We start from the raw sequence: 144,179 nt of genomic DNA, 5'->3' as shown, positions 1-144,179 counted from the left end.
TGGCAGACTGTGGAATGCTAAGCAAGCAAGTGGGCACCATTGGTTACAGAGGCTGGGCCTGAGCCAGCCTGCTCCATGCCCACTGACCCTCTGTCAACGAAGGGAATGGAGTGCCAGAGTCCCAGGAGCTGAGGGCATAGAGGAGGATTTCCAACAGACACTGAGGATATTCCAACAGAATAACACTCAAAACACTTGAAACACCAAAATATAGGAAAATGACAAAACAAAAGACCAAATTGCAATCTCAAAACTCCAGCCCATCCAAAGAAACCTTAGGAGTGATATATAGAAAAGAAAATACATGCCATACACCTCAAATATTGGACATAATAGCAACTGAAATAAACGAGCAACTCTGGAAAGCTTTAAAGGAATGCAAAGTAGAAATAATCTCCCAGGTAAAAGAAGAAATGATAAAAGAAATGAAAGAGATGCTGAATACATCTAAAGAAATCGCAGTTAAAAATTGGAGAAACTAAACAAAAAGATAGAATTGCTAGATGAGCAATATAAGAAACAAACAAAATATATAAACCAGATGCACAGAGATATAGAGGAAATCAAAAAATTCCACTGAAAGCTGTAAAAACTGCCTCAATGAAAGTAAAGATAGAATTTCAGACCTTGAAGACAAGATTGTAGCTAGTGAATAGGAAACGAAAGATCTTTTAAAAATAACAAAGAATCAGGAAATAACAATTCAACAACTGCAAGATGAACTAAAAAAAGCAACATAAAATTGATAGGGATTAATGAAAAAGAAGGGGACGATGAAAAGGACATCAAGAGGATATTTAGAGAAGTAATAGCTGAAAATTTCCCAAACACGAGATCGGAAACTGGCATCAGGATCAGTGAGGCATATAGAACTCCAAATAGTCATAAACAAAATAAAACTACACACAGACATATAATAATCATCATCTCAGAAATCCAACATAAGAATAGAATATTAAAAGCTGTCAGAGAGAAAAGACAGATCACCTATAAGGGAAAACCTTTCAGAATCACAGCAGACTTCTCAGCACGAACAATAAAGTCAAGAAGAGCATGGAGTGAAGTATTTCAGATCCTAAAGGAAAATGATTTCCAACCTAGACTGATGTACCCTGAAAAACTATCATTCAAAATCGATGGTGAAATAAGGTAATTCCATGACAAAGAACAGCTGAAGAACTTCATGATCACCAAGGCAACCATGGAAAGAATGTAGAAAGACAGGTTAGATACACTTAGGAAAAAACCACTAAGAAAAGCAGACAATTAAACAGAACAGAAAGATAAAGATGCAGCAGCAGAAAGATAACATTAAGCCAACAGATAACAGTTATAAACATTAATGTAAATAATCTCAATGCACCAATTAAAAGACAGACTGGCACAATGGAACAAGAAACAAAATCCAACAGTATGCTGTCTACAAGAAACCCACCTAATGCAAAAGGATACTCACAGAATGAAAGTCAAAGGATGGAAAACAATACTTCACACAACAGGAACCCCCCAAAAAGCAAGAGTAGCCATTCCTTTTGCAGACAATGTGAATTTTAAACCAAAAATGATAAGAAGAGATGAACAAGGTCACTACATACTTGTTAGGGGAAAAGCTTGAAGAGGGAGAGATAACTATCGTAAATATATATGCACCAAATTCCAGAGCAGCCAGTTATATAAAATGAGTATTAACAGAAATGAAAAAATCAAATTATCAGTAACACAATTGTAACAGGAGACCTTAACACAACATTGAACACCAAGGGACAGATCAACCAGACAGAAAATCAGCAAAGAAATAACAGAACTGAATCACACATGTGAACAAATGGACTTGATAGACATATATGGAGTGTTCCATCCAACAGCTTCAGAATACACATTCTTCTCAGCAGTACATGGCTCATTCTCTAAAACAGACCATACATTAGCTTGTAGAACATATTTAGATAAATGAAAAAGAGTTGAAATTATCCCTTCCATGTTATCAGATCATAGCGCTTTGAAATTAGAAATTAATGATAAAAGATACTGCAAAAATCCCACAAACACATGAAAACTGAATAACACACTCTTGAATAATTAGTGGGTCACAGGGGAAATTAAAGAAGACATTAAGCAATACCTACAAGCAAGCGAACATACAAATAAAACTGACTGGAATCTGTGGGATGCAATGAAAGCCATCCTGAGAGGCTACTTTATTGCACTGAGTACCGAAATCCAGTAAACAGAATGATTACAAATAAATAACTTGATGCTACACCTCAAACATCTAGAAAAAGAAGAGCAGATCAAGGCCAAAGCCAAAAGAAGAGAGGAAATGATAACAATCAGAGCAGAAATCAGTGCAAGAGAGACTAAGAAAACAATTCAAAGAATCAATGAATCAAAGAGTTGGTTCTTTGAAAGAATAAATAAAATTGATAAGCCTTTAGCAACCTTATTTAAAAAAGGGAAGAAAAAGCTCAAATTCATGCATTAATAAATGAAAAATGTGAAATAACTACAACTCTATAGAAAAACAGATGATCATCAAAACCAAAACTCTGTTCTCATAGGTTTGATATCACAGAAGAAATAGTCAGATTCCCACAAACATATGAAGTACCAAAGCTAGTTCAAGTTGATGTAAAACTGCTGAATAACCCAATTTCTATTAGTGAAATTGAAAATGTAATTAAGTCTCTGCCTACAAAGAAGAGCCCATGCCCAGATGGATTCACTGGAGAATTCTACAAGAAATACAAAAAGATCTAATGCTGACACTTCTCAAACTCTTCAATGAAATTGAAAGGGAAGCAGTGCTTTCTAAATCATACCTGGAAGCAAGTATTACTCTAGAACCAAAATCTGAAAAAGACTCAACTAAAAGAGAGAATTACAGACCAATCTCCCTAATGAACACAGATGCAAAAATCCTCAATAAAATATTGGCAAACAGGATGCGGCAAATCATCAAGAAGGTTATAAACCGTGAACAAGTGGGATTCTTCACAGGCATGCAGGGATGTTTCAACATACGTAAATCAATAAATGTAATCCACCGTATCAATAAAGCCAAAAGTAACAATCATATGATCATTTATATAGATGCAGAAATAGCTTTCGATAAGGTCCAACATTCATTAATTATAAGAACTTTACAGAAAATTGGAATAGATGGTCTTTGCCTCAATGTAATAAAGGCCATCTACAACAAACCAACAGTCTGTATCATACTAAATGGCCTAAAATTGAAGGCCTTTACTTTAAAATCAGGCACAAGGCAAGGATGTTCTTTATCACCACTCATATTTAATAGAGTCCTGGAAATACTAGGCAGAGCAATTAGGCAAAAGAGAGAAAAGGGGGAAAGTTAGTAAAAGAAGAAGTTAAATTATCATTGTTTCCAGATGACATGATACTCTACATAGAAGACCCCCTTAACTCCATTGCAAGATTCTTAGATATAACGAATAAATTCAGTAGTGGAACTGGATATAAAATCAATACTCAAAAATCAATAGAATTCCTATACACTAACAACAAAATCACAAAGAGAGAAATAAGAGAAGCCACACCCTTTACACTAGCAACCAAATAAATGAAATATTTAGGAATTACTCTTATGAAAAAAAATGTAAGACCTATACAGGGAAAATAATAATACACTGAAAAAAGAATTTGAAAATCATCTCAGAAAATGGAAAGACATCCCTTGCTCATGTATAGGAAGAATAAATATTGTGAAAATAGCCATTCTCCCAAAACTCTTATAGAGATTCAGTGCAATCCCAATAAAATACCATCAACATGCCTCATAGATCTAGAGAAATCACTCCTAAAATTCATCTGGAACCAGAAGGGACCTAGAATAGCAAAGGCAATTCTAAAGCAGCAAAGGCAAGGCAGGAGGCATCACAATCCCTGACTTGAAGTTATACCACAAAGCAACAGTAGTAAAATCAACATGGTACTGGAATAAAAACAGAGCCGAAGATCAATGGAACAGATTAGAAGACATCACCACAATTAAAAACACACTCAACCACCTTATCTTTGATAAAGGAGCCAAACAGGTTCACTGGAAGAATGACAGTCTCTTTAATATATGGTGTTGGAAAAACTGGCTTTCCATATGCCAAAAACTAAAACTAGACCCATGCCTATCACCATGCACTAAATTAAAATCTAAATGGATCAAAGATCTGAACAATAAAACAGAAACACTAAATCTATTGAAGACAAACTGGGTAGAAACCTTGAAGACATAGGGGTGGGTGGAGAATTCATGAACAGGACACAAACCTCATGGGAAATAATTCCCAGAATCAATAACTGGTACCACCTCTCATTAAAAAGTTTCTGCATGTCAAAAGAAATCTCTAGCATAGTGAAAAGAAAACCCTCAAACTGTGAAAAAAACTTAGTGAACTCTCCCTCAGACAAAGGACTTCAGTGAAAAAAAAAAGACTTAAAAAACTCAGACCCCCAAAATTCAAAGATCCAATCCAAAAATGGGCATCTGAGATGAATACACACTTCTCAGATGAAGAAATACAAATGACAAAGAAATACATGAAAAAATGTTCATCATCATTAGTCATTAGAGAAATGCAAATTAAAACCACACCGAGATTCCATCTCACCCCTGAAAGAATGTCCAAGATCAAAAAAATCATCAACAACAAATGCTGGAGAGGCTGTGGGGAAAAAGGTACTCTCCTGCCCTGTTGATGGGAGTGTAGACTGTGCAACCATTGTGGAGGTCAGTCAGGAGATTTTTCAAAAACCTGCAATTTTTCCCATTTGTTCTAGCTATTCCACTTCTAGGTACATTACCAGAAAAACTGAAAGCATCATACTACAGTGATATATGTGCACCCATGTTTATAGCAGCACAATTTTCTATTGCCAGATATTGAAATACCCTAAGTGTCCATCAACTGAGGAATTAATAAAAATGTTGTGGTATTTTTATACAATGGAATACTACTAAGCTATAAAGAATTATCTCATTGAGATATTTGTAAATAAATGGATGCATCTTGAGACCATACTCTATGGTCTCCTGCACTATTGGTGGGAGTGTAGACTGGTGCAACCATTGTGGAGGTCAGTATGGAGATTTCTCAAAAAGCTGGTATTGGAAGTCCCATTTGTTCCAGCTATTCCACTTCTAGGCACATTTCCAGAAGAACTGAAAGCATCATACCACAGTGATATATGTGCACCCATGTTTTAGCAGCACAATTTGTAATTACCAGATCTTGGACAAAACCTAAGTGTCCATCAACTGAGGAATGGATAAAAAATGTTGTGGTATTTTTATACAGTGGAGTACTACTCAGCTAAAAAGAATGAACAAATTGAGATATTTATAAATAAATGGACATAGCTTGAGACCATACTCATAAGTGAAATAAATCAAACTCACATGTATGAATACCAAATAGTTTCCCTATTGTAAGAAATGAGTTAAAAATATAAAAGTATGTGATTATCATGATTCCCCATTATGTGGCTTTGAAGCCTTATAGTTTTCACTGATTAATTGGAATGGCTTTATTCCAGGCTGTTTGATATTATTACCTATGATGATATGAACAGCTATTTTGAAGAAAATAAGACATCATAATAGCTAGTGCTAATTTATTGTCATCTTATTTTGAAGTATCACCAAACTGTTGCTCTTCTCTCTCCATTCATTTTATTATGTTGTATCTTACTGGATTTTATTATATGTGATAGTATAAACAAAAATTTTTATAGGCAAAGGGGTAATATAGAAACCATTGTTTGTTTTCCATTAGCTGGATCTAAATACTTTGTAATACTTGCATCCTCTTGAATAGTTTCGCACTGCCTTGATATGTTTGATGCCATAGTAAATGAAGTTATACTCAAATATTTCAAAGAGACACTATGGTAACTTCTCTTAAGTCAGGTTATCTTGTAGTAAAGCACTAGGTTGCAGAAATTGTCATGCTTTGACCTGTATTGTTATGTTTGTGGTAAATAGTTTTGAAATGAGTAACCGGTTCTGCAGAAAATTTTATGTGTTAAAGTCATAATGCATCCCTGTGGTGAGCTACATGATGCTTGGATTTATGCAGCAGAAATGTAATTAAAACACTCTGAGTGCAGGACACACATTAGTCTCCAATGCAAAAGCATCTCCAGTGTGTTTGTTGGGGTTACACTTGCATAGTCAGGTTGAAGCCAGGGCTATGGAAATTTCCATCAGCTGTGTAAAAATTAATTTTTGACAACTTCCTAAATCATAAAGTTTACTTTCTGATGCTGCTCCTCTTGGGAAAATGTATGTTATCAAACTGACACTTGACACTCTTCTTTTGTCACCATTATGCCTTCACTGGGAGATTCAGTTTTCATCCGGGGGTTGATTTGTTTTACCTCTGGGTTCATCAATGTGGAGCCATAAACAAGGTGCCTGAGGCAGCAGGTAACAGATGATTGATATCCAAAGGGTGGAGGCAGCTTGTCACTCCAGCCCTGATACAGCCATTGCTACTCACATGCAGCCTTTCCAGGAGTCCCACTGATCCAGGGAAGCCAGCTGCCTTGAGTGAGAATCCCACACACTCATCCCTAAGGGTTAGAGGGAGGTTACAAGGATGTCTCCAATTTCTCAGCCTATCCTTCCATGGGCTTTTCTGCAGTTCACATTTACCTTAGTAACATTTCTTTAAGCCATAATACTCTTACAATTTATTTTCTCTTATTTTTGTTAATGCTATTTCTTTTCTCCTTATCTGTTTTTTATTATTTTCATTCTCTCAGTTCTTTAATTTCTAATACATGTTATACTTTCCAAATCTGTCATTGTTTTTAGCTGACATTGTTTTAAATTATGGCACACTCCCTAGAATGCACATTGTGTTTTTTTGTATTATTACTATTTGGAAAATCTTTTGGATTTCATGTAAATAGTTAGATGTCTAATGTTCTGCAATTTTCTGTTCTTTTGGTCAATTCCAATGCCTTAATCAACATTTATTTACAAGACGAAGTACTTTACATTCAATTTCATTTTATTTTCCATTGTTCTACTTCATGTAAAATGTAAATTATTTTCATCTATCTATGTTTATCTGTGTATCTGTACATTTATCCTGTCTCACTATCATGCATCTACAGCATTATTAACTATTTCAAATTAAGTAATGCTTATGTTTTATGTATAGCACTGCAGGTATATTTAGACCAAGTTAAGCCATCATTTTCATCTGGAGGCTTCACACACTTTTACCACATATTAATTATGAAGCTCTTATTTCATGCTCTGTAAGTTGTGTCATTCTTTTTTATTTGATTATATTTACTTATTGTATGGTAATATTTCATAATGTTTGATTTTATTTTGGGAAATTGGTTTGTGTGCTTAATTAACATACATACTTCTTCCTTCTTTCTTTTTTCCTGAGAATGGGGTCATACTTAAATGTTAATTTGAAACTACTTTTATCCAAAAGATTTTCATATTGTCATTACTCCAAATATCCTGAAATTTTCTGAGAAATCCATTCATTTCATAGTTTACCTTCATAAAACTTAATATATGTTAAGGGTGGTATTACTTTCTTCAAATTGTTTAAATTTTATGTTTTTTTTATTTTAAAGAGAAAATATACTAAAAAGTATGTTAGAGAACTTAATATCAAGATACGTGAAATAAACAATGGTTAATATATTGCATATTGCTACCTTCAAAGTAGTTGCTCAGTTTACAAGGAAATGGCATGCAAAATTGTTTAAACAATATAAGCACAAACTGTTCCTTTCAATGAACTAATTAAAATTAGTAGTATAATTATCTTGGCTATCTTGCATATATGTTTTGTTCTTTTCATACTTTCCCCCTTTCCTCCAATCCAATTCTTTCCTTTTTAAAATAATTAAAAAATAATTTTTAAAAACGTACAAAATTTCAAAATAAGATTGTGGAATAGTAACAATGATTAGTACAACGCATATGATTATCTTCAAAATAGTTGCTTGCTCACAGCCCAAGACATAGGCATAAAATAATAAAGCAGTATCGGCACAAACCTTTTCAATGAGCTGATGACAATTAGTAGCATAACTATATTACTATTGTGAGTATTTATTTATTTATTTTCCCTTTCTTCTCTTTTCCCTCATTCCTCTTTTTCTTTCATTTTGCCAAGTTTTTCCCCATTTCATTATATCCATTGTACATTTTGGACCTTACTTATGTTTTCAGAATCTTGCACCCAGGATACAATACCCTGTTTACATGTGAAGGTCTCATTTTTTTCACTTGTGAGCATGGTTCCAAATGGTATTCATTTGCCTTTGCAAGTTTCAAGTTTATCCCTTTTTATCCTTGAATAGAACTCCATTGCATAAAAAGATATCATTTTTTTCATTACTTGATTTGTGAGCATTTGGATTGTTTCAAAAGTTAACTGAGATGCTACAAACATGGGTGCACTTATATTTGTGCAGTATGATGTTTTTAATACTTTGAAGAACATAGCCAGAAGAATACCGGGGTCAAATGAGACTTCTAATCCTAGTTTACAGAGGAATCTCTACACTGATTTCAACAGTGGTTTCACCCGTCTACTTGCCCAACAACTGTGGAGCAGGCTTCCTTTACCTGCAAGGACCCACTAGAATTTTTCATTGGTTGTTTTCTTGATGTTAGACAATATTTCTAGGGTGTGATGAAATTGTAGTATTGTTTTGAGTTTTCATTTCTCAAATGGCCAAAGATATTGGACATTTTTCATTTCATTTGTTGTTTGTATTTCATCTAAGAAGTATATGTTCATCTCATATGCCCAATTTTGGATTGTGTCTTTGAATTTGGGGAGTCTGATTTTTCAATTCTTTATGTATTCTAGATAAAAGTCCTTTGTTTGATGGACAGTAGGCTAAATTTTTTCCCAATTGCTTAGTGATTTCTTTTGGTGTGCCAAAACATTTTAGTAAGATGAGATCCCAGTTGTTGATGCTTTGAAGTGTTTTTTTTTTTTCATGAAGCTTCTGCTTATCCCTATGTCTTCAAGATTTTTTCCTACTTCCCCTTCCAGGAGATATAGTATTTCTATTTTAATATTTATATATTAGACCTATTTTACCTTTAGTGCCTGATGATAGAGCTTAGGTCTACTTTTATACATAGGCATGTAGAGATCCAATTATTCCAGTACTGTTTGTTAAAGAGATTATCATTCTTCCAGTGAACATGTTTGTTCCATTTGTCAAGGATAAGGTAGCTGATTATCTTTGCAATTGTGTCTGTAATCTTGTAATCTTTTCCACTTGTCCTTTACTCATCATAGGTTTTAGCCATGTTGGTTTGTAGTATAATTTTAAGTTTAAGGACCCTGATACATTGCTATTGCCCAAGATTGCCTTGGCTGTTCAAGGTCTCTCCTGAATCCACAAAAATTTTAGGGTAGTTTTTCTAGTTGTTTGGGGGATGTTAATGATAATTTGATCAGAATTTCATTAAATCTATATAATAACTTTGAGAATATGTCCATTTTCACTATGTTGGTGCTTCCTATAAATGAGAAAGGGATATGTTTCCATTTTCTGATATCCTCTTCAATATCCTTTTTGAATTACTGTAATTTTCAATATATAGCTTTTTCATCTCCTTTCTTAGACTGAATTTTAAGTATTTCAATTATTTTGGATGAAATTGTTAAGGTTGTGGTTTCCCTAAGTACTATCTCAGTAAATTTTTTATTTCTGCACAGAAATACTATTGATTTTTGTTCATTGACTTTGCATCAAGTTATGCTGCTCAGTTTGCTTAGGAGGTCTTCTCTATGTAGAGTACCATGTCATCTGCATATAATGGTAGTTTAACTTGTTGCTTTCCTATTCTTTTTCCTTTTATTTCTCTTTCTTGTCTATTGCTCTGGCTATTGTTTCCCAAATTGTATTGAAAAGGGGTGGTTATATAGGACATTCTTGTCTTGTTCCTGATTTTAGAGTGATGATTTTCAGTTTTTGTCTACTTCTGGTGTTAGCCATTGGATTTTCATAAATGACTTTTTATCAGATTATGTAAAGAATATATTTTCTGGTTTTCTATAAAGTTTTTGACATGAATGTGTGCTGAAATATATGAAAAGGTTTTTCTGCATCTATTGGGATGGTTATGTGCTTCTTTTTCTTTGGCTTTGTTGATATGTAATATTATGTTTCTTGATCTGCATATGTTGAATCATCCCTGCATTCCTGGGTTAAATTCCAATTGTTCACACTGTGTAATCTGCTTGATGATTTGCTGCTTTCAGTTTGCTAATATTTATTGAGAATTTTTCCATCTATGTTCAGTAGTTAGATTGGTATCTAGTTATCTTTTTGGTTGTGTCTCTCTCTGATTTGGGTATCGGGGTAATACTTGTCTCCAGGAACAAAATGAGGAGAATTGCTTCATTTGCAATTTTATGAAATAGTTTTATGAGAATTGGCATTAATTTTTCTCTAAATTTCTTATAGGATTCAGTTATGAATTCCTCAGAACTTGGGCTTTTCTTTGTTGGTAAGCTTTTAATTATATCTTCGGTCTCATTAATAAACATTGAGACACAAAGTAAGCTCAAGGCCTAGCTAAATTACATAGTGAGACCCTGCCACCAAAAGACAAAGAACCAAGTCTTCATTAATTTTTGTATTGTTTTCTTACTGTTTTTTTTTGTACCATGTGTCAAACTCAGGATTATTCATTGGCCATGCAGGCACTTGTGCTGCTGAGCTTATCCCTGGCCTGTTTTATTAGTCTTAACAGCATTCACTACTGCTATGGTTGTTATAATTTCCTCCCTGATATAGGATTTGGGTTTGTTTGCTTTATCTAGAAGCTTCTTTCTCTAGAAGCTTGAGGTGTAACATCAGGTCATTTATTTGCACTCTCACTCTTTTCCTGATATGAGAATTCATCATTATAAATATCCTCTTAGGACTCCATTCATTGCATTTCATGAGTTCCAATATATTGTATCTGCGTTCTTATTCTTTTTTTTTTTTGTACCAGAGATTGAACTCATGATCTCACTCTTGCCAGGCAGATGCTTATGCCAATGAGCTAAATTCCCTTGCCCTTGTTTACTTTCACAAACCTTTCATAACCACCTGTCATGGTTTATGTCTGTGGCCCCCAGGCCTCACGAGTTTGACTTGTACATTTGTTATTCAATCATTGTCTATTGCTTGTATTGATGGTGTCAGTGCTCCCTCTACAAAGGGGTGGAGCCAGGATGTGATGTAATGGCGGGAAGAAGGTGTGTCTTGCTCTTTGACAGCTCCTGCTTGTTGTTTGCGGCCACCATGAACTGTGGCCCAGCCATGTCCGCCTGCCTTGGAGCCAACTGAGTGTGGACTTAAACCTCCAAAAACTGTAAGAAATAAACCTTTCCTTTCCCAACTTGGGCTTGAGATATTTCATCTCAGCAACGAGTAAAAAGTAACTAAGATACTACCCAAATACTTGTAAAAGTGTACTCAAGAAGAAGCAACAGCAGAAGATAATATCCATAGATGCAACTGGGTTTAACATTACAAATTGCAATAATATTTATAATCCCCCAAAATATATCATGCATGATAAATTTGAAAATATACATGCATGCATTTTATATCTTATAAATAAAAAAGATTTGCTTTTGATAAAATATCAACAAGGGTAAACAATATCTCATTAATGCTTAAATATCCAAAGAGTTCTTTTGATGTGGAATGAAGTGATGTATACAAAAATACATATTATCCATATGCCTCTTGTTATAATGTTACAAAGACTTTACTATCAATAACAAGAGTAAAATTTATTAACCATGGGGTTGGCACCCAGAGTGAGTAGAAGCTGTGACTTAAAATCTAGCCCTTTTCTCTAAATTTCCTTGTTTTCCCCCTCTCCTTTTTGTTTTTTTAAAATTCTTCTTCTTTTTTTCTTTGCTTTGTATCTTTATTTCTTTCTCTTTTGTAAATGCCTGGGAGAATTTTAGTCACAGAAAACTAATTCCATTTCCCAAATCCATGAACCAAGTTCAGATACTCCCTTGACTATTTCATTTTATCTTTTTTTTGAGAAAATGTATATTCTTGTTGGGTGGAACACTACATATTTTGTACTTTGGACCATAAAGGCAAAATTTGTACTTACAAAACAGAACCTATTAAAAATTAGGACATGAAATGCAAAGTATTTACCCTTGATAGAGTGGTTTAGCCCTGTACTAGAGAACTTTAGGGGAGATGGTGTATAAATCAAAGATAACCGGGAAGGAAAAAGAAGCAAGTCTAGAGGTCAAAGATGGTGTATTGGTCAGGGTTTTACTAGAGAGAACAGATATAACCCGGGATATACAGAAACAACAAGATTGGCTTACAATAGTCAGTCACAGAGTCTGATGAGGAAGCATTCAGAGAGTGTCTATGCACTGGAGGCTGAAGGGTTCAGTCCAAGGTCTGGAGTTCACCCGAGTGTCTTGTGCAAGTCCACACCAGCAGGCTGATGGGTCTGCGACAGAAGGCCGAAGGGTCTGTGATGAAAGGCTGAAGAGTCTACACTGGAAAGCTGAAGAGTCTATACTGAAAGCCAGGAGATGAGGTCCAAACCAAAGGTGAAGACTGGAGCTTCTGCCAAGAATGGAATGGATTCATCTTTCCTCCTCCCCTGTTACACCTCAGGGTGCTAACCCTAGGGTGGGTCTTCTTCTTGAGTGTAGAATTGCTAAACTCATTTAGCTAAACCCTTGAGTGTAGAATTGCTAAACTCATTTAGTTAGCTTCTAACTGTTTCAAGTTGACACAATTGATCAACCACTACAGGTAGATAGTTTGAATTTTAGATCTGTAAATAGATATCCTTATTGTCATATTTTTCAAACTATATTATCTTTTGTTACCAGCATCATGGTAATCTCAGCATGTAATGGAGAGACCACTCTTTTTCGACTCATGGTAAATATTTGTGAATACTTTTGCATCTGGTTGTTTTCCATGCCTCACTATAGAAGTGTTCTTTTTGACTTTTGTTCTTTCTTTCTTTCATTGTTTCTTTCTTTCTTTCACTGTTTCCTTTTTTCTTTCTTTCTTTCTTTCTTTCTTTCTTTCTTTCTTTCTTTCATTCTTAGTGGAAATTGTATCATTCCTCTTCTGACTGTGTTTAAGAATCTAGTCAATCTCTTTCTACTAAAAGCAAAATTATATGTTTAGACAAAAATGAGAATTTTACAACTGTTGATATCCAAAGTTGAACAAAATAATTGTTAGCCTCGGTTTATGTTCCATAGTATGAGTGTCAGTTTCTTGTTGTGTCACAAGCATTGTGGAATATTTATCACTGTGGAATAATCAACAGTTAATTTCTAATCTCTGCATGTCATAAATTCACAAGAAGCAAAGTTTATCAGTCAGTTGTAAGAATCAAATATATCTCAAAACATTGTTGGTTGACCTGTAGGCTAGGAGGATAGTTTATAATTATGTCTTGTGAACCACTTTTATACTGGTATTTAATTGTTACTGAGTTTAAAGCATTTTCTATCAAAAATGAAAAATGGTGAATAATTTACTCTCTGTATGTTATAAAAATGTCTCTTTAGAGAGCTTAGCAATTGAAATGGGTTTATAGATGCAATACATTTAAACACTGAAAAAATTCCTTAAAACAGGTTAATTTGCCTTTCACATGACCAACATTTCTTTGTTTTAGTACTCAAGAACATAGGATGTTACCATGAATTCCTCTCTGTCCACAACAACAATTTCTATTCGGTAAGGTTTTCAATAATCCCTGAGAAGCCAGATGGTGGTAGAGCCACATCTGCTTGTGAAGTTGCATATACCACTAACTCTTCAAATCCTGGACTATTTTTGTATATAATTCCCCATAAACACCAGTTTAATTTTTTGTTTAATTTTTGGTATATATTTACAGTACATAGAAATACTTTCCTTTTGGGACATTGGCATATATGCATAATGTAGCTTCATCATTTTTATTTCCATTCTCTTTTCTCCTCTAACTAACTTCTTTTCCACTAAATCTCCTCCAACATGCATAAGTTTTACCTCTTTGTTTCTTGTCATCTTTTTTTGTTTGTTTGTTTTGGATCAACAGAATTAAATAAAAAATTTTTTCAATATTTAAGTTTTTTTTGTTTTATTGTTTTTTATTTAAGTAGAAAAGAAAAAAAACAGTGAAAGGGTACAAGTTATACAGATTTACAGAAGAAAAAAATGAACAGTAAGAAATCATTAGTTAATGGACTAAATATTGCCATCTTAGAAATAATTGTTCAAGTCAGAAAATTAAAGCTTGTAGAGTGGACATTCCAACTATGATACTGCAAACAATTCTGTTCAATGATCCAATAAAACTCTGTGATATCATTTTCTATCTTATACACTTGAATATACAGTTATATAGTTTAGAGCACTTTCTTTTCCTCTCTTTTGTACAATGACTATTACACATTTTGGGTTTCATTGCTCCCACGGTTCTTATTGCTTTTTTGGAAGAGAGTAAAACCAAATGAGACATAACAGAACAGAATCGGTCAAGTCAAAAGGGTGGACATAATAGATAATATAAAAACATAATACAAGGTGATCAACAATGGTTACCATAATGCTTCCCGCTATCTCTAATAGAATTGCCTATATCATTAGTTATAATACAATTGAACAAAACAGTAAAGAACAAAACCGACAAAACCAAAACATTGGAGACATTGTAGGTCTTCAAAAGTAGATAAAAGTCAACGAGAATGGGCGTTATAATGAATCTCATTATCTTCACAGCTGATGCCTAAATTTTTGAACCTGATACTATCCAGCAAAACAGAATAGGGGAACATCAGTCAAAAACAAGATGGTGAGAGTAATACAGGGCTTCAAATCGAGATAATAGAAAGTCAAAGTGGGTTACTATATTACTTTTTTACACATTTTGGATTTTATTACTCATTAGTGCTTATTACTTTTTTGGGGGGGGAAAGAATAGTGTCAAATATGGCAAAACAAAGCTGTCAGTCAATACCAAGGATAGACATAGCACATGGTGTAGAACAGAGTACAAGTTTATCAGCAATGGTTATCAATGTTGTCCCTTGTTTCTTTAAAAAGGATTGTCTATCTCATTAGATATTATAAAGTTGGACAAAACAGTAGAGAACAAGACCAATAAAACTTAGGCATTGTAAACATTACAGGACTTCCAAAGAAGACAATAGTCAAACCAGAATGGGTATCTTAGTGAATCTTATTGTCTTCAAAGTAGTTGCCTATGTCTTCAAACTTGATACTATCATATAGAATGGAACAGAGTCTAATCAGTCAAAACAAGATCGTGGGAGTACTACAGGACTTCAAAACAAGTTAATAGGAAATCAAAAAGAGTTACTATTTATATATCCTAATTTTTTGAATTTTTTCTTTAATTAAGACAAACATAAGAAATGACTAAATAATTTTTTTAAAACAATAAGGGGGAGATTGAGATAAAACAGGACATAACAATATAACAATAGAAGTCACAGCATGACTGTTTCAACAACCTAGTACTTCACCACCATATAACCTGACATAATAGTAGTTACCATAGTGTCTTTTTCCTTGAAATATTTGGATAAAACTTCATATACTCTAGCTTCAAATATTTTCATATCAAGAAGCCCAGAATAAAGCCTTTCTAATTAATGAGTGAGAACTTTATAAGGCTCCAAGGCCACCTAATGGGGAATCATGATTACCACATATTTTTATATATTTGAACCATTACTTACATTAGGGAAACTATTCGGTATTCACACATGCGAGATTGATTTATTTCACTTATGAGTATGGTTTCAAGCTGCGCCCATTTATTGATAAATATCTCAATGTGATCCTTCTTTATAGCTGAATAATACTCCATTGTATAGAAATACCACAACTTTTTTATACATTCCTCAGTTGATGGACACTTGGGTTGTTTCCAAGATCTGGCGATTACAAAATGTGCTGCTATAAACATAGGTGCACATATATCACTGTGGTATGATGCTTTCAGTTCTTCTGGGAATATGCCTAGAAGTGGAATAGCTGGAATAAATGGGATTTCCAGTCCCAACTTTTTGAGAAATCTCCAGACAGATCTCCACAAAGGCTGTACCAGTCTACACTCCCACCAGCAGTGCAGGAGAGTTCCTTTTTCCCCACAGCCTCTCCAGCATTTGTTGTCGGTTTTCTTTATCCTGGCCATTCTTTCAGGAGTGAGATGGTATCTCAGTGTGGTTTTAATTGGCATTTCTCTAATGACCAATGATGATGAACATCTTTCATGTATTTATTTGCCATTTGCATTTCTTCATCTGAGAATTGCGTATTCATCTCAGATGCCCATTTTTGGATTGGATCTTTGAATTTTGGAGGTCTGAGTTTCTTTAATTCTTTATATGTTTTAGACAAGAGGCCCTTGTCTGAGAGAGAGTTCACTAAAATCTTTTCCCAGTTTGTGGGTTTTCTTTTCACTATGCTGGAGATTTCTTTTGACATGCAGAAACTTTTTAATAAGAAGTGGTCCCAGTTATTGATTCTGGGAAGTATTTCCCATGCGGTTTGAGTCCTGTTCATGAATTCTTTACCTAATCCTAAGTCTCCAAGGTTTCTACCTAATTTGTCTTCCAATAGATTTAGTGTTTCTGTTTTAATATTCAGATCTTTGACCCATTTAGATTTTAATTTAGTACATGGTGATAGACATGGGTCTAGCTTTAGTTTTCGGCAAATGGAGAGCCAGTTTTTCTAGCACCATTTATTAAAGAGACTGTTGTTCTTCCAGTGAACCTGCTTGGCTCCTTTATCAAAGATAAGGTGGTTGAGTGTGTTCGTAGTTGTGGTTGTATCTTCTAATCTATTCCACTGATCTTCGGCTCTGTTTTGATTCCAATACCATGTTGATTTTACTACTGTTGCTTTGTAGTATAAGTTCAAGTCAGGGATTGTGATGCCTCCTGCTTTGTCTTTGCTGCTTAGAATTGCCTTTGCGATTCTAGGTCTCTTCTGGTTCCAGATGAAATTTAGGAGTGATTTCTCTAGATCTATAAGGTATGTTGATGGTATTTCTATTGGGATTGCATTGAATCTGTATAACAGTTTTGGGAGAATGGCCATTTTCACAATGTTTGTTCTTCCTATCCATGAGCAAGGGATGTCTTTCCATTTTCTGAGATCATCTTCAATTTCCTTTTTCAGTGTATTATAATTTTCACTGTATAAGTCTTTCACTTCTTTCATAAGAGTAATTCCTAAATATTTCATTTTTTTGCTTGCTAATGTGAATAGTCCAGTTTCTCTTATTTCCCTCTCTGTAATTTTGTTGTTTGTGTATAGGAATGCTATTGATTTCTGAGTATTGATTTTGTATCCATCCACATTACTGAATTTATTTATTGTATCTAAGAGTCTTTCAATTGAGTTTAGGGGGTCTTCTATGTAGAGTATCATGTCATCTGCAAACAATGATAATTTAACTTCTTGTTTTCCTATCTTTACCCCTTTTATTTCTCTTTCTTGCCTAATTGCTCTGGCTAGTACTTCCAGTACTATATTAAATAGGAGTGGTGAGAAAGGACATCCTTGTCTTGTGCCCAATTTAAAAGTAAAGCCTTTCCATTTTTGGCCATTTAGTATGATGCTGGCTGTTGGTTTGTCATAAATGGCCTTTATTATATTGAGGTAAAGACCATTTATTCCAATTTTCTGTAAAGTTCTTATCATGAATAAGTGTTGGACCTTATCGAAGGCTTTTTCTGCATCTATAGAAATGATCATGTGATTCTTATTTTTGGCTTTATTGATATGGTGGATTACATTTATTGATTTGCGTATGTTGAACCATCCTTGCATTCCTGGGATGAATCCCACTTGGTCATGGTGTATAATCTTCTTGATGATTTGCTGGATCCTATTTGCCAATATTTTATTGAGGATTTTTGCATCTGTGTTCATTAGGGAGATCGGTCTATAGTTCTCTTTTATAGTTGGGTCTTTCTCAGGTTTTGGTACTAGAGTAATATTTGCTTCCAGGAATGACTTAGGAAGGATTGCTTCCCTTTCAATTTCATTGAATAGTTTCAGGAGTGTCAGCATTAGGTCTTCTTTATATTTCTTGTAGAATTCTGCAGTGAATCCATCTGGGCCTGGGCTCTTCTTGGTGGGTAAGGCCTTAATTACATTTTCAAGTTCATTAGCAGAGATTGGGTTATTCAACAGTTTTATATCCTCTTGATCTAGCTTTGGCACTTCATATGCTTCTAAGAATCTGTCTATTTCTTCTGTGTTATCAAACTTTTGAGAGTAGAGGTTTTTGAAATAGGTGTTGATGATCCACTGTATTTCTATTGGGTCTGTAGTGATTTCACCTTTTTCATTTCTTATTGCATGAAGTTGAGCTTTTTCTTCCCTTTTTTAATAAGGTTGGCTAGGGGCTTATCGATTTTATTTATTTTTTAAGAACCAACTCTTTGATTCATTGATTCTTTGGATTGTTTTCTTAGTCTCTATTGCATTGATTTCTGCTCTGATTTTTATAATTTCCTCTCTTCTTTTGGCTTTGGGCTTGACTTGCTCTTCTTTTTCTAGCTGTTTGAGGTGTAGCATCAAGTTATTTATTTGTATTCGTTCTGTTTTCCTGATGTGGGAACTCAGTGCAATAAATTTTCCTCTCAGAACGGCTTTCATTGCATCCCACAGATTCCGGTAAGTTGTATCTGCATTTTCATTTTCTTTTAGGTATTGTTTAATTTCTTCTGTGACCCACTGATTACTCAAGAGTGTGTTATTTAGTTTCCATGTGTTTGTGGAATTTTTGCAGTATCTTTTGTCATTAATTTCTAATTTCAGAGCGCTATGATCCGATAATATGCAAGGGATGATTTCAACTCTTTTGCATTTGCTTAAATATGTTCTGTGAGCTAATATATGGTCTATTTTAGAAAATGATCCATGTACTGCTGAGAAGAATGTGTATTCTGATGTTGTTGGGTGGAACATTCTGTATATGTCTATCAAACCCATTTGTTCACAGGTGTGATTCAATTCTGTTATTTCTTTGCTCATTTTCTGTCTGGTTGATCTGTCCCTTGGTGTCAGTGGTGTATTAAGGTCTCCTGTTACAATTGTGTTACTGATAATTTGAGTTTTCATTTCTGTTAATAATTGTTTTATATAACTGGGTGCTCTGGAGTTTGGTGCGTATATATTTAAGATAGTTATCTCTTCCTCTTGGAGTTTTCCCCTTACAAGTATGTAGTGACCTTCTTTGTCCTTTATGGTCATTGTTGGTTTAAAGTTCACGTTGTCTGCAAACAGAATGGCTACTCCTGCCTTTTTTTGGATTCCTGCTGCATGAAGAATTGTTTTCCATCCTTTGACTTTCAGTCTGTGAGTATCCTTCTGGGTTAGATGGGTTTCCTGTAAACAGCATATGGTTGAATTTTGTTTCTTGATCCATTCTGCTAGTGTGTTTCTTTTGATTGGTGCATTGAGACCATTTACATTAATGGTTATTACTGTTAAATGCTGGTTAATTGTAGGAATGTTATCTCTCTGCTGTTGCATCTTTATCTTTCTGTTCTGTTTAATTATTTGCTTTGCTTAGTGGTTTTTTCCTTTGTGTATCTAAACTGTCTTTCAATATTTTTTGCAGGGTTGGTTTGGTGTTCATGAAATTCTTCAGCTGTTCTTTGTCATGGAAGTATCGTATTTCACCATCTATTTTGAATGATAGTTTTGCAGGATATATCAGTTGGTTGGAAATCATTTTGCTTTAGGATCTGGAATACTTCACTCCATGCTCTTCTTGACTTTATCGTTTGTGCTGAGAAGTCTGCTGTGATTCTGATAGGTTTTCCTTTATAAGTGATCTGTCTTTTCTCTCTGACAGCTTTTAATAATCTATTCTGGTGTTGGATTTCTGGGATGGTGATTATTATATGTCTGCGTGTAGTTTTATTTTGGTTATGACTGTTTGGAGTTCTATATGCTTCACTGATCCTGATGTCAGTTTCTGATCTCATGCTTGGGAAATTTTCAGCTATTACTTCTCTAAATATCCTCCTGACATCCTTCATGTTGTCTCCCTCTCTTTCATTAATCCCTATCATTCTTATGTTATTCTTCTTTGCATCATCTTGCAGTTGTTGAATTGTTGTTTCCTGATTCCTTGTTATTTTCAAAAGATCTTTCCTTTCCTGTTCACTAGCTGCAATCCTGTCTTCAAGGTCTGAAATTCTATCTTCATTTTCATTAAGGCGGTTTTTACAACTTTCAGTGGAGTTTTTTATTTCCTGTATATCTCTGTGCATCTGCATTATGTATTCTGTTTGTTTCTTATATTGCTCGTCTAGGGATTCTATCTTTTTGTTTAGTTCCTCCAATTTTTTATCTGTGTTTTCTTTAGATATATTTAGAATCTCTTTCATTTCTTTTATCATTTCTTCTTTTATCTGGGAGATTATTTCGAGTTTGAATTTCTTTAAAGCTTCCTGGAGTTGCTTGTCAATTTCAGTGGCTATTGTGTCCGATATATGAGGTGGATGGGATATATTTTCTTCTATATACATCGCTCCTAGGGTTTCTTGAGATGGACTGGAGGTTTGAGGTTGTAATTTGGTCTTTCATTTTGTCATTTTCCTATATTTCTGTGTTTCAAGTGTTATTTGAAAGCTTCCTCAGGATCTGTTGAAAATCCCCTTCTATGTTTGGAGCTACTGAGACTCTGGCACCGCGCTACCCCAAGCCATTGGGCCTACAGAACCAGCGGCCCTCCTCTGCCTGCTCAGAACTCCGCAGTTCCAGACAAGCTGGGCCTCAGCGACACTGTGTGCCCACCTGCCCCTTGGAAGCTCCACAGTTCTTCAATCGCAGCCGGGTTAGGGTACTCACCACAGGCTGCAGTGCTTCAGGAACCTGTGGACCCTCCCTGGTTGCAGAGATATCCACAGTCCTCCAGACACATGGAGAGGCCGATGCAGGCACCCCAAATCTGCCCAGCTCCTCCTCTGCAGACCAATGGCCAGGCGCGGCAGCTAAACAGGCTGGGCTAGGCTGATAGTGTGGGCCCGCCCACCTGTCGGTAGCTCAGCAATTCTCCAAGTGTAACCAGAATGGGGAGGCTGATGTGGAAGCCTCAAACCCACCTCTCCCCTTCACTGCACCTGGAAGCCTGGGGGAACTCCAGCAGTCTGGGCGGAGATATCCAGAGTCCTCCAGACATGCAGAGAGGCCGGTGAGGGCACCCCAGATCTGCCCAGCTCCTCCTCTGCAGACCTATGGCCAGGCGCGGCAGCTAAACAGGCTCGGGTTACTATATTATATCCTGCTATTTTTTCCCTTTAATTAAACAGATAAAAATAAAAAAGTAAATAATGGAGTGGAGATTGAGAAAAAAGAGGGCATAACAGCGAAACAGCGCAGATCAAAACATCACCATTTAAGCAGAATAGTGTTCAATATTTAAGTTTTGTAGGCTTGCCTCATCTCATTAATTTATTAAAATATCACTTATGAAATATTTCCCAAGGTGGATTTTTTTGGATTTTTCCTCATATCTCAGATTTGTTTTGGTGTCATGGTGAACTTCTCACTATTTGTGGAATGGATGTATACCTTCTTAACTCGACCTAATCTTATGAAGCCCATAGATTCATTATGATTCACCAGATATTTGTGAGCAGTTTGACTATCATGGTCACACTTATACTGTATATCAAGGCATCCTGTGGAGTAAGACACTTTTTGGATGATGCTGGCTGTAAGGTAATTTTGTATGCATATGGAGTTACCTGAGGTGTTTCCTTCACTACTGTCTCATTTATGAGTACATTTCAAACCATCACTATCAGCCCCATTAATTCTAAGTGGGCAAAGTTTAAGTCTAAACTCTCTGCAATGATTATGCCTTCTTTGCTTATCTTTTAGATCAACAACTTGCTTATTTTTTTTCTTTTCTTGAAAACATAAGAGAAATTGGCAATTGTGTTTGTTGTTTGTATGTATTCTCATGTATATTGCCAAACTACACAAACGACAAACATGCCTTTGTGGTGTTTAATAAGCCACATATTGGCCTATGATTTCACTTTTTTTGACCCTTATGCTCTTCACCAGCATCTACATGGTGAGTTTACTCTATAGACCCAAGAAGAGAGTGAAGTATGTCCACAGGCTCTCTTGCCAGATACCTGAAGAAGTCAAAGTAGCTCAGAACATTCTTTTACTGGTGAACTCCTTTGCTTTCCACTACTGCTCATTTTTTTCATTTTTCATTCTATTTTTATATACAAGAAAATTCCTTCTTTAGAGGGATTAGTGTAGTGTTATCATCATGTTATCTAACCATTAGTCCTTTGTAATGAAAAGTAGTAAGATGCTTTTCCAATTTTTCTGCTTTGCGTGTTGAGGTTTATCTGTCCTTGAACCATTTTCAGTGGTTAAGCTGACACCACACATACTTTACTTTTTGCAAGAGAAGAATGCCCCTAGTCATCCATATGAGAAAACCATGTGTCATTTACACATGGCTATGTTTTGAATTCTGATATAGAAAAAATTGAAGGAATACCCAGAAATGGACCTTATTTAAATAAATATAAGTATATATTGTGTGTTATTAAATTTTGAAGCATAATTTATTAGACAAAAAATACTCCAGCTTTCTGATAACATTAATTTATCTGAGTTGTTCTTCTCCCAGGAATAACCTGATTCAAAATTCTCTTCTAGAATTATGTTATACTTGTATTAAATTACAGTGGACTGAGGAATTGCATTTATGTATTTCACAAATATATAATATTCATCTTATATACTCCTGGCACTAGTTAGGTAGTTGCACACAAATTGATCCTTGAAAAAAGCCAACATAATGTTAAAGGTCTGGTATAAGATGACAGCATAAAGTAACTGTACACATGTAAACACTTGTAAAATGAATTTGATTGTTGGGTTTGGGAAAAGTGCCAGATCCACTCCATGATATACAATAAAATAAAATTGTGTTTCTTTTAACATCTTCCTCAGACTATGACCAGTCATAGCCCACACATTCTGTTGACAAAATTTTAGACGCAGGCTATCATAATTTCAATTAAAATTATTGCTTCTGACCAATTATTCTGTCTCCGAAACACTAAGACATTTAATCTATATTGCAGACCATTTATTTAAGTATATTATCCTTGTAGAATTCATTGCATTCCACCATTCTCCCTATTTATTGTCTTTCCTCAATGTGCAGTCCTTGACCTATTTTACCAATTGTTTTGCAAAGTGCTGGGGGAAATGATGAGAATCAAGACTGAATTTTTGTGTACCTCCTTTGGACTCTGGTTGACAGGTTTTACCTACAATCATAAGTTCTTGGGCTTCAATAATGGTTCCTGGGAAAAATAGTTTCAGGAAATTGGGAAATAAAAGTAAAGTTTATGTGATTGTTGTAAAAGAGACCAGTTATTACAACATAAAAAATTATATATTATCTTGAAAATGGCAATAATATTTTGTGAACAAGTATACAAGTAAAAGGAGCTTTTAAAAATAGAGATGTTTGAAAAATCTAAATCATGACACATAAAAATTGAATCATTTCCAATGAAGATACCATTATAACTCTTCACAGAAGTAGAAAAACATTCCTAAGATTCTGACAGTATCAAAAGAAACCCAGAACACCCAATGTAGTTCTGATAAACAGAACAAAGAAGGAAGCATTAAAAACATTAATATCAAGTTACACTACAAAGGTCCAGTGCTTGAAAAATAAAAGCCTTGCTATGGAAATAAAATAAAAATATTAAATGAAGCAATATCATTGAGGATGCCAAAACAACTCCAAACAGCTTCAGTATATGTTTTCAAGAAGGTCCAAAACCTATGCTGATTTAAGATTGCATCTAAAATATTAAGGAATATTGATGTAGGCATAGTCAAAAACTATCCCAACACTACCCAAATTTCTCAAGCACCAGCAATGTAGTTATTTCAATTTAAGTATTTTACACAGCAAATGAAACAAAGAGCATAGTAGAGATACTGAAAGGAGGAAAATTACCACCTGTGCCTTGAACAGAGTAACAGCATTTGCAATGCACAAAGGACTCAAAAATTAGATTTCCTTAAGCCAGATATGGTAGCTCACATCTGTAATCCCAGCACTAGGGAGGCTGAGGAAGGAAGATTATTACAAGTTCGAGACCAACCTGAGCTACAAAGTGAGCTCAAGTTCAGCCTGAAATGCATAGTGAGACCTTGCCTCAAAAATTTTAAAAGAAAAAGCAAAAGAAAAGAAGTTATATTCCCCAAAGGATTTGATAGCCAAAGGATCAAATCAAGAAATGATCAATCCCAAGGAGTACATATTTCTTAAAAGAGAAATAAAGTAGCATTATGTTGACAAAAAAAGTTCAGCATTTTTGGTGATCAACAAAATTAAGATTCATTCATTTTCCAGAAAGAATGACTGGTATCAAGGACTCAAAAATAAACAAACACTGATAAGGTTTTTATAGAAAAGTAATGTTTACATTTTTAGTGTGATTATGAACAATTACAGACACTATGAGTATCAAGATGGTAATTCATTACAAAACTAAAAATAAAATTTGACTTTCACCAAACTGTATCACTTCTGGAAATTTTCCAGAATATGAAAGTCATCCAAGTACAGTGATTCACACATACTCAATTCTAGACCTGCATAGTGCATAAGAGCTAAATTTTGAAATCAGCCTATATGTCCATACACAAATCAATGGATAAAAATCATGTTGCATATACCCACAGTGGAATCCTATTTAGCCACAAAGAAAGATGAATTTAAGTCACTTGTAAGAAGTGGTTTAAAATTGAGATCAAAATGTTAAGTAGAATGAGCCACAATGATGGATTAAATATTGCTCCCTTTTTATCATCAGGCACTCAAAATATTTATAATAGAAACCAACAGATTATTTAAAAAAACATGATGATATTCTTTGTGAGGATTTCAAAGGTATACAGGAATACAGAAAATCTGATGACAGATAAAATATTGTAAAATAAAAGTGACCAAGATGCAAAATATATGTCTACCAATTCTCTGAGATAATGGACATTGTTATGTATTACAGAAATACAACATTAAAAGATTTTTTAAAGTTAAAAAGAAAATTTATACCAAGACCCCGGCAGGGATGCATACACATCTGACAAGACTAGGTGGCAACTCCCAGTGACTACTAAGGCCCAGGCAGAAAACACAAAATCAGCAGGTAGGACCAGTGGTGTAGAAAAGTTCAAAGCAGAAGTGAAAATGGGAGCCAGAACTTGGTGAGTTACATGAACATCATTGTGCTTCAGCACAAAGCATGGTGGAAAAGAAGCAGTTGCATGTGACTGCCATTAATTTAATCAATCAGCTTGGGGAGAAATCTAGTAACAGAAGACCAGTTCCAGCCCCCACATCCAGAGGCCAAGATCAGCCCTATTTTCAGTATAATTCCCACTATAAACTTTCTGGAGTACACAACAGATTTCTTGGATCCAACTTGGATCTACCACAGAACTGTTCAGACCTTTGCTTGATTGGTTTTCCTTTTTAAAACTGGTTTGGTTGTGTTTTTTCTTTTGTTTTTGTTTTGCATAATTTTGTTTTCTATTGTTTTGTTTTTTATTGTTATTTTTTCATCTCTTTACTTTATAAAGAATATTTTCTCTTTCTTTGGAACCTAGATTTATTACCTTTTTCCATTTTCTTTACCTTACCTGCTTACTATCTTTCATCAAGTATCTAACTTGACTTTATGATACTTTCGTGTAAGAAAACATTGTTTCTTCTATTTCTGGTTCACTTCAATATTCTTTTGCTTTCTCTTCCATTCTTGCCCTCTTGTGTCTGTTCATTTTTTAGGTTTTCATTTTGTAAGTTGAGCAACTACTTCTAAGATAACAATGTGTAATATATTAATATTGTTAATATATTATTATTTTATTGAAATTCTGTACTATTTATTTTTTCTTTTGCTGCTTAAAAATAAAAAAATGAATAAAGAAATGCAAGGTAAACAACACTGAGATTCTATCTCATCTGAAAAGAAATGAGTATGATCAAGAATTCAACCAATACTAAATATTAGCAGGGCTATGGTGAAAAGGAATCCTTCTCCACTGCTGGTGGGAGTGCACTCTGTTGCAATCACTGTGGAAATCAATATGGAGATTCCTCAAAGAAGTAGGATCAGGGTTCTCATTTTACCCAGTGATTCCTCTTCTGTGTACTTTTGCAGATGAATTAAAACATATAGGTTTGCATCCATGTTTCTCATAACAAAATTTGTAATAGCTAAATCTTGGAAACAATCCAAACACCCATTAAGTGAAGAATGGATAAAAATGATGTGTTTTTTTTTCATTTAATGAAGTACTACTCAGTCATAGAATAGGATAAATTTGAGACTTCTATATGTATATGAATACAAATCGAAATCATACTCATAACTGAAGTAACTCAGACCCACATGTATAAATATTATGTTGTCTTACTAGTGTGAGAAGGTAAATGTGTAATTATGATCCAAAGTGTCCAATAAATATTGTGAATTGTGAAGAAATTGTTGAAAAAGAAAGAGAAGCTATGATGGGTAATGGGAAAAGGAAGGAAGAGAAAAGAAAAAATATGCACAAGAAAAATAATTGTAAAACTTTATTCTTTAATTTATTTTAAATATAGTTTTGTGATAATATTGTTTGGACAATATTTCATGCTTATATATTGTAACTCTCAGTAACTATTATGAAGATAATACTATGTAATATATTAATTACCATTATTTTTTTCTCTTTAAAATCAAAGGAAAATGGTAAAAAATCCCTTGATCATAGATAGGAATAATCAACATACTGTAGCTAGACATAGTCCCAAAATTGTTCTTCGTATTTAAAACAATATCTATTACAATACCATCAGCATACTTCACAAACTAGAGAAAACATTCACAAAGTATATTTTGATCCAGACTAGATCTAAAAGATTATAAACAATCCTAGGAAACTAGGAAAGGCAATGGATTTAACAATCTTTGACTTGTAAATATACTACAAAACCACTGACAAAGACAGCATGGAACTGGAATAAACAAAACAAATAGACAAACAAAAACAACAAACCAATTCAACAATCCAAACAAACAAGGAAAACTTAGAATTGAGAATCAGTGAAACAACAACAAACACACTCAGGCACCTCATTTTCTGGCAAAAACAAAAACAAAAAATGATAAACCAAACCAGCCAACCAAACAAACAAGTGAATCCAGATCCAAGGATCAATGAAACAGGTTACAAGATACAGATAGAACACCAAACACATTCAGGCACCTCATCTTTAACAAAGAGGCTAGCATATCCATTGAAATGGGGCATTTAATAAGTAATTCTGGGCTAGCCCAAACCAGATCCCTGCACCTGGCAGTGCACCCTAATGCAGTGAGGCCTTCAACATGTTGACTGACCTGGAGGAGTGGGCTCAGCATAGGTTGCCCCAATCTGTGTCTCCCTAGTATACTGTAGTGGGTGGGAACACCTAGCTGGTGTGATTCAAACAAACTGTAACCAACAAAGAAAGAAACCGGGCCTCCTATATATGCTTGTATGGAAGGAACAAAATGTATGGGAAGAGGGAGCAACAAGAAAGGGTCCTCAGTCCCCAGTCCTGAGAACATTGATCCAGGAAAGTTAAATGCAAAGGAGAATGAGGACAACAAACATGCAATATCAGACAAGGCACCAATAGACATAAAATGTTATCTTCAGAACCTCATAGACGAGTTCAAAAGTGAAGTATTTAACTAAGTAAAGCAAGATATAAGTACAGTAATTAAAGAAATGCTAAGCACCTCCCAAGAAAAAAACAGATGGAAGAATTGAAGGACAAAATAAATGGGGAGAATTGTTTGATGGAGAAAATAGAGAAAACGTAGGATACATGAAGCAGGTTCAAAGAGATTACCAGGAAACTAAAAACTCTATTGAAAGCTGGCATAACAGCTTGAAAGAAAGTAAGGATAGATTACCTGAACTGGAGGACAGATATGTAATGTGGTAACATGAAAGGAAAATCTTAAAAATAACAAGGAAACAAGCAGTAACAATACAAAGGCTAGAAGATGATAAGAGGATCTATAACTTAAGAATTAAGAATGTAAAGGAAGAAGCAGGGATACAAACAAATGAATTGCAAAGGCTATTCAAAGATACAATCAAGGAGAACTTCACTAATATGGGAAAAGGTAAAGATACTCAGATCTGTGAGACATACAAGACCCCAGCCACCTACAACCCAAACAGAATTATACCCAGGCATATAATAATCAAAATTACAGAAATCCAATATAAGAATAGAATATTAAAGCTGTCAGAAACAAGAAACAGATCACTTACAAGGGAACACCCATCAGAATTACAGCAGACTTCTCAGAACAAACCATCAAATCACAAAGAACATGGGGTGAAATAATTTAAGCTTTGAAAGACAATAACCTCCAGCCAAGATTGATATATCTTGCACAACTGTCCCTAGAAGTTAATGGAGAAACAAGGTGCTTCCAGGATAAAGAGGAACTAGGGGAATTTGTAACCACCAGTTCAACCCTACAGAGAATACTGCAGGACATTGTAAAAGAAAAAAGATACCAAGATTCCAGAAACACTGGCAGAGAGGCTGCAATGAATGGAGCAGAAAGCAAAATGCAGGAGACAAACTGCAACTAATGACAGAAAAAGAGCTCAACAGAAATGAGGCAGAGAAGGTTGGATGGTATGAACAGCTATTTTGGAGAAAACAAGACATCAAATTAGGTAGTGCTGATTTAATATCATCTTGTTTTAAGGTCCCATCAAGCTTTTGTTCTTCTGTCTCCATCAGTCTTAACAGGTTGTATCTTACTGGATTTTATTATATGTGATAATATAAACAAAAACTTTTATAGATAAGGAGATAATGCAGAAAGCATTGCTCATTTTCTGTTAGTTGGTTCTAAATCTCCTGTAATACTGTCATTCTGTTGAATGGTTTTACATTGTCTTGATATGTTTGATGCTACACTATATGAACTTATACTCAAATATTTCAAGGAAAGAGACACTATGGTAACTACTTTTATGTCAGGATATCTTGTGGTGCAACACTATTTTGCTTAAATGGTTATGTTCGGACCTGTGCTGTTTTGTTGTTATGTCCTCTTTTATCTCAATCTCCTTTTTAATTATTTATTTTAATTAAAGGAAAAAATAAATAAAAATAGCAGGATATAGTAACCCACTTTGATTTCCTATTAACTTGATTTGAAACCCTGTATTGCTCTCACCATCTGGTTTTGACTGATTTTACTCTATTTTGTTTTGCTTGATAGTACCAAGTTTGAGACTATAGGCAATAACTGTGATAACACTAAGATTCACTATGATGCCCATGCTGGTTTGACTATTATCATCTTTTGAAGTTCTGTAATGTCCCTAGTGTTTTGGCTTTATTGGTTTTGTTCTTTACTGTTTTGCTCAATTTTATTATAACTGATGATATAGGCAATTCTTTTTAAGATAGCAAGAGGTATTATGGTAACCACTGTTGATCTCCTGTATTCTGTTTTTACATTATGTACTGTGTCCATCCGTTTGATTTAACTGACTCTGTTTTGTTATGTCACATTTGGTTTTCTTCTCTTCAAAAAAGTAATAAGAATTGTGGGAGTAATAAAACCCAAAATGTGCAATTGTCATTTTAAAAATAGAAGAAAAGAAAGTGCTCTAAAGGGTATACCTGCGTGTATATTTAAGTGTGTAACATAGATGACTATATTACAAGTTTTTGTTGGATAATTCAACAGAACAGTTTGCAGTCTCACTGTTTGAATGTCCACTTTATATGCTTTAATTTTGTAATTTGTACAACTATTTCTAAGATGACAATATGTAAACTATTAACAAATTATTTCCTACTATTTATTTTTTTTAATTCTGTATAACTTGTACCCTTTTTTGTTTTTTGTTTTTCTTTTTCTCCTTAAATAAAATTTAAAAAAATAAGTAGTGCTGGAAAAAAATGTTATTCCACATACCAGACAATAAAACTAGGCCCATGTGTATCACTGTGCACTAAACAAAAATCAAAATGGACCAAAAATTTAAATCTTGAAACAGCAATATTAATTGTTCCAGAAGACAGAATAGGTAGAAATCATCAAGACATAAGATTAGGCAAAGATTTTATGATCAAAACTCAGATCTCATGCAAAATATTACAAAGTATGAATACCTGGGATCTCATCATATTAAAAAGCTTTTGGATAGGCTGCCTCTCAATCCTGGTGAGCATACCATCACTGCTGCCAGCCGGAAGGTGAGGGCCCAGCCGAGCGGAGGGGACTCCAGTCCAGTCCTGCCCGCCGGCTCTTCCTCCTGGGGAGCGCACCACCACTGCTGCCACTGCTGCTGGTTGGAAGGAGCAAGCCCAGCCAAGCAGAGGAACTCCGGTGCAGCACCGCCCGCTGCCTCTCCCACCCAGGGAGTGCACCACTGCTGCCAGCAGGCAGGAGAGGGCCCCGTCCAGTGGAGGGACTTTGGTCCAGCCCTGCCTGCTGCCTTGTGTGGCCAAGGAGCACACTACAGCTGCTGGCTGGAAGGAGGGAGCTGGGCCCAGCCACTGGAAACTGCTCTGACCTCACCTGCAACCTTCTTTGGATCTGGAGAGCACCAGAACTACTGCCACTGCCTGGAGGAAGGAGCAGTCCTGCTGAGGAGGTTTGAGGCCTACTTAGGCCATAAGGGGACCTTCTATCAGCCTGGGGTGTTTTGCCATCCAAGGAGCTGGATTGTTACACAACATCCAATCCCTGGAAGAGTATGAGATCCTTGCTCTAGGGGGTTGGGGGCCCACTGGGCTTGCAGCCACACTAGACTGGGCTTAGCAGGATTTGGGATTGCCTAGACCACAACAGGTGGCCTTCTATCCCTCAGGGGAGCTTTACTACCAGAAGGGGAAACTGTGCAAATTGAGGAGGCTTTAGGTCTAACTGAGAGGAGCCTGGCAAGCCTCTTTTAATCCACGGGATCCACTGCCCAAGGAGGGAGCTACTACCAGAGGAGTCCCAAGAGCCCAGGACATAAGAATCAATTTACAACACGACCAGGGAAACTCTGGAGCAACACTTGAAACACGGTAATATAGGAAAATGACAAAATGAAAGACCAAAATACAATCTCAAACATCCAACCCATCCCAAGAAAGCCTAGGAGTCATGTACATAGAAGAAAATACATGCCATATACCTGAAATACCTGAAATAATAGTAACTGAAATAAAAAAGCAACTCCGGGAAGCTTTAAAGGAATTCAAACTAGAAATAATCTCTCAGGTAAAAGAAGAAATAATAAAGAAATGAAGGAGATGCTGAACATATCTAAAGAAGACACAGTTAAAAAATTGGAGGAACTAAACAAAAAGAATCTCTGGATGAACAATATAAGAAACAAACAGAATACATAAAACAGATGCAAAGAGATACACAGGAAATCAAAAACTCCATTGAAAGTTGTAAAAACCACCTCAATGAATGCAAAGATAGAATTTCGGACCTTGAAGACAAGATTGCAGCCAGTGAACAGGAAAGGAAAGATCTTTTAAAAATAACAAGAAATCAAGAAATAACAATTCAACACCTGCAAGATGATATAAAGAAAAACAACATAAGGTTGATAGAGATAAATGAAAAAGAAGGAGACAATATAAAGGATTTCAAGAGGATATTTAGAGAAGTAATTGCTGAAAACTTCGCAAACACGAAATTGGAAACTGATATGAGGATCAATGAAGCATATAGAACTCCAAATAGCCATAGCCAAAATAAAACTACACCCAGACATATAATAATCACCATTCCAGAAATCAAACAAAAGAATAGAACATTAAAAGCTGTCAGAGAGAAAAGACAGATCACCTATAAAGGAAAACCTATCCGAATCACAGCAGAATTCTCAATACAAACAATGAAGGCAAAAAGACCATGGAGTGCAGTATTTCAGATCCTAAAGGAAAATGATTTCCAACCTAGACAGATGTACCCTACAAAACTGTCCTTCAAAACTGATGGAGAAATAAGATACTTCCACAAAAAAGAACAGCTGATGAAATTCATGATCACCAAGCGAATCCTGTGAAGAATACTGAAAGACAGTTTAGATACACTTAGGAAAAAAACACTTAACAAAGCAGAGAATTGAATAGAACAGAAAGATAAAGATACAACAGCAGAAATATAAACCAATACATAACAGTTATAACCATTAACATAAATGGTCTCAACACACCAATTAAAAGAAATAGACTGGCAGAATGGATCAAGAAGCAAAATCCAACAATATGCTGTCTACAAGAAACCCATCTAACCCAAAAGGATACTCATGGATTGAAAGTCAAAGGATGGAAAACAATATTCCATGCAACAGGAACCCCCAAAAAAGTGGGGGTAGCTATTCTGTTTGCAGACAATGTGAACTTCAAACCAATAATGATCAGAGAAGATAAAGCAGGTCACTACATACTGGCTATGGGAAAACTTCAAGAGGAAGAGATAATTATCTTAAATATATATGCACCGAATTCCAGAGCAGTCAGTTATATAAAACAAGTAATATCAGAAATGAAAAACCAAATTAGCACTAACACAAATATAACAGGAGATTTTAACACACGATTGACACCAATAGACAGAGCAACAAGACAGAAAATCAGCAAAGAAATAAAAGAAATGAATCACACCTGTGAACAAATGGAACTGATAGACATATACAGTGTATTCCACCCAACAACAACAGAATAGACATTCTTCTCAGCAGTACATGGGTCATTCTCTAAAATAGACCATATATTAACTCACAGAACATATTTAAGCAAATGCAAAAGAGTTGTAATCATCCCCTGCATGTTATCGGATCATAGTGCTATGAAATTAGTAATTAATGATAAAAGATACTGCAAAAATCCCACAAAACCATGTAAACTGCCTAACACACTCTTCAGTAATCAGTGGGTCACAAAGGAAATTAAAGAAGAAATTCAAGAATACCTACAATCAAATGCAAACACAAATAAAAATTACCAGAATCTGTGGGATGCAATGAAAGCTGTGCTCAGAGGAAAATTTATTACACTGAGGTCCCACATCAGGAAAACAGAACAAATACAAATAAATAACTTGATGCTATGCGTCAGACATCTAGAAAAAGAAGAGCAAGTCAAGCCCAAAGCCAAAAGAAGAGAGGAAATAATAAAAATCAGAGCAGAAATCAATGCAACAGAGACTAAGAAAACAATCCAAAAAATCAATGGATCAAAGAGTTGGTTCTTTGAAAGAATAAACAAAATCGATAAGCCCCTAGCCAACCTTATTTTTAAAAAGGGAAGAAAAAGCTCAAATTCATGCAATAAGAAATGAAAAAGGTGAAATCACTACAGACCCAATAGAAATACAGAAGAGCATCAACACCTATATCGAAAACCTCTACTCTCAAAGGTTTGATAACACAGAAGAAATAGACAGATTTCTAGAAGCATATGAAGTACCAAAGCTAGGTCAAGAAGATGTAAAACTGCTGACTTACCCAATTTCTATCAATGAAATCGAAAATGTAATTAAGTCATACCTACAAAGCAGAGCCCAGGCCCAGATGGATTCACTGCAGAATTCTACAAGAAATACAAAGAGGACATAATGCTGATACTCCTCAAACTCTTCAATGAAATTGAAAAGGAAGTGGTCCTTCCCAAGTCATTCCTGGAAGCAAATAGTACTCTAGTACCAAAACCTGAGAAAGACCCAACTGAAAAAGAGAACCAGAGGCCAATGTCCCTAATGAACACAGATGCAAAAATCCTCAATAAAATATTGGCAAATAGGATGCAGCAAATCATCAAGAAGATTATACACCATGACCAAGTGGGATTCATCCCAGGTATGTGGAGATTGTTCAACATACATAAATCAATAAATGTAATCCACCATATCAATAGAGTCAAAAGTAAGAATCACATGATCATTTCTATAGATGCAGAAAAAGCGTTTGATAAGGTACAACATTCATTTACAAGAAGAACCTTGAAGAAAATTGCAATAGACGGTCTTTACCTCAAAATAGTAAAGGCTAACTATGACAAATCAACAGCCAGTACCATACTAAATGGCCAAAAATTGAAGGCCTTTATTTAAAATCAGGTGCAAGACAAGGATGTCCCCTGTCACCACTCCTATTTAATATAGTACTGGAAAAACTAGCCAGAGCAATTAGACAAGAGAAATAAAAGGTGTAAAGACAAGAAAAGAAGAAGTTAAATTATCACTATTTGAAGATGATAAGATACTCTACATAGAAGATCCCCAAAACTCCATTGAAAGATTCCTAGATATAATAAATAAATTCAGCAATGTGACTGGATACAAAATCAGTACTCAAAAATCAATAGTATTCTTATACACTTACAACAAAATCACAGAGAGAGAAATAAGAGAAGCCACACCCTTCACACTAACAACCAAAAAAATGAAATATTTAGGAATTACTCTCATGAAAGAAGTGAAAGACCTATACAGGGAAAATTATAATACACTGAAAAATGAAATTGAAGATGATCTCAGAAAATGGAAAGACATCCCTTGCTCATAGATTTGAGGAATAAATATTGTGAAAATGGCCATTCTCCCAAAACTGTTATTTTGATTCAACACAATCCCAATAAAAACACCATCAACATACCAAATAGATCTCAAGAAATCACTCCTAAAATTCATCTAGAGTGAGAATAGACCCAGAATAGCAAAGACAATTCTAAGCAGCAAAGGCAAGGCTGGAGGGATCACAATCCCTGCCTTGAAATTATACTACAAAATAACTGTAGTTAAATCAGCATGGTATTTTAATCAAAACAGAGCCAAGGATCAGTGGAATAGATTAGAAGATACAACCACAAATAGAAACACACTCAACCACCTTATCTTTGATGAAGGGCCCAAACATGCTCACTGGAAGAATGACAGTCTCTTTAATAAATGGTGTTGGAAAAATTGGCTCTTCATTTGCCAAAAACTAAAACTAGGCCCATGCCTGTCACCATGTACTAAAATAAAATTTAATAGATCAAAAATCTAAATATTAAAACAGAAACACTAAATCTATTGGAAGACAAATTGGGTAAAAACCTTGAAGACATATGGGTAGATAGAGAATTCATGAACAAGACCCAAACTGCTCGGGAAATACTTCCCGGAGTCAGTAACTGGGATCACATTTTATTAAACAGTTTCTGCACATCGAAAGAAATCTCTAACATAGTGAAAAGAAAACCCACAACCTGGGAAAAAAATCCTAGTGAACTGCTGCTCAGACAAAGGACTTCTGTCTAAAACATATAAAGATTTAAAAAAAATCAGACCCTCCAAATTCAAAGACCCGATCCAAAAATGGGCATCTGAGATGAATAAACAATTTTCAGATGAAGAAACACAAATGGCAAATAAATATATGAAAAAATGTTCATCATCATTAATCATTAGTGAAATGCAAATTAAAACCACACTGAAATTTCATCTCATTACTGAAAGAATGGTCAAGATCAAGAAAACCATCAAGAATAAATGCTGGAGAGGCTGAGGGGAAAACAGAAATCTCCTGCACTATTGGTGGGAGTGTAGACTGGTGCAACCATTGTGGAGGTCAGTCTGGAGATTTCTCAGAAAGCTGGGACTGGAAGCACCATTTGACCCAGCTATTCCACTTCTAGGCATATTCCAGAAGAACTGAAAGAATCATACCACAGTGATATATGTGCACCCATGTTTATAGCAGCACAATTGTAATAGCCAGATCTGAAAAACAACCTAAGTGTCCATCAACTGAGAAATAGATGAAAAAGATGTGTTATTTTTATACAATGGAGTACTACTCAGCTATAAGGAATGATCAGTTGAGACATTTATAAATAAATGGACGCAGCTTGGGACCTTACTCATTAGTGAAAGAAATCAAACTCACATGTATAAATACCGAATAGTTTCCCTAGTGTAAGAAATGATAAGAATACATAAAAGTACGTGGTAATCATGATTCCCAGTCACACTGGATTGAAGCCATATAATCTTTTCACTCATTAATTGGAATGGTTTTAATCTGGGTTGTTTTATTTTATTGTCTGTGATATGAGAAATAACTATTTTGAAGACAATAAGACAGTGTAATAGCTATTACTGATTTAATATCATCCTGTTTTGAAGCCTCATCAAGTTGTTGTTCGTATGTTTCCATTGGTTCTAACATGTTGTATCTTATTATATTTTAAAGTATGCAATAGTATAAGCAAATTTTTTATAGGCAAAGATATAATATAGAAACTGATGTTCGGTTTCTGTTAGCCAGTTCTAAATACCCTGCAATAATTTCATTCTCTTGAACGGTTTCACACTACCTTGATAGGTTTGATGCTATAGTATATGAAGTGAGACTCGAATATTTCAAGGAAAGGTTCACTATGGTAACTACTATTTTTTTAATTTTATTTAAGAGGAAAAAGAGAAAAACACAAAACAAAACAAAACAGTGTAAGGGTACACATAATACAGAACTACAAAAAAAATAACAGTAAGAAATCACCTGTTAATAGATTACATATTATCATCTTGGAAATAGTTGCTCAAATCACAGTATCAAAGAATACAAAGTGGACATTCAAACAGAGAGACTGCAAACAGCTGTGTTCAATGATCCAAGAACATTAATATAGTCAGCTATTTAACAGCCCTAAACACACTTGCTGTTATATCCGTTAGAGCTCTTTTTTTTCCCTTCTCTTTTTTACAACAAAATTTACACATTTTGGATTTTATTACTCCTTAGTTCTTATTACTTTTGGGGGGGGAGAGAATAAAATCAAATATGGCAAAACAAAGCTATCAGTCAAAACCAAGGATAGACATAGTATGTGATGTAAAAACAGAGTACAAGGTTATCAACAATGGTTATCAACGTTGTCTCTTGTTTCCTTAAAAAGAATTGTCTATCTCATTAGATATTATAAAGTTGGACAAAACAGTAGAGAACAAGACCAATAAAACTTAAGCATTGTAAACATTACAGGACTTCCAAAAGAGACAATAGTCAAACCAGAATGGGCATCTTAGTGAATCTTATTGCCCTCAAAGTAGCTGCCTATACCCTCAAACTTGATACCATCATACAGAATGGAACAGAGTCTAATCAGTCAAAACAAGATCATGGGAGTATTACAGGACTTCAAACAAGTTAATAGGAAATCAAAAAGTTACTATTATATATCCTAATTTTTTAAATTTTTTCCCTTAATTAAAACAAACATAAGAAATAACTAAATAATTTTTTTAAACAATAAGGGGGAGATTGAGATAAAACAGGACATAACAATATAACAATACAGGTCAAAGCATGACTGTTTCAGCAACCTATCTTTGCTTCACCACCAAATAACCAGACTTAATAGTAGTTACCATAGTGTCTGTCTTTTTCCTTGAAAAATTTGGATAAAACTTCATATACTATAGCTTCAAATATTTCCATATCAAGAAGCCCAGAATAAAGCCTTTCTAATTAATGAGTGAAAACTTTATAAGGCTTCAAGGCCACATAATAGGGAATCATGATTACTACATATTTTTATATATTTGAATCATTACTTACATTAGGGAAACTATTCGGTATTCACACATGCAAGATTGATTTATTTCACTTATGAGTATGGTCTCAAGCTGCGCCCATTTATTGATAAATATCTCAGTGTGATCCTTCTTTATAGCTGAATAATACTCCATTATATAGAAATACCACCACTTTTTTATCCATTCCTCAGTTGATGGACACTTGGGTTGTTTCCAAGACCTGGCAATTACAAATTGTGCTGCTATAAACATAGGTGCACATATATCACTGTAGTGTGATGCTTTCAGTTCTTCTGGGAATATGCCTAGAAGTGCAACAGCTGGAATAAATGGGATTTCCAATCCCAACTTTTTGAGAAATCTCCAGACAGACCTCCACAAAGGCTGTACCAGTCTACACTCCCACCAACAGTGCAGGAGAGTTCCTTTTCCCCCACAGCCTCTCCACTATTTGTTGTTGTTGGTTTTCTTTATCCTGGCCATTCTTTCAGGAGTGAGATGGTATCTCAGTGTGGTTTTAATTTGCATTTCTCTAATGACCAATGATGATGAGCATTTTTTCATGTATTTATTTGCCATTTGCATTTCTTCATCTGAGAATTGCGTATTCATCTCAGATGCCCATTTTTGGATTGGATCTTTGAATTTTGGAGGTCTGAGTTTCTTTAATTCTTTATATGTTTTAGACAAGAGTCTCTTGTCTGAGAGAGAGTTCACTAAAATCTTTTCCCAGCTTGTGGGTTTTCTTTTCACTATGCTGGAGATTTCTTTTGACATGCAGAAACTTTTTAATAAGAAGTGGTCCCATTTATTGATTCTGGGAAGTATTTCCTGTGCGGTTTGAGTCCTGTTCATGAATTCTCTACCTACTCCTATGTCTCCAAGGTTTCTACCCAATTTGTCTTCCAATAGATTTAGTGTTTCTGTTTTAATATTCAGATCTTTGACCCATTTAGATTTTAATTTAGTGCATGGTGATAGACATGGGTCTAGCTTTAGTTTTCGGCAAATGGAGAGCCAGTTGTTCCAGCACCATGGTAACTACTATTAATGTCAGGCTATCTGGTGGTGAAACACAATGATGCTTAAATTTTTCGGTTCTGACCGGTGTTGTTCTATTGATATGCTATTTTTTTTATCTCAATCTCCCCCCATCTTTTTCAAAAATTAATTTATTTCTTAGTATCTTTTAACCTAGGGAAAACTAAATTAAAAATCTTGCAATATATTTTTGTAACTTTTTTGTTTCCGTATTAACCTGATTTGAACCCCGAATTGTTCTCCGCATCTTGTTCTGACTGGCTTTATTATATTCTGTTCTGCTTAATAGTATCAAGTTTGAGGGTATAGACAACCATTTGGAAGGCAACCAGATATTCTATAATGCCCATTATCGTTTGACTATTATCTTCTTTGGAAGTCCTGTAAGCTCTCCAGTGTGGGGTTTATTGGTCTTCTGTACTGTTGTTCAATTCTTTTTTTTAATTTTTATTTAAAAGGAAAAAGAGAAAAAACAAAACAAAACAAAGCAGTGTAAGGGTACAAGTAATACAGAACTATAAAAAAAAACAGTAAAAAATTACCAGTTAATAGATTACACATTATCATCTTAGAGATAGTTGCTCAAGTCACAGTATCAAAGCATACAAAGTGAACATTCAAACAGAGAGATGGCAAACAGTTGTGTTCAATGATCCAACCAAAAACATTAATATGGTCAGCTACTTAACACCCCTAAACACACTTGCAGTTGTATCCTTTAGAGCACTTTTTCCCCCCTCTCTTTTTTACAACAAAATTTGCACATTTTGGGTTTTATTATTCCTTAGTTCTTATTACTTTTTTTTGGAAGAGAATAAAGTCAAATATGGCAAAACAAAGCTGTCAGTCAAAACCAAGGATAGACATAGTACGTGATGTAAAAACAGAGTACAAGGTTATCGACAATGGTTGCCATAATGCCTCTTGCTTCCTTAAAAAGAATTGTCTATCTCATCAGGTATTATAAAGTTGAACAAAACAGTAGAGAACAAGACCAATAAAACTTAAGCATTGTAAACATTACAGAACTTCCAAAGGAGATAATAATCAAACCAGAATGGGCACCTTAGTGAATCTTATTACCTTCAAAGTGGTTGCCTACCCTCAAACTTGATACTATCATTCAGAATGGAACAGAGTCTAATCAGTCAAAACAACATCGTGGGAGTATTACAGGACTTCAAAACAAGTTAATTGGAAATCAAAAGAAGTTACTATAATACATCCTGCTAATTTTTTAAATTTTTCCCCTTAATTAAAAAACCATAAACATAACTAAATAATTTTTAATGAATAAGGGAGAGATTGAGATAAAAGAGGACATAACAACATAACAATACAGGTCAATGCATGACTGTTTCAGCAACCTAGTGCTTCACCACCGAATAACCCGACTTAATAGTAGTTACCATAGTGTCTGTCTTATTGCTTGAAATATTTGAATATAACTTCATATACTATAGCTTCAAATATTTCCATATCAAGAAGCCCAGAATAAAGCCTTTCCAATTAATAAGTGAAAACTTTATAAGGCTTCAAGGCCACATAATGGGGAATCATGATTACCACATACTTTTGTATATTTGAATCATTACTTACATTAGGGAAACTATTTGCTATTCACACATGTGAGATTGATTTATTTCACTTATGAGTATAGTCTCAAGCTGTGCCCATTTATTGATAAATATCTCAGTGTGATCCTTCTTTATAGCTGAATAATACTCCATTGTGTAGAAATACCACCACTTTTTTATCCATTCCTCAGTTGATGGACACTTGGGTTTTTTCCAAGATCTGGCGATTACAAATTGTGCTGCTATAAACATAGGTGCACATATATCCCTGTGGTATGATGCTTTCAGTTCTTCTGGGAATATGCCTAGAAGTGGAATAGCTGGGTCAAATGGTACTTCCAGTCCCAGCTTTCTGAGAAATCTCCATACTGACCTCCACAAAGGTTGTACCAGTCTACACTCCCACCAACAGTGTAGGAGAGTTCCTTTTTCCTCTCCACTATTTGTTGTTGTTGGTTTTCCTTTTCCTGGCCATTCTTTCAGGAGTGAGATGAAATCTCAATGTGGTTTTAATTTGCAGTTCTCTAATGACCATTGATGATGAACATTTTTTCATGTATTTATTTGTCATTTGTATTTCTTCACCTGAGAAGTGCATATTCATCTTAGATGCCCATTTTTGGATTGGATCTTTGAATTTTGGGGTTCAGAGTTTTTAAATTCTTTATATGTTTTACATAAGAGTCCCTTGTCTGAGAGAGAGTTCACTAAAATATTTTCCCAGTTTGTGGGTTTTCTTTTCACTATGCTGGAGATTTCTTTTGACATACAGAAACTTTTTAATAAGAAGTGATCCCAGTTATTGATTCTGGGAAGTATTTCCTGCACAGTTTGAGTCTTGATCACGAATTCTCTACTTACCCCTATGTCTTCAAGGTTTTTACCCAATTTGTCTTCCAATAGATTTAGTGTTTCTGTTTTAATATTCAGATCTTTGACCCATTTAGATTTTAATTTAGTACATGGTGATAGACATGGGTCTAGCTTTAGTTTTCGGCAAATGGAGAGCCAGTTTTTCCAGCACCATTTATTAAAGAGACTGTCATTCTTCCAGTGAACCTGCTTGGCTCCTTTATCAAAGCTAAAGTGGTTGAATGTGTTTGTAGTTGTGGTTGTATCTTCTAATGTATTCCATTGATCTTCGTCTCTGTTTTGATTCCTGTACCATGTTGATTTTACTACAGTTGCTTTGTAGCATAACTTCAAGTCAGGGATTGTGATGCCTCTTGCCTTGCGTTTGCTGCTTAGAATTTCCTTTGGTATTCTAGGTCTCTTATGGTTCAAGATGAATTTTAGGAGTGATTTTTCTAGATTTATATGGTATGTTGATGGTATTTTTTTATTGGGATTGCATTGAATCTGTATAACAGTTTTGGGAGAATGGCCATTTTCACAATGTTTGTTCTTCCTATCCATGAGCAAGGGATTTCCATTTTCTGAGATCATCTTCAATTTCAGTGTATTCTAATTTTCAGTGTATTCTAATTTTCCTGGTATACGTCTTTCACTTCTTTCATAAGAGTAATTCCTAAATATTTCATTTTTTTTGCTTGCTAGTTTGAAGAATGTGGTTTCTCTTATTTCCCTTTCTGTGATTTTGTTGTTAGTGTATAGGAATGCTATTGATTTCTGAGTATTGATTTTGTATCCAGCTACTTTATTGAATTTATTTATTATATCTAAGAGTCTTTCAATGGAGTTTATTGGGTCTTCTATGTAGAATATCATGTCCTTTGCAAACAATGATAATTTAACTTCCTCTTTTCCTATCTTTACCCCTTTTATTTCTCTCTCTTGTCTAATTGCTCTGGCTAGTACTTCCAGTACTATATTAAATAGGAGTGGTGAGAAAGGACATCCTTGTCTTGTGCCTGATTTTAAAGTAAAGGCTTTCAGTTTTTGGTCATTTACTATGATGCTGGCTGTTGGTTTGTCATAAATGGCCTTTATTATATTGAGGTAAAGACCATCTATTCCAATTTTCTGTAAAGTTCTTATTACGAATGAGTGTTGGACCTTATCGAAGGCTTTTTCTGCATCTTTAGAAATGATCATTTGATTCTTACTTTTGGCTTTATTGATATTGTGGATTATATTTATTGATTTATGTATGTTGAACCTTCCTTGCATTCCTTGGATGAATCCCACTTGGTCATGGTATATAATTTTCTTGATGATTTCCTGCATCTTATTTGCCAATGTTTTGTTGAGGATTTTTGCATCTCTGTTCATTAGGCAGATCGGTCTATAGTTCTCTTTTTTAGTTGGGTCTTTCTCAGGTTTTGGTACTAGAGTACTATTTGCTTCCAGGTATGACTTAGGAAGTATTGCTTCCCTTTCAATTTCGTTGAATAGTTTGAGGTGTGTTGGCATTAGGTCTTCTTTGTATTTCTTGTAGAATTCTGCAGTGAATCCATCTGGGCCTGGGCTCTTCTTTGTAGATAAGGAATTAATTGCATTTTCAATTTCATTAATAGAGATTGTTATTGAATAGTTTTACATCCTCTTGATCTAGCTTTGGTACTTCATATGTTTGTAAGAATCTTTCTATTTCTTCTGTGTTATCAAACCTTTGATAGCAGAGGTTTTTGAAATAGGTGTTGATGATCTTCTGTATTTCTGTAGAGTCTGTAGTGATTTCAGCTTTTTCATTTCTTATTGCACGAATTTGAGCTTCTTCTTCCCTTTTTAAATTAGGTTGGCTAGGGACTTATTGATTTTATTTATTCTTTCAAAGAACCAACTCTTTGATTCGTTGATTCTTTGGATTGTTTTCTTAGTCTCTATTGCATTGATTTCTGCTCTGATTTTTTAGTTCCTCTCTTCTTTTGGCTTTGGACTTGACTTGCTCTTCTTTTTCTAGCTGTTTGAGGTGTAGCATCAAGTTATTTATTTGTATTCGTTCTGTTTTCCTGATGTGGGAACTCAGTGCAATAAATTTTCCTCTGAGGATGGCTTTCATTGCATCCCACAGATTCTGATAGTTCTATCTGCATTTTTGTTTTCTTGTAGGTATTTTTTAATTTATTCTTTAATTTCTTCTGTGACACACTGATTACACAAGAGTGTGTTATTCAGTTTCCATGTGTTTGTGGGATTTTGGCTGTGTCTTTATCATTAATTTCTAATTTCAGAGTGCTATGATCCGATAACATGCAAGGGATGATTTCAACTCTTTTGCATTTGTATACATGTGTTCTTTGAGCTAATATAAGGTCTATTTTAGAGAATGATCCGTGTACTGCTGAGAAAGAATGTGTATTCTGATGTTGTTGGGTGGAACATTCTGTATATGCCTATCAAATCCATTTGTTCACAGGTGTGATTCAGTTCTGTTATTTCTTTGCTCATTTTCTGTCTGGTTGATCTCTCCCTTGGTGTCAATGGCGTATTAAGGTTTCCTGTTACAATGGTGTTACTGATAATTTGTGTTTTCATTTCTGTTAATAGCTGTTTTATATAACTAGGTGCTCTGGAGTTTGGTGTATATTTATTTAAGATAGTTATCTCTTCCTCTTGGAGTTTCCCCCTAATGACTATGTAGTGACTTTCTTTGTCCTTTATCATCGTTGTTGGTTTCCAGTTCACGTTGTCTGCAAACAGAATGGCTACTCCTGCTTTTTTGGATTCCTGCTGCATGAAGTACAGTTTTCCATCATTTGTCTTTCAGTCTGTGAATATCCTTCTGGGTTAGATCAGTTTCCTGTAAACAGCATATGATTGGATTTTGTTTCTTGATCCATTCTGCTAATCCATTTCTTTTGACTGGTGCATTGAGACCATTTATATTAATGGTTATTACTGTTAAATGCTGGTTTATTGTTGACATGTTATCTCTGTGCTGTTGCATCTTTATCTTTGTGTTCTGTTTAATTATCTGCTTTGCTTACTGGTTTTTTCCTTTGTGCATCTAAACTGTCTTTCAATATTTTTTGCAGGGGTGGCTTGGTGTTCATGAAGTTCTTCAGCTGTTCCTTGTCATGGAATTATCTTATTTCGCCATCAATTTTGAATTATAGTTTTTAGGGTATATCAGTCTAGGTAGGAATCATTTTGCTATAGAATCTGGAATACTTCACTCTATGCTCTTCTTGACTTTATTGTTTGTGCTGAGAAGTCTGCTGTGATTCTGATAGATTTTCCTTTTTAAGTGATCTGTCTTTTCTCTCTGACAACTTTTAATAATCTATTCTTGTGTTGGATTTCTGGGATGGTGATTATTATATGTCTGTGTATAGTTTTATTTTGGTTATGACTATTTGGAGTTCTATATGCTTCACTGATCCTGATGTCACTTTCTGATCTCATGCTTGGGAAATTTTCTGGTATTACTTCTATCAATATCCTCTTGACATCTTTTATGTTGTCTCCTTTTCCTTAACCCGTATCAATCTTATGTTATTTTTCTTTGCATCATCTTGCAGTTGTTGAATTGTTATTTCCTGATTCCTTTTTATTTTTAAATAGCTGCAATCCTGTCTTCAAGGTCTGAAATTCTGTCTTCATTTTCGTTGAGGCGGTTTTTACAACTTTCAGTGGAGCTTTGTGTTTCCTGTGTATCTCTGTGCATCTGCATTATTTACTCTGTTTGTTTCTTATATTGCTCATCTAGGGATTCTATGTTTTTGTTTAGTTCCTCCAATTTTTAACTGTGTTTTCTTTAGATATATTCAGAATCTCTTTCATTTCTTTTATCATTTCTTCTTTTATCTGGGAGATTATTTCGGGTTTGAATTCCTTTAAAGCTTCCTGGAGTGGCTTGTTAATTTCAGTATCTATTATGTCTGATATTTGAGTAGCTATTATGAAAATCCAATCAGTAGCTCTTATGTCCGATATTTGAATGGCATATATTTTCTTCTATATACATCGCTCCTAGGGTTTCTTGAGTTGGGCTGGAGGTTTGAGTTTGTAATTTGGTCTTTCCTTTAGTCATTTTCCTATATTTCTGTGTTTCAAATGTTATTTGAAAGCTTCCTCAGGGTCTGTTGGAAATCCACTTCTACGTTCGCAGCTCCTGGGACTCTGACACCCAGTTCCCCCAAGCCACTGGGCCTGTATAACCAATGACCCTCTTCTGTCTGTTTGGAGCTCAGTACTTCCAGCTAAGCTGGACTCCTGGGACACTGTGTGCCCACCTGCTTGCTGGAAACTCCACAGTTCTCCAAGTGCAACCAGAATGGGGAGGCGGATGTAGATGCCTCAAACCTACTTATGCACTTCACTACACCCAGAAGCCTGGAGGGTCCCGAACAGTTTGGACTTGGGGTAGAGTACACTGAGCACTTACCGCAGGCCGCAGGGCCTCTGGAACCTGTGATGCTTGCCTGCTTACTGAGATATCCACAGTCCTCCAGACACATGGGGAGGTGGATGCAGGCACCCCAGATTCGCCCAGCCCTTCCTCTGCACCCAGATGGTGCAGTGCAGTAGTCCCAAATAGGCTGGGGTCGGGGATAGTGTGCACCTGCCTGCTTGCTGGAAACTCCACAGTTCTCCTAGCGCAGCCAGAATGGGGAAGCGGATGTGGTTGCCTGGAACCCACTTATCCACTTCACTGCACCCAGAAGCCTGCAGAGTCCCGGACAGTCTGGGCTTTGGGCAGAGTGCACTGAGCACTTACCACAGGCCACAGGGCCTCTGGAACCTGCGATGCTCACCTGCTTGCTGAGATATCCACAGTTCTCCAGACACACAGGGAGGCGGATGCAGGCGCCCCAGATCTGCCCAGCCCTTCCTCTCTGTTTTGTTCAATTCTTTTATACCAGCTGATATAGGCAACTTTTTTAGGATAACAAGCGGCATAATGGTAACCATTATTGATAATCTAGTAATCTTTTTGTTTTTGCATTATATACAATGTCCGTCCTCCTGTTCTAACTGACTCTGTTTTGCTTTGTTACATTCAATTTTTCTTTGGTCTGTCTTGTTTTGTTTTTTTTTGGGGGGGGTTAAAAATCTTTTTTCTTTTCCTCTTCAAAGAAAAATGATAAGAACTGTGGGAGTAATGGAAACCAAAAGGTGTGATTGTTAGCGTAAAAAAGAGAGGAAGAAAAGTGATATAAAGGATATAACTGCAAGTATATTTAAATGTGTACAATAGAGAACCATATTGCTGAGTTTTTGTTGAATCATTGAACAGAACTGTCTGCCATCTCACTGTATTAATGGCCAGTTTGTATGCTTTAATTTTGTAATCTGGAAAATTGTTTCTGAGATGACAATGTGTGATCTATTAACTGGTGAATTCTTACTGTATGTTTTTTCTCTTGAAATTTTGTATTACTTCTAGCCTTTTACTGTTTTGCTTCATTTAGTTTTGTTTTTCTCTTTAAATAAATTTTTAAAAAGGTCTTAAAAAAAGCTTTTGGATAGCCATAAAATTTCCCAAAAGAGTGAAAAAACAACACACAGACTGGAACAAGAACTTAGCTGTTTGTCCTTTCAATGATGGAGTTTTATGAACAATTGGAAAAAAATCAAATCCCTCAAATTCCAAAACACACTCCAAAAACTGGCATCTGAGATGAATACATACAATTCAGATGAAGAAATGTAAAGGTAAATAATAAATGTTCAATATCTCTGGCTATGCTAGAGATGTAAATTAAGGCCACACTGAGATCCTACCTCTCCCTGAAAGAATGGCTATTATGAACTATGTAACAAATCATAAATACATGAGCAGTTATGGGAAATGTTACCCTTTTGCACTACTGGTTGGAATGTAGATTGGTTCAGTCATTGTGGAAATTGTTGTACAAACTTCTCCAAAAACTAGGATTAGGTACCCCATTTGATCCAACCATTCCCCTTTTGAGTTTCTTCTTGGAACTATTAAAACCATCATACCAAAAGGACATATGCACACTAATGTTTATAGCAGCTCAGTTTGCAATAGATTATCTTAGAAACAACCAGAATTTTCATTAAGTGAGGAATGGATAAAGATATGATTTTGTTTCTTAACTAAAATGGAACACTACTTTTCCATGCAGAAGAATAAACTAGAGACATTTCAGGTAAATGGATTCACCCCTCAAGTGAAATAAATTGAGCTTAACTATGTTAATATCACATCATTTCTCTGCTATGATATACCAAATGTGCAAAGATAAAACTATGTGAATGATTTTTGAAACAAATAAATTATTCAAAAGAAAGAAATTTAGAGAGAGGGGAGAAGAAAAGAAACAAGGGGAAAACAGTCCATACTGTTAAAGGGGATAAATGAAACATAAATGTTTAACAATGTTTATCACATTGTTTCTCTACTGGGAGAAATTGAAAGAATAAGGAAGGACCAAAATGTATAACGAGTACTCAGAAGTAGGAAGAATATATTCAAGTGGGTAGGGAAATAAAGGAAACAGGAAGGGAAAAAGAAGAAAGGGCATGGAAAAAAAAAGAACAAATAATGGATGAAAAGCCCTAATAAATAATTGATGAATATGGGTGAAAAGGAGAAGGTTTTGCGGATAAAAGAAGAGTCAAGAAATACTGTGTAGAAGTACAAATATTTTCTAATCAAAATGATCATTATGTACATCTAAATTCTACCAATAAATATAATTATAATAAAAGAATATAAGTGAAAATAAAACTGTATGACTAGACAGCAGAAAAAGAAAATAATATAGATGCTTGGCTTAACTTTTCAGAAAAGGAGCAAACCTACATATCACCTACTTCTGAATATATCAGGGTTACTGTCTACTTTTGCACCATGTATTTTATCTTTTACAAGAAGCTTTGGATTGAGAGCTTAGTACCTAAAGGTGCTTGATCCCACACCATTCTCTGAAATCACACAATGAACATATCTTTACTTATTGTGATATCTGTGTCTTTTTCTTGGTTATTCACTGGGAACCAAGCATTAGAATACAAAACTAAATGTTTCTTTTTTTAAAACTACTGTTCTTATTATACTCTCTGAATAAATAGTAATTATTGAGAACATGCTGATAAGATCTTCTTAATACATTCTGTTGCTTAAACATTATTTGAAATAGTCAAAATTTGTTTTGTGTTTGTTTATTTGGTGTAAGAACTAATCTTAGTTTCTCAGTGGGTCTCTTGTTGCTTAGGCTTATTATTGTCTATCTGGGTTTCTAAAAGTAGCCATGAAAGTCTTATGTCTTGATTCTATGGTGTCCTATACTCAATCACACTGGGAAGGTCTCATCTTTGCACGATTGACAGAGTTCAGCATGTCTCCTTCATTTGATCCAACTCAAACTTTTCTGCCTTTGATGAATATTGACCCTCTTTATTATTTCCATTCTCAACCTACATAGCACGTTCTCTTCTCCCTGGCCTTTCTCATCCATCCTTGCTGTGGTTGGGTTTTTTCTCTTCTTTGACACAAGAAGCACTGTAGAGAAGTTATGTCAGTTTTTAAGAAAGAAGTTAAAACCCAAAGGAACAGATTTAGTCCTCCAATATATCTCCTTTCAATTCATGAAAGAAAACAAAATGTCCAACTTCAGCCTGCTTCCTGATATTTATATTACTGTGAACTTCTCACTGGTGAGAAAAGAGTAGAAAAAATGTTCTGCTTTCAAAATCTGTCAGGGGATATGCAAGACAATCCTCTTGGCCAATAGAGAATGTGCATAGTTAAGATGCCTGAGGTTTTAACACTCATGATCAGAGTGGAGACTCTGATCAGCCTCCATTCTCCCACAATTCCCTTCAATGTTACATTCCTAGTGACTTCAACTTTTTCAAAAAGATCCTACACAGAGTGAACCTCTCTCAATTCTGGAAACTGGATAGCTGGAGATGAGTTTTCTTGCACCATCCTGAGCCCTGGGATTTTGGGATCATCACTCCCAATATGGGTCAAGGAACTTCCCAGCTTCCTGCCACACTTGATCAGCTCCTCAGATCTTGGGCCAGCCTGTGTCAACTTCCCAGCTTCATGCCATGCTCAGCTGGCTCTGAGGATCCTGGGCATGCCTGCACCCTCAATTCTGGAAACTGGGCAGCCAGAGGTCTTGGGCCTGCTTGCCTCACCCCCAGTGACCCTCTCTTAATCTTGGGAAATTAGCAGAAAGAGGTGAGTGTCCACGCATTATCCCAAGGCCAGGGAGTTTGGGATGATCTCTCCCACTGCTGGTCAAGGTCAGTTCCTTGCCACAGAAGACTGGCTCTGCAGCTGTTTGACCTGCTTGCCCCAACTCCAGTGACCCTCTCTCAATCCTGAGAACTAGGAAGCCAGAGGTGAGGGTCTGCACACCATTCTGAGACCCAGGGGTTTGGGATTATTGCTCCTGCTACCAGTCAAGGAACTTCCCAGCTTCCTGACACACTCAACCAACTCCTCAAGTCTTGGGACTGCCTGTGCCCACTTCCCACCTTCCTGCCACATTTGGCCAGCTTCAGTGGTCTTGGGCCTGCCTGTGCCCTCAATTCTGGAAACTGGGTAGATGTAGGTGAGTGTCTTGGCACCATCCTGAGCAATGAGAGTTTGGGATCATTGTCCCCTCTGACCTAAAAGCTTCCTGGCTTCCTGCCACACTGAACCAGCTCTGCAGATCTTGGGCATGCCTGGCCCAACCCCAGTGATCCTCTCTCAACCCAGGGAACTGGGTGGCCAGAGTCCCAGGAGCTGAGGGAATAGAAGATGATCTCCAACAGGCAGACAGGAAGCCTTGAAACATGGAAATATAGGAAAATGACAAAACAGAAGACCAAAATGCAATCTCAAACATCAAGCCCATCCCAAGAAACCTTAGTTGCTATGTACAAAGAAGAAAATACATGCAATAGACCTGAAATATTGGACACAATAACAACTGAAATAAAGAAGCAACTCTGGGAAGCTTTGAAGGAATTCAAAATAGAAATAATCTCCCAGATAAAAGAAGAAATGAAAAAAGAAATGAAATAGATGATGAACATATCTAAAGAAGACACAGTTAAAAAATTCGAGGAGCAAAACAAAAAGATAGAATCCCTGGGTGAACAGTATAAGAAACAAAGAAAATACATGAAGCACATTCAAAGAGATATACAGGAAATCAAAAATTCTACTGCAAGTTGTAGATAAAACTCAATGAAAGTGAAGATAAAATTTCAGAACTCGAAGACAACTTACAACCAGTGAACAGGAAGGTAAAGATCTTTTAAAAATAACAAGGAATCAGGAAATAACAATTCAAGAGCTGCAAGATTATACAAAAATATAAGATTAGTAGAGATTAATGAAAAGGAGGGGACAACACAAAAGATATCAAGAGGACATTCAGGGAAGAAATAGCTGGAAATTTCCCAAATATGAGAATGGAAATTAACATCAGGATCAGCGAAGCATAGAGAACTTGAAATAGCCAAAACCAAAATAAAACTACACCCAGACATATAATAATCACCATTCCAGGAATCAAACATAAGAATAGAAAATTAAAAGCTGTCAGAGAGAAAAGACAGATCACTTTAAAGAAAACCTATCAGAATTACAGCAGACTTCTCAGCCCAAACAATAAAGTCAAAAAGAGAATGGAGTGAAGTATTTCAGATTCTAAAGAAAATGATTTCCAACCAAGACTGTACCCAGAAAAGGTGTCCTTCAAAATGGATGGAGAAATAAGATACTTCCATGATAAAGAACAGTGAAAAACTTTATGACCACCAAGCAAACTGTGCAAAGAATACTGAAAGACCGTTTAGATAAACTTAGGAAAGCAGCTAAGCAAAGGAGACAATTAAACAGAATGGGAAGATAAAGATACAACAGCAGCAAGATAACATGTCAACAATAAACCAATACAGAACAGTTACAACCATTAATTTAAATGGTCTCAATGCACCAATTAAAAGAAATAGACTGGCAGAATGGATCAAGAAACAACATGCAACCATATGGTGTTTACAAGAAACCCATCTAACCAAGAGGATACTTATAGACTGAAAATCAAAGGATAGAAAATAATAATTCATGCAACAGGAACAGAAAAAAAACATGGGTAGCTATTCTGTTTACAGAAAATGTGACCTTCAAACCAAGAATGATCAGAAGAGATAAAGAAGGTCATTACATACTGGTTAGGGGAAAACTCCAAGAGGAAGAGATAACAACCTTAAACACATATGCATCAAATTCCAGAGCACACAGTTACATAAAGCAAATATTAACAGAAACAAAAACAAAATTATCAATAACACAATTATAACAGGAGACCTTAACACACCATTGACCCCAAGGGACCAATCAACTAGACAGAAAATCAGCAAAGAATAACAGAACTGAATCACACCCGTAAAAACAAATGGACTTGATAGACATATACAGAGTGCTCCATCCAACAACATCAGAATACACATTCTTCTCAGCAGTACATGGGACATTATCTAAAATAGACCTTGTACTAGTCCACATAATATATTTAAATAAATGTAAAAGAGTTGATATTATCCCATGCATGTTATCAGATCATAGCGCCATGAAACTAGAAATTAATGGTAAAAGAAACTGCAAAAATCCCACAAACACATTGAAATTGAATAACACACTATAGAGCAATCAATGGATCACAGGGAAATTAAAGAAGAAATTAAAAAATATCTACATGCCAACAAAAATACAAATACTACTTACTGGTATCTGTGAGATGCAATGAAAGGGGTCCTCAGTGGAAAATGTATTGCACTTAGTTCCCACTTCAGGAAACCAGAAGGAATACAAATAAATAACCTAATGCTGCACCTCAAACATCTAGAAAAAACAAGAGCAAGTCAAGCCCAAAGTCAAAAGAAGGAGGAAGTTATAAAATTTAGAGCAGAAATTAATGCAATAGAGACTAAGAAAACAATCCAAAGAATTAATGAATCAAAGAGTAAGATCTTTGAAAGAATAAATAAAATTGATAAGCCCCTAGCCAACCTCACTAAAAAAGGTAAGAAAAAGCTCAATTTCATGCAATAAGAAATGAAAAGGGTGAAATCACTACAGACTCTAGAAATACAGAAGATCATCAACATCTGTTTTGAAAACCTAAACTCTCATAGGTTCGATAACACAGAGGAAATAGATTCTAAAAAACATATGATGTACAAAAGCTAGGTCAAGAAGATGTAAAACTGCTGAATAGCCCAATTTCTCTTAATGAGATTAAAAATGTAATGAAGTCCTTTCTCTTGTATCCCAAAAACCAAGGCCCAATGATGTTATTTAAAAAATGAAACAGCAAGACATCTTTTAAAAAGAAGTGATTTTATTTAAGCTGGCCCAGCGACACAGTGCAAATGGCATTTGCAAAGCTGTGCAATTGCCTTAGAATTTTGACAGATTTTTATAGTGACTAAACCACTGACGTGACAAGAGCAAGAATGGGGAAGGCTTTTGTTCCCCTTTGCTTGGGATTAGAGACATTTCACAGTTAGTGGTTATCTCTTTCTTTCCTTGGTCTGCTAATTTCAGAAATACTTGTTTCTCACAAAGTGAACAAAGGTTGACACAGGATCATTTGTCTCTCACAAAAGAAACAAAGATTGACACAGCAAACAGGTTACTAAGATGATGATGCATACAGAAAAGTATGGCAACTTGTCAGTTAATTAATCTATAACTGTGTGTTTGGTGTTCCAGGTACATGGTTACTAGGACAATAAGCATAGCACAGAATGCCAAAGCTCTTTGTGCTAATAACAATCTTTTTAACTTTGCATTTTAGCCTTTTTTTTAGCACAACATTCCCCACTGATTTTTGTCAGTGAACCAAATCATTGGCTTACAGAATTTCATGCAGAAGTATCTGTTTATAACCTTGTGTCCTTAAAATCATGACTTTTATGGTTTGAACCTGATCTTTGACATAATTTACCAATTTGTTTATAAAGCAAGGTCCAATTAAACAAGTAAGACTAACAGAGGTCCAGAGGCTGCTGTGATTAATGTTGCCAACCAGAGAGACAGAGAAAACTATCGTTAAAACCAATTCTGGCTTGTTCTCATTCCTGTAGCTGCCTTTTAAGGCTGGTAATACTTTGTCACATAACCCCAGAATAATTGGCATACAAGAAACAATTTTCTCCTAATGCCAGACAGAGGCCTCCTTTCTTTAGGACCATGAGATCTAGACCCCTCTGGTTTTGAAAATCCATCTCAGTCAGTGAACTTAAAGAATAATCTAATTTGGAGACAGAGTCACTAAGGGCTGCTAGATCTTGGTTGATGAGTGCACTTAAGTGTCTGTGATTTTGGTCTCCAACTATTAGACTGGAAACTCCTAAACCTATTGACCCTGCCATTCTAATTTCCAGTAATACAGGTATTAGTATGGATTTTTTCTTCAATCAGACCAGACTCTTTATGTCAAAGCTAGGGAACAAATGACTCTTACCATTATCTCCAGAGTACTAGTACACCTGGGGAAAGATATGGACTAATATGTAAAGCTCAGGGCACTGGGTGAACAGGTGATGCATGGAACAAAGGATTATACCAGAAGTGCAGGCAAGCCAGGTTCCATTGGGAGCAACAAGGTGCGGATTAGCAGGATAGGAATAATTATGAATCAAAGCTGAAGAGATAAGATTACAGAGTGCAGCATAAGGGGAATTGTGCAAGGAGTAGGAGTCAGAGTAAATACAGGTTCCTAGAGTACCCTGTATATTGTCCAGTGTGAGCAGGGGTCTAGCATGCCACCAACAAGTGGTGTCATTTGCAGAGGAATTTAAAAGTTGATTTGCTATAATAGTCACAGGGGTGTCCATATAGAAGGGAAGTTGAGATGGGAAGCATAGCCAGGAGTCAGCAGTGAGGTCTGGGGCACTAAGATTGAGAAACTGGTAAGCAATGTCTAGAGGCACGAAGGGGTCTAGGGATGGCACAGAAATGGCAGAGAGCAAAAAGGTTCCAGGAGCAGGAAGTCTATTGGAGGAAGGCAGAAGATGAGTAACAGAAAGTGATCGAGCTGGCTGAACAGCCTGAGGGCCTATGGGCCTGGTGGGGGATGTCCAAACAGGCCCAGGAATGAACTGAATGGTAAAGACCCTTCCTAGGTCATATCCAGAGAGCCATAACCTAATACCATAATGTAATCCTGCTTTCCAAACAAGATCAGTTGCGATTTTGGGCCTGAAAGTCATAAGATTACACTGGTTGAGGGTGCAGGAAGATGGGGTCTTCTGAGTGAGGAAAAGATAATGATCCCTTTTGTTTCCCTGCCAAGGAGATATAAATTCACAACCCCAATGTCTACAAAAATATTCTGTCTGTCCAGACTGTGAATACCTACTAGTGTGATCAGAGGCTGGCTGTTGCTTTTGGGAGGAAAGATACCAGCCAGTGGACTGTAATTTCTTTTGACTCCATAGGTCCCTACAAGGCTTCATTAGCAACCAATCATGCAGCATGGCATGCAGACCGAATAACATTCTCTTTTGTCTAATTTTTGCTAGTGTGTTGTTTAATAGGGCACATAAATCTATCTTAATTTTCCCATGAGCAGTAGCATTGGCTATCAATAATTCACCAATGAAATAGTAATTTTCCAAGTTCCAAACAGTGGATTATAAGGTATCTCTTTGGGGTCTCAATAAGGAAGACCATATAAGAACAAGATTATTGGATACATTTGGCAATTTTAAGCTTTAAATAATCTTTGGAGGGAACAACAGTCCATTTATTTATAGGTTGACCATTGTGGGAGGCCGGAACCGGCTTGAGGTGGGAATGATGAATCCAGGCAGGCTTTCTAGTGAATTTGATGGTGATTGGGGTGCTGAGGACCATGGTGTAAGGACCTTCCCATCATGGTTTGAGAGTCTCATGATGATGTCTCTTGATGAGGACTAGTGTCCCAGTTTCTGCTGCAGGACATTCGTCCTTGGGATGGGCTGCAGTCAGAGGTTGTTGTTTTTGGAATAACTGATGGATTGAAGTCAGAACTAGCTGAAGGGCTTGAAGACTTAAGAAGATCTTGATTAGCCAGATCAGCTAATTTTTCCTCAGAAACCTTAGGAAACAGAGGAGGAGGTCTCCCATATGGAACTTCAAAAGGGAAAACACCTGCAACATAAGGGGTACATGGCACTCAAGAGGGCAAAAGGAAGGAGACTGATCCAGTTATCACCAATTTCCAATGCCATCTTAATTATTACCATTTTTAAAGTCTGGTTCATCCTTTCTACTTGTCCTGAACTTTGAGGCCAGTAAGCACAATGGAGTTTCCAATCAATCTGCAAGGCTTGGGCTAGTTTTTGAGTTATCTGGGTTATCAAAGCTGGGCCATTGTCAGACCCCATGAATAAAGGGAGGCCAAATTGGGGAAACTGCTATCAGGGCTGACTCAGACTTAGTAGGAAAAGCCCCGACCCATCCAGTGAGAGTATCTATCATTACTAATACATACTTATTCCCTTGAAGTCCAGGCTTTTCCATTTTTGTGAAATCTGTTTCCCAATATTTTCTATGCATAGTCCCATGATAATGATTGATTCCATTTGTTGGTCACTTTGGGTTCACCAACTGGCACTGAGGGCATCTAAGGCTCACAGACTGAGTAAGCTTTGGTAACTGAGGGATAAAGAAATGATCTCAAAAAAGGGCAGTGAGTTCTGAGTTCTGATCCTCCCATCTGAGTGGACCAATGAGCTTGTTGGACAAGATCTCATCCCAAGGCCTCAGGGAGGAGGACTCGCTTATCAGGCAATTGGTATCAGCCTTCAGGGATATCAGGATTCGCTTGGAGTTGAGCTGCCAAATGCAAGTCTTTTTGAGAAAAGGGCTCTGACAGAGTAGGTGGAATCAGCAGCAATGCTGAAGCTGTCTCAATCCCCACTGATTTTATGGCCACTTTTTGGGCAACAGCACCTGCCAGATTGTTTAATAGCCATCTTCCTTGGCATCCAAATGAAAGCTAACAAATCCAAAATTTGGGGAGTATTTTTATTCCTTTGGCCCCCTGAAGTCAATAAACCTCATTCTTGATAAATGGCCCCATGAACATGGGCAGTAGCAAATGTGTATTTGCTATCAGTCTGACAACTTGAGACCTTCAGTGAGGGCAATGAGTTCAGCCCATTTGACTGATGTGATCTGGCCTGCGGATCAATCTGTGGGGTGTACCTGGAGGGGTAATGGGGTTAAATAAAAACATGGGGGAGACAGAGAGATAGACTGAGGCAAGTTGAGAGAGTCCAGTCAGGCCCCGTTTATTCTGGAAGTGATTACATCTTTTACAGGCCAAGGGTGGGCTGGTGGGATAGGAAGAGGCTATGAGGATGAATACAACAGGGTCATCGTCACATCCGGGTATGTGAAGTAAGCAGGAGACGATTATGGTTAATGTAGGCAGATGCATTGGGCCCATAAGAGAGAGAGAGAGAGGCAGGGAGGCAGCAATGGGGCTGTCGCGCGGCTCCCTACATCTCCTCCCTTTTTATATTATTTAATCAGGAGTATAGCAGGCCCTGTGAGGACAGCATCTGTCTTAGGTCAAGGACCTCATTACATGAACCCAACCAGTCCTTACCCGTCATGGGCTTGTGGGACAGCAGTTGGTCTTGTGCCTGTCTTAGGTGGCCATTGGAGTTAACATGCATGCCCTAGTTGCCCATCTCTTACTGTCTGTCCATTGTCCCAGGGCAATTAGGCTGCATCGTCATATGGGCCATTCATGGAAATTCCTTCCCAGTAGGTTTGTTGATCTGCCATCTCCAGCTGATGATAATGTACCTGAATGGGTTTTGCTATAAACCCATCTATCTGGTTATTAATGAGCATCATAATCCTCTGAAAAATACAAGGACTCACAGAAAGAAAAAGCAATAGGGCAGCTAGGGAACCCAAAAGGGGCACTAGGTAAGGGAAAAGCTCCCACACACACGCACACACATCGAGGAGAAGGGGTTGGCAGTCATTTGTTGTTGTCGCTGTTTAAGCCGTTCTTCTATTTCTTGGAGCTTGCCTCGCATAACACCAGACGCAGTTTATTTGGCTGGTTTATGTTCCTCCAGACTGAGAAGAGCCTTCTCCGCAGTCACAGGGGGTTGTGTGCATGGCTGTCAGCAGTTGTAGTCTGTTTGGCAGGGGTCTAAATCCACTATGGGTGTGATACGGCTCAAGGAGAAGGCTGGGTAGGCAGCATAGGGCTCTGGGGAGTTGTGTCACCTGTAAGAGAACATAGGGGATTGTGCCTCAGGAAATGACATTATTCCTGGGCATTGCATGGGGTCTTTGAAGAACTGTCTATTTGTTTTACAAGGTGCTCAGGTAGCCATCTAGCCTCTCTATCTTGTTGAGAGTAAACACACACTGAACCTCATCCCCAGATAAGGACTGGGTCGGGGCCATGCCATGAATTACTCAGGGGGTCTCTCTATAGTACAGAAGCAAATTGCTTTTATGTTTCAGAATGCCAAAAACATGGCTGCTGACTGTTCAGAAGCATCCAAATTTAAAAAATTAAGGATGAATAAGGCACAAGATAGAATATTTTTAGGTGTCCTCCTTGTGGAGTACCATCCCCCCCCCCTTTTTTTATTTTATCAGCAGTGAGTTTTAGGGAGAGATGTGCCCTTTTAACTATGCCTTAACCTTGAGGGTTATAAGGTATGCCTTTTATATGATCAATATTAAGATATTGACAGAAACGAGCAAAGGCAGAACTAGCATAGCCTGGGGAGAGGTATAAATGAAACCATTAAAGGTATTTATAGTTACATGAACATATTTAAGATTACCAAACTCAGGAATGTGGGTGACATCCATTTGCCATAATGCATTGAGGATAAGTCCCCTAGGATTAACCCCAAAGTGTGGAATTGGGAGGTGTATGGCACAAGAAAGGTAATTTTTTACTATCTGTCTGGCTTGCTTTCTAGGGATCTTAATACAGAATTACAGAAAAACAAATGGTAAGAAATCAACAGTTAACAAGTTACATACAGTCATCTCAGAAATGGTCACCCAGGCCACAAAATCAAAGCACGTAAAGTGATATCCAAACAGTGACACTGCCAACAGCTCTGCCCAATGATCCAACAAAAACCCAGTAACATGTTTATCAGTCCCACACACTTGCCTTCCATCTCAAAGAGGGCAAGACCAAACATATCAAAACAGAACAAAACAGTTTTTAAAAAAGATTTAAAGAAATACATATTTTAAAGCAAGTCTATTGGAGATCTTCACTGTTCATCTAATTGTCTCTAGTTTCCTCCAAACAGTTGTCTCCATCTTCATGCACATTAAATACACACTGCATATTATAGAACTAATCAAATCATCACAGGATGATGAAGGTTTCTCAGGTCTTTAAGATCTGACATTGGGGAAGACAATAATAACTACCATAATGTCTCTCATTCTCCTTTTACCAGCTGTCCCCATCTTTACATATGCTGAAATTAAACTTAAGAGACTAGACCAATATCACTCCAATCAGTTAAATGAGTAAAAGTAATTGACATTGGAATCTCTATCTCTGGAGTCTTTTTTGTAAAATGACCAGTCACTCCACAGCAAAACAGTCCTGTTCATGCTTTTGAGATAAGAACTGTCCAACTGCAAACCCCTGCAAGGTAGCAGTGACAGCAAAGGTGTATATATCCTGTTAGGCCTGTTCTATTTTTACGAGGTCTGATAGTGGCCTGGCAGATGGTGCCGGTGCCTTTAAAAGCCAGCTGTTCAACAAAATCAGTGCCTGCATCAGCATGGCCAAAGACTCCACTAGCAGCAGCAATCAAGCAATCAACAACCTCTGAAAAGGGTTTATCTGGGCCTTGCTTAATGCTAGTGAGAGAGGAGCTTATATTATCTTTTGTAGGCAGCTTTCTCCATGCTCGAGTAGCTGCTGTTTGAATTTGAGTGAAAAGTGTTGGATTAAACTATTTTTGAGCCTTTCTACATGCATAGGCATCTTCCACTATTAACATATTAAGGTCCCACCTATTGCCAGCCTGTGTATTGTGGCTGGCAGTTTCCTTGCAATTTTTTTGTATATTCTGATTTTTACAAAAGATTATCCCCACCCGATAAAGTCAATTGGGCCAATCTTTACCAGTCTGTAGGTGTGAGCCAGCCATCAGCCAGAGAATTTAAAACAGCAAGCGTTAAAGCAGCTGTAGGGCCATATTGGGAAACTGCTGTCATTAATTCTTTTAAAGCTGCCACTGTGAATGGTGTATGAGTCCTAATGACTTGTGGAGCTAGCGGCGTGGTGCCCATGCCGTCTTGCAGCTGTGCGGTGCCATCTTGGGAAGGTACGTTTGTTTCCATCCCTGGAAATGCCATTTTGGAGAGGGACCCACGCTGATGTGGCAGAAGTGAGGCAAGCGCCATTTTAAGAGCACCATGAGGCTTGTCAGAGGCAGGCGCCATCTTAGGAGCACTATAAGGCTGTGTAGCTCAGAGGGCCTTGTGTGACAGTCTCCTCAATCTGAGGATCTGCGTGCTGCTGGGCAAGCAGCTCAGAGATTAAATTCCAGTATGCAAAGGTGGTCACTGGAACCTTTTCCAGGCCGAAAACCCTATAATAATCTTTTAAAGCATCTCTTACTCTTTTCCACCTCTTGGTATCTATAGAACCCTCTAGGGGGAACCAAGGGCAAACCTTATGAATAAATTGAATATACTGCAATAATTCTTTTGTTCTAACCCTTATCCCTCTTGTCTTTCATGCCTTTATAAGGCCTCCCACAAACACTTCATGTTCACTCAATGCTTGACCCATGTCCGGGAAAGGGAATGGGGTCGCTGTTCACTCACCATGACTCGGGCAGGATGTCGGGTAGTCATCCATGCAGGCCTCGGTTCTTGATTTAATGTCCTTTTGCTTTTAGCCTTAGTCTTCGATTTAGTTTGTTTTTCCTTTCACCGTGATCTTTGGTTCAATTTGCTTTCACTTTTAGCCGGCTTTTTCAAATGGCTCCCTCGTTGACTTCCCCATGCCAGGAGCCCCCACGCTGGGCGCCACTTGATCTGGCTCATGGATCAATCCGTGGGGTGTACCTGGAGGGGGAACAGGGATTAAATAAAGACATGGGGGAGACAGAGAGAGAGACTGAGGCAAGTTGAGAGAGTCCAATCCAACCCTGTTTATTTCAGAAGTGATTACATCTTTTGTAGGCCAAGGGTAGGTTGGTGGGACAGGAAGAGGCTATGGGGATGATACAACAGGGTCATCGTCACATCCGGGTATGTGGCGTAAGCAGGAAAGGATTATGGTTAATGTACGCAGATGCACTGTGCCCATAGGACAGGGAGAGGCAGGGAGGCAGCAATGGGGCTGTCCCCCAGCTCCCTACACTGATGTTCTTGGCTCCAAGGTTTGTTACCATAGAATCTGAGAGACCATAGTGATGGTGGCTCCTGTGACCCACTTACCTTGATAGATGTACCTGTTTCATCAGAGAAATATGATGGAAGTTTGGACAGTGGCTCATCTGTCAAGTCTGGTCAAAACCCTGTGAGATGATCAATAACCTCCAGGGAGCAGAGTAGCTGGGTTTAAAGCTGCTGTCCCCTTGAAACTGATGATAATTGGATCCAGAAGTAATGCCTGATTGTGCATGACTCAGGAGTTAGGCATCTATCAGTCTGGCAGAGCCTTGAGAGTCTCCAGTGAATGGGGGGAGACAATTAAAAGTTTCCATTCAAAAGTAAATTATTTGAGCCTCTTTTACTAGGAGGGACATTGGGGAAATCACCCACAGACAAGGTGGCTATTCAGCTGCCATGTAATCAAGCCCCTTGGAAAGATCTAAAGCCCATGGAAGAGCTTGGGACAGTCCTTTTGCAAAATGCCCCTTCTCTTTGCAATAAGTGCATTGATTTTTATCTAGGGGTGGAGGAGACTTCGTATCAGGCTTGGTGACTTTGTCAGCTAGCATTCCCAGTGCCTTCATCCACTTCTGGTCTTTAGGGTCCTCCCTGTTGTCAAATATCTTTTGATATTTGACAATCTCTAATACCTAACTGAGTGGCATTCTCTCAAATCCCTCAAGCCTTTGCAATTTTTCATTTAATATCCTGGGCCAACAGTTACAAAGGCAATATTAATGGCCCTTGATTTTCAGGTGCTACCGGATCTATAGGTATACAAGTGTAATAGGCCTTTAGCAATCTTTCCAGAAAACCTGAGGGAGACTCATCAGCCAATTTTTTCACCTCTGCTACCTTGGACAAAATTGGTGGGTTTTCTGGCAGCATCCTTAAGGGCTTCTGAGAACAACTGGTGTTACCGATTGAGAGCCTCCTTACTTCTGGTTGTCCAATTGGGGTGGGACAAACACCCTGTGGGAAAACATGGTTTTGGCATTCAGGATCAGAGGATGGGTTTTCTGGAATGCACACTGCTTTTTATCCTATGATACAAATATTCTATTTCTCTTCTGCTGTAAACAGAACCTGCAAAATTGGGCAGTCACACTAAGTGGGATGATAAATGGAGAAGAAAGATTCCAGAAGAGAAATAGGGTCCTGAGGGTCCTTAGAAAAAGGGGGTTGAGGAAGAGGAGTCTGGTGATTCTGAATGCTGATGGCTCCTAGTCCAGATGGGACTGAGAATTACAGTCCTTTTTAGTTCTTAGTTTCACTGGCAAATATATTTTATATAATGGTCAACACTGACATCATCATTATATAAACTTGGGATGACAAAGAGCACCAGTTTGTCCTTCCCCCTTTTTGGAGTATAATCTTATTTTAATGGAAACATTTTGCAGTAAAGGTTTACTGATCCAATACTGTCAAATTCTGAACATATTTGATTTTCTCTCTTTTTTATTTATTACCAGTCAATTACCTTTTCTCTAGCTTTTTAGACGATATTAGAACTTTTAACAAAATCCTTAAAGTAACTTTCTTTTAGTAGTCTCATTTTATGTCTTTTTACAACCTTAAAATGTTACACTTTAAAAACTGTAACTTTTTAACTGGCTCAATAACAGTATGATCTGGATTCACTTGTTAAGTTAATTTAATTTTAAAAACCATAAACATGTATATATGTGTAAATATATATGCATACATATATTGATATATATATTTACATTTTAACAAGAAAGAAAAATACTTTTTAAAGGCATGCCGAGGTTGTACATAATCAGTTGAGGGCTAAAACATTAAACAAGGCACCACAAAAGACAAGACCCACATTAAAGACACAAAGGCTTTTCTATCTGTGGTTCAGTGACCTAAAAGAAAATAAAAACCCAGTTTGTATTAATTGCAAATGTAATTAGTTCTTACCTACAGGAAATGGCCAGGCCCAGACAGATTCACTGAGGAATTCTAAAAGAAATATAAAGAAGACTTAAGGCTGACATTTCTCAAACTCTTCAATGAATTCAAAAGGGTAGCAATCCTTCCTAAGTCATTCCTGGAAGCAAATATTACTCTAGTATCAAACCTGAGAAAGACCAACGTGAAAAAGAGAACTACAGGCGAATATCTCTAATGAACACAGATGCAAAAATCCTCAATAAAATATTGGCAAATAGGATGCAGCAAGTCATCAAGAAGATTATACACCATGACAAATTGATTATATTACACCATGACAAGAAGATTATGCACTATGCAGGGATGTCTCAACATACATAAGTCAACAAATGTAATCTACTGTATCAATAAAGCCAAAAGTAAGAATCAAATGATCATTTCTATAGATGCAGAAAGAGCTTTTGATAAGGTCCAACATTCATTAATGATAAGAACCTTACAGAAAATTGGAATAGATGGTCCTTTCCTCAGTATGATAAATGCCATCTATGACAAGCTAACAGGCAGCATCATACTAAATGTGACCTTAAAATCAGGCACAAGACAAGTATGTCCTTTATCATAGCTCCTATTTAATATAGTACTAGAAAGACTAGCCAGAGCAGTCAGCCAAGAGAGAGAAACTAAAGTGTCAAAGATAGGAAAAGAGGAGGTTAAATTATCATTTTTTTGCAGATGACATGATATTCTACATAAAAGTCCCCCAAACTCCATTGAAAGACTCCTAGATATAATAAAAAATGCAGCAATGTAGCTGGATATAAAAGCAATACTAAAAAGTCAATACCATTCTTATACACTAACAACAAAAACACACAGAGAGAGAAGTAAGAGAAGCCACAGACTTCACACTAGCATCCGAATAAGTGAAATATTTAGGAAAGAAGTGAACTCTCTATATAAGGAAATTATAATTCAATGAAAAAGAAATTGTAGAGGATCTCAGAATATAGAAAGACATCTCTTACTCATGGATAGGAAGAATAAATATTGTGAAAATGGCCATTCTCCCAAAACTGTTATACAGATTCAATGCAATCCCAATAAAAATACCATCAACATACCTTGTAGATGTAGAGAAATGATTCCTAAAATTCATTTGGAAACCAAAGAGATCTAGAATAGCAAAGAGTTCTAAGCAGCAAAGGCAAGGCAGGAGGGATCACAGTCCCTGACTTGAAGTTATACTACAAAGCAACTGTAGTAAAATCAACATGATATTGAAATCAAAACAGAGCTGAAGGTCAGTGCAATAGACTAGAAGATACAACCACAACTACAAGCACACTCAACCACTTTATCTTTTTTTTAAAGAGAAAAAAAGAAAGGACACACAAAAAAAGTAAAAGGGTACAAATAATACAATTCAAGAAAAAAATATACAGTAAGAAATCACCAGTTAATAGGTTACATATTATCTTCCCAGGAACAGTTGTCCAAATTACAAAATTAAAGCATATAAAGTGGACATTCATACAGTGAAATTTGAGACAGTTCCTTTCAATGATCCAACAAAAGCTCAGTAATATGGTTTTCCATCCTTCACACACAAACATACTTGCGGTTATATCCCTTAGTCCACCTTCCTTTCCTCTCTTTTTTACAATAACAATCAGACTTTTTGGGTTTTATTACTCCCACGGTTCTTATTACTTTTTTTTGAAGAGAATAAAACCAAATGTGACTAAGCAAAACAGAGTCAGTTAGAACAGAAGGGTGGGCATAGCACATGATGCAAAAATAGAATACCAGGTGATCAAAAGTGGTTACCATTGTGCCTCTTGCTATTTTTAAACTGAGTTGTCTATATCATCAGGTATAATAGAATTGATCAAAACAGTACAGAACAATACCAAGAAAACCTACACTGAAGACCTTGCAGGACTTCAAAAAGAAGGATAATAGTCAAACCATAATGGGCATCATAGTATATCTTATTGCCTTCAAAGTGGTTGCCTATACCCTCAAACATGATACTATCAAACAAAATAGAATATACAATAATCAGACAGAACAAAACGGGGAGAGCAATACTGGGGTTCAAATCAGTTTAATAGGAAAACCAAGAAAGTTACTATAATATGTCCCACTATTTTATATTTAGTTTTCCCTTAATTAAAAAAATGAGAGAAAATAGATTAATTTGAAAAATGGGGAGATTGAGATAAGAGAGGACATTGTAACAGAACAATGCAGGGCAGAACCGAACCTTTCAAGCATCATTGTGTTTCAACACCAGATAATCTAACATAATAGTAGTCGCCATAGTGCCTCTTTCCTTGAATTATTTGAGTGTAACTTTGTATACTATAACATCAAGCATATCAAGACAGTGTGAAGCCATTCAAGAGAATGCAAGAATTACAGGGTATTTAGAACCAGGTAATAGAAAATGAACAATGGTTTCTTTTTTATCTCTTTGCCCATAAAGAATTTTGTTTATACTATAGCATATAGTGAAATATAGTAAGATACAACATGTTAAAACCAGTGGAAACACATATACCACAGCTTGATGGGACTTCAAAACAAGATGATATTAAATCAGCACTAGCTTTTATGTTGTGTTGTTCTCTTCAAAATAGCTATTTGTACTATCATAGATACTAAAATTGAACAACCCAGGTTAAAACCACTGCAATTAATGAGTGAAAACATTTTATGGCTTCAAACCAATGTGACTGAGAATCATTATTGCCATATACTTACGGTATTTTCATGCAGTGGAAAACTCCCCAGCTATAAAATGGAATAATCTCATGACTCTTGTAGGTAAATAAAAGCAATTGGAGATCATATTCATGGCCAAAACAGTTTGAACTCATATGCGTGAAGCATAGCATAAGAAATAAAAGGAGTTAATAGTATGGAAAGTCAAAATAGTTAATGCAAGAGCAAAGGGGAAGAAACATCTAGGGAAAGGTGAAAACTAATGTCAATTGCTTACTATCTTATCTTGAACTCTCATATTGTTTACATAATTTTGTTAAGGTTTGGCTTTGTTCTGTCCTTTTTTGTTTATTCATTTACTTATTTATTTTTATTTAAAGAAAAAAACAAAACAGTAAAAGGGTACAAGTAATACAGAATTTCAAAAAAATAAACAGTAAGAAATCACTAGTTAATATATTACATATTGTCATCTTAGAAATAGTTTTTCAAATTATAAAATTAAAGCATACAAAGTTGACATTCAAACAGTGAGATTGAAAACAGTTCTGTTCAATGATCCAACAAGAACTTAGTAATACGGTTTTCTATCTTACACACTTAAATATAACGCAGTTATATACTTTAGAGCACTTTCATCCATCTCTTTTTTACAATAACATTTGCGCATTTTGGGTTTTATTACTCCCACAGTTCTTAGTACTTTTTTTGAAGAGAACAAAACCAAATGTTACAACAGCAACAAAAAAAAAAACTGAGTCAGTCAAAACAAAAGGATGGACATAGTGCATGATGTAAAAACAGAATACCAGGTGATCAACAATGGTTACCATAATGCCTCTTGCTATCTTAAAAAGAGTTGCCTATATCATCAAGTATGATAAAATTGAACAAAGGAGTACAGAATAAAACCAATAAAACCTAAACATTGGAGACTTTACAGGACTTCAACAGAAGATAATAGTCAAACCAGAATTGGCATCATAGTGAATCTTATTGCCTTCAAAGTAGTTGCCTATACCCTCAAACTTGATACTATCAAACAAAGCAGAATAGAGTAAAATCAGCCAAAACAAGATGGTGGAGTAACACAAGGGTTCAAATCAAGTTAATAGGAAAACAAAAATGTTACTATAATATATCCTGATATTTTTAAATTTATTTTTCCCTTAATTAAAAAATCATAAAAAATAATTTTTTTAAGAAAAGAGATCAAGATAAAAGGGGACATAACAACATAACAACACAGGTCAGAACAGAACAATTTAAGCAACATAGTGTTTCACCACCAGATAACCTGACATAATAGTAGTTACCATAGTGTCTCTTTCCTTGAAATATTTGAGTATAACTTCGTATACTATAGCTTCAAACATATCAAGACAGTGTGAAACCATTCAAGGCAATGAAAGTATTACAGGGTATTTAGAACTCACTAACAGAAAATGAACAATGGTTTCTATATTATCTCTTTGCCTGTAAAATTAAACAACCCAGAATAAAACAATTCCAATTTATGAGTGAAAACATTATAAGGTTTCAAAGCCACATAATGGGGAATCATGATTACCACATACTTTTGTGTATTCTTATCATTTCTTACACTAGGGAAACAATTCAGTATTTTTTTTTAAATTTTATTTAAGGAGAAAAGAAAAAAAAGCAGGGAAAGGGTACAAGTTATACAGATTTACAGAAAAAAAATGAACAGTAGGAAATCACTAGTTAATGGATTACATATTGTCATCTTAGAAATAATTGTTCAAGTCACAAAATTAAAGCTTGTAAAGTGGACATTCCATCAATGATACTGCAAACAGTTCTGTTCATTGATCCAATAAAACTCTGTGATATCATTTTCTATCTTATACACTTAAATATACATGCAGTTATATAGTTTAGAGCACTTTCTTTTCCTCTTTTTTGTACCATGACTATTACACATTTTGGGTTTCATTGCTCCCATGGTTCTTATTACTTTTTTGGAAGAGAGTAAAACCAAATGTGACATAACAGAACAGAATCGGTCAAGTCAAAAGGGTGGACATAATAGATAATGTAAAAACATAATACAAGGTGATCAACAATGGTTACCATAATGCCTCCCGCTATCTCTAATAGAATTGCCTATATCATTAGTTATAATACAATTGAACAAAACAGTAAAGAATAAAACCGACAAAACCAAAACATTGGAGACATTGTAGGTCTTCAAAAGTAGATAAAAGTCAACAAGAATGGGCGTCATAATGAATCTCATTATCTTCACAGCTGATGCCTAAACTTTCGAACCTGATACTATCCAGCAAAACAGAATAGGGGAACATCAGTCAAAAACCAGATGGTGAGAGTAATACAGGGCTTTAAATAAGGTAATGAAAAGTCAAAGTGGGTTACTATAATATATCCTGCTATTTTTTTCCCTTTAATTAAAAGGATAAAGATAAAAAAGTAAATAATGGAGTGGAGATTGAGATAAAAGAGGGCATAACAATGAAACAGCGCAGATCAAAACATAACCATTTAAGCAGAATAGTGTTTCACCACCAGATAATCCTAACCTAAAAGTAGTTACCATATTGTCTCTTTCTTTGAAATCCTTGAGTACAACTTCGTATACTGTAGCATTAAGTATATCAAAAACATGTAAAACCATTCAAGAGAATGACAGCATTACAGAGTATTTAGAATTGACTAACAGAAAATGAACAATGGCTTCTGTATAATCTCCTTGTCTTTAAAAGGTTTTTGCTTATACTATCGTACATAATAAAATCCAATAAGATACAGCCTATTTAGACCATTGGAGACAGAAGGACAAAAGCTAGATGAGACTTCAAAACAAGATGATACTAAATCAGTATTACCTATTAAGATGTCATTTTCTCCAAAATAGCTGTTCCTATCATCCAATCTTCTCTGCCTCATTTCTGTTGAGCTCTTTTTCTGTCAGTAGCTGTCAGTTTGTCTTCTTCATTTTGTTCTCTGCTCCATTCGTTGTGGCCTCTCTGCCATTATTTCTGGATTCTTTGTATTTTTCTTTTTTTAGAATATCCTGCAATACTCTCTGTAGAGTTGAATTGGTGGTTGCAAATTCCCCCAGTTCCTCTTTATCCTGGAAGCACCTTGTTTTTCCATCAATTTCCAGGGACAGTTGTGCAGGATATCTCAATCTTGGCTGGAGATTATTATCTTTCAAAGCTTGAATTATTTCCCCCCATGCTCTTCGTGATTTGATGGTTTGTGCAGAGAAATCTGCTGTAATTCTGATGGGTGTTCCCTTGTAAGTGGTCTGTTTCTTGTCTCTGACAGCTTTTCATATTCTGTTCTTGTATTGAATTTCTGGAATTTTTATTATTATATGCCTGGGTGTTTCTCTGTTAGGGTTGTAGGTAGCTGGGGTCCTGTATGCCTCATACATCTGAGTATCTTTACCTTTTGCTAAATTAGGAAAATTCTCCTGGATTATTTCTGTGAGTAGCTTTTGTAGTTCACTTGTTTGTGTCCCTACTTCTTCTTTTATGTTCTTAATCCTTAAGTTATGGATCCTCTTATCATCTTCTTGTCTTTGTATTATTGCTGTTTGTTTCTTTGTTATTTTTAAGAAGTTTTTCATTTCATTCTCCCATATTACAAGTCTGCCCTCAAGTTCAGATAGTCTGTCCTTAGTTTCTTTCAAGCTGTTATGCCAGTCTTCGATAGACTTCTTAGTACCTTGGTAGTCCCTTTGAACCTGCTTCACATATTCTATGCTTTCTCTGTTTTCTCCATCAAACAATTCTCCCCTTTTTTTCTGTTCTTCCATTCCACCATCTGTTTTTTCTTGGGTGGTACTTAGCATTTCTCTAACTATTCTGCATACTTCTAGCTTCAGGTCGTTGATAACTTCATTCCTGAATTGGTCTATGAGGCTCTCTATATGGCGCCTTATGTGTATTGGTGCGGTGTCTGCTATTGCCTGCTTCTCAGAATTGGGGGCCGAGGAGCCTTTCTTGTTGCTGCCTCTTCCCATGCTGCCTCTTTTTCTCTGTTCCTTATATATGCAAGTTTATATAAGAGGCTCAGCTTCTCTCCCAGTCAGCCACAGCCTGATCGAATTGTGCCAGTTAGGTGTTCCCGCCCACCGCAGCGCACCAGGGAGTTACGGACCAGGCAGCCTACGCGTCTCCCCTCCTGGCCACCGTCAGGCTCTGGGATCTGGGTTGGGACAGCCTACCAGGTCCGCCGGCAGCGTCACGCAGGCCAGGCACTTTTCACCAATCCCGCCCGAGAGGGGGATGTGTGGCTGGAGTCACCACCGCACCCTGTTCCCGCAGGACTGCTCGGGCCCAGAAAGTCCTCTGCTGGAGTCAAACTGTGGTAGAGTGTCAGTTTCTCTCACTCACCTCCCCACAAGTCAGTGCACGCCTCCCTGCCGTTCGCAGATTGCCGTTCTCAGAGCTTCCGTGCGTCTCTCTCCTTGCCGAGCCACTGTAGAGGCAGCCAGCCGCCGCGCGGCGGGAAACCCAAATCGCGGCTTACAATGGCGCGGTTCCAGCCTCTTTACCGAGGCTTTTCTGTTCCTGTTTTAGCACCAGGACTGCATTCCAAGTTGGTTTCTCTCAGTCCAGTTCGTTCCTGAGTCAGCAGAGCATATCTTCACCTGCTTATGTCTCCTTAGTCCACACCATTCCTGGCTTCTGAGCCGAGTCTTTCAGAGAGCCTCCGGTAGTTGCTGTTATCTGTCCGCCATGTTCTCCCGGAAGTCCCGAAACAATTCAGTATTTATACATGTGATTTTGATTTACTTCACTTATGAGTATGGTCTCAAGCTCCGCCCATTTTGTTAGATTTTATGTTGTCAGATGGTGTGGGCAACTGTTTTGAATATAATGGAATATTTTCCAGTAATCATTGTTTCCTATTATAATGCTTTGAAATCTTATAATGCTTTCATTCATTGGTTCAATTGGTTTTATTGTGTTTTGTGATTTAATTATGTGTGGTGGTATGGACAGTTATTTTGAAGAAAACAAGATATTACGGAGGCCATTGCTGATTCACTATCATCTTGTTTTGAAGTCCTACCATGTTTCTGTTCTTATGTTTTGATTGGTTTTATCTTGTATTTTATTTGATTTTTATTATGTGAGAGAGTACAAATTTTTGAGAAAAATGAGATATTATTGTAGCTGTTGTTTGTTTCCTATTATTTGGTTGTGAAGTCCTGTAATGCTTTCATTCTTTTGAATGGTTTTATAGTATTTCATTATGTTTGAGATTATTGTGTGTGAAGGTATGCTCAACTATGTCAAAGAATGGAGATATTATAGTGGCTATTGTTGATGACAAGTTGCCTTGTTCTAAAGTGCTGTGTTGCTTGCATTATTATGTTCTTATTTGCCTTGCTATATTCTCTTTTATTTTATTTCTTTAAAATAAAAAATTAAAAACCCAAATTATACACAAAGAGCAAAATGAAAGAGAGATAAGAGGAAGTATATAGGTGTCTATCTAATAGGAAGAAGAAGAGGTGGAGCAGTTGAAGGCAAAGTGGATGAAAAAGAATCTAACATGTGCTAACACATATGTATAAATTTCATGTTATATTGTGTATTCTTTTAGTCTCTTTAAAATACAAAATTTAAATAAACAAAGGGATGCCTTGGAGAAACCATGGCCAGCAAGTTACCTCTCATGTCTACCAATAGCATCAGAGAGAGTATTAAAAACACCAGCTTGGTTCAAAACCATCACACTTCTCACTACACAGAACATGCTGCTTGCAATACTACCATAGGATGAAAAGAAAACAATAACATGAAATAGTGCTTGGGGTGGCCAACCAGATGTAGTGCGGTATATAACACAGAATTCATTTCACTGTTAATGACCCTTCCTGAGACTAAAATATGACAAATACTATGAAACAGAGATAGTGCTGATGAGGTCATTAGAGGAAATGAAGGAGGTGCTAAGAAAGAGTGTGCCAAAAGTAATATGATAGTTTTCCTTTGCATCTCTTCAAACTCTACCCAAGGATATTTTCACTCTCTCATACGGTATCCAGCATGAATAACTGAAGACATCATCTAAAGGGCACTGCATGGAGAAAGGCACAATGTACATTGGATTGAAATGTTCATGAAAGTCTGGTTTAAGTTTATAGTCTTTATTCCTTTCCATCCCAATCTCAGGTATAATAAGCTTATGCCACGCATTTGTAAAACAAGATTTGAAAAAATTTCCAGTTTATACGATGAGGGTTATGCATATGGTGAAATGGTAAAAATAAAGCAAATGATTTTAATCATCTCTTTGAACAAATTTATTATTAATGGTGAGCAGCCACATGGCAGATAATGAAATGGCTTTGTGGGACAAATGTTTACATATAAATGACCTGTTACATATAACAGGACCAAGTCCAATATTTTACTGCCATTCTGTCTTAATCCCTTCAGAGAGAAAGAAGACTTCTCATCTTGTGTCTCGAAGATTCCACCACTTCCTAACTTTCTCAACATGAGAAATACAGATTCATTACACAAGTCACTAGAATAAACTTATACCACATCCAAACCATACCTTACTGCACTGGACCTCAAGTGTTAGTGTCCACCTCATGATGTAAAAGAAATTTACACTTCCTCAGTAGTAACAATGTATAAACATTTCCACTTTGCTCAAAAGTTTGTGTTGAAGTATAACTTGAGACTCATGACTAAACCCTGTAGATGTCAGCCCCACTTCAAGATTTGGTGGCCTCTGCCTTTTGCTTCAGGATCCTGTCATCACTTTCATTCAAAAAAGGAAAGAGTCACAGCCATGTAGGGATTCTCAGCAGAGGAGATGGAAACCAGGGTTTTAAAGAAAGATTCTTTAAGGGAAACACATCATTCCCTTGTATCTGATGGTGGCCAGAAGAAAAAAAAAAAAGCAATGCAAACTGTCTCCCAAGAAATAAAAGCAAGTGGAAAATCCATCTAAGTATCAATTAGAGAAAGCAATATTCTTGTTATATTTGTATTGAGCTAATTTAATATCCAGTTGCACAATAAAAAATAATAGTTTCATACCAGTCTAGAATTTCATGATGGTTATAAGCATACTTTTTCCACATATCTGTACAGTTTGTTTTTTTTTTTTTGTCTTTTTCGTTTTTACCAGTAACAGGGATCGAACTCACGACTGCCTGCTTGCAAGGCGGGCACTTATGCCACTGAGCTAAATCCCCAGCCCTCTGTACAGTTTTGTGACAAACTGTTAGGCCTTTTGGAGATCAATTGCTCTTTCAGTGGATCCTAATAGTTTCATTATGAGTGAGATCACTGGTTACACGCACTGATTACAGTTGCCTGTAAATTTCCATTAAACAGAACCGTAAGCATCTTTCTGAAGTTTATATCACCCTTAGTCAGGTACTTCTTTTGTATTCTGGAGAAATTAATCATGGTGTGTTTGTAATATTTTCTGGATATTAAAATTGGCTACTACAATGTTCCACTTACTGCTTTTGACAGTTTGTGGTGACTCAGTTTAGAACGCTTATCTTATATTTAACAAAAATTCTGTCACAGAGAAGCATAGTTGCTAAGAATGACCAGGGCGTGAATTATCTGCATGTTTTCACAGTGAGGCTTTCTTCATTTTATTGTAACAAACTCCTCTGAGACTCAGAATTATGCAGTCTTTCTTCAGGTGTCAGTAGTGTTTTGCTTGTTTCATGGCCTTGATGACTCCTCCGCAAGCCAATGTGTTAAGCCTGTGCTCAGTGTTCCAGTTTTATCTGTGTTGATGATATGGACTATAGTATCACACACATGATGGCCAAACATATTATCACATACCTTGCTGAGGTCAGTAGTTCCTCATCTTTATTGTGCCTCAGAATCACCTGGAAGTTTCAGGGAAATAGAAGTAGCTCTCACAGTGGGGATTGTGACTCAAGATGAACAGCTTAAAATATGGAAGTCACTCAGGGAAACAATGGAAGAAGATCTAACCGAGAGTTTATAACTGTGAATTCATACATAAGAAAAATAGAGTGATCTCAAATGAATAAGCTAATAATGCGTCTCAAACTGCAAGAAAAATGGGTAATCAAATTCAAAAGTTATTGAATGATAGGAATTATAAAGATCTGAATAAAAATTTAATGAAATTCAAACTAAAAATCAATAAAAGTATCAATGAATGAAATAATTGGGTTTTTTTGTAGAATAAATAAGCCGTCTTATACCCATCTTACAAAAGAAGAGGAAAATAAACATCAATAGAGTAGAAATGAGAGTGGAATCCCAGCATAATCACATGCCACATGTAGGAAATGAGACTCAGCAGTCCAACCCAGTAAGTGGCACGTGCTTCAGGACATATTAAACAACACAGAAAAGTACAAATCAACAGTGCAGAACGAAGTCAGTGAGTGAAACAAGGCACCAAAAATATAAGGTCAGACCCAGGTGTGGGGATGCATGTAAATATTGGGTGGGACCAGTAAGATCCAGACAAGGCCCTGGTTGAGAAGCACACAAAACTACTGGTGAAACCAGCAGCATGCAAGAGTCAGAAGCAAAAGTAAAGGGTGAGCAGTTGGTAAGCTACAGGAACCAGCCTGAAGAGCACATAGACACTCGGAATAGAAATGAATGGGGACACCACTCTATAGGAAAGAGCTCTGGAGAACTCCAGCAACAGAACAGTTCCAGACCCCATACCCAGAGGCCAAGAGCAACCTGGACGGATTACACAACACATTTTTGGGAACTGACTTGGATTCTACTATTGATCTGTGAACACCAGAAGAACTGTGTTGCTTTTATTTCATTATGTGTAACTGGTTATCCCTTTTTTGTCTTGGGGTAGATTTTTTGTCTGTTTGTTTGTTTTTTTGGCTATGTTTGTTTTGGTTGGGTTTTGGTTTTGGTTATTGTTTTTTCCTTCTCTCTTTTTTTTCATTAGTCAGGCTTTTTACTTTTATTTTTGTTTTTCTACTCATATTTTTGAAATTGTGATATCTTCAAGTGAGTAAAGATTGTCTCTTTTCTTCCTGATTCACTTCAAAATTCATACATTTTCTCTTTCACCTTTCCTCTCCTGTATCCTCCAACTTCCCAAACCTTGTGTGATTGTCCTTTGTCATCCTGCTTTGTTTCTACTATATTTGTCATTAGCACTCTCTATCTTGTCTCCGTTCACTCTTGACACAACTCTCCCCCACAATAGGGGAAAGGCATTCTGCTAAAAGGGAAATAAGTATTTACTAGTTCCTGGTATATGTTAGATTTTGTTATATAACTGTAGAACTTGATCCTATAGTCAAAAGTATCAGATTAATAGTTAACACATTTTGTCAGTAGCTTAGCTGTCCTAGATGCTATATTACTGTTTGCTAGCTGAATTGATTTAGCCAGTATGTAATACAGATATGCATTGTGTGACTCCAATTGCCATCAGGGGCACTGACTTTCTGCAGGTATTCAACATGCACCAGGAGAAACAGGCGGACACACCCTAGATGCCTGCCTACCACTATCAGGGACACTTGCATCTTATGGGTAGTGAGCAAGGGCCAGGAGAAGCAACTGAACATTCTCCTCTCCAAGAAACCATCTGTGAGACATATGTTCAAAAAGTCAACAGACATACTCCATGTGCCTGCCTATCACCATCAAGAATGTTTTTTTTTTCCTAAGGGCAGCCAATATGGGACGGGAGAAACCACCAGATGTGCCATGGAAAGAGGCCTGATATAGCCATATAAGCTAAGAGAAAAAGCAGCCCTGCCCCTGTGCACCCATGGGTATCATAGAAGCTTCTATGAGCAGTTCCCAACTGGAAAAGTCTGTACCATACCCCATTACCTACCTGGAACCTAGCTTCATAGGTGCCTGGCACATTTCCATATACCAAAGACAGGCAGCCATTAAGGTGTATGCCTGGAGCCCCACAACTGGCTGATCTGAAGGAAAATATCAAGATGAAAGAGCAATCAGAGACCGTTAGCCAAAAAAGAACAAATCCAGGAGACATAGACATGGAAGAACTTGGTAATCAACACCAGAAATTTCTGAGGGGATAGCAACTGAACTAGGGAAACAGTCTTTCTGAGGGAATAGAAACTGAAATAAAAACTGCTACAAGGGGTTATAAAAGTAATCAGATCAGAAATAATATCTCAAGTCACAGAAAAAACCACAAGCATAATTAAAAATTTGCTGAGCATATCTAAAGATAACACATCTAAAAAAAGAGAAGCATAGAGAAATGATGGAAACCTTGAATGAACAATAATGCAGGGAAATAAAATATATGAAACAGACTCAAAAAGATATCCATGAAATTAAAAACCTCTTTGAAACCTGGAGAAACTGCTTGGAAAAAACCAAAGATAAACTCCTAGAACTTGAACACAGAATTGCAACTATCAGTGATGAAAGGTAAGGTCTCTTGAAAATAACAAGGGAAAGGAAATAACATTTCAATGATTACAGAATGGAACAAGGAAAAATAATTTAAGAATGATAGGTGTCAGTGGAAAAACAGGAATCAACACAAGTGACATAAAAAGACTATTTGTAGGAGTAATAGCAGAAAACTTTCCAAGCATGGGAAAAAGACCTAATATGCAGATAAATGACTCATGTAGAAATCCAAGTAGATATAATCAGAATATATCTACACCTAGACATACAATAATCAAGATCCAAGAAATTCAGCACAAGAATACAATATTAAAAGTTGTTAGAGGAAAGAAATCAATATCCTATAAAGCAAAACCTATCAGAATCACAGAATACTTCTCAACACAAATCATCAAGTCAAGAAGTGCTTGGAATGAAATGTTTCATTTAATACTGAAGGAAAATAAATTACAACCCAGACTGATGGACTCTTCAAAGCTGTCTTTCAAAACTCTTGGAGAAACTGGGTATTTGAAGGCATTCATGACCATAAAACCAACCCTACAAAGAGTCCTGAAGAACATTCTACAGAGACATAAAACTAACCATGGTGTATGGAATAGCAGTAGATTGGATCAAGAAAAAATCTATTAATATGCTTTATACAAGAAATACTTTTAACTTGAATGGAAATTCATAGAGTAATGAAAATGATCTTCCATGGAACAGGAAATCAGAAAAAGGCAGGGTTAGCTTTGCTCACCAACTGCAAGAGGGGTAAGAAATAGATGATGTTTTGATACAAAGGAAAGCTACTCTGCTATAAAAATGACAATCTCAATGCTCTAGTAGTTAAATAAATGCAACTTGAGATCATACTCATGGGTGAAATAGTTGAGATTCACATGAGCCAACACTGTGCTGTCTCCCTAGTATAAAAAGCTGAAGGTACATCAATGCAGAATGGATGAAAAAAATGTGGTATCTTTATACAATGGAATATTACTGAACTATAAAAAGAATGATCTTGAGGCTTTTATGGGGAAATGGAGGCAACTTGAAACTATCCCCATAAGTGCAATAAGTCAGACTCACATTTGTAAATAGCATGTTATCTGTCTAATATAAAAATAATATAAAACAGAAAGATTAATAAGATCCAAAATGTATAATAGGTATTGTAATTATTAAAGGGAAAGAAAGTGCTCTAAAGGATATAACCGTATGCATGTTTAAGTGTTCAAAAAAGATAACCATAGTACTAAGTCTTTGTTCATACATCATGCAGAAGCGTTTGTACTGTCATTGATTGTCTGTCCATTTTCATGCTTTGATTTTGTAATTTGAATAACTATTTTTAATATAAACAATATGTAATTCATCAACTAGTGATTTCTTACTGTTATTTTTGATCAGTAATTTCTTATTGTTATGTTTTTGAAATTCTGTATTATTTCTACCTTTTTTCTGTTTTGTTTTTTCTCTAAATAAAATTGGGAAAAAACTGAAGGAGTTAATGATACCCAAAACATATAATAGATATTATGAAAAAGAAAGGGAAGGACACTTTTAAAATGGAAATGCAGAAGCCATTGTTATTTACCTATTAACTTGTTTTGAAGTCCAGTATCATTTTCATTGTTTAGTTTGGTTTGGTTTTATTCTGTCTTATTTTGTTTGATTTTATTATGTCAGATAGTATGGACAGCTATTTTGAATACAGGAGGATATTCTGTGGGAATAATCATTGGTTTCCTATTATCTTGTTTTGAAGTTCTGTATCACTTTCACTGTTTTGTTTTGATTTTCTTTATTCTGTTTTATGTTGCTTGGTGTTATTCTCCTTAAAATAAAAAAATCTCTAGTGTCTTTACTACACTGCCAAGTGTGTAATAGAGTTACTGCTGGATGTAAGGCTGACCTTGTTCCCAGATTTTGGAGCTTGGGACCAGAGTCTTTATCCAATACTTTCTGTGTGAAACATAATGGCCTGCCAACTCTTTACTCTGTTTCACTGGGCATTACTCTCTCTCTCTGTCTCTCTGCTGCTGTGCTGCTTTCAGACACAGATGGGGGCTGCTCACAGACTTGCACCTTCCTTGTCTTTGCTCAGTCCTCTGTGTTCTGCTTTCACTGGCAAATCTCTGTCCCTTCAGGTCAACTGTTGTAGGGCAGGTGGATTGCTTGATGTGGTCTTACCCTGTGATTCTGCAAGACCATCCAGGGCTCTGAGTTCCAATTCTTACTTCTCTGTCAAGGGAGGAATGCTAACTTCCCACTTGTTGCTTTGTGATTTCTGATGCCACTGAAACCTTTCTCCACTGTAGTCAGTAATTTCATCAGGCAATGGGATCAGGTACTGTGGAGTGCCTTTATACTCCCACTTCCAGCATGCAGACATAAGGGGGCTGCACAGTCCTGAGACTGTTTAATTGCCTGTGCATCTCTATTCACAGTGCACAAGACAGGGATTTCCTGTTCCATGTATAGTGCCCTCCTGTTGTCATTAATTTTGATCCTAGAGGTTCCAGTGAGTGCTCTTGTGCATAAAAGAAAAGGGAAGAAATGAAAGTAAAAGTACAAAAAGAAATCCTGGTCTATAGTCAGGGAAGGAGCAGTTCAGTCACTCTTGTATGTGCCAGCAGAATTTATTGCTGGTCTGAAGCATCCTTTGTTTGGGGGAAGGCAAAAGTGCAAGGGCCTTATATTCCAATTATATTCTGTGTGGCTTGATTTAGCCACAATATTTTAGTGTATGAATTTTTCAGACTTCCAAGTATAGCAGAAATTTGCCTGTGATCCAGCAAACAACCAACAGTAGTGTGGGCTGGTTCACCATTTCATTCATTCCTTATCTATGTTTTGCTTTGACTATGTATGAGTCTTTTATTTCAGATTGATTTGGTTTGAAGATGTATGTCCTTCTCCTTTCCTCCAATTATCTGTGTTTTTCATTGATTTTCTCTTAGTAATTCTGAATGAGATTCCTTCTCTATTCAGCCATGTTGTCTCCAGTTTTTTTGTTTGTTTGTTTGTTTGTTTTATTTTTTTGCAGTTGGAGGAACTGAACTCAGGGTCTTGTGATTGCCAGGCAAATGCTGTTCCACTGAACTACATCTCCAACACAATTGTTTCATTGTTTTAATAAACTGAATTAGCACAGTTTATTTCCAAAATTAGAGCTGTGCCAGGCTTTCTGTGTAGTGCCATGAGAAAAAAAAATTACCAAATAATATGGTAGACATCCATTTTGTTATCTTCATGTAAAAACTTCACAGTAACAAAAAAGGGATCAATGTTACACATGAAGACTTCAAGATTAGCAAATATTTTAAGTAGGATGCAGAAGTTTTTTGCTGTCTCTTTATGAAAAACGTGTTGACACTTTTAGAACTGGCTTGAAAGTGACCCGAGTTAGTTGTTGAACTGTCCAATATAAACAATGGATTACTGGGAGCAACTTGCCCCTGCTAAACAAAAAGCAATGGCATTGAAAAGTTTAATGTAAGGATATGGTCACCCTGCAGTCACCTGATGACAGCTGACGGTCAGTACAGGTGTACTAACCTGTAATGATTGACTTTACAGCCTTAAACTCAAATATTTTATCCATATTTTTTGAGATTCTTTAATGGTGTACTCCAACCTAAATCCTATATATACTTAGTCCCTCCTTTAGATATTTGCTGATATTCACTACATTGTCAACCTGCCTGTATATAGAAGAATAAAATCTGACCTTCCCACAGCTTAACTCTGTAGTTGTTTCCATTTGTGCAATTATTTCAGGCATATTCATTAATTCCCCAGGTTATAAAAGTCAGTGTCCACTTCTTTTTTTTTTTTTTCTTTTGGTCTTTTTCATTTTTATCGGTACCAGGAATCGAACTCACGACTGCCTGCTTACAAGGCCTGCTTATGCCACCGAGCTAAATCCCCAGCCTCAGTGTCCACTTCTTAATCTTCAACATACATTTAAAAAAAATCTAACCTGATTAACATTAATGCTGATAATAGCCAACAAGAACATACACAAATCTGAAGTCATTTCTGGAAGCTCATTGATTTAAAAACCAGCCAGGACAAAGCTTTCCCAGATTTTTTGTTCATTGCTATATTAAAAAACTAAAGTGATGTCAATCTTAAAACTTCAAAGGAAAGCATTTTCAATTTTCCTTTGAAAACATCATTTGTTAGATCTTAAATATATATAGAAATACTAATTTTCATGGGTAAGAAAGACTCATAAGTAAAACCATTAAGCTTAGTTGCACAAATGTCTCATTTAGAAAAGAGTATTTTAATTCAAAGGATTGTAAAACATTTCATCATTACAAGAAAATTTCACTTAAAGTTAGAAATCTAATGCCCTGAGCTAATGTAAGTGAAGCATGAACATGTTCTGTTATTTTCCACAAAATTCATGCTAAGGAACAGGAAGTGATGTAAGGTATGTTTTTCAGCACTGAGTCATATTAGCTCTGCCAATGATCAGTCTATGAGTCTCATGATCCTCATCTGTTAAATGAGCACCAGGACTAACACCCATTTAACATCCCAGTAGGGTTTTTTTCCTAAAAGTTTCCAGAATCCTGTTTTATGCTATGAGCATGAGTTGCCTTTAAAATAAATTGTACATATTTAAGGGGCTTGGTGCAATAATTTAGTACATACATATACAGTTTCAGTGAATTTCCTTGTCATCTCAGAGGATGAGATGTGAAGTTTGTAGCATCCTAAAATTGCCTGTGGATGATGTGATTGTAGAGGACAACTTGGACTCTGGTTCCACCTCTGCTCATTTCTCTGTCACTCTGCCCAAAGCCAGAATAATACCTCCTTTTCTTTAAGTGCATTGTTTTGTAGACCAATAAAGTTATACTCGTATCTCAAAGTACATACACATACAAATTACTGTGCATATGTCTAGAATTGTTGTACTAACCATAACTTGGCTTTTCCCTGATAAGAGAGTTGGAATATTTTCAGAAAGTCTATATACTTCATTGACTCTCAATCTAAAAACAAAATGACCCTTTGTTACTAAACAATTCTCCTTAAGTATTTTGTTCTTGCTTCTAATTATTTGTCTAACTGCACCAAGATTTAGGTCATTTTATCTCTTATGAAACTAGATATCTTATATTTAAATAGATGAAACCAAAATTTAATATCTCTTTGTTACTTCAGCAAATGGAGTATCACTAATATTCAGTTTTTAAAAAGAGAAGTTCTAATCAGGCTAAAAAATCAGACTCACACTGAAAAGATTTTAAAAACTGAAATCCCTGGACTCCAGTTCTAGTGATTCTAAATGAATATATCTGGAATAGAACTCAAAAATCTATATCACTTTTTCTCCCCCCCACATAATCCTGGCAATTGATTAGTTCTGTTTTGAGGACTTTTTGATTTGCCCTAAAATTATTCTATATAATTTAGCAGCTGGTAGTTTATTTTCTTTGCATTGATTACAAGCACGCTTGGAAGATAATGACGTGATATTAGCTTAGAACTAAAGGGAACTAGTTGTTAACATCTATCTCAATAAAATTATATAATGATTAATTGAATTCAAAGGTAAGACAGTGTATATAGAAGTAGAAGGGAATTCATTATATACCTACAAGTTTGTTCTGCTTTACTTGTAGTTGGTCACTGATAAACATGAAGAGGGCCTGGGGATTTAGCTCAGCGGCATAAGTGCCTGCCTTGCAAGCAGGCAGATGACTTCGTTCCCTGCTACCGATAAAAACGAAAAAGACAAAAAAAAAAAAAAAAACCATGAAGAACATCTCATCAGTACCAAATAAAGTATGGTAGAACTTCAAATAGCAGAAATCTATTCAGTATTATTTAGCAAATGTTTCTAGCAGACTTGAATGAAACATACCTTTAAAAAATAGAGCTGATCATTATTTATTTAAACTCAAATATTTCCATATTTCTGAATTATATCATAAAGAATAAAGTTGACCAAAACTACAGTTGTTTAAAAATGTGTTAAATTAACTGAAAATGTAAATAAAGTATAATTCTATGCTTTAGAAAGCTTAACAAGCATAATAGAATTCAGTTTACATTCATTCCACCCAAAGAATTACTTTTACTTTGAAAACGACACATGAAGGGTTTGATATCACTTTGCTATAGTTCTGAATGACATCTCTTCCAAATTTAACATGAAAAACACACCTGGACTTTCCAGGTTCACAAGTACATTAGGCACCTTGAGCCACCTTCTTGTCTTTGGCTCTCTGCATGTGATATACCAGTCATCAGCCTCATGGTTGATGTTTTAATGCTTCCAGGTAGCTTTGTTATGTACTGTGAGTCTCTCAATTGCTTCAGTTGACAGAGTCTTAATATGAATAATGACATCTCTGCCATAGTCCTCCAAGGAATATAGCTTCAGATCCCCTTGGAAGCTGCGTGCAGACATGTGCATCAAACATGATATGGGCAATTGATAAACAAAACTAGGCAGAGTGCTGGTTGGGAAGTCTGCATGAGTGGATGGGATACAGTTGAATACTTATAGTTGAGTCCATCCCAAAAGGATTCTTCCCAAAAGGGACATCACCTCCTCATTCATTCATCTGCACAGTCAAATCCTCATTACATTGTGTGGCATGATATTTAATAGGAGGATAAACACATTTATTGACATAATGTTCTAGAGTAGCATTCATGAGAACTTCAAGTATCATCTAAAGAGGTAGGATGGTCCATAAACCACTTGCACTGGTAGATCTGGTGATTTTGCTTTTATTTCTTGGAGTTCTAATTCAGGAAATTTATCATAATACAAATCATAAAAATGCCTAGCATTTCCATAGCCATCTTTAAGAACCTCAACCACATCACAGTTTGGATGTATGATGCCAATATGTTTTTGATGAGAGGACTTCTTTGCTCCCAAATAATAGTACTGATTGAATAATCTAATTGAAGTACTACTCATGTAGAATCAAATCAAAATTTACTGTACATTCTGGGTGGTGACAGGATGTACCCTGTCATGTTTTATGTTGCTAGCCCCCAGGCTTCATGCATTTGCATTATGAATTTTTGATTGGTTAATTATCTAGTGCTTAGATTAATGGTATCAGTGCTATACCCACCTAGAAGTGGAGACAGCATACAATGTAATGGCAGGAAGAAGATGTATGTCTTTCTCTCTTGCCAGTTTCCACCATGCTGTTTGCAGTTGCCATAAACTGTGGCCCCACTGTGCCACCCTGCCTTAGAGCCAACTAAACTAAACTAAACTAAAACCTTCAAAAATTTTAAGAAATAAACCCTTCCTTTTCCAACTTTTGGCATCAGATATTTTGTCTCAGCAATGAGTAAAAAATAACCAAGACAGAATTTGGTATCAAGAAATGGGGTCATTTGCTGTGACTATACCTGACCATGCTTTTTGAGAGGCTTTAAAAATGGTGTGGCAGAGTTTAGAAAGGTTTAGACATGTCTCCTAGATGAATAGAGCTGGAGCATCTTAGGCTGTTCTATAGAGGAGATTCTAGTCAGAGCTCAGGAGACAAAAAGGCTGATAGAAGGCCTAAAGGAAAAGACCAGGCTTGAGTGGTTTCTTCTGGGAAGGAGGACTGCATTGGTTTTTAGACTCCACACGATATATGTTATGGCTTGGCAGAAAGTTTTTCTTGGCAGAAAGTCTCTGCTCATGCCCAGAGACTTTGCTTGAGAGTGAGAGTAAGGGCAACAGACAGATTAATCTGACAGAGGAAATTTCAAGGCAGTCAAATGTTGAGGCCATGGGATGGCTATTGTTGGGGGCTTTTAGCCAGCTTTATGTTGCAAATCAAGAGCAAAGAGCCAGCAGGATAATTTACAATGCTGTGAGTTTGGCCAGAAAACAATCTCCAGTAAAACTGTGGATTGTAAAGACAGAATTGGGAATTTGATTCCTGAAAAGAAACAAAGATAAAAAAGATGGCCCTGGGGCATCCCAGGAAGAGGTGAGCCTCCACCCTTCACAGCCTCAAAATTGCACAAGTGAAAAAAATTGCTCAGAAAAAAAAAAAAAAAAAGCTTCAGAGCACCATGCCCCAAAATGGCAGAGGAGGCCACATGAGGTCCCAAAATGGCATCAATCACATGAGGTTCCAAAATCATGGTAATATAAAAAACCTTTTTGTCACAATCAGGTTCACAGAGCCCAGCAATCCAGGCACTTGACCCCTACAGCCAAGAAAAAAATAATCCTGGCTACTGCTTCAGCTGACAGCAAACCCCAGTGGTATCCACATGGAGCTGATTTCAGATACAAAAAGAAACACACAAATTCTGAGGGTGAAATAACTTCCACCTCGATTGCAAAGGGCCTGGGAGGCCAAGCAGTGTACAACTGAGAGGAAAATTTATAAAAATAATAAGGATAAAGCCAAAGGTGCAATGGAGACCCCAAAAGTTTAAAAAAACTAAAATAAAAGCTACAAAAAACATCGAAATAAAGCTACAAAAAACAAGCAGAGAGGGTCTAAAAGAAAAGTTGAGAGAACTAAAATCCCTAAAAATGTCATAGAGGTAAAATCACCCATGCCTTTTAGAGCTTACAACCAGATTGCTTCAAATGCTAAGCATAAAGCTCTAAGACTTAATGTTCACCATGCTGGATACTGGACTTGATTTTTTCCAATGCTTTATATTCCCCTGTTTATAACTTTTAAAATGGCAATGTTTATTTTGTGCCTTTACATTTCAAAAATGTTTAACCTTGTTTCAGTTGTACAAGGGGTTACAGTTAAGTGTTTGCCATACATCTTAGAAGAGATTTGAGACTTAACTTTTCAGCAATTCTAAAACTGTTAAGACTTGGGCAACTCTTAGAGATACACTAAATGTCTTTTATATAAAAGATATACATGAGTCCTGGGGGCCAGGGGTGGAATGTCACCGTTTATGTTGGTGGCCCCCAGTCCTTATGCATTTGCATTATGCATTTGTGATTGGTTCATTGTCTAGCACTTGGATTGATGGTTTCAGGACTACACCTAGGGGTGGAGTCAGCATACAATGTAATGGCAGGAAGAAGGTGAGTCTCTCCCTCTATTGCTGGTTTCTGCCTTGCTGTTTGCAGCTGCCATAAACTGTGGCCATGCCATGCCACCCTGCCTTGGAGCCAACCAAGAATAGAGTAAAACCTCCAAAGACTGTAAAAGATAAACCTTTCCTTTCTTAACTTTGGGCATCAGATATTTTGTCTCAGTAAAGAGTAAAAAATAACCAAGACACACCCCAACACTTTCTTTGTATTCTAGTCACATCTTGGGCCACTGTGAGAGTTATGTCATTGTATTAGTTTTGGATCCATATCACAGTATTTATAAAACATGATGGTGACATTCCAGGGATATACTGCACAAGGGAAGACGAATGTTCTTTTCTATAGAAGATGTGCTTCATAAATAGCTTTGGAATTTTCAGTTCCTTTGCCTTTAAAATCAGTTCTTGAAGGCTCTGCTCAAACCAGATTTTTATCAATTGAATGGATGGTATTCTGAGAATATCTGAAAGGAGACTTTTTTTTGTCAACCCAATGGGAAATGTTTCCTAAAAACATGTATGAGGTATATTCACAAACATTCAGTGATCCAAAAACTGGGAAGTGTTTCATGGACAGGGGCAAAGCTTAGAAGTTCAAGTAGAGATCCTGGAATGCTGCTGTCCCATGTGAAATGGAGTCTGAGTCCAAGTTGAGATTGTGGCCTTTGCTGAGGAGAGCAGAGTATGGCTTAGGGTATCATGAAAATTTCATGATGAGCCTGCTGTAGGAGCAGGACCCCGGGTCCAGCTTGCCTCTGAGTACTATGTCCCACAATATCCAATCTTTTTTGATTTTTGAATTGATATCATTCACATTGATGGTTATATGTGATATGTATTAAGTTATTCTTGCTGGATTATTTTTGTTCTTGTTGATTCAATTTCTTTTAATTCCATTTAATTGATCACTTTTTCTGGTTGATTCATTTTACTGAGATTCTTGGAATTGAAGTTTTCATTGTCTTTTTCTACATTCTACTGCCCAACTCTTTAAATCCTTCATTGAACTGCCTAAAAACATCTTGTTTGTTTTATGAGTCTTCTCTAGACAACTAAGTTTGACATGTCAGTATTATGTAACTATGGTTTGCAGTTTCTGGGAAGCAATTGAAACTCTATTAACCCTGTGTATACTGTTAAAAAGTAAAGGAGACAGTGATGTGAAGCTAGCTAAATTTCTGAACTGAACAAGGTTGTACTGTTTAGAGTGCTTCCGTCTGTAATAGTGAATCATACTCAAAGGAAACATAAGCAAATTTTATTTTACAGTGCAAATATACTGCAGGTGACAACACATGATAATTTTTGAATTTTTTTGTTCCACTCAAATAATGAAGGCTAAAAATGGAGACAATCTTCTGTTTATCTTAGCTTTGAAGTCACATGCTAAAAGTCTCTTCCAAGAAATGTGCTGAAGCATTTTATTTGGTTTCCTGTCAGAGTTGTTCTCTCTAGCTAGCATGGGCTTGGGCAGATGAGGATTATGTGCTGTGAGCTCCAGTGTTTAAGTCAAAATTCTCATGACAATACACTTCCTGTCTTTCTATGTCATGCAAATAGCTTCTGGCAAATTTATCCAAACCTTTTGAGTTTAAACTAAGATTTGTCAACAGCAAATTAAACCAGATTAAAGCAAATTTAAGGGGTTATTCTTTGCTAAGAACTTAAGACACCACATCTGAAACCCATTGCTCTCAAGTGCACTGTTGTGTGGAATGCTTTACATATTGGTCTGAAGTGTGGACGGAGGTCTCATGTGCTATGTAAGTAAAAAAAAAAAAAAAAAAAAAAAAAAACAAAAACAGTATTTGCATAAAATGGTATTGATTTTTTTTTTGATTTTTTTTTAATTTTATTTAAGGAGAAAAGAAAAAAAAAGCAGGGAAAGGGTACAAGTTATACATATTTACAGAAAAAAAATGAACAGTAGGAAATCACTAGTTAATGGATTACATATTGTCATCTTAGAAATAATTGTTCAAGTCACAAAATTAAAGCTTGTAAAGTGGACATTCCATCAATGATACTGCAAACAGTTCTGTTCATTGATCCAATAAAACTCTGTGATATCATTTTCTATCTTATACACTTAAATATGCATGCAGTTATATAGTTTAGAGTACTTTCTTTTCCTCTCTTTTGTACCATGACTATTACACATTTTGGGTTTCATTGCTCCCACGGTTCTTATTACTTTTTTGGAAGAGAGTAAAACCAAATGTGACATAACAGAACAGAATCGGTCAAGTCAAAAGGGTGGACATAATAGATAATGTAAAAACATAATACAGGTGATCAACAATGGTTACCATATGTCTCCCGCTATCTCTAATAGAATTGCCTATATCATTAGTTATAATACAGTTGAACAAAACAGTAAAGAATAAAACAGACAAAACCAAAACATTGGAGACATTGTAGGTCTTCAAAAGTAGCTAAAAGTCAACAAGAATGGGCGTCATAATGAATCTCATTATCTTCAAGCTGATGCCTAAACTTTCGAACCTGATACTATCCAGCAAAACAGAATAGGGGAACATCAGTTAAAAACCAGATGGTGAGAGTAATACAGGGCTTTAAATCAAGGTAATGAAAAGTCAAAATGGGTTACTATAATATATCCTGCTATTTTTTTCCTTTAATTAAAAGGATAAAGATAAAAAAGTAAATAATGGAGTGGAGATTGAGATAAAAGAGGGCATAACAACGAAACAGCGCAGATCAAAACATAACCATTTAAGCAGAATAGTGTTTCACCACCAGATAATCCTAACCTAAAAGTAGTCACCATATTGTTTCTTTCTTTGAAATCCTTGAGTACAACTTCGTATACTGTAGCATTAAGTATATCAAAACAATGTAAAACCATTCAAGAGAATGACAGCATTACAGAGTATTTAGAATCGACTAACAGAAAATGAACAATGGTTTCTGTATAATCTCCTTGTCTTTAAAAGGTTTTTGCTTATACTATCGTACATAATAAAATCCAATAAGATACACTTAATGGTATTGATTTTTAATTTTGTGATCACTATCTTAGAAAATTATTTAATATTTTTAATGTTTTCCTTCATTTTTATTTATTAAATAGGTTTTTGTGCCCTCTATTTTTTTCCCCAGTAGGGCTCAGCGTTGTTTTATTCATCATCAGAATTGTTTCTTAAGCCAGCTATTTAGAAAAGATTTTCATACTGGGATTTCTTGCTAGTGGTATTTTCTTCTACTTATTGCTGAAGGACATTTATGTATTTCTTTATGGAAAAACCAAAAAGCTGTAGCTGTGGTCTGCCTAATACTTCCATTGCACCTCAATACCAAGGATATGGATTCTGATTTCAGTTTTTATCTTAAAAGGAAAAAAAAGCAAAATATAAAAACAGGTAGAAATAATGCAGAATTACAACAATAACAAAAATTAAGGCTAAGAATTCACTAATTGATAAATTACATATTGTCATCTTAGAAATAGTTGTTCAAGTTGCAAAGTTAAAGCATAAAAAATGGACAATCAAACAAAGAATGCAATCTGCTCTGTTCAATGATGCAACTAAAACTTATTAATATGGTTATCTGTCTTACACACTTAAATATGCATGTGTTTATATCCTTTACAGCACTTTCCTTCCCTTTCTTTTTTTACAATAGCTATTACAGATTTTGAATCTTATTACTCCTACAGTTTTTATTACTTTTTAAACTAGCAAGACAATGTGATATTTACAAATGTGATTATAATTTATTTCCCTTATGAGGATAGTCTGGATTCTGATATTGAATTATTAGTTGACCTAACACAATAAAGCATAGTTAGAAATAAAGAAAATCATGTTAGTTTGTATGTACATTGAAATATTCTGCTGCTGATAGAATAGCATTTTTAAATGTAATAGGTAAAAAATTACAGTGTTTAGTGATTAAATATTTAAATGGCTAGCCTCTTAAGAACATGTTTGTCAAGTGTATATTCACACATTTACTTCAATCAAGGGAATAAACACTTGCTTTATTTAACCATCTTTACTGTTATTTTTAGAAGGCAAGTGTCTTCTCTAGTGCTCTGTCCTCTATGTTTTCTCTTTTTGCTTTTAATATGCCATTATGTGTATGTGATAAATTTTTAGAATTTGACTTGAAGTGTAAGGACAGATCTTAATGTTTGTTTTTCCAAGTTATATAATTTTTTTTCCAAAGGGTCTGTACTTTATTCTTTACAACAGCTTGAAAACCATTTTAAAAACTCTTTAAATCATTTTTCCAGAACATTTTTACATTGTGTGCCACATAGAACTTATCCGTGGAGAAACAATTCCTTCACTTTTGGACAACTACTGCAATGAATTTATTTAGAAAATACTACAGCTCTCAGGTAAGAAATTCATTGTGTGGTAAAATATGTGACTTTGTATGAAATTATTAGCGTTTTCTCTAACACTAGCAACCAAAATAGCACTTCATCATTTGGTTGGCTTAAGTAAGTGGCTGATTACCTGTTTTTTCCACTGTGGTGTGACTGGCTGAATAATCTTTCATTAATTGAAAGATAAATTGAAGTCACAGGAAAAATCATCTTTGGTTGTAAGCCAAAAATATTTTGATTATCCATTTCATCACATGGTGAATAAAAGTACAGTAACAATTGTATAGTATTTATGTTCTCAAGTAGCATCATCATTTTCTGGGTAATAATTACATTGTAGTATTAATATTTATATAAATGGACCTCAGCAGTATATTTACTGTGCATATCTTAAGTTCTTAACTGTAGTTTAAATAAGCATATTATCTGATTAAGTATATGACACTTACATCATTTCCAAAAAATACCACCATTGCTGTCTTTTATGCATAATTTAGCCCAAAATTTTGAAGTGTCTTTTCTTTGTCTCCTTTGATTTTTTCTTTTCATTGTTGTTGTTGATATTAAACAGTTTAATCTTTGGAAGCATATATTCAAGACTGTTCTGGAACATTTATTGCCTTACCAGAAATGTTAGAAAGAAATGGTGGTTAGAGTAAAAAAATAGACTTTATCTTCTGTATTTTAATAAGAACTCTTTGTTCCTGCGGGGAAAGGATGCAGAGGTTTTTACATTCATTTCAATTTACTAAAAACTCACAACTGAAATTGATTTTATTTCAAGGATAAGTAATTTTAGAATTTCAAATAGTACTTCCTGAGAATGACATGCAACTTATATGTTTGTATTCCGTTTTCTAATCCATCTGCCAGTCTGTTTTTTTCCATTGATCAGCTGAGATCATTTACATTTATAGATATCATTAATATGTACTGACTTATGAGTGTCATATTATTTTTCTGTTTTTGGTTTTCTGTTATTTCTGTTTAATATTTTGCCTGCTTGGGGATTTTCTTCTGCTGGTTTTTCTTGAAATTCTTGTTATCCTTATAATTTTCTAGAGTATCCTCATTTCTTTCTAGAATATCATTATCTCTTTCTAGAGTACCCATATTTGTTTCTAGAGTATCTTCTTATCCTAATCTCTTTCTAGAGTATCCTTTGTAGTGTTGGGGTGGTAGTCATGAATTTCATGCTCTTTGTCCTGGAAATACCTTATTTCTCCAACAATTTTCAAAGATAGTTTTGCAAGATACATGATTATGGTTTGAAATTTTCTTTGTTCAGGACTTCAAGTCCCTCATTCCAAGCTCTTCTTGACTTCTTGAAGTTTTGTGTTGAGAAGACTGCTGTGATTCTAAGAAACATTCTTTGTAGGTGATCTGTTCATTTTCTCTGACACATTTTATTATTGTGTTCTTGATGTGAAATACTAAAACCTTAGTTATTATATGTCTGGATGAAGATTCAGTTTGTCTATGGCTATTTGTTTTCCTATACACCTCATTTATATGGATATCAGATCCTTTTCCTATGTTTGGAAAATTTCCAGCTATTATTTCTATAAATAGTCTTCATGTTTCATTTGTATTAAATGCCAGATTTTTTATTGACACCTATCCATCTTGTATTGTTTCTCTTTGCATCATCTTGCAGCTGTTAAACTGTTATTTCCTGGATGTTTGATATTTTTAAAAGATATTTTCTTTCATGATCATAAGCTTCCACCCTAACTCCACAGCCTATATGTCTATATTACACTTTTTCAAGTTGTTTTCCAGATTTCAAATGAATTTTTAATTTCCTAAATAACACTTTAAATCTGTTTTACACATTCTACTTCCATCTTATAATGTTCATTCAAAATTTCTATCATTTTCTTATATTCCTTTATTTTTAATCTAGATATTCTTTAAATACACTGAAAATTTATTTCATATGTTTGTCATGTCGTTTTTAACTGAAGAAATTATTTCTTATCTGATTGGCTCAAGAGATTCATGGAGTTGTTTCATTCTTTTGGTTGCTTTCATTTCAGAAAATTCAGTTGTGCTGTTTGCTGTGTCTTCCATTTTAATGTGCCTTGATTTGTTCTGGGTTTGCTGGAGGATTTAAACTGCATCTTGCTCTTGGATTCATGTGGGTTTCTAGGCACCCTCTTGATAGTATGCACTGGAATGCTACATTTGACAGAGCTGCAATCCTCCAATATCCCCATGGCTAGCAAATGTGCACCTCTGAATTATGGCACTGGGGCTTTGTTCTTTGATGAGTGGAGCTTTAATTCTCTAGGAGCAATGGGCTAGCCTGATCAATCCCTAATAAATGGCTCTGGTGATTTGGATTAAGGAGGGTTCTGTACCTCTGTGACCTGAGAGTCTGGACAAGAATTCCTCTAAAGCATTGCATTTTCATGCTGGGCTGGGCAGAACTTGGATCCTGTGTGCAGCTAGTGTAGACACACCCCCAAGAATGTCTTAATTTGTTTTCTGTGTTGCTCCTAGTGAGTTTGTGTATCAGGTAACTGTATTGTTAGTAAAAAGGCTTCTGTAGGAAAAATCTGTTCTTCAGGGATGCCTTCTCTGGGTGGGAAACTCTTGGTTGGTGTCTTTCACAAGATTCTACATTCCCAATTTATTGAGAGTGGGATGGTTTCATAATTCTTTCTTTCTTCTTTTGTTTCTTTTTTTTTTTTTTTTTTTTTTGGCTAAGTCTTCAGTATTTAATGTATGGCCATGGTGAAGTTATTACTCCGGAGCTTGCATGGTATTGTTACAGAATTGAGAACACCTGCTTACAACAGACATGACATTCTAACTAAAATAGTAAAATTGGCAATAATAATAGCAACAAGCACAATCTGTGAACTAACAAACTTCAGGGCATAGAAGCAAAGTCTGTAGATATAGAAAAGAGCCAATCATAAATGAGGAATTTGTTTGCAAAATGTTTGCTCTTGGTGGAATAATTTTTTTCTCTTGTGTGTCCACAAAGAAAACTGAGAAACATGTAGAAAGAAAGATGTAGGACAAATGATGGACATGAAAAGGTTGGGAAAGTGGAAAAGGGTGTAGAAAAGAAGGAATGGTGTATTCAAGTGATTATTTGATCTTAGGTTCTGAATGTCATGAATGGGATTAGTTTACTGTGACTGACTTCTTTGCAGTCATTTAGAAAAGAGAGATGAAAACAAAAAGACAAAGAAAAGAAAACAAGAAAGTAAAACGGAGTAAGAATAAAAATGAAAAAAATAAAGACAAACAGGAGAGACAAAACATTCTAGAGAAAAGGGCCATTTACTGAGTCCATCTTCTTATCCCACTGGTTTCAGTCTCCAAAAATTTCTTAACAATATAGAAACTTATTGACAAGGCATAAGCCCAGTAAGGTGAGACATTCTGTGTTAGTCACCATCTCCTTACTGATACAAAATACTGTTCACGCACAACTCTTGGGAGAAGATTTGTATTTTGGCTCAATCTTTGTACAGGTTGCAGTACATAGTGCCCTGGCTCCAAAGAAGAATGGTGGAGTAGCAGAAGAGTTTGGTAGAGGAACAACAGCTCATGCAACTGTGCCCACTTTCCAGAGATGACTGGAAAGAGAAATTAACATTCCACATCATGTCCTTTGGAACCTGCACCTTCTAAGAAGAACTCACTTCCTAGGAGAAAGTTAACTATTAGCTCCCTTATAAAGTCACCTTCTGACCTTCCCATCTGTGATCTCACTAGGCTTGAAGGAGATGCCTACATATAAACTACAACACATGTCTGAATTTTGAGCTCCTTTGGAGGTTAAAGTGGATGAAGCACAAGTTCAAGGTCAGTGTAGGAAACTAAGCAAGATCCTACTATAAAAGTAAAAGTAAAAATCACTGCCTATAAGGTACAATGGGAGAACACCTTCTAGTGCAAATATGGTAAAAGGATTGAAAAATAAAAAATATAAAAATTTACACTTGCTTTGAACACCTTTTGTACTTTAGCATTTTCAAATCTTCACTTATGCTTCCCCACTTTTCAGGCATAAATATCTCATTTTATCTTAGTTCATATTTCCTTGATTACCAGTGGGAATCAGCAACAATTTTCTCTGAATCTGCCATGGAAATGGAATAGAAAGTCTCAACCAAATATGAACATACCTTACTGTTGGGAGCCGCGTTTGTGATAGCTCGCCTTGCGCGGCGGACGTGCGGCCTGTGGTAAAGAGCAAAGCCTGAGGTAGATTACCCCTCCCATCGAATATGTTAGTTTTCTGCTTACCGCGTAAACAACCCGCTCAACAATATAGTCTGCCTGGCAACTGATGATGTTAGCCAATCAGCTTGCCTTGCTTACTTTAACATGATTGGACACTGTACCCGTATATATACCGGTGCCACCCCTGGGCGGAAGAAGAAGCCAGGTAAAAGCCCAGAAGTAAAAGCCCAAAAGGAGCCGCGGAGAGCGGACCGGTAGAGGCTTTGGGGCAGACTGAAGCACAAAAGGAGCCGCGGGGAGCGGACCAGAGGAGGCTTCAGCTGGGAGAACCCAGGGCAGGCTATACGGAGAAGGAAAATAAAAAGAAAAGGTTGTCCACTACCAGACTTTGTCGTGTGTCCTTCCTGCCGGCCGGGAGTGGACATCGACATTTGGAGGCCCGCCCGGGGACTGATCACCCCCGAGACGTGGAAGTGGACAACGCTCCAGTACAGAGCTGCGAGACAGGTGAGTTGGGGATAAGCCTGGGCTCTGGGTGGCGCGCACCTACAGGGCTTTTAGACTCCCCTCAGGCTCACGCGTAAGTGGCAGATTCCTTGGGCCTCACGCGGTGAGTAACATATTAAAAGATGGGAAACATGTTAGGTAGCAACACTAAGAGCGAGGGTGGTTGTGGAGAAAGCTCTCAAGAGCTTACAAAAGTACGCAGGGTATCTGAGCAGGCCCAGTCAGGGAGCTCCCGAGAGGGGTCCGTCAAGGGGAACAAGGATGCTAAGGAGGAGGACGGGGCTCTAGCCTCGGAGTCGTCTGACTCCGAGGACGAGGGAAAGTTAAATGGCAAGGAGGCCAAAGAGACCAGCTGTCAAGAGCCTAAGTCGCTCGATAAGGAGTCGCAGGGTTCTTTTCCAGTGTTGCCCCGCAAATTGCGCTCTGCTCAACCTGGTCTGCGGAGGAGTAGAGAGCTCCTGAGCGCTCCCCGGCGCGAGAGGGAGGCGATCCCTCGCCACGAGGCGGCCGCCTGGGAGCTCTCTCCCCTTTCGCCAGAACAGGAAGTGATGCACGGGCCCCCATTTTCCGCCCAATCACGGCCGCTGTCTTATGCTCCGCCGCCGGCGGGTCGGTATTTTTACAGGCGGCTTTGGCAGGGGGGACGTTTGTCTCATGAGGTACATCCACCTGGGATAGATAGTGGCCCCTACGGGATGTTTCCTGTACAAGTAGCTATGGGCCAGGGACGCAATGCATGGGAGCCTTTTGAGATAAAGCAGATTAGAGAACTTAAAAATGCAGTTACAACCTTTGGGCCGACTGCGCCTTACACCATTGCCATGCTGGAGAATCTGTCTTCTGGGCCCCTCACCCCCGCGGACTGGATTCAGCTGGCAAAGGCGTGTCTGCCCTCGGGCAGTTACCTGGATTGGCGAGCCTGGTACGCAGAGTTCTCTGCAGAGCAGGCTGAGAGAAACGCCAATCGGGGAAACCGGGGGTGGAACAAGGAAATGCTTATGGGAGAAGGTCGGCACGCTGATGACCAGACCCAGTTCCCCGGCGCTGTCTATAAACAAATCAATGCCATAGGGCTCCGCGCCTGAAAACAGGTAAGTGGTGCCGGAACAGCCTCCTTGTGTCTTTCAAAAATAATTCAGGGTACCACAGAGCCATTTGTTGACTTTGTGGCCCGAATGCAAGATGCTGCCGATAAGATATTTCCTGATCCGGGAGTGGCTCAACTGCTGGTAAGACAGCTGATTTTTGAGCAATGTACAAAGGAGTGCAAGGCAGCGATAGCTCCTCATAAAAACAAGGACCTCAACGCCTGGATTAGGATATGCAGAGAGACAGGGGGGCCGCTCTCCAACTCGGGAGTGGCTGCTCTCCTGGCCGCGGCTGTACAGCAGAGGGGACCTCGCGGGTTAGAAGGGGAATGTAAGGCTAAAGGGTGTTTTGCCTGCGGGGAGCCAGGACACATTAAACGTCATTGCCCAAACAATGCAGATGCTAGGCCTCGCCCTAGGAATAAAGAACCATATGTTTGTGGGCGATACAAAAAGGGATCACACAAAGCTGAGGAGTGTAGGTCGGTCTTTGATGCTCAGGGCAACCGTATTTGTGGACAAGATGCTAGAGAGCCAAAAAACGGCCAGAGGGGGCCCCCTTCACAGGCGGGCCCCCACCCCAGAGACAGGACAGCTCAGGGTGGCAGCCTTCAACAAGGGCCACCCCTGGGTCAGCAGGTGTAGACCTCAGTGTCGCCTCAGGACTTATATTAGTGCCTGATATGGGTGTTCAAGTGGTTGAAACCACCTTTAAGGGACCATTACCCGAAAATTCCGTGGGTCTGGTGATCGGGAGATCCTCCACGGCCCTTCGGGGTCTCACAGTAGTCCCAGGGGTCATAGACTCAGACTACACAGGATATATTAAAATTATGGTTCAATCTCTTGTGGGTACTATGGTAATCAATAAAGGAGACAAGATAGCGCAGCTCTTGCTGCTCCCCAGTCTCCACAAGAGATTTCCCTCAAAACAGAAAATTAAAAAAAGTCAAGGTTTCGGTTCCTCAGGGAAAGTCTTTGAGGGACTCCATATGACACTTGGTAAAAGGCCCATGCTCTCACTTAAGGTCAATGGCAAAAATATAACAGGGCTCCTAGACACAGGAGCTGACCGTTCCATTATCTCCAGAAAGGATTGGCCTTCCAACTGGCCCACCAACACTGCAGATAACACGCTGCAGGGCCTGGAGATGGTGTCAGCTCCTCAGGTTAGTGCTTCAACCCTGCTCTGGTGCGATGAGGAGGGTCATCAGGGCCATTTCCAACCGTTTGTGTTACAGTTGCCAGTGTCTCTATGGGGAAGGGACATCCTCACTCAGATAGATGTCACGCTTACGTCAAACTGCTCCCCCCAGGCTAAAGATATACTCAGAAACCAGGGATATACCCCCGGCAAAGGCTTGGGCAATGCCCTGCAGGGTCGGACATCCCCAATACCAGTAGAAAACAAAAAAGGTAGGCAAGGATTGGGTTTTTCTTAGGGGCCGCTAAAGAAGCTCTCCTACCCACTTCGATCAAAATCACCTGGAAATCAAATGATCTGGTTTGGGTACCTCAGTGGCCCCTGCCTAAAAAGAAGCTATTAGCCTTGTCAAAAATAGTCAGTACACAACTTAGATTAGGACATATTAAGCCGTCAACCTCCCCATGGAACACCCCCATTTTTATAATTAAAAAAAAGTCTGACAAGTGGAGGCTGCTCCATGATCTAAGGGCGGTCAACGCGCAGATACAGCCCCTGGGGGCGGTCCAGAGGGGGCTGCCAGCTCTCTCAGCCATCCCTCAGTCCTGGCCAGTTTATGTTATAGACCTTAGAGACTGTTTCTTCTCAATTCCCCTGCACCCAGAGGACACTCATAGGTTCGCCTTTACTTTGCCCACCATTAACCAAAAAAGCCCTGATCTCAGATACGAGTGGGTAACGTTGCCCCAAGGTATGGCCAACAGTCCCACTATGTGTCAGATTTACCTTGATTCCCTACTGGCCCCCCTACAGAAATCCTTTCCCAAGATAAGATATATACATTACATAGACGACCTTTTGCTCAGCGGCAGGGACCCAGACATACTAAATAATATGCTCAGCCAGTTGGTCAAGGCCCTAAGACAAGCTAATCTACATGTTGCCCCCGACAAGATTCAGAAAAAAAAAATGGTGACCTACTTAGGCGCAAAAATCTCCCCTATGCTAGTCTCTCCACAAAAGGTCACCATTAGGATGGATGGCGTTAGGACCCTAAATGACATGCAAAAGCTATTGGGAGACATTAATTAGATTAGGCCATATTTACATATACCAAATTCAGATCTCAAACCCCTGTTCAACCTTCTAAAGAGAGACCCAGATATAGCCTCCCACAGGAGGCTCACTCCTGAGGCAAGAGCTGCCTTACAGAGAGTAAAAAAAGCCTTAGGTGGGGCTACCTTACACAGAATTAAACCAGGGCGACCCTTTGATGTCTGTTTGCTACAGACTAGTCTACAGCCTACAGCGGTGATTTGGCAAAAAAGACCACTACTGTGGATACACCCTAAGGTCTCACCTGCAAAAGTCATAGAGCATTACCCAGAGGCAGTCGCTTCATTGGCCCTTAAAGCGCATGATAGAGCTGTCCAACATTTTGGCTCAGGACCACAAGCCATCCGAGTACCCTATACCGCCAGCCAGATCAAGACCCTGGCTGCCTGCATAGATACCTAGGCCATTCTGAGATGTGTTTTCCATGGGGATATAAACAATCAATACCCTAAAGACCCTATCTTGTCATTTGTCACTCAGCACCCTATAATTTTTCCAAAGGTTACTGCCTCTGAGCCATTAGTCCCAGCAACTACAATATACACAGATGGCTCCAAGACGGAGATAGGCGCCTATGTGATCCTAGGCAAGCCCCCGGTTACCATACAATTTAAACCAGATCAGCCTCAGGTGGTAAAACTGCAGATCGTTAAAATGATTCTTAAACGGTTCTCAGAAGCCATTAACATTGTCTCCGATTCTAGGTATGTGGTCAATGCTATGCAAGTGCTTGAGACTGCCAGTTTAATTAGATCCACTTCCACAGTGGCTAGACTGTTCCTGTCTATCCAGACATTGCTTCAAAACAGACACCATAAGGTCTTCACCACCCACATAAGAACACATACATCCCTGCCGGGGCCCATGGCACAGGGAAATGCGGCTGCTGATACTGCCACTCGCCCGTTATGGATTTTTACCTTACTAACACCAATCGAGCGAGCCCGTGCCTTCCATGATAAATTTCATGTTAATGCCAGGACACTAACAAACCATTTCCATGTTTCTAGAACAGATACACGAGATATCGTGCGACTATGTGACTCCTGTGCCACATACAAACCTGCCATACCGATGGGAGTAAACCCTCGAGGTTTGATCCCTGGTGATGTTTGGCAGATGGACATCACACATATACAGGAGTTTGAGACTCTTAAATATGTTCATGTTTCCACAGACACCTGTTCTCACGTCATATTCACAACAGCAAAAACAGGTAAAAAAGTGTCTAATGTGATCAATCATTGCCTGGCAGCTTGGGCCACATGGGGCAAACCAAAAATATTAAAAACTGATAATGGACCAGCCTATATAGGCAAAGCCTTCAATGAGTTCTACAAAATGATGGAGGTTCAATTAAAACATGGTATCCCATACAATCCCCAAGGTCAAAAAATCATTGAGAGGGCTCATAGAAGCCTCAAAGAAATTTTACAAAAACAAAAAGGGGGAGTAAGCCAAGGCCTGGCCCCAAAGGCACGATTATCCATGGCACTATTCACACACAATTTTTTAAATTTAAATAATGATAATCGCTCCCCAGCTGTAGAGCACTGCAACCCTTCCCCCAACCATAAAGGGTGGGTGAAGTGGAAAGATGTCCTGACAGGACAATGGATGGGCCCGGATCCAGTGGTCAGCTGGAACCGAGGCGCGGTTTGTGTTTTCCCACAGGAACCGGGACGAGAACCACTGTGGATACCGGAGAGACTGACACGGGCAACAAAGCCCTCGACTGAAGATCAGACCTGCCCTACTGGAGATCCATCACAGACCAACCAATAAGATGAATAAAAATAGCGGTAGCCCGAAATAGACAAGAAGATCCTCAGGCATATGCATGGCTTGCTCAATTGGCCCACGACCGAGTCTAGATATGGCGGGCATCCCTCATTCTCCTCCATAAGGTGACAATACACAGCAGGGTAGGTGAGTCAATGACGGGTAAGAGTGTGCCTCCCCAGCACGACTCGACCTAAGCCAGGCCCTACCCCATCCTGCACGTAAGCCGCTGGACTGTTAGATGCTGCCCAGGTCTAAATTTCTCTCCGAGGGGATTTCTTTACGGAGAGGAAATGAGTACAAGCTTGTGTGCATCCAGGTTCCGTCCAGTTTGTGCCTGGCCCTAGAAAAAGGACGAGGGCCTCAGGGCCTTGACAGACCATGGCATGGCCAACCAGGGTCTAAGCCAAGGACCTACGGTGGACCTACACATAGGGCATAAGCCTCTGCACCCAGTCCAGAAAGGGCTACGATGCGCACATTCATAAAAAAATAAAATAGGGGGAGATGTTGGGAGCCGCGTATGTGATAGCTCGCCTTGCGCGGCGGACGTGCGGCCTGTGGTAAAGAGCAAAGCCTGAGGTAGATTACCCCTCCCATCGAATATGTTAGTTTCCTGCTTACCGCGTAAACAACCCGCTCAACAATATAGTCTGCCTGGCAACTGATGATGTTAGCCAATCAGCTTGCCTTGCTTACTTTAACATGATTGGACACTGTACCCGTATATATACCGGTGCCACCCCTGGGCGGAAGAAGAAGCCAGGTAAAAGCCCAGAAGTAAAAGCCCAAAAGGAGCCGCGGAGAGCGGACCGGTAGAGGCTTTGGGGCAGACTGAAGCACAAAAGGAGCCGCGGGGAGCGGACCAGAGGAGGCTTCAGCTGGGAGAACCCAGGGCAGGCTATACGGAGAAGGAAAATAAAAAGAAAAGGTTGTCCACTACCAGACTTTGTTGTGTGTCCTTCCTGCCGGCCGGGAGTGGACATCGACACCTTACCACTGAGCTATATCTCAATCCAAGGCTCAAAGAATCTTTTTCCCTACATTTTAAAAACTGCAACACTGAACAAAAACACTGACACTCTGTAAGCACATACAGGTTAGCTTGCTGCAAGTCTTCCTGGTAGCTGAGGACCATTACTGACCTATGCGTAGGCATGTAAGTGTGATCAGCAGATGTCACCCCTTTTACAGTATCCCTATTTGTACTTTGAACTGCACTCTACTTCCACTGTTTGTGGCCTTCCTCTCCAACAACCCATAAACTCCTCTCCAACAACTCCATAAACCCAGGTAATGATAAAAATCACATCCATAAATTCAGTATAAAATATTCAAAATATCCCTGAGTTACATTTCAGAAAAATGTCAGGGCCATCCAAAAACAAAACAAAACAGAAACAGTCCCAGTAACCATCAAAGCTAAGGGAAGCCTAAGAAGTCATGGTGAGTATTGACTGAACGATGTGTTTCCTGGATGGGTTCATGGATCCAAAAGTGCATTAAGGTAAACTAAGGAAAGATGAACATGAATAGTGGATGGAACCTCCCTGTGCTCTCTTCTGAGTTTTTCTGAACATGAAATTGTAAAGTATTTTTAAAATGTTAAAGTATGCTGACATTTCTGTGTGCTTGTACTTGTAAATGAGTATTCACTTCTCACCCCTAAACACAAAACCTGATCCTTTCCAGTGACTTCACAATGGCTCAGTACAAATACCATTTGGACCACTGATTGTAATACCTTTTTGTTTTTGTGACAAGTTATCTGACCTGAAGGGGAAGTCTGTGATTGTTTGGTCTTTAATGCAAAGAGCTGATTCGCCAGTGTCAGTCAGAGCAACCCGTGGTAGACACAGTTGGGAGTAACACCAGAAACACAGAACTCATTCTCCTATCAGGTGATGCTGTGTGATTTGAAAATGTCTTTTAGTCTTAAGGCTTTAATACATTAATTAAAGTCTTAAGGCTTTAATTCTGAGAGAAGTGCATAATGAGTCATTAATCAATAATGAAGAAAGAGTCATAGTAGCTTTTCCCAAAGTGGGAAAGAAAACAGGATCATAAACTGCCTGTAAGAGAGGCAATGTCTGTTACCGTCATTTGTGCAGCACAGGTCTGCAGTGTGCTCTGCAGACCAGACAAGGCACTGTGCTGTGAAGAGCATGGAACATGGCATTCACTTTGCTTCAGAGAAGAAGACGTGGTAACAGGTACTGCGAGAAAGGATTGCATTGACAATGCTCCATTGTAGTCACGTGTAGCTCTAAAAAGAATGGAAGAGGCATATTGAATTATCCAGTTATTGACAATGTCAGTAATGTCTGCCTCAGCCTCCTGAGTGCTAGTGGGTATTTGCCACTGCACTTGGCTCTTCCATGTTTTTATGTCTTTTTTTTTACTTTTTTGTTAGTTAATTCGTTTTTTTTCTTTTTGAGACAGGGTCTCATTATACATTTTATGCTGCATTGTCACAGGAATCTTTCTGCTGCATTTTTCCACGTGTTGGGATCACATTTGTGCCCAGTCTCCCCCACTCACTGCACCAGGGACTGAACTCTAGGGCTCCTGATTCACAGGCACCATGTTGCTAAGCTGAAATCATGGGTGCAATGTATTTAATTTTTTATGAGACAGTGCCTCACTGTGTAGTTAATACTGGCCTTGAACTCTTAGGGATCCTCCTGCCTCAGTCTCCAAAGTGCTAGAAATTATAGACCTGCATCCTACAGTTGAGTTCTAACTTTTTATACATTTAAACACATTGAATGAAGTGAAGTTTGCTTGGAGTATTTACAAGATATATCCAAATTTCTATATAATTTATTTGTTATTTAAAGTCTAGTTGATGACCTGAACTACAATTGAAACTTTAGATTTAGCTCAGGATAAGCAAAAAATTGCTCAATACATAAAACCTTGTGATCAGGGCATGGAGATTTCTTTGTGAATATTTACCAGAAAAAAATTTTAATAAGTTAAGGATGGTTAGCTATGAACTATAAATATTTATCTTCTGTCACTTGCCACTTGTGTTAGTTGGAACACTAACACAAGGCACAAAGAATTTATCATTATGTCAAATTATGCGCTGTGGTTTGAAGGGATATATTTCCCTGCAGCAGTCTACGAGCCTGAAATTTTAAGAGAGGTACGGGACAAGTTTGTGGTGAAGGATGGAGATACAATAACAGTGACTTTTCCCAAATCAGGTAAGTAAATGGGATCATGAAAGAGTCATGAGGAAAACTATGGCTGTGGGCTTCAGTCATTCTGCAGATGAATGGAAAACTCCCACTATTCCAGAAGCAATGCCATACTTGAGAAACAAGGAATAGGTTTTAATTGCATTTGCATTCAGAGGTAAAGATGCAGCTCAACTGTTGCACAGGTAGATGACAGCAAAGAAGGACCATCTAAGGTACCACAGAAATGCAACGTGGAAATACTAATGCAGATTCTGGAATCTGAATAATTGTATTGGGGTCACTGTGGTAAAGGATGATATCGGGAGTTTCATAAAGATAAGAAATTAAGGACAATGAGAATGGGTTTTAGCAAAAGCTAAGGAAGACACTTAAATACCTAATTTCAGAAAACTGAATATAGACATTCAAATATCCACTGTCAGACGGATGCATAAATTGAATGCCAATCAGAATACATGTGGTGAGAAATGAAATTGTAATACATGACACAACATAGATGAATCAAGCTCATTGAGCTAAATGAAATAAATATATCATAAAAAGATATACATTTTCACGTATGTGAAATACTTGCACTATTCAAATTCATAGTAAGAAAAGGAGAATGCTGTTTGTCGTAGAGTGCAAGGCGCTAGAGTCACTAGGGTTTAGTACTTTATGAGTAGGGATATTTATTTTTCTTAGGCAGAATATTTGGGACATTGAGCAGTAAATGGAATATGCTAAGCATTACTCACCAGAACTGTAATTTATGCTTAAAAATTGTTGCAAGTTCACTTCTATGTTGTGCAGATCTCAGCCCAACTTGACACAACTTGTGTTGACATCATTGACAATAATTATTCCTTCTTTATTCAGGAACCAACTGGTTAATTGAGATCGTCTGCCTGATTCTTTCCAAGGGGGATTCCAAGTGGATCCAATCAGTGCCCAACTGGGACCGTTCACCCTGGATAGAGAGTAAAATGGGATATGAATTATGGAAGGGTGATAAACACCCACACATCTACACATCCCACTTACCCTTCCATCTCTTTCCCAAGTCCCTCTTCAGTTCCAAGGCCAAGGTCAGTGCTTACTGATTTAGAAATTCTTATTCAGTCAATCTAGGTTTGGGCTATTCCGGGGTAAATGGCTTAAATGAAAGAGACAAGTGATTTGATTTTTCAATTCCAGGAGGATCAAATCCCTGTAATGGAATTCTATATTCTCTCGAGATAGAGACAGAGAAGTTCTCTGGGTGGCCTATATTTATTTAAATTTCAAATTATGAGAAGAGGATACTGAGGCAAGATCAGAAACCAAGCAGGATCTTGGGAGTCAGTTCAAAGACTTCTCCAAGCAGTAAACTGTGCCAATTAAGTGGAATTTTTGATCTCTGATGTTCATGGTACTATTGATCAGTAATAGGGGTAAGCACCCTGTGTCCTTGGATACCTCAGTTGTGGTCATTCTGACCTCAGAGCACCATGCTCTTTTCCAGCATGTTCAGAGTTCCCTGTGTTTAGCAGCTTAACACTGCACAGTCGAGTTGTGAAAACAATCCTCTTAAACTGCTCTGTGCCTAAATATCCCCTGGTGATTTAGCTGAAATGGATTGTCATAGGTGGATTTTGATGGGATATAGTAATCTCCCAGATTATTTGATGGTGCAGTGTCTAACCCTTAGGTCATACATGAATAACAGTATGTGGACCATCCTGTATATATAAATCTAGTATCTTAGAAACCCATATTTTAAGGACACACAGGGTTTATGTCTATGGGATAGATTTCTCCCATTCTGTTGCTACATTGTAAGGTAATTGGCCAATATTAATCAATAGCTCTTCTAAAGCAGGACCCAAATAGAAGAATTAAATTTTCTGAAACTTCTCCCTCCCTACAATATTCTGTCTTTTAATAAGGATAAATGATGCAATAAGGATAAATGATGTAATAAGGATAAATGATGGCAAAGTTTCAAAGTATCCTGTTCCCATAACTTTCTGTTTTGCCCAAGCAAGGTCACCAAAGAACATTGCAAAACTCACGGCTTGACAAACTGCCTGTGCTTTGCTTCTGTCCAGTTGCCCTCTTAAGTTTTGTGCCATGAGAGGGACTGAGATGGAGTCACATTATGTTTTCCAACCACTGTTTCTTACTGCACATAACTTTCTGCTGAGATAATCTACCTCGAACTAGCCAAGTAGCTAGTAGGTCATCACCTGAAGGGAACAGGTAGATGCAGGATCTAGCATCCCATGTCTCATTTTTAGAAATATTTTCCTTTGCAAGGCTTTTTAATATAGTCTGAAGTTTTAAAATTTTTAATTAAATTACACTTGAATAACCTATGATCTAACACCCTCTTTAGTAAATGTCGCATTTATGAGGCACAGTCATGTTATTCTAACACATTATTGATATGCGATTTTTAGGAATTGGTGAAGCTGAGGCTGAGAAATTAAAGACTAAAGAGGGATTGAACCAAAATCATGGAATAATGGCACAAAGAGAAATGAACCTATGTTAAATGTCAAGCTATCTCTCTCTCTCTCTCTCTCTCTCTCTCTCTCTCTCTCTCTCTCTCTCTCTCTCTCTCTTTGATGTTTGTGGGCTTGTGGGAATGTAAACACATCCTAATCTTAATAACCAGTGTCATGAATATTTGTGAAACTATGCAATGTACAAAATGTCATCCAGACAATATTAAGAATATTTCTGGAACCCAGAGGCTCTCCTAAACCACCTCCAAGTCAGTGAGTGAACAGAGAGGTAATTACTCTCCTGGCTTAAAACTCTGGGTCATTTTGTTTGCTCTTCAAATTCACATACTTGAACTCCTCTAAGAATTGAGATGTGTGGCTTCTTTACACAATATGAAGTCTTTGAAATTGAATTCTGGCTTTGTCATGTGAACAAACTGTACATTCCTATTGCCTATGCATACAGCAGAATTCTTTATTGATTTTCTTTTTAGGCATATTTTTATAAAGTATGGTTTTCTCACATTTTCTGGTTAAAACCTCCCTGTATATTCCTTGAATGAGTAGACAGACATCTCTGAAAAAACACGTATGCAATCTTCCTCATTTATTATACTTCCATCAGAGTTGCCAGCTCATAAAATTTTAAAGTCTATATATTATTACTGAGTGCTGTCACAAATTCATTAATATAATACATGATATTTAGTAGGTATTTGGTATAAATTTCCTGGACAAAGATAAAATCATGTAAGAAATAACTCTCCTGATTTTTTACTTTCACCTTTTTAAATTTAAGGTGATTTATTGTATTAGGAATCCCAGAGATGTTATTGTGTCTGGTTACTTTTTTTTGAGAAAAATGAAGATTACTGAGAAACCGGAGACTCTGCAACAATATATGAATTGGTTCCTCCAAGGAAAGGGTGAGTTGCTATACAATGTAGGAGCTGCAGAACTCAAGGTCTTTCTCTCACTTTACTGCATCCTTCTCGCTTTCCAGTTCAGCAGTCTGCAAGTCCAAGGCTCCATTCTCACTGCATCACAGATGTTTTATATGCCCTCACTCTCATGCACATACAACACTCAAAACAAAAACAAAACAAAAGAAAATAAAGTTATATAAAGACAGAGCCAGAAGTAGTAGAATATGCTTGCAATTTTGTACTCAGGAAGTTGAAGCAGGAGGATTGCTTTGAGTTCAAGGCCACTGGGACTACATAAGGAGTTCAAGATCAGCCTGAATTTTATAGAGAACTACATAGGGAGTTCAAGGTCAGCCTGAACTATACAGAGAGAGACTGTCTCAAAAAAGGTGAGAATAATTATTAAAAACACTATATGCATAGTTCCACATCCCTGCCGGAGTATGTTTCTTGAGATTCATAAGGCTATATTCCTAGGATTGAGACACAGGTTTATGTCCATCAGTACTGTTACCAGAGACCAAGAAAACCACACAAGGAGGAGTTTTGGACCTTGATTCAGGACTTCGATAGAATTATAGGTGTCTGACTTCTACAACAAAAAGACAATTTTCAAAAGATGTAGGTAAAAATCAAAAAAGAATTTATTAGGCAGAATTTTTACACTACACACTCTAGAAGAATAGAGGGTGGGTGATCAAGAGAGAGGACAATATACTATGGGGATGCAATTCATATATGGTCTTGGAGAATCCCGTAGATGGGTGATCTCAGATGTTTACTCCTACTGTCATCAGGCCATTTTGTGAATACATTAGGAAGAAAACCATTTGCTGTATATGAAGTTTAGAGATATATCACTCTCTGAATTGTATCACTTCATCGAGGATGGAGGTGTGTGTTGCAGAACAATTTATTGGTGAAAAGCATGTCACCCATTTTCAGGATTAATGTGTTATACTTTTAAGGAGTTTGCAGAATGGAACAGATATTGGAACTTTCAGTTATTTCTGTGTCCTTAGCCTGTGGGTTTTCTTTAATATTTTAAAGCTATGATTATTTTTTATCTATTTATCTGCTTTTTTATCCCACTTTATTTTCTCACTTAGTCTTTGATCTTTTATTTTTAAGGGATATTAAGGATGAGAGTCCCTCTTCTCCTGGCTACTTTTGGTTTTAGCTTTGTTGGGCCTTTCTGACCAGGAATTGGAAGTCTTCTCCTGACTTATGCAAAATCAGTTTATTGTTTAAAGAGATATCATTCTTTGATACTTGCTTCATTCTTGGGAAAGTAGGCCATCGGCAAGTAATTCAAGCTTAGAGAGGGACATTAACATCATTTTTGAATGTAGGTTGTGTAGTGTGTAAGTTATAAGTTAGAGTGGTCAGGAAGAAATACATAACATGTTGCTTTGAAAATAGCACACATGAGGATCAGATTGAGCTAGAGAATTATGGAACCATAAACTTTATAAGAATTTTAAATAACCAGGGCTAAAAAATTGAAATATAATTATGGTGAATTGTTGCCTCCACAATATAGAAGCTAGATGCTATTGGTCAGCATTAAAATAATTCTTTTATAATTAATATTAATCTTTAGTTATCCTCTGGCATTTAGTTAACAAATAGGTACATTTTAAGAATATACAGAAATTTCTTTAGTTCTGTAAATAATAAATGTAGTATCTTTTCATTTTGAAATATAATAGTTTCCAGGAAAGACTGACTAAATGTATTCAATGATTTGTTGTCCACTAGGTACCAGATTTCTCAAACTAGCTTCATGACTTGGACTCTGACTTGTACCTTTTATGCCTGAACACCTTTGTTGTAACTGACATTAGGTAATATATATAAAACATGAAGTAGACAAAACAGAGTTAGTTAATGTCACAAAAATAATAATGTTCATTAGCTAGACTACTTGCATTTCTTTATCTTTTGGTGAGTCTATGCAGGAAACCAAATATTTGTCAGAGGCTTATTTCAATGTACATCAAAATATCCTAAGAGTACTCTTTCAACACAGGGTTAAGGACACATTTTTGGAAGAGCTACTAGAATTGGTAATCTGGACCTCTAGGAGCTGTAAGTTAAGATGTTAAATATGTTATTGGCGACTGGTAGTAGTAGCTGGTGTCATGTTTGGAGCCCCTTTTGTGATGTAGCCTACCTCTTTGTTTGTTGTTGTTTGTGTTGTTTTTCTTATTGTTTTGGAAGTATTTTGAGACATTGTCTTTCCATGCAGTTTGGGATAGTTTTAGGCTCAATTTGTCTTCTAGGCTGGTCTGTAACTTTGAAAGATCATCCTGCTTCAGCTTACAGAGTGCTGCAACTGCACAAGTGTATCACCATTCCTGGCTTAGCTCTTTGTTTTTGTATATCAGTGAGATACTATGTTTTGTGTTATATATTTAACTGGGTATTTAAGACCATGTCAAAATAATACTCATGCTAGTCAAATTGATCTTTGTTTATAAAGGTCAGCAAAGTGTTTCAAGTCAGTTATTTCTGAGGACTTTTAGGGGCTGCTTCCTTCTTCTAGTTCTTGCCTTTATCTATTGTTATCTGTGCCAGGAGTCATCAATGTATAGTTTCACTATATAACTTCCACTGAAAACATTAAGACATTTTCTGCTTTAGTGGCATGCCTTTTTGCTGAGTATGTATTGCCTGTCTCCTGTCTCCTTGATTCTAACAATTTTCCTGCTTGAGCCATCATATGATTCGCCATAGCCGAAGAATCTCTTACAGGAATGCCAGCATTTCCTATGTACTGGCTGACTTTGGAGGCAAAGGCTGACATACCGACTGTCCTCTTAGCCTTCCTTCTTTCTTATACTTGTTTCCCACACCTTGAATACTGAATATCCAAAAAGTTAATGATAGCAGTCTTAAAGTGGCAGCACCAGGCGTTTATTCTAATCATTACCATTTTTTTCTGCACATTGACACATTTTGAAATGTAAAACAAGACTGAAGAAAGATGTATATGTTACTTTGTATACAATATATTATTATTAGTAGTAGTAGTATTAATTTGTTTTTTGAGACAAGGTCTTACTAAATAGATCAGATTGACTTTAAACTTATGTAGTTCAGCCTGATATCAAACAAGTGGCAGTCCTCTAACTCAACCTTGAGAGTAATGGGATTATTAGCATGGACCACCAGAGGTGGTTATTTTATAAGACAGTATTAACATTGGGTGTTGGTATTGCATCTTTTTCATCTTATAGATGATGGCTATTATTTTAAAGCATTGAGTGAATAATTTGTTGACAGCCATATTTCTGTAGAATGCTAGTATGCAATAGTTACAAAGCTTCTTTTTTTGTCTTTTTGAGGCAGGATTTTGCTTTGAATTTCATGGGGACTTTGAACTCACTTTTGTAGCCTTTTTTGACCTTGAACTCACTGATTTTTGTGCCTCAGTCGCCTGAGTGCTGGAAAGTTGCAAAATTTTATGAGAAAAATATAAAATAAAATGAATAAAAGTATTAATAAATCCAGTTATTATACTTTTTTCTGCATCAAGAAGCAGAGTTAGTTAATCTGGTTTGGTCACAAGAGAGTATTCAGAAGTATCACTTAGAGTTTTTACTAAATGTGGTTGTTAATTTTTAATTTTGTCAGTGTATATTTGGAGTACATAATGATTACATTCATCGTGAGGAGTTGCTACATAGACACAGTGCACTCAACTCCTTTGATTTCATCCTCTTCCCTCACTCCCCTCACTTCATCTCTTGGTCCTCTTTGCCCTTGCAAAGATCTGTCTCTATTTTTTTGTTATTATCTATCATTTATTTTGTTCATTAGAGTAATCATTCTTTGAGTTTCTCATATGAGATAAATCATGCAATATTTAAACCTATTTGTTAATAAATACTCCGGCAGAGTACTTATGCCTATGCTATATAAAGAACTAAAAAGCATTATAACTCCTCAAAAAGATCATATCAAAAATGAATGATGGAAATGAATTGACCCTTCAAAAAACAGTACAAATTGGCAAAAGTATATAAAATATATTGAACATGCAAGTTAAGACAAAAATGATGTTTCCTATTACACCTAGAAGAATGATAACATCAAGAAATCGAATAATAAGAAATGCTGGTGAGGAAGCTGGAAAAATGAAATCCCTCTTCATTGCTGGTAGAATGTAAATGAGTATAGTCAGTACAGAGATTTCTCCAGAAAACTGAACATAATTTAATACACACAGAGAGACAGGAGTCTAGTTTCAATCTTCTGTAACAGCTACCCAATTTTCCCAGCACCACGTTTTTCTTTTCTTTTTAAAGTTTTTTGCTACTTTTGGTTTGTTTTTACAAATCCATTTGATTTCAAGGATAAAAAGAAAGAAAAAGTGAAGAAATAAAGTTTCTACAATGTTTCAAATCTTGTCAGTAAGAGAGAAACATTGGTAAATACATTGTACACTGTCATCCCTCAATAATTAACCCAGAGCACAAAAAATCTGCATTAAATTGTCAGAAACATACCAAAACAAAGTTTTCTATTCCAGGAATGCAGAACAATCAGTAGAATAGCTATCTTAAATGTTTTTATAGATTTATACATATATGTACACATACACATACACTTTTCCTTTCTGCTTCTCACATTAATGAAGCAATATATCTATACGTCTTATTTCACTAAAGAGTCTGTTCTCAAATTGCATCTATATACTTATTAAAGCCTCCATTTTTTCTTTTTTATGGCTGAGTATTACTCCATTTTACTACAACTTTAAAAAAATTTTAAAAAGAGATTAAGACAAAAGAGGACATAGCAAAGCAGATCAGATCAGAACAATGCAAGTAACACAGCATTTTACCATGAGACAACCCATAATTAACGGTAACTACCATAATGTCTCTTTCTTTGAAATAGTTGAGCATAGGGGCTGGGGATTTAGCTCAGCAGCATAAGCACCTGCCTTGCAAGCAGGCAGTCGTGAGTTTGACCCCTGGTACCGGTAAAAACGAAAAAGACCAAAAAAAAAAAAAAAAAAAACCAGAAATAGTTGAGCATAGCTTCATATACCATAGTATCAAACATAACAGAACAATATAAAGTCATTCAAGAGAATGAAAGCATTACAGGGTCTTCAGAACCAAATAGCAGAGAACAAACAATGGGTACTTTATTATCTTGTTTTCCATAGAAAATTTGTTTATACTATCACACATAATAATATCCAATAAGGTATGACAGGATAGAACCAAAGGAAACAGAAAAACAAAAGCATAGTAGGATTTCAGAGTAAGATGATACTAAATCAGCACTGGCTATTCTAATGTCTTGCTTTCTTTAAAATACCTTTTTATACTAATAAAATCAAAGAAACTCGGATAAAACCAAACTTTATTTTGATAATAAAATCAAACAAACTCAGATAAAACCATTCCAGCTAATGAATGCAGCCATTATAAGGCTTCAGAGCAATGTAATGGTGAATCATGATTACTTTAAACTCTTATGTACTCTTACCATTTCTTTCACTAGAGAGACTGTATGTTATTTACACATGTGAGTTTGATTTATTTTGCTTATGAGTATGGTCTCAAGTTGCGTCCATTTATTTATAAACATCTCAATGTGATCATTCTTTATAGCTGAGTAGTACTCCATTGTATAAAAATATCACAGCTTTTTTTATCCATTTCTCCATTGATTGGCATGTAGGTAGTTTTCAAGATCTGGCTATTACAAACAATGCTGAAAAACACACTGTTGCACATATATCACTGTGTTATGATGTGTTCATGCTTTTGGAAAGAAACTCAGTAGTGAAAGAGCTGAGTTGAATAGGATATCTAGAAACCTTAGATTTTTGATGAATTTCCAAAGTGGTTGCACTGCTCTGCATTCCTACCCATAGTGGACAAAGGGTTCCTTTTTCCCCTCCTCTTTTCCAGGATTTGTTATAGCTTGATTTCTATTTTTTGGTTTGCATTTTTAGTTTTTACTTCATTTTTAAAAGCCAAAACAGGAAAGGGTAAAAATAATACAGACTTTTTAAAAAGTAAGAAATCAACTCTAGTTAATATATTACATATTGTTATCTTAGAAGCAGATGTTCAAGTTACAAAATCAAAGCATAAATAATGAACAGAAAATCAAACAATGACAGTGCAAACTAGTCTTTCTGATGAACTAACAAAAACGTAGTAATATGGTTATCTATCTTGCACACTTAAGCATACTTAGAGTTATATGTGTATATCTACAAGTTGTTCTTTCCCCTTGGTCACTTTCTTTCCCTTTCATTATTACAATATCTATTGTACATTTTGCATCTTATTACTTTTTCAGTGTACTATTACCATTATAACTATTTATTTTTTTACAATACACAATATAATTCTTACAAATGTAAATATGATTTAATTTACTTATGAGTATAGTCTCAAGTTGCCTCCATTTACATATAAATGCCTCAAAATAATCTTTTTTATAGCTTGATTTCTTGATAGTAGCAATCTTTTTGGGGTGAAGTGAAATGTAAGTGTTGGTTTACATCTCTTTTTAAATTTTATTTTATTTTAAAAAAGGGTAAAACTAAAATAACAAGACAGAACAAAGCAGATTAGAAGAAAACAGCGTAAGTGACACAGATTTCAAAGCAACAAATAGGAGATCTACAGTGGCTACCGCAGGGTTTCTTGTTTTTTTCTAAATGGTTATCTATATCACCACACACAATGAATCATACAAAACAAAGTAGTATAAAACTGTTCAGAACAGGCATTTCAGGTCTTCAAAACCAGACAATATGTAAATTAAAAATGGCTGCCATAATGTCTCTCCTTCTCTTCAAAAAAGCTCTCCATAGCAATTGAAATTAAACAATACAAAACAGACTAAAACCATTCTAAACAAAGAATAGAAGCATTATTGGATTTCACAGCATGATGATATGAAATCAGCAATGGTACCATAATGTCTGTTTTTCTTTAAAATAGCTGTTCATTTCATCACTCATAATATAATCAACTCTCATAAACTCTTTAGGAGAACTTCTAGGCATGTATAAGCCTCTATAAGTATACCTATCCTATCTGCATTAGAGCAAAAAAGAAAATGAAACAAAACACATTACAAGAAAAATAAGAAACAAAAAAGACAAATAAATAACAATAGCAAAGAGCCCAAACAATAATGATACAGGCCTTCAAAACATGGTGGTAAGAACAAAATTAAGGCTGTTGTTTTACATAGTGGTCTTCAAGAATTCCTCAGGTCATCCAAAACAAACCTGCAAAAATTTTCCAATCCCATGAGTATTAACTACTTTGTTCTACAAATGTATAGAATTTATAGCACAATCACCTTAGCCATCATAAGTGTGTTTATACAAATTTAGATATTTTTTTCTTTTCCCTTCCTTTTTCATTTTTCCTGCTTTCTCCTAACATATTTGTTTTTTTTTAAGTGTAGAAGTCTTTGAGTGGAGTTTTTTTGGCTTCTAAGTAGAGTATCGAGTCATCTGCAAATAATGGTATTTCAACTTCTTCCTTTCCTATCTTTTTTTTTTTGTCTAATCGCTAAATGACATTTAGCCAATTCTAAGAGTTGAAAAAGTCCTAACATTTTTAGCATTGCTGAGAAGTCTAAGTCCCAAGTCTCTTCTGATACCTATGGCAATCTCTGAACTTTCAACCCCTGTACAAATGAAACAATATTAAACATTTCTGAAATTCAAAGGCACAAGATAAACATTATCACTCCAAAAGTTAAAAGCAGGGGAATATAAAGCATTGGAAACAAAACAAGTGAAAAATCCAGAAGGGCAAACAAATTCTAGAGTTCTATGCTCAGCATTTGTAGCAATCTGGTTGCAAGCTCCAAAAGATTCGGTGATTTCACGCCCCCAGCACTTGTAGAGCTTTTAGCTCCCACAGCTTCTCTGTTAAACCCTCTCTGTTCACTTTTTGCAGCTTTCCTTGGATGATCCACATTCCTGGCTTTTCCAAACTTCTGGGGTCTCCACTGCACCTTTGACTTCACTCTTACATCTTTACAAATTTTCTGCTCAGGGACAAACTGCTTAGCCTCCCAGGCCCTTTGTAATCTAGGTGGAAGCTGTCTTACCCTCAGAATTTGTGCATTTTCCTTGTACCTAAAATCAGTACCATGTGGATGCTACCAAGATTTGCAGCCAGCAGGAGCAGTAGACAGGATTTTCTCTCTCATGGCTGTAGGAGTCCAGTGCCTGGATTGCTGGGTTCTGTTTACCTGATTGTGAGGAAAAGGTTCTCTATGTTGTTGCTATTCTGAAACCTCATGTGGCTGCTGCCATTTTGGAACCCCATGTGGCTTCTCACAATTTTGGAGTGTGGTGCTCTGAAGCTTTTTCCTCTGAGCACATTTTTTTCACTTCTGTAGTTTTGAGGTTGCAAAGGATGGAGAACCACTGTTTCCTGGATTCCCCCTGGCCATCTTTCTTATTTCTCTGTTTCTTCATAGCAATTGAAATCTCAGCTCTATCTTTACAATCCACAGTTTTACTGAAATTTTCCTTCTTGACAAACTCACAGCATTTTAAATTATCCTGCTGGGTATATCAATCTGGGTTGAAATTTGTTTTCTTTAGAACTTAGAGTACTTCAAGTGCTCCTTGACTTTTGAGTTTTTGCTAAGAAGTCACCTGTAATTCTGATGGGCTTTCCTGCATAGGTGATTTGTTTCTTTTCTTTGACAGCTTTTTGTATTCTATTCTTATGTTGAATTTCTGGAATCTTGACGATGATACGCTGGGCTATAGAGTTTTTGGATAATTGCTATATTCCTCATTTATTTGCATATCAAATTCCTTTTCTCTACCAGGAAACTTTTCTGTCATGATATCTGTGAACATTTTTAGTGTTCTTTGCGGCATCTCCTCCTTGCTTATTGACTCCAGTTAATCTTAAATTATTATTCTTAGTCTTATCTAATAGTCACTGGATTAATTTCTCATGGTCCCTTGGTATTTTGAACAATCTTTCTTTTCCTAATCACTAACTACATGCCTGTCTTCAGTATCTGAGATCTTGTCCTCACATTGGCATAATCTGCTTCAAATATTTTCAGTGAAGTTTATTTTCTCATGAATATTTGCTTCAATCTACCTTATGGATTTCATTTCTTTCCTATGATGAGCATACATAATTTCCTTAAACTTGTCTATATTTTTTTCCTGCTTGTTGGCTCTAATATCATGAAGCCTCATGTGTATTTTGGTAATATCTGTAATTATCTGAAAAATTACTTCTCATTTAATTTGTTCCAGACATTCATCTAAATTCTTTTTTTGTTTCCACTTCAGAGAGACATTGTGTGGGCTTTTGGATTTTCCCAATTTATTGCTTCTTAGATTTACCTTTGGTGAACTACATATCTGAGGTTGCATTTTGCTTATATGTCTTTTCTTATTTTCTTTCTTTTTTTAAGTTCAATTTCAGGGGTGATGTTTTTAAGTTGAGTATGATGGGATGCTTTTTTGAAAGCTTTATTTTTGGTAGTTGGGATTGAATTCATAACATTGTGCTTCCCAGGTATGAATTTATACTGCTGAGCTAAATCCCTGGTGCTTTGTTCATAGTATTTAGAATCCTTAGGTGATGATTATCTCTCTGAGATTATATTCCAAGTGTTGCTGGTTTTCAGTTTTGGGTCCGTTGGAAGATCTAACCTCGTCAGATTATTGGAGATGAGAAGTTGCTTGTTTGGCCTTGTTCCTGATTCTTTGGCACTGTGCCACCATATTTTCTGTCATCACTAGTTAATTTTAGTCATGAATTATGAGAATTGACAGCTGTGTAAGGAGCTATGTCAATTTTAGCTATTGTGGTACCAATAGTATCAAGCACAGATTAGAAAATAAGAAAACAGACAGTTGAAAAAGGCTTGCAACCTTGAACCATATGAACTAGATTTATGATTGTATAACAAAATGTGAAACAAATCCATTAATTATATGCAGTATGTAAGTCTGCAAAGTGACAATCTTTTCCTTGAGGTTTAAAATTTGAAATGTATTAAGGAGAAAATTCAGAAGTGGAAGAAGAGAAAGATATCAGAAGTAAAGCTGGAGGACAAAAGGGAGTGACGTCAGCTTGAGGGAACTGGTATAGAAGATTGAAGAAAAAGAAAAATTGAAGAGATAAAGGGGAGAAAAGAACAGACTCACATCCACTAAGAGGTTAGGATCCACTTCCACACTCATATATAAAAAATGAAGGAAAAGAAAAAAAATAAATGAAAAAGAAAAAGAAATAGTCCACTTACAAAATTCCTTCTGGTTTCACTAGTAGACAAGCTGTGGAGGCAGAGTTCTAAATAATACAATCTATCCCAGCAACCCAGTAGTCCAGAAGTTGATTTATGATGAAGTAGTCGATAATCTCAATAGGCCTGCCCTAAGTCCAGATTCACTGGGCTTGCCACAGTTCAATCAGTTTCTATGGGTCTGTGCACAGCTACAAGCTGCTACAGGTAGCCAGCAATAGTTCTCAGATCTGAGTTTATCCAGTTCATCTCTAAATTGGCTCTTAGATGACTGCTGTCTCCCTGTGGGAGGACTAAGTTCTCAGCACTCACCATGATCCAGTGCAGTCCTACACATCTGCTTCTCCCCTGTACCGCAGTGTCTATTTGCATAGGCCTTCTCTGTCACCAGCTATCATTGTTACCGTGTCCCCACATTCCCAGGCTCAAACAGCTCCTCTCACACAGTGAGTCCTTTACCAGGGAGAGGATGCCAACAGCTACTGCATTGTTTATTGAAGTTTTTCTTTTTCTCTCTGTGGGCTTCAATTCATGTTTTCAGTTCTTCCTGGGTCGGGGGATCCACTTTCTTCCTTCTAGTTTTCTTCAGGATGCTATATTCCAGCCTCTTGGTGGTTATTCTCAGAGAGTCTGTATTCTCTACTACTTACCATGCTATCTTCTTCCCACTAGTCCAGCACCACTGGTTGAATAAAATATTTTTCCTTCAGCCTATGGTTTTCCTTCTTTTTCAAAGATCAAATAGCTGAATATGTCTAGTGATATTTCTTTGCTCTTCATTCTGTTCCACATATCTGCTTTTCTATTACCATGCTGTTTCTATGATTAACTTTGTAGTGTAGTTTGAAATCAGGTATTTTGATGCCTGTTGCTTTACCCTTGTTGCCCAACATTGTTTTCACATGAATAATAGGATTGTTCTCTTTACATCTGTAAAGTATACTGTTGTTATTTGATTGTGACTGTATCTAATCTATAGAGCAGTTTCAGGAGTATAGCTATTTGGCCACAGTGTTTTGGCATTTTCAGGAACAAGGACATCTTTTCATTTTCTGACGTCTTCTTCAGACTCTTCCTTTTAGAGCACTGCTGCTTCTTTGTTGGGTTCCTACATTTCCTTGCTTTCATTATTTCCTAGGAATTTCATTCATCTAGAAGCCACTGTGTTTTTCCTGTTTACTACCATGCTAATGATTTTTGTGTGTTGATCTTACATCCTGCTACATTGTCCTCATGGATTATTTCTAGATGTCCCTGTAAAGCCTCATGTAGTTGTAGAGTTTGGGCTTTTCAGAGTTGGCTGAATAGACTTTGTGATGGATTTTTGGCCCAACACTGGAGTTAAAGGTGTGAGTGCTACAATCACTATAGGGTGGGTGACCTGAATAAATTATAAGGTACACAAAGAAGTTGTGCCCTCTATCTTCCTAGTTTTGGCTGTTTTTGGAAACAATGAACCATTCACTACCAAACCACTCTGCCTTGCAGCTAGTCAATTACGTATAGCCTTGAATTTTTTTGTTTTTCATTTGTTTCCCTTCCTTCTTTTCTATGTTCCCCGGTCCCACTTCTTTCTTTTTGAGCAGTTTCACAATATCTATTGCCGATAATAAATTCAGTATATTCTTTAATTTTCTTACACTATAGAGAAAAAATTTTCTTTATTTCATTGTATTTTTGAGACAGGATTTCACTATGCAGCTCAGGCTGACATTGAACTCAATTGTAGCCCAAGCTGCCATCAAACTTAAGGTGATCCTCCTGGCCCAGCCTCTTTTGCATACTACCACACCTTGTTGGAACCAGCCAATTATGGTCCAAATCATCTACAAGGTGAAAGATAAATAAATTTCACCTGCTAATAGAGTATCTAGTAATCTAGTAATATGACCAGGAATCAGAAAGATAATGAAGGCAACCGCTGAAACTGTTTATTAGTAATAAGTATTTCTGGTAGACTACTTTGGATTTCTACGTAGAATATAAAGTCATCTTCCAATAATGACAGTATGACTACTGTCCTTCTTATATGTATTCCTTTTGTTTGTCTCTAACTCTTGAATGATTTCTCTAACTAGTGTTTCAAGTTCTACGCTGAAGTGTCATTAGTGGGCATCATTATCTCATTCCTGACTTTAGAAGGAACGCTTAGAACATAACATTGTACCTACCAGAATATAAAATAAATAAAACAGTATCAGAGCTGTTGGATAGGGTATTCTAAACAGAACCACAGTTTCAGAACAAATAACAGCAATAATCAACAAATGGGATTTTATATATATCAACTGGGCATGGTGGTGCATGCCAGTGATCCCAGCACTCAGAAGGCTGAAGTAGGAGGTTTGTGATGAGTTGACGGCTAGCCTGGGCTACATTTGGATATTAAGTTCTGCTTGAATTACATAATGAGAACTTGTTTCAAAAACTGCAAACGAATCAAGTTGTAGGGGAAGAGATGACTCTCTCAATGGTAAAATTTTGTTGGGAGCTATTACTCAGACAGAGTACTAATATCTAGCATAAATAACTCAAAGAAATTAGACCAACTAAAACCAAAGACTCAGTTAAGAAACAGAAAAGTGAAATGAACAAATGGGCAACTTACATAAGAAAAAATGATTAACACTTTAGGCTTCAATGGAAATATAAATGTAAATAACACTTAAATTATATCATACTCCAGACAGAATGGTCATGGTCAAGAAATAAAGAAATAACAATAACAAATTGTGATAAGGCTGTTGTGAAGAGGACCTCCCTACCTTGTTGGTGTAGATGTGAACTAATAAAAATAACACAGAACTAAAATTGGATATTCCATATGACCCATATATCCACTTCAATGTAATTTCTCCAAGGAGATCAAGACATCATGTTACATCAATAAATGCCTGCCAATGTTCACAGTGGCAATATTTAAAATACAGAAATTTGTTGGTATCCATACTGAATGGAATATTATTTGGTCATCAAAAAGGACAAATCTGAGACATGTATAGGGAAATTATTTTGCACATGGAAAATTAATGTTTAGGACACTAAACCTAACATACAAACTTGAATACCATATTCTGTCTCTTATTTGAGTAAGGGAAACTATGAACAAAGAGAATAATAAAGAATGGATGCAAGGAGACAGCAGGATGGATCTCTTACAATAAGGAAGTTGTCCACAAAATCAAGGATGAAAAAGAAGGGATGAAGGAAAGGGAAAAATGCCGAATAAAGATATGCCATGCAAAGGAACCAAATTAGCTTCAAGGAATGTAAATCTTAGATGACATGACCTGAGTTAAATTAACAATATCAACAAGAATGAAAATGGGAAAGTGAATTAGAGTATGAGTGAGATGGGGAAAGAATGGGATTAAAAAGAAAAAAAGTTGCATTATATACATGTACCCACTCCACAAGGTAATTTTGAGCTGCATGTTCTTTTAAAGTACACTAATAAAAATAATAAATAAACTGCAAATAGAAACACCATATGGCCAAGACATTCTCCTACGTGACTCCCACAAAGACACAACATCATCATACTACAGTGATACATACAGGTCCTTGTTCATAGCAGCACAATTTACAATAGCTGAACCTTAGAGGTACCATGTATCACCATCCATAGATCAATGTATAAAGAAAATATGGTGTCTATACCAGATGAAATGCCTCTCTGCAGTGTAGCAGATTAAAGTCATTTGGAGGCTAATGGGGGCAGCTGTAAACCACACTGTTAAGTGAAACAATGAGACACACATCGTGCAGTTTATTTGCTGACCCCTCTTTCCATTTCTGGGTGGAAGAGCAAGCATCTCGTTCCTTTGGTGTTTTGTGTAACTACATTTTTGTGTATGTATCAAAATCCTGGTGTACACTGAAAATATATAAATGATCAATTTGCAAATTGTACCTTAACTAAGTGACAAGGAAGGGGAAAGAGTGAAATTTGTACATGGGACTCCTAATTCTAGAGTTTGTAGTCTATCTTACTTTTGCATGTCCCATGCAGTGCCCTTTGGATCATGGTTTGAGCATGTTCAGGGTTGGCTGTCCATGAGAGAGATGGAAAATTTCCTGCTGCTGAGTTATGAAGAACTTACCAAGGTAACCCCTGTTGTGAGTTAGCACATCTACTCCTCACTGCCTGCACTCCCTCTAAACCTTTTTCTCAGGAGATTGTTTTCTAACTATCCTGTCAAAGTTCACTCTCGTGAAGATTCATGAAGTGTGAGATTATTGCTCTTGTCTTTATTCTCTTAACTGTGGCTCTCCTTTATTCTGGTTCATGATTTCCTCAGGTTTTCTACTTTGTTTCAATTCACAATTTGTAAGTGGATTTTTCCACATCCAGAGGCAGAGTGTGGTGCTTATAGGGAGTGGGACAGTTTGTAGGAGAAGGGCTTATGAGGCTCCTGATAACCTGGTAGCTCCAGAGATGTGTCCAGTGGTCGGTAATTCCCAAGTCACTGATTAAAAAATGGGTGAAAATGTGAAATCAGTTTATGTGAACACCCAGAATGGTAAAGTACTACAGGAGAGGGAAGCACATCAGATAATTCTGTAATATTGAAGGTGGCAAATGGATGCTGTTGAACTTGAGTGATAAACTCTAGTACTCTGTAGCTTAGAAAAAATACCTGTGTTTGACAGAAAATTAATTGTATATTTTAAAGGACACAATAAAAATGCATTTAACATTTTCAAACAATTTAGGTTGTGTGACTGGAAAGTTTTGCAAAGTACCCAAACCTGACCATGACATATATATATATATATATATATATATATATATATATATATGTTAATTTGCCATAGTTTAGCAAAACTTGCTAAACATTAATATATGTATATATTCAAAAGTTTCTATATAAAACCATAGAATTTTCAAAAATTTAAATTAGGCTCCCAGCAAGCAGTGCACCACCATTGCCACCTCCATGGGAAGCAGAACACTGTATCAGAAGGGGCCCAATAAGACCAGCTGTTGGTGAGTGAGGTGAACTCATGCTGTTCTTCAGCACACAGACACATATAGCACAAGTAGCATAGAAAGGACACCAGAAAAGCTTTTATGGCCTGAAGCAACAGAGCAGCCCTAACTCAGTCACAGAAAGAAGGGAACCCACTTGTCCTAGAGCTAGACAAGTTTATCCCCCCCTGCCTCACAACTGATGGAAAACACAAGCTACTGGAGTGAAAAAGAAGAAGCTGTGCAAGATTTGGAAGGTGATGACTGCACACAGATCTGGGAGAAACCCCTGGCTTTCACTCAGAGTGTGACAACAACTGGGATAGCATCACAGAGGCAAACACAGTAAGGAAAAGGAGACACCCAAAACCCTGTCATCTAAGGACCAGTACTAGCTCCCACAACTAGAGGACAAGATGGACTCATAAGCCAGCACAAATTCTATGAAAAACGTGGAGGGACGACACAGCACATCTCTAGGATCTGACTTGGGCATTACCACAGAATTGTGGGGATCAGAGGAATTTCATTCTCTTTTTGGTTTTCTTTGGTTGATTAGTTTTCCTTTATCAGGGTGATTTGGCTATTTTTTAGTGGGTTTGTTTCTTGGTGTTTGGTTTTTCTTGGTTTATTTTATTGCTTATTTTTTGAATAATTAGATTTCTTAACTATATGTTTCTTTTATTCTATTCATCTTTCCCTCTTTCCTCAACTGTCACTCTCAATTTTATGGTATTTTCATGCAAATGAACGTTTTCTCAGTATTACTTTGCTTCAATATTCTTTTCCCTTTTGTTTCATTCTTTCTTGTGCACTATTGTCCAGCCTCCCAAACACTGATTGACCCATCCTTAGCATTGCAGCATTGCTTCTACTGTATTTCTCCTAATTCAGCTCTCTCCTCTTTACCTACCCTTCCGTAGTACCACCGAAACAGCTTAAAATCAGTATGCAAGAGGAAACTCATTGCATACCAACTCCTAGCATGTGTTGAATTTTTTATATCATTTTAGATCCTGTTCCTAAGTTTAAAGGTTCCAAATTAATAGTTATCACAGTTTATCAATTGCTAGGCAGTGATTGCTGACATGTTTACTGCTAAGTGCACTATCATAGCAAGGATGTCACACTCGCTGTAGTCACTTTTTTCCCTTGTATGCCAACATTGTGACTGGAGATAATAACCATCACCATTGTTCATGACCAAAGGTCAGAGTGCTGAGCCAAATAAATATTAAATTCTAAACCTTAATAAAATGGGAAGTTAGGATCTTAGGTTAGAAATAAATGAAGTATTAGTTAGAAGACAGCTCTAAGGAAATAGACACTTCCTAGGGGAATGCGAATACTAGCGATAAAGCTATTCATCATAGGAACTCTATGATCACAACACAGAAGATAAAACATAAAAAGTGACAAGAGACAGAAGCAAAATGCAGGGCCAGACCTCCACCCAATCCAACGAGATAAAACCTAGAGCACAATGGAACAGACAAAATTGGAAGTCGTACACTAGATCTTTCTGAAATGATAGCAGCAGAAATGAATAAAATACATATGGCTATGGAAAAATTAATCTCTCAGTTGAAAAAAGAAACAAAATAAAAGACACACTTAATGAATCTAAATAGACACAAAGAAAAAGAGGAACCTAGAAAAATGAAAAAAAAAACCCACAATATATGAACACAATAGAAACCATGAAACAGATCTGAATAGATATCTAAGAAATTAAAAATTACATTGAAAATATATGCAATAGAATAATGAAAGGAAGATAGACTATCATATCTAGAAATCAGAATTGCAGTTATTGACTATAAAAAGAGAAATATCTTAGAAATAACAAGGATTAAAAAAATCAATCCAAGAGGTATAAGATACAACAAAGAACAACAACATAAGACTCAGCTGAATTACCAAGAAAAAGAGCTAGTTCCAATAGTATTAAAATTCTCTTCATGTAAAAAATAGCAGATAACTTCCCAAAGATAAAGGATTTGACATATAAATAGGTAAGGCTTATCAGACTCCACATAGTCATGCCCAAACATCCATATCAAAGCCTATAATAAACAAGATCCCATAAATTCAATACAAGAGTACAATATTAAAATCTGTTAGAGAAGATAAACAGATCATCTATAAAGGAAAGCACATCTGAATAAAAGCAGGCTTATTAACACAAATCCTCAAGTCATGGAGAGCTTGTAGGGACATATTGTAAGTGCTAAAAGAAAGCAACATCCAAACAATATTGGTGTACTCTGAAAAACTACCTTGCAAAATAAGTGAATAAATAACATATGTCTTTGGTGAAGAACAACATAAAATTTATAACCACTTACCCTCCTTTCCAAAATGCTCTGAAAGATATTCTAAGAAAAGATATGAGGGAGGCCAATGTTACAATAACATCAATAAAAAGCAGCAGTCAGGGAAAATAGTTAAAAAGAAGGTAAAGTAAGGTACCAATAACAGGAATATAAACAGAAGGATATGTCAACATGCATCAGTGATAGCCATCCATGTATATATTCTCAATTCAAGAATGAATAGAAACAGACTAGCAGAATGAATCAAGAAGAAAGATCCAACAATATACTGCAACAGGAAACATGTAACTCAAAAAGAAATTCACAGCCTGAAAGTCAAGCATACAAATCTATAGGAAGCAAAAGCAAGAGAAGCTATTTTATTTTCAGACAAAAGAAACCTCAAGCAAGACTGATCAAAGGATACAAAAAGGATCACTGCATATGTGTTTAGGTAAAACTCAAAGAAGAAGAGAGAACAGTCATAAATATATATGCACTAAATTTCAGTATGCAAGCTACGTAAAACAAATACTAGTAGACATGAAAAATCAAATAAGCATAAACACAGTTATAATGGGGCACCTTAATACTTCACCACAAATAGATCAATCAACAAAGATATATCAGAACTAAAACAAATCTGTGAACAAACAGACATAGTAAATGTCTACCGAGTGTTCCACCACACAACAGCCCAATACACATTCTTCTCAGTGGTGCATGTCAAGTTCTCCAAAGTAGAACACAAACTAGCCCATAGAACTTGCTTAAATAAATGCAAAAGAATTGAATTTATCCTACATCTATGATCTTATCACAGTTCAATGAAGATGGAAATAAACTAAAAGGAAACCACAAAAAAAGAAATAAGCATCTGAAAATTAGATTAAATTCACCTAAACAACCAATGGGGCATATGAAATTATAGAAGAACTTTAAGAGAACCCACAATACTTCTTAGGAACTGGTAATTGAACTCAGGACATCATACTTTCCAGGCAGGTGCTGTGAGAGACTTTCTGCAATTAAATAATATGTTTATACAACCTACAAGAAACTATGTGATTCAAAAAAAAAAAAAAAAAAAAAAAACAAAACGCAGTCTTAAAAGGGAAATTTATAGCAGTGAACTGTCACATCAGGAAAATAGAACAAACTCAAACAAACAACCTAACGTTGATCCACAAATGCTTAGGAAAAAGAACAAATAAATCTCAAAGCTCAAGTAAGAGAGGAAATTATAAGGAAAACAGAACCAAATAATGCAATTGAGACTAAGAAAACAATAGAATGAATCAATTAATTGAAGAGAAGTTCATTTGAAAGATTAAAACTCAATCTGACAAAAGTCATCAGGATAGCTCCTTTTTTGTCACCTCCCTGTTCTTCCTACTCCATCTTTCCTCTAAATTTTGGCTTCTATTTTTTCTAGGACACGAGAAGCACTATAGAGAAGATTTGTGAATTCTTAGGAAAAAAGTTAAAACCCGAAGAAATAGACTTAGTTCTCAAATACAGCTCCTTTCACTTCATGAAAGAAAACAAAATGTCCAACTTCAGCCTGCTGCCTAATGATGTTATTAATGAGGATTTCTCACTTATGAGAAAAGGTAAGAAACAATGCTCCACTTTCAAAATCTCTCAGGAGACATTCCTGAGACATGGAAGACATTCCTCTTGGCCCAAGCAGAATGTGAATAGTTAAGATGACTGAGATTTTTATCTTCATGTTTAGAGTGTACACCAATGAAGCCTTAATTTTCCATTCTCCCACAATTCCCTTCAAAGCCACATTGTCAGTGACACAAAAATTTTTTGGAAAGCTCTTGTATCTAAATTTTTTACAACTTCTTAGTAACACCAAGTCTCATAACCAAGTGTATAAAGTAGGTTTAGGGAGTAATTTCTAAACATTGCCCTAGTTAATTTTGTTTACTCAATTATTATAATATGTGTATTTTTTATTCTAAAATGCAGTACCTGGCACAGAAAAGTAATTCTTTTTTAGCACTGGGGATTGAACTTGCTACATTGTACTTGCTAGGTGAGTACTTATGACACAGAGGAAAATCTCCCTCCCCAGAATAGGGCTTTTATGATTTTTTTATAGTAGTTGTGGACTGAACAGAGAACAATGAATAAAACATAGTATATCCACTATTAATTTAATTTTAAGTACAGTAAATGTGTGGGATTGATTTACCATATAAATGATTAAAATGTTGAAGTTGTTAATAGTGCAGAGCTAAAAATTTAGTATCACAAGAGCAAATGAGCTTGATGAAAAATTTGATGCTATTGACTCATTAGGAGTTCAATATTCAGAGAAAATTAAAAACTTAGAATATGGAAGGGTTCATGCAGTCTCAGCCATTGTTAGTAATAGAGTTTGACACAACTTTAAAAAGATATCTTCATAATCAAGAGAAATGGGTTGGATCATCTATACTCGACAATTGACACACGGAGAGGAAAGTCCCTGAATGCAATAGCATTTGGACAGAGGGTTCTAAGGATATAATTAAGCCAAAATGATATGAATCAGGTTATAGCTTAGCATGCTTGGTGTTTTTAAAAGAAGAAATTAGAACACAGACATAACAGTAGGACAATGTGGAGACATGAAGCCAAGTGGTCATCTACAATCAAGGAGAGAGACCTACAACGTATGCTTGCCCCACCACCCTTGTAAGAGCCCAGGACTGCCCAACACCATAAACTAACATTCCAGCCTTCAGAACTGTGAAAAATTTAATGCTTATTTCTTAAGTCACCAACTCATCCTGTGATCACTTTGTAATGACACTCTAGCAAAAAATACAAAAGCTTTTGAAATATTTTTAAGTCAAGTAGAAATAGAACCAAATAATGCAATTGAGAAATTCTCAATTGCAAAAATGCAAAAAGAAATTCTCAACTAGAAGGTATGTTGGATTGTCAATTATTCACATTCAGAAACTGAAATGCCAACACAAAAAAACTGGACATTCCAGTTTAATCTATTATGTTAACCCAGATTGCAAAGGTGATTGACTTGGTTATGGCCAGTTAAAACAAACACGGTGAGAAGGAATAGATTCTAAATGCTTCAAAATATTGAGTTTGGCTTGCAGTGAAAGGACTATAAACAGGACTGGCTGGAAGAGAGTGAGAGGAAGAAAATTGTTTCTGTGCAGGCAGAAATGGAAATGGTAGGCATGCAGCCATAGAAAGGCTATTTATTGGCTTTGAACCGTTCTTAAGCTATTCTAGCTACTTTCTCTGTGTCAAATGGGTCCTAGGGGCTGATCAATGAGATGTACTAAAGTCTTAGGCCTTATTACTAGATCTGATCTAAGACTTTATGCTGTTTTCCAGGAATTGTGGGGGACTGGAAAAATCACTTCACTGTAGCCCAAGCTGAAGAATTTGATAAAATATATCAGAAGAAGATGGCAGGATATCCTAGAAATCTGTTTCCATGGGAAGAATGTTGATAATTTTTATATATTATATGAATACTGATACCTGTGTTCCTGACCTTGTACTTCTGCATGCCTAGAGATCATTGCATAAAATCTATGATTTCATTGTGAAATCTTGAATTATCAAATCTTTTCATTTTTGATAGTTTGCTTGTTACAAATTACCTTTTTACTCATATTCACTTAATTGTATCTATATATTAGAAATACATCATGTTCCTCTGTATGGTATATTACAGTAAAAATATAAAAATTATCCTAAACTGTGTCAAACTGCTTTTTAAATTTTATTTATTTATTTATTTTATTTGGTACCAGGGATTAAACTCTGCACCTTATGCTTGCTAGGTGGGTGCTTTTCTGTTGAGCTATAATCCTCACACTGCTTTGTATTTTAAAGGGAAAAATAGAAATAAAAAAGCAAAGTTTCTGAACAGGCTAATCAGAGAGAAACACTAATTAAAATATTATGTCTTATCTTCATAGAAGTTACTCAGACTACAAGGTAGACTCATGCCAACTTGTCCAAAAAATATTAGCACAAAATTTCTTTTCAGTGAACCAAGAGAATTAACATAATTATCTTTACTATCTTGTATACATATATTTTTCCTTTTCTTCATTTTGCTTTCCCTCGCCATAGTGTCAAATTCTTACAGAAGGTACAAAATCTACAAGAAGCTAAGCTGTTTCCTATCAGTCATACTTCCAGAAATCATTGCTATCTGACCTTAAATATTATAGTTCTTTATGTGGTTTTATTTTCTTACTTGGCAATGTGTCGTGCTAAATAATAAGCAATTTGTATAACTGGTACATAGCACAATGAATTGATGAACTGAAATTTTTATTCACTGATCTGTATTTGATGTTTATTCTTGCTCATACATGCACTCTACTTCATAATTGTATTGAGATGTTAGACACATTTGGTTCCAATTCTCCTGTGAAAGAATTCTTCACTGATTTTCCTCTATTAAAACACTACTGTTGTGGGCATGGTGCAAACATACATGCCAGTTTTCTGAGGGTTCTATGCTGGAGCTGAGAAGTCACACTCACAACACCAGGGCTGTCCTGAAAGGCACCACAGCCATCCTCAGTGACACAGAGGCCCAGAGCTCCTCTGACAACAAGTATAGTCAGGTACATGCCAGGAAGCAGTGTGACGAGTTCATCCTGAAGACCAAGCAGCACATGTCTTCCCCTCCAGATCCTGGAAGCAATGCTTGACATAAGGACCAAAGCTTTCCGAGGAGAATCTAATGGCTCAAACAGCAACTCATGGGAGAACCCACAATGCTTCAACGCATTAATGCCTCAACACCTCCACACCTCCCTTCGTCTCCACCTATTTATCCTGGCAACTTTCCTCAGATGGAGCATCTTTGCTCAGTGCCATGCAGATGTAATCCAGCTGGCATTAAGTTGACCACCAGTTCTTAATCCATAACATCTGAGATACTATTTCTGAGCTGATTGTTTTTGTAGTCTCATGAAATTGATTCTTTGCTTCATTTGGTATACCTTGAGAAATTTCTGATGGGTAACTTCCAACTTATTGTATGACAACGCCTCCCAGACTTGTTCTGTATGGATTGGAGGTCTAAGATTGCCTTTTGCTTACTCTACTCAATATTTTCCTTCAGATGGACCACTTGTGTGGTCCTAGGCAATTCCCATGTTGGCTGCCTATATGTAGTGGAAGAAATGGACTAAGAACCTGAGTTTCTCTGAACCTTGTTTTGGGGGAATGCATCAAGTGAGCTTTTCCAAATAGTAAGCTACACCAAGGCTTCCCAGATTGCTGTTGTCACCCAGGGACAGGTCTGCTTATTTTCGTTGCTTATGTAGCTAAATTGTGACTTTCCTCATGATAGCAGGTGTGGAGTGGTGAGTCTCTGAAGTGTTTGTTGCAATATGATGAGGAAAGACAGCATCACTGTGCATCCAAGACAGATATGTCATAGGGATTTGGAGCAGCTGTGATTTTCTGTGACAAAATTTTTGTTAAACTTAAAATAGTCCTTCCAAGATGAATCAACAGAAGCTGACCAAAGCAATAATTAGAATACTCAAGTAGCCAACATTAAGCCATATTCACACAATTCTACAAATGTATTACTAATCACTTCTCCAAAATACAAAAGGATTATTGATCTAAGGATGTCACATTCTTTAAACCATACGCCTGAGGTCTGCTTAATAGAAATATACAGACAAAGTAAGGTAGTGGCCTTGCTGATAACGACACTATTAGGATTCCCTCAATGAGCAATTGATCTTCAGAAGACTTAATAGTCACGAAAATGTTCAGATATGTGGAAAAAGAATACTAATAACAGTCAAAAAGTTCTCAGTGTAGTAAAGAGGATGTATTATTTTGTAATACATAAATATATATTAAATGAATTCAATACAAATATAACAATAAGATCTTGCTCTAATTGATGATTATGTTGATTTGCCACCTGTTTGTTGTTCAATTTTGGTGAAAGACTGCATTGCTTGTTTTCTTTGGTGCTATCAGGTATTTTTTTCCTAGAGCTGCAAAATCTAGGTTTCCATTTTTTCTGAAGAAAGTCCACACATACCTCTGCTTCTTTCCTTCTTTGAAACAAAGTGCAAACATGATCTGTCTGTCTCAAGTCAGACTTCAACATAAACTTTTCAGCAAATGTGAAAGTACTTAGACTGTGACTAATAAGAAAGTGTAAATTTCTTTTGCATCATGAGGTGGATGTTAAAGTTTGGAATCCAGTGCAGGAAGGTATGGCTTGAGTGTGCTTTAAGTTTATTCTTGTGAGTGGTGTAATGAAGGCATGCATCTCATGTTGAGAATATAGAAAGTGGTGGAAATTTTGAGACACAGGACCTAGGTGGAGTGGTATGAACCATGTGTACCTGCAGGTTCTTTGGGTGAAGGACAAGGAGAGAGTAAAAATATAAAAATAGAGCCCATTCATTGAGTTATAAACTAGCTGGGAGCTGACATATGTGAGCTGTAGTCCTTTGCAGTGAATTGACTGTGTAGCTGTGGGACTTTTCTCAGAACCTTGTATGCCCATCCAAACATCCTCAAACTCTTAGGGACCTTTGGGTCATCACTTGGGTCCTTGTTGCACCCCACTCAGTGACTTTCAAATAGCTGTGAGCTTCCATGGTGTTGAGTGGCTTGAGCTGAAGGCCTCCACATTGAACCACACCTAGCTATACAGAATTAGCACGATGCTTGGAACCTTGTATGGCCCCATTCAGAGAACCCAGGAAGCCAGAGAGCTTTGGTATACTACGTGGCATGAGCAGCAGTCCTATCCAATGTATTCCATGTACCATTCAGCCTTAGCATGCCACTCAGAACCTAGTAGGCCATTCCCAGTGATTTCAAACATCCAGGAATATTTGATGAGATGCATGGAGTGTGCTAAATGTCTTCCCAATTCCCTCCTCTGTTTGGGCAGTCTTTGAGTGCCACTTGGAACCCAGTATGGACTGGCTAGTATCTCCCACATAACTGTGGAACTCTCTGTAGTACAGAAAGCCATCTTCAATCCAAGAAACAATTGAGACTTTGCTTTTAACTTCCCAAAAAGAATAGCTGAAAAAAAGACAAAATGACAGAGCAAAATGCAGTCACAAAACTCCAGCTCATCCCAAACAAGGCTACAAGAAATGGACATAAAAAAGTAAGTCATACAACTGAAACTTTTGAAATGATAACAACTGAAGGAAAGAAGGAAGTATATCAATTTGTAAAGGAGTCAGATCAGAAATAATATCCCAGGCAAGACAAAAAATGATAAACATAATGAAAGAAATGCTGAACACATATAAAGAAGACATAATTTAAAAAATAGACTAACAGCAAAAATACTGAAACATCAAATGTGCAATATAAGAATGTACTACAATGCATGAAAGATTCAATTCAAAGAGATAACCAGGGAATAAAAAATTTCATTGAAAGCTAGCAGAACCTCCTCAATGAATGTGTAGACAGACTTTCAATCCTTGAAGAGAAGTTTGCAGCTAGTGAACAGGAAAGCAAAGATCTTTAAAAAGTAGCAGTGAATAAGAAAGTAACAATTCAAGATGATGCAAAGGAAAACAATATAAAATTAATAGATGTAAATGAACAAGAAGGTGACAATAGAAATGATATAAAATACTTTACAGAAGTAATAGCTGAAAAATTTCCTTACATGGGAATGGAAACTGACCTAAATATAAGTGAAGAAAGTGAGAAGCTAATCAGCCATAAACAAAATAAACTTACACTCAGATATATAGCAATCAACATTCTAGAAATTAAACAAAGAACAGAATTTTAAAACGTGTTAGAAGGAAGAGATACATAACCTATGAAGAAAAGCCTGTAAGTATAACTAATGAAATGAAGCATGAGATTAACCCTACAGAGAGTGTGATAAGGTATTCTAGAGAGAGATTAAGATGATTCCACAAACAGCAGCAGAGGAGGATTGGCAAGTGGGACAGGCAATTGAATAAATACAAAAAAGTGGAGCATAGCATGGCAGAGATGAACACATCTATGTCAGTTGCAACCATCAATGCAGATGGCCTCAAATCAACAATAAGCAGAAACACAGTGAGAGTGGATCAAGCAACAAGATCCATCAATATACTATATAAAAGAAACACATTTAAATTTAGGAAATTCATAAACTGAAAATCAAAGGGGAAAAATCAATTTTTCCACATGAGAGGAGACCAGAAAAAAGCAAGAGTAACTTGCCTTTGATCTGCAGAATGGATAACAAAGATAAGAAATTTTCATACAATGGAAAGATACCAGCTATAAAGTAGTATATTCTTGACGCTCTTGTAGGTAAATGGATGCAACTGGAGATAATTTTCAGGGCAAACAATTTGAACTCATATGGGTGAACACTAAGTTATTTCCCTAGCATAAAAAACTGAGGAAGTTAGTGGGATGCAAACACTACAGTAGGCATTATGAAAGTGATAAAGGAGGAAATAACTAGAATGAGAAGGAAGTAAACAGTGTTAATTCCATGTTGTGTTGAACTCTTACATTGTTTTCATAATTTTGTTAGATTTGGTTATGTTATGTCTTGTTTTTTTAGAACTTACTGTGTCTGAAGTTAAGGGCAGGTGTTTTGAAGATAATTGGATGTACTAGGGTAAACTTTGTTGTATTTCTGTTATTTTTTTAAAGTCTTGTTGTGATTCCATTCTATTTTAATTGGTTTTATTCCACTTTGGTTTGATTTTATTATGTGTGATGGTGTGGACAGTTATTTTGAAGAAAATGAGAAATTGTGATAGCCATTGCTTCATTTTGTTTTGTTTGGCTGTATTTTAGGAGAATGGAACTGTCTTTTTTTAAAAAGTCCATTTCACTCAAAGTTCGAAAGAAAGAAAAAAAAAAGGAGCAAATCTACAACAAAATATCAAATCATGTAAATCTGAGGGAAACAATGATACATACAGTGTGCATTTTCATTCCCAAACCATTGACCTAAAGAACAAGACATTTAAGTTCAATTGTCTGAAAAATACCGGTATGAATCCTTCTCTTCAGTAACTCAGAGTAACCAGTACTATAATTGTCTTAACAACTCATAAACACACACACATATGCACATGTTATTTCTTTCAGCTTTTCACACTAATGAAATAATATGAGGTTTACATGTGTGTGTCTTATTTAACTAATTAGTATATTCACGAGGTGTACATTTTTGCCTATAAAAGTGTCCAGTACATCTTTCTTTATGGCTGAGTAGTACTCCACTGCATAAAAATGCCACATCTTTTTATATATTTCTCAGTTGATTTGCATTTCATTTGCTTCCAAGATCTGACCGTTATAAAGTGTGCTTCTATAAATGTGAGTGTGCATATATCGCTCCGGTAGGATGTTTTCAATTATTTTGGGAAGGTCCTCAGAAGGGGAATAGTTGGGCTGAATGGATCAAGACCTGCTTTTGTGGAATGTCCACACTGATTTCCACAATGGTTGCACTACTGTGCAGTCCGACCAGCAGGGAAGAAGAGTTCCTTTTTCCCCACAGCCACTCGGGTTTCTTCATACTAACATTTGTTTCCGGGGCAAGGGGCAATCTCAGTGTTGCTTTAATTTGCATCTCTCAAATGACCATTGATGTTGAAGATTTTTCAAGAAATTATTTTCTGGGGAGTCCTGCAGATGGCGGTTTGATAGGTAGCAGGGTAGAGATCCTTTCTGAGAGAAACGTCTCAGGCACTAGAATTTAGCAACATGGAGAAGACCAGATGAAAAAAGAGGGGTTCTCATGACCCAAGAAGAAACAGAGGAAAAAGAAAAGGAAAGAAAGGAAAGAAAAACATGAATGAAAGACTGGACCCAGACATGCTCACTGGGACACATGCTGTGCTGGGCAGGCCTTGAAGTCAGAAAATTCATGGTTGCACTTAAGCCACGGCCATCAAAATTGGGAGTTAGTGAGTCTGAGGCCCTTGGCAGAAGGATGTGGCACAGCATAGAGTGGAGCCAAGGTGGAGAGCTACATTAATTTGCAGTGAGTGCTGGAAATTGGGTCCAGAGGCAGGTATGGCTGGCTGGAAGATATATCGGAGTTGGGCAGGACAGGCTGGAACCTGGAGCCACAGTGGCATCAGTCAGCCACCCCTGGCCCAAAGAGGATTGGGGTTTGCTTGGGCTGGGTCATGCCCCTTGTCAGGACCCAAGAACCAGGGATGAAACTGTCCCAAACTTATGACATCTGCACAGCCCAGACTAACTTGCTAAAGGCACTTGCCAGTTGACTGGCTCATAGAAGAGGGGTTAGCCCACATCATCCCTGTGTGTATCTCAGAAAACAGTTAACTGGAGAAGGCAGCAAGCCCCCAGCCATTTTGCTTACGAAAACCCATAAGCAATATGGAAAGGGCCTGACACCTCCACTATACACCTCTCTGAAAGAAACCAAAAACATGAAAAGAGAAACAAATAAGAATAAGCCTCCAGCTGCTGACCCTTGGAAAATAAGTGCAGGACAGGTAAATGCAGAAGAGATCTAGGGCAGCAATCATGCAATATCTGCCACAGCATCCGTGGACATAAAGAAACACCTTCGTGACCTCATAGACAAACTTAAAACTGAAATTCTAACACAAGTGAGGCAAGATATAAAAAGATTATAAATTAATAAAAGAAGTGGTAAGCCCCTCTCAAAAAGGCACAGATAGAAAAATGGAGGGGCCCAGAAAAAGAAGAGAAATCTTTGGTGAAGAATGTAAACACAATCTAGAATACATGAAACAGATCCAAAGAGATTACCAGGAAATTAAAAACTCCATTGAAACATGGCAAAATGCCTTGATAGAAACTAAAGTTAGCCTTTCAAAATTTGAAGATAGATTTACAATATGTGATTGTGAAAGAAAAGACCAGTTAAAAATAGAAAGGAGTCAGAAAGTAATAATACAAAGGCTAGAAGATGACAAGAGTATCTATAACTTAAGAATAAAAAATGTGAGTGAAGAAGGAGGAGTAAACACAAATGATTACAAAGGCTATTCATAGAAATAATTAAGGAAAACTTCCCAAGCATAGGAAAAGGAAATTATATCCAGATAAATGAGGCATACAGAACTCCAGTCAACTATAACGAAAACAGATCTACACCCAGACATATAAAAATCAAGATCCCAGAAATTCACCACAAGAACAGAATATTAAAAGTGGTCAGAGAAAAGAAACACATCACCTATAGTGGAAAGTCCATCAAAATCATTACAGAGTTCTCAACACAGTCTATCAAATCAAGAAGAGTTTGAAGTGAAGTAATCCAAGCAACCCTGAAAGAAAATAACCTCCAACCTAGATTGATGTACCCTGAAAAACTCTCTCAAAATTAATGGAGAAACAAGATATTTCCACGATAAAGAGGAACTGTGGGAGTTCGTGACCACCAATCCAACACTACAACAAATACTGAAGGACATTCTAGAGACAGAAAAAAATACCAGGATTCCAGGAACATTGGCAGAGGCCTCAACAATGGGGAAGACAGTGGAATGAAGGAAAAAAGTGGACAAATAATAGCAGAAAAATAGAATAGCAGAGATGAGGCAGAGAAGATTGGCTATAATCTCTAATATAAATGGCCTTGGTACACTAGAAAAAGAAATACAGGCTTAGTAGATCAGGGGATAGGATACATTGAGATGCTCTGAATAGGAAATATATTCAAGCTGAAAGAGGGTTAATAAACCAGAAGTCAAAGATGAGAAAATGATGCTCTATGTGACAGGGAACCAGGGAGAAATAGGAACAACTCATCTAGCAGCTACAGATGGGTTGGAAAATCATGACACTTTTATGCAGTGGAGAACTACTCAGCTATAAGGAAGGAAAACTTGAGGCGTTAGTAGGTAAAGGAATACAGCTCAAGATCAAGCTCAGGGTTAAAAAAGGTTCAGCACCACTTACATAGGTAATGGGTTGCACCCATAATCTAAAAACTAAAGGAGTTAGTTGAACTCAAAATATACAAAACACTCTGATAAAGGGAAAGGGGAAGAATTGTCTAAAAAATGGAAGGCAGAGGACATTGTTAATAGTGTATCAGGATTCAAAAGCCACATTAGTCTTATTGCTCTGTTTAGTTTGGTTTTATTCTCTTCCAGTCTGTCTACTCATACTAGATTTGAGGGCACAGACAGAAATCCCAAAAATAGCAGGATATGCTACAGTAACTACTCTTAATTTCCTATTAATTTAAATTGAAGGCCAGTATCACAAACATTGTCTTACTCTGACTGATCTTATTTGAATCTAGTTTGTTAGACTACTGTTTGTCTTGACTAATTTTATTCTAATTTGGTATGCTTGATAGTATCAATGAAGTCCTACAATGTCTCCAATGTTGTATTTTTATCAAAATTGCTGTGTAATTCTATGTTCCATTATATTATGCCTGATGATGTAGACAATTCTGTTGAAAATAACAAGAGACAGCACAGTAACTACTGTAGATCACCTAGTATTGTGGTTTATATATCTTTTACATTTCATGTTTTTCTAGGAATTTATTTGCTGTCTTGTTTTGATCTATTTTAACCTATAATACAGAAATTTATATATATATATATATATATATATATATATATATATATATATACATGTAGAGATTCACACATGTGTAGAATTTCTAAACAGTTTACAGGACCAAATTATATAATGCATGATGTAATGAACAGATACTCTCGAGAAGAAGAGACCCTAAGATAGTGCTAATTCTGTAGCATTATGATATAAAATCTAGCAATACTGTTAATCACCGTACAGAGTGATAATAGTCTATCTCATGTTTAATTTCAACATACGTAAACATATGGTCAGCTATTTTAAAGAGAACAAGAGACATTATGGCAGCCATTGTTGACTTCTCTAGTGTCTGGTCTTGAAGACCTAAAATGCCTTCATCATCCTGTTCTGATTAGATGAGTACTATATTGTTCACATATATTCACTCTGTGTGAAGATGTGGACAACTATTTGGAAGAAAACAAGAGACAATATGATGGAAAATGAAGATCTCTAGTGGTCTTGCTTTGAAATCTGTGTTTCTTAATATTATTTCCTTATGATCTGTTTTGTTCTGTGTAATTCTACACTCTTTAAAATAAAAAAAAGAAATTATTTCCTGATTGTATTTCTTTGTTTTTGCAAATTTCTTTAGCTAATGTTTTGAGGATTGTGTGTAAAAACAGTGGAGATGGTGCACATCCTTGTCTTATTCCTGATTTTAGAGAGAAAGTTTTCAGTTTTTGTCAATGTAGTGTAATGTTTACTCTTTCTTTGTCATGGATGAAATTTGTCAGATTAAGACAAAGACAATGCACTTCAATTTTCTATAGAGCTATTATCATAAATGGGTTCTGAACTTCGTCATAATTTTATGTGCATCTATTGTGATGACCATATGATTTTTGTCCTTAGCTCTATTAATATAATGTATTAAATTTATGGATTCACATGTTTAAGCATCCATGTATTCCTGGGATTAATCACAATTGATCATGGTGCGCAATTTGCTTGACAATTTCTTGCAGTGTGCTTGCCAGTATCTTAATGTGGATTTTTATTAGGGATACTGGCCTGTATCTCTCTAAAAAGAAGTGACAGACCAATACATACAAACATGTGTAAAGTTTCAACAGTGTATTAGCAAGTAAATCTCATGATGTATAAATATTACTTTGCACCCTGACCAACTTAGATTCATTCCAGATATACAATTGTGGTTGAGTATTGAAAATAAATTAATGAAATATTTTATGCCAGCATACTAAGAAAGGAAAATCATATGGTGATATCAACAGTTGGAGAAAAAGTATTTGAGAAAATTCACCGTTCATCATGATAAAAACTCAGGAAACAAGGATGAAGGACTCCAATTATAACATCTATAATGACTACATATTTGATATAATCCTTGTTAATGAGTGATAATGGTTTCCACTTAAAATTGAGATTGCAATCTCAGGAGCAGAAGGGAACCTTGGTCACTCATTTTCCACACCCAGTGCATATCAGCAGCAAAAAGAAAACTTGACCACTCATACCTTACACCAGGCCACCTCAGCAGCTGAGTGGAGTCTCATCCACACATTCTCCACATCCAGAGAATCTCAGCATTAATGGAGTGCCTTGGACATCCATCTCTAATAATCAGATGACCTCAGCAGCTGAGGGATTCTCAGCCACCCATTCTCCACATGTGGAGAGCTTCAGCATCCAACAGGAGCCTTTCCCCATACAGCATCCACACCCAGACAACCTAAAAAGCAGGCTATCCCTGCCTCACTCCTGGAAAAACCTCAGAAGCTCATGTGACCACCAACAACCCCTTTCACCACCTGCAATACTTCAGCAGGCTTGTGGGAACTTTAGTAACACCTCCCCACCATAGGAGCTCACACACTGGAGAGAGTGTAGTGAGCCTCCCTCAAGCTGAGGACCTTAGCGGGTCAAGAGTCTTGGAAACACTCCTCCCACCCTGGAGCACCTTAGTGAGCCAGTGGGAACATGGGTGAGTCCTTGATCTATGCAGAAGATCCCAGTGATCTAGCAAGAGCACCAGAGTGGACTCTCCCCACCTGGAGAAAGCCAACTGGGTCGAGGAGAACCCCAGTGATGCAGTAGCATCCTGACTGGGAAGTACACAATATAGACAAGTGGGTCTTCATGACTGAAAGAGCCTGCAGCCACCATAACAATACAAGTTAAGCATTGTTTTATATCAGTACTCCTAGGCAACTCAGCCAAGGAAGAATATACGATTCACACAAGTTGCCCACAGGAGGAATTCAGGTGACTAATCCCTACCTTAAACCATAGAACACAGAAACTAGGTGAATGTCAGCCAAAAGTAAGACACTAAGATACAAATGATGAATAGTTGAGACAAGCAGGAATGAAAGGACTGGAATATTAACCTAAGAGATGAAAATGACAAAATAAAAAAGTAAAATTTAGTCTCAAACATGTCACCCATGCATGGCAACAATAGGAGTAATGGCAAGAGAAGTCACTGGAAATCACACATTTGAAATTTCTGAAAAGATAACAAATGAAATAAATAAAGAAGTCTATGAAGCTAGAGAAAAAAATCAGATAAGAAATAATATCTCAGGCAAAGAAAGACATGACAACCTTAATAAAGGAGTTGTTCAGCAATGCTAGAGAAGACATAGATAAAAAAAATCACAGCAGCATGAGAAAATGTTGGAAAACTTGAATGAACAATACAGGAAAAATAGAATGCATTAAACAAACTCAAACAGATGTAGAAAAATTAAAAATTATATTAAAAGCTGGAAATACCACTTAACTAAAACTGAAGATAGATTTTTCATACCTTGAAGACAGATCATACTAAATGGAAAAAAAAAACTGAAAGCTTTCACTGTGAAATCAGAAACACAAAAAGGATTTCCACTATCACCATTCTTATTCAGTATAGTCCTAGAAATGTTAGCCAGAACAATTGGACAAAAGATAAAAAAAAAAAAAAGAAATAATGTTAGCAAAGGAACAAGTCAAATGCCTATTGTCAAATTAAATGATAATCTACACAGAAGCCACCAAAACCTGCATTGAAAGACTACTAGAGTTAATAAGGAAAGTGAGCAACACATCTTTTGCATACCAAGTCAGAACTCAAAAATCAATAGTTTTTCTGTACACAAACAAAAATCTCACTGAGATAGAAATTATGAGAATAACATCTTTGACCATAACATCAAAAATGAAATATTTAGGAATAAATAAAAGGATACAAAATATCTATACATTGAAATCTTTAATACTCTGAAAAAACAAGATTGAAGAAGATATCAGAAAGTGGAGAAATATACCTTGCTCTTGAAACCAACAGAGAAAATGGTCAAACTCCCAAAACATGTCTACAGCTTTAATGCAATCCTGATCAAACTACCCTTAACATACATCACAGATCTAGAGAAAAAATTCTTAATATTTGTTTGGAGATGAAAGTGACCTAGAATGGGAAAGATAACCCTGGGCAATGAAGGAAAGGTAGGAGACATCACAATCTCTGATGGGAAATTGTAATGCAAAGCTGCTGCAATAAACTCAGCATGGACTAGCAATAAACAGATGGGAGGATCGATGGAACAGATTAGAAGATATGAATACAACTATACTCTATACTAGCTTATTTTTGAAAAAGGGCCCAAACATGTTTAATGAAAGAAAGAGCCTCTTTAATAAATGCTGCTGGTAAAATTGGCTTCCCACATGCCAAATACTGACAATACAATCATGTCTATCACCATTTACTAAACTAAAGTCAAAATGGATCAAACATCTAAATTTTAAAATAGAAACACTAAATCTATTGGAAGACAAGGGAGGTTGAAATGTTGAAGACATATGAGGTAGGCAGAATGTTCCTGAACAAAATGCAAACCACATGGCAAATACTTCAAATAATCAAAAAATGAAATCTCATCTTCTTAAAAAGTTTATGCATTTCAAAAGAAATCATCCATAGAGTGAAAGAAAACCCACACAATAAGAAAAATTTAGTCAACTGTCTCTCACACAAAGGACTTATATCTAGAACAAGAAGAACTGAAAAATATCAGGTATCTAAACTCAAAACCCAACACAGAAATTGGCATCTTAGATGAATACGCATTTCTCAGCTGAACATATACAAATGACAAATAAATATATGAACAATAATCAATATCAGTGGTCATTCAAGAAATGCAAATTAAAATATTGATATTCCATCTCACTGAAGAAAGAATGACTACTATCAAGAAATCAATCAATAACAATTGTTGGCAGGACTGTGGGGGAAAAAGAACAGTTCTCCAATGCTGGTGGGAATGTAGACTGGTAGAGCTCAGGGGTAAATCCATGTAGAGATTTCTCAAAAACCTAGAACTGGAGGTCCAATTGAGCCTGCTATTTCTGTTTTGGGTATTTTTGCAGAAGCACTGAAACATCATGCCACAGGGACATACAGGCACTCATGTTTCTAGCAGCACAATTTTCAATAGCTAAATCTTGGAAATAACCCTAATGCCTATAAACTGCACAATGGAGCCCAGCCTGTTTGGGACTCTCGCTCCTCGCCATCGGTGTGCAGAGGAGGGGCTGGGCGGATCTGGGGCGCCTACATCAGCCTCCTCGTATGTCTGGAGGACTGTGGATATCTCAGCAAGCAGGGAAGGATTGCAGGTTCCAGAGGTACCGCGGCCTATGGTAAGTGCTCAGCACATTCTGCCCAAAGCCCAGACTGTTCGGGACCCTCCAGGCTTCCAGGTAAAGTGGAGAAGTGGATTTGAGGCTTCTACATCCACCTCCCCATCCAGGCTGCACTTAGAGAGCTGTGGGGCTTCCAACAGACAGGTGGGCGCACAGTATCTCTGAGGCCAAGCTTATCTGGAACTTCAGAGCTCTAAACAGGCAGAGGAGGGCCATTGGTTCTGCAGACCCAGTGGCTTGGGGTAATGGAGTGTCAGAGTGTCAGGAGCTGCAAACATAGAACGGGATTTCCAACAGACACTGAGGGAGCTTTCAAATAACCCTTGAAACACAGAAATATAGGAAAATGACAAAATGAAAGACCAAATTACAACCTCAAACCTCCAGCCCATCTCAAGAAAGCCTAGGAGCAATGTATATAGAGGAAAATATATGCCATTCACCTCAAACATTGGACACAATAGCTACTGAAATTAACAAGCAACTCCAGGAAGCTTTAAGGAAATTCAAACTCGAAATAATCTCCCAGGTAAAAGAAGAAATGATAAAAGAAATTAAAGAGATTCTGAATATATCTAAAGAAAACACAGATAAAAAATTGGAGGAACTAAACAAAAAGATAGAATCCCTAGATGAGCAATATAAGAAACAAACAGAATACATAATGCAGATGCACAGAGATATACAGGAAATTTAAAAAAATCCACTGAAAGTTGCAAAAACTGCCATAATGAAAGTGAAGATAGAATTTCAGACCTTGAAGAAAGGTTTGCAGCTAGTGAACAGGAAAGGAAAGATCTTTTAAAAATAACAAGGAATTAGGAAACAACAATTCAACAACTGCAAGACAATGCAAAGAAAAATAACACAAGAATGACAGGGATTAATGAAAAAGAAGGAGACAACATAAAGGATGTCAAGAGGATATATAGAGAAGTAATAGCTGAAAATTTCCCAAGCATGAGATCAGAAACTGACATCAGGATCAACGAAGCATATAGAACTCCAAATAGTCATAACCAAAATAAAACTACACCCAGACATATAATAATCACCATCCCAGAAATCCAACACAAGAATAGATTATTAAAAGCTGTCAGAGAGAAAAGACAGATCAATTATAAAGGAAAACCTATCAGAATCACAGCAGAATTCTCAGCACAAACAATAAAGTCAAGAAGAGCATGGAGTGAAGTATTCCAGATCCTAAAGCAAAATGATTTGCAACCTAGACTGATGTATCCTGCAAAACTCTCATTCAAAACTGATGGTGAAATACGATACTTCTAGGACAAAGAACAGCTGAAGAACTTCATGAACACCAAATCAACTCTGCAAAAAATATTGAAAGGCAGTTTAGATACACAAAGGAAAAAAACCACTAAGCAAAGCAGATAATTAAACAGAACAGAAAGATAAAGATGCAACAGCAGAGAGATAACATGTCAACAATAAACCAGCACTTAACAGTAATAAACGTTAATGTAAATGGTCTCAATGCACCAATCAAAAGAAAGAGACTAGCAGAATGGATCAAGAAAGAAAATCCAACCATATGCTGTTTACAGGAATCCCATCTAACCCAGAAGGATACTCACAGACTGAAAGTCAAAGGATGGAAAACAATACTTCATGGAGCAGGAATCCAAAAAAAGGCAGGAGTAGCCATTCTGTTTGCAGACAACGTGAACTTGAAACCAACAATGACCATAAAGGACAAAGAAGGTCACTACATACTCATAAGGGGAAAACTCCAAGAGGAAGAGACAACTATGTTAAATATATATGCACCAAACTCCAGAGCACCCACTTATATAAAACAACTATTAACAGAAATGAAAACTCAAATTATCAGTAACACAATTGTAACAGGAGATCTTAATACACCATTGACACCAAGGGACAGATCAACCAGACAGAAAATGAGCAAAGAAATAACATAACTGAATCACACCTGTGAACAAATGGATTTGATAGACATATACAGAGTGTTCCATGCAACAATATCAGAATACACATTTTTCTCAGCAGTACATGGATCATTCTCTACAATAGACCATTTATTAGCTCACAGAACATATGTAAACAAATGCAAAATAGTTGAAATCATCCCTTGCATGTTATCGGATCATAGCGCTCTGAAATTAGAAATTAATGATAAAAGATACTGCAAAAATCCTTCAAACAAATGGAAACTGAATAACACACTCTTGAGTAATCAGTGGGTCACAGACGAAATTAAAGAAGAAATTAAACAATACCTAAAAGAAAATGAAAGTGCAGATACAACTTACCAGAATTTGTGGAATGCAATGAAAGCCATCCTCAGAGGAAAATTTATTGCACTGAGTTCCCAGTTCAGGAAAACAGAACAAATACAAATAAATAACTTGATGCTACACCTCAAACAGCTAGAAAAAGAAGAGCAAGTCAAGCCCAAAGCCAAAAGAAGAGAGGAAATTATAAAAATCAGAGCAGAAATCAATGCAATAGAGACTAAGAAAACAATCCAAAAAATCAACGAATCAAAGAGTTGGTTCTTTGAAAGAATAAATAAAATTGATAAGCCCCTAGCCAACCTTATTTAAAAAGGGAAGAAAAAGCTCAAATTCATGCAATAAGAAATGAAAAGGTGAAATCACTACAGACTCAATAGAAATACAGAAGATCATCAATACCTATTTCGAAAACCTCTACTCTCAAAAGTTTGGTAACACAGAAGAAATAGACAGATTCTTAGAAACATATGAAGTACCAAAGCTAGATCAAGAGGATGTAAAACTCTTGAATAACCCAATCTCTGTTAATGAAATTGAAAATGTAATTAAGTCCTTACCTACAAAGAAGAGCCCAGGCCCAGATGGATTCACTGCAGAATTGTACAAGAAATATAAAGAAGACCTAATGCTGACACTCCTCAAACTATTCAATGAAATTGAAAGGGAAGCAATCCTTCCTAAGTAATTCCTGGAAGCAAATATTACTCTAGTACCAAAACCTGAGAAAGACCCAACTAAAACAGAGACCTATAGACCGATCTCCCTAATGAACACAGATGCAAAAATCCTCAATAAAATATTGGCAAATATGATACAGCAAATCATCAAGAAGATTATACACCATGACCAAGTGGGATTCATCCCAGGCATGCAAGGATGGTTCAACATACGTAAATCAATAAATGTAATCCACCATATCAATAAAGCCAAAAATGAGAATCACATGATCATTTGTAAAATGCAGAAAAAGCCTTTGATAAGGTCCAACATTTTTTCATGATAAGAAATTTGCAGAAAATTGGAATAGATGGTCTTTACCTCAATATCATAAAGGCCACTTATGACAAACCAACAGCCAGTATCATACTAAATGGCCAAAAATTGAAAGCCTTTACTTTAAAATCGGGCCAACACAAGGATGTCCTTTATCACCACTCCTATTTAATATAGTACTGGAAGTACTAACCAGACAAATTAGGCAAGAGAGAGAAATAAAAGGGGTAAATATAAGAAAAGAAGAAGTTAATTTATTATTGTTTGCAGATGACATGATACTCTACATAGAAGACCCCCTAAACTCCATTGAAAGACTCTTAGATACAATAAATGAATTCAGTAATGTGGATGGATAAAAAATCAATACTCAAAAATCAATAGCGTTCCTATACATGAACAACAAAATCACAGAGAGGAAAATAAGAGAAACTACACTCTTCACATTAGCAAACAAAAAAAAATGAAATATTTAGGAATTACTCTTACAAAAGAAGTGAAAGACTTATACAGTGAAAATTATAATAAACTGAAAAAGGAAATTGAAGATGATCTC

General features: G+C 36.6%; 1 protein-coding gene and 2 pseudogenes across 1 annotated transcript; 2 read left to right on the top strand and 1 right to left on the bottom strand.

The window, feature by feature from the left end:
* The first annotated feature begins 21,607 nt into the window (after positions 1 to 21,607).
* Cavporv1r-ps748 (vomeronasal 1 receptor cavPorV1R-ps748 pseudogene) lies at positions 21,608 to 22,391 on the top strand (annotated as a pseudogene).
* A 37,831-nt stretch (positions 22,392 to 60,222) lies between these two features.
* Positions 60,223 to 100,065, bottom strand: LOC100732610 (pyruvate dehydrogenase (acetyl-transferring) kinase isozyme 1, mitochondrial-like; annotated as a pseudogene).
* A 1,867-nt stretch (positions 100,066 to 101,932) lies between these two features.
* Positions 101,933 to 126,837, top strand: LOC100730125 (3-beta-hydroxysteroid sulfotransferase-like). Its single transcript, XM_003461343.4, has 6 exons — positions 101,933 to 102,139; positions 102,995 to 103,203; positions 105,404 to 105,530; positions 119,833 to 119,927; positions 124,543 to 124,720; positions 126,468 to 126,837. The coding sequence occupies exons 1-6, from the start codon at positions 102,004 to 102,006 to the stop codon at positions 126,584 to 126,586; spliced, it is 864 nt and encodes a 287-aa protein (XP_003461391.1). The 5' UTR covers positions 101,933 to 102,003; the 3' UTR covers positions 126,587 to 126,837.
* Positions 126,838 to 144,179: the final 17,342 nt, after the last annotated feature.

Source organism: Cavia porcellus, unplaced genomic scaffold (genome assembly GCF_034190915.1).
Source record: "Cavia porcellus strain 051 isolate PalLab524CR breed Dunkin Hartley unplaced genomic scaffold, mCavPor4.1 scaffold_7, whole genome shotgun sequence".
Lineage (NCBI taxonomy): Eukaryota > Metazoa > Chordata > Mammalia > Rodentia > Caviidae > Cavia > Cavia porcellus.
This window is presented reverse-complemented; position numbering and strand designations above follow the sequence as displayed.

Bases quoted from the DNA above. Each gene is read 5' to 3' on its own strand.
- LOC100730125 (XM_003461343.4), top strand. From the start codon at position 102,004: ATGTCAAATTATGCGCTGTGGTTTGAAGGGATATATTTCCCTGCAGCA. The intron at 102,140-102,994 runs GTAAGTAAATGG...TTCTTTATTCAG, and splicing joins AGTGACTTTTCCCAAATCAG to GAACCAACTGGTTAATTGAG. The intron at 119,928-124,542 runs GTAACCCCTGTT...TATTTTTTCTAG, and splicing joins GTTATGAAGAACTTACCAAG to GACACGAGAAGCACTATAGA.